The 144,179-nt window shown below is 38.5% G+C and overlaps 1 protein-coding gene across 3 annotated transcripts; it reads right to left on the bottom strand.

Annotated features, from left to right (window-relative positions):
* Positions 1 to 28,346: 28,346 nt before the first annotated feature.
* LOC131046637 (uncharacterized) lies at positions 28,347 to 140,614 on the bottom strand. Of its 3 annotated transcripts, none has more exons than XM_057980410.2 (14): positions 140,269 to 140,614; positions 122,933 to 123,071; positions 122,418 to 122,806; positions 121,017 to 121,067; positions 95,168 to 95,298; positions 94,919 to 95,035; positions 94,496 to 94,618; positions 85,636 to 85,709; positions 85,201 to 85,373; positions 44,497 to 44,550; positions 43,609 to 43,718; positions 36,725 to 36,838; positions 36,480 to 36,605; positions 28,347 to 28,889 (listed from the first exon to the last, which is right to left on the bottom strand). In XM_057980410.2, exons 3-14 carry the CDS (start codon positions 122,592 to 122,594, stop codon positions 28,838 to 28,840), a joined length of 1,302 nt encoding a protein of 433 aa, XP_057836393.2. In that variant the 5' UTR covers positions 122,595 to 122,806; positions 122,933 to 123,071; positions 140,269 to 140,614; the 3' UTR covers positions 28,347 to 28,837. The 3 variants fall into 3 exon arrangements, with proteins under 3 accessions (XP_057836393.2, XP_057836395.2, XP_057836394.2); XM_057980412.2 differs by having other exon boundaries at positions 122,951 to 123,071; XM_057980411.2 differs by lacking the exon at positions 122,933 to 123,071.
* Between the last annotated feature and the right edge of the window lie 3,565 nt (positions 140,615 to 144,179).

Raw genomic sequence — 144,179 nt, 5'->3', positions numbered from 1 at the left:
CGACAGGTTAACTGCCGACACTAACACAATTTACCTTAATGCTTAATTACCCAGCAACAGAAGGAAGTTGCCTCCACAAGTTAGGATTCACCAAGTGTTGAAGATCTTACTCGCTTGTTTCAGACTCCACCACCACAGTAACCGATACTAAGAGTAGCCGGTGCAAGTGTTCAACAAGGAACCATTCAAACACCAACACCACCAGTTGTTCAACAGCAACCAACACCTGCGATGGCACAACAACAACAACAACAAGGCCAAGGAGTAGCTTGGCATCCTATAAATGCTCAGCTTTCAATGCATATCATTTCATGCCAAAGAATCTAGAGCATTTCTACACTAAGTTCTATGTTAATGATGTCAATCGTATTGCTGAAGAGCATATTAAAGTATTTGAGGATACTCCCCAGAATAGAGATATCCAGCATGAGGATGTCGTCTGTTGGTTATTTTTCATATTCGTTGGGCAAGGAAGCATTCTATTGGTACATTAATCTTCCTATAGATTCTATTGGAACTTGGCAACAGATGAAGGATGATTTCTTGGAGAAATTCAGGTTGCTTGTCTCCCCTGCAGAAGTGTATCAACAATTCATTAAGGTGAGAAGACAAGAACATGAGCCTATTGGTGCTTTTAACAACAGATCAGATTCCAGAGAGCTTATTCCAATTTGCGCTCGCCATACAATGTGAATGATGAAGTAGCTAGAAACATATACTACGCAACCTTGGATTGTTTCACCTCTATGTTTGTCCAGCAAGCTAACCCAAATTACTTGAAGGCAGCCTATTATGAAGATTTTAAGATTAGCCTATGATCACCTGTGACTGCTGCAGGAACAATGCCTTATAATCCACAAGCCGGTGTAACAAATTATCTCCTTGCTATTAACCCAGTTCCTACTCCTACGAATCAATTAGTGCCTCATCCACGAGCTTTGATATCACAAGTTCCACCATCACAGCCAGTCTACCTGCAGAACATAGCTACTTCATCCAGAACTCAAGAAGAAAGGGACGAGATGAAGGAACTAATAGAACATGTGAAAAGGTTGTCTACTGAGGTGACTTACCTTAGAAATCAAAATAACTAGATGCAAAGAATGCAAAGAAATTATTAGGCATACCAAGGAGCCAATAGAGGGTATCAAAATAACCCTCCAAATCATCATGAAAACCATCAGGGACATGGTACTAGAAACCAGAATAGTAATCATGGTTTTCAAAGTAATAGCAATAATAATCAGGAGTTCCATAAGAAGACATTGAACACAACACCAAACAATGGGGGTGTGCCTTCATCGCTAGATAATCTGCCACCCTTAGACAATAGGCCGGTAGATAAAGTGTTCCTGGCAGAAGTCGCCTTGTCAACTTGGTGTAGGCTACACAATACAAGCCAACATTCTGAGCTACAATGTCACGAATTCTAAGTAGTTGCTCATATTTTTAGGTAGGAAATGAAGAATTCTGAGGTTCTTGAAAATCCTCCTCTGACGAGATACGAGATAGTCCCAACACAAAGATATGACCAGGCCTTGATTTTAGAGGATTTAAATTCCCACTTGAGTTTGAAGATTATATGCCACTGTGTGGAGGAAAAAGCGAGACTAGGCCAACATGCCCTAATCCTACCTTTTGACACACATTTGTGGAATACGAAAGAGCCTAGAGGTATCACACAATTGGCTACTTCTTTTTGTGGAAGAGAGAGCCACGGGTTACCTATTAGGATTTCTATTCCTTTGTTGCAAATGATAGATAGAATGATGCAAGTTCAACTATTAACCCTAAAGTGTAAGTATGAACTAATAACAAGATTGCATAATTAAGATTAAACAATGGAAAGTTGTAAACACGAGGACAAGACAAGAATGCAGATGCGTACTTGGAGTTAAAATTTGAGTGAAAATGTTCGGGACCGGGACGCAGGCGCCATTGTCCTGATTCTGTTCCTGAAACTATTGTTTTGCAACTTGAGAAGCTGTCAGAAAAATGTTGAAACTTGTTGTCTGACAGAAGGACCAGGGCGCCCAGCGCCACTGTCCTAGGGACCAGGGCGCCCAGTGCCCCTATCCTAGTAGGACCAGGGCGCCCCACACCCCTGTCCTAGCTTTCTGGGCTGGAATTTGGTGTGAAGTTCTGTCTCGGTCCGCTTCTGTTGGATCTGCAACTTGCGGCGTCCTTCAAATCCTGAAATCTGCACTTATATCTGAAAGGGTATGGTGGGCGGCTATATAGGGTTTTGCCTTAGTCAAACCCCCGCTTTGGTGATTTCCACCTCCACGAATAGCCAAGTTGTATTGTAAAAGTAGTGTGTGTGCAGACCTTGTGTGTGTGCAAGATCCTAAAATGCAAGTAAGCAAACTAGAGCAACCTAGAAAGTAAACCCTAATTGCTTGCAAATGATAATGTAAATGCTCCAAATCAAGATGCAAAGTGATCTAAAGCATGAGTGCAAAGGATGTAATGAAGCTTGTGCAAAGACATGAAAACAACATGAAACCATACCCAACCCCAAGGGAGGGGTACAAGCCAATCTTCAGTCGGTGATCTCTTATTGTTCTTCTATGTCTTCAAAGCCCTAAATGGATGAATGAAATTGATGAATGCTTGATGGATAGATGTTGAATGTTGTTGAAGTCTTCAAAGATCTGCTCTTTCGCTGCCTAGAAGGTCCCTGAAACCAAAAATTCGGATCCTTTCAAATGAAGAAAGAGAGCTCTTATATATGAAACCCTAGGTCTTAATTTCAACTTTTGGCCGACCTAGAGATTGAATCTCCCGCCAATTTCTTGGGGTTAAGCTTTATTTTATGATTGGATTGCACTCCTAAAATTTCGGGAAAAATGTCCGGGACCGTGTGCACGTCGGGCGCCATGGTCCCGACAACTTTTCACCAAATTTTCAGGGTTGTCGGATATGATGATTGTAGAGAGAATCCCGAAGTTACAGGTGATTTCGAGATGTTTTGACCCCCGAAATCAAGCCCCCAAGTTCAAAATAGGACCTACTTAGGGTTTTTGATTAAATGATGTATTGGAGGAATAAAATGAAAGGGGCACACTTTAATGAAAAGGGCCCAACCTTATGATATGGGAGATGATAAAATAGAACCTTAGACCTAATTAATTTAATTAATTAAGTGCTAAAGGGGAAATGCAATGCAAAATGCAAAATGCAAAATGCGCCAAGGCGGGTGCTAAACTAGGTGTGAAATTGTACCACCCTAACAAGTGCGTACAATTTACGACGCTACATTTAGCCCCCACTTTAGCGGTCATATGAACACTACGTGCATATGCAAGCTAAAGTACAGAAAAGTAAACATTATTTGAAAAAGGATATATCCATAAGTCTGTCGAATGAAGCCCCCAGCGGTATCTGCAGTACACAGTTAGGAACCGCACCCTACAAAACACACGTTAGATCACAAAATCACCTAATGCTTACTAAGGAAGGTGATGAAAATTCGAGGGTAGCTATATGCCCCCCCCTGTTTCGGCTTGCTAATTTTAGTGAGTTGAAACAGGGTATCATGTTTACCACTTCGAATTGTTAAAGAATATTGATGACAAATGCTCACAAGAAGATTTGATATGAGATCAAAAACTAATGGAGAATCATTTGGTAAGAAAGAGGACTAAATCTCAATTCCAACACAACAAAGAGTGTGAGGATTTGAGGGTTCTCTAACACAAGATGAAGGATGTAAATGGAAACAAAATGCAAAGAGAATGAAAGGAAAAAAAGCATGAATACACACATTGGTGATCCATGAAAAGAATAGTGAGAGAGAAAACATGGACTTCTCACCCCTAGATCTTGTCTAGGTGATCCTTGGGAAAAAGGACATGGAAAACTAGCCCCTAGAGTCTGTCTAGGTGATCCATGTAAGGGAGGAGAGTGAGAAAGTCTAGCCTTATGCCGCTAGTTCCACTCAACCTCGTGCATGTGTGTGTAAGGGAGGTTAGAAGCATCTCATAGGAGTCTATGCCTGAGTATGCTACAACCTGTATATGTATAGTACAAAAGCGTGACATCTCGCTCTAAGAGTCTGTGCTCTGGTTCCGAGAATAATCACCTTGCATAAAAGAAAAATGGAGACATCTCGCTCTAAGAGTTTGTGCTCTGGTTCCGAGAATGACCCATTGCTCAAAAAGTGTAATGTTTATGTCATAAGAAAAGTAGAACAAGGATACCTACCTTCATCACAAAAGAAGATACCCCAAAAATGCAACAATGTCATAGATCCAAGCAAGAGAGTTTTGCACTCTTTAAGCAAGGATAAGATAGTTGAAAAGGAATATCTTGTAGTATGTGTAAAGGAGATCCTTAGAGGAGAAGAGATCTTTGTACAAAAGACACCTATCCCTGAGAGGAATTGTCTAAGAAGAGAATAAGAATGCAATATTTCCTTCTTTTGCGAGGTGAAAGTGATTCTTAATGAAGGATGACGCTTTTTTTTTTTTTTAACCCAGTTGGGAGAGTGAATTCATTATGGATGTATTTTACCAAGTGCAAAAGAGGTTGTAGTCAAGGACTTACACCTCTTGTAAGAGAGAATCCTTGAACAAACAACAACAAATGCATACAAGGAATAACATCAAGTAATAAAGTTCACACCATGCACGAAATAGGAAAAAGTGGATCCTTAGATAAAAATAAGAAAAGATCATTGTCTGAGAAGGACTTACACAATCTTCTAGGGAGAGATTTAGACATAAGCAAAATGTACTACATACTCACATGAGTTCATGCAAGCAAGACATTAGTGTATGTAAAATGCTCCTCACAAGAAGTGGGTAGGATAAGAAAGAGAATACACATCTTCTCCCATATCTAGGAAAAGAGGATTCTAAAGAAAAGAAGATCAATATTTCCACACTATTACCCCATAGGAACAAGAGATAACATAGAAAAATTAGGCTATTATGTTGCTTCAAAAATATGATTGCACTTGAAATTGTACCATCATGAATGACAATGAGCCCCCAATAAATGAGCTACCAATGTCACATAATGATGAGCAACATAATAGCCATTAATGTTATTTAAAGACATGATAGACTAAATGAGGTATTTGAATATGACATGTTGAATGCTCAACTATAAGTGAGATCAAAAACATGTATAAAATGATAAAAATTGAAGAAGAAAAGTCACAAGAAATCTTAGAAGAGGGATGAGTGTAATTTATTAGAGCCTTATCCTTGGAGGAAAGGACTTTATGATGAATAGGATATAAAGATTCATAAGTGGATTTAGAAATTTGAGGGGATTCATAAAGAGATTTTTTCATCGCCGAGATTTCCTTATGAGGGGAATGAGAGTTGATAGAAGTAGAAGATGATTTAGTTGAAGTGAGATCATCATCACTACTAAAAATAGCATTCACATTGAGAGATGGTCTTTTAGATGCTTTGGTGGGCTTAGAAAGATTATATCCAAGTCCAAATGAATATTCATGCATGTTATGTTCTAAAGGAACTTTAATTCCTTGTTCATTTGCGCCACAACCATTTCCACTATAGCCACTCTTAGCCAAAATATGGAAACCATGACCATAAAGATTAGCCATTTCAGAAAGAAAAGGTGGTTTTTCATAAGACAAAGAATCAAATTCTTCAGAATTAGAGGTGTGAGGAGAAGAAGTTTGAGAAGCGGCCACAAAATTATTGCTCATAGGTTCAGGTAAGACTGATTGATCTCTAGTTTCTTCCTTCTTTTTAACTTTAAGCTCTCTAGGAGGAACCCTATACTCACCTACAAAGGTGGGATTAAAATCAAGAGATCCCCAATCGTCTTCTGCGAGAACCTTCTCAGGATCAAAAACCTTTTCATGTGTAGATTCAAGTTGAGAAGAATCTTCTTCAGGAACTTCAAACTCATCCAAAGAATTTTGATTATCAGAGGGTGATGATTCATCCATAGGTATCTTGTTTAACGAGTCATCACTAGAAGAGGAAGGCTTAGAAGAACTCCCTTTGGAAGTAGATGTTTGCAAACAAGCTTGAAAATTAGATTCACCTATCAAGGTATATGTCTTATTATTATAAATAAATTTAACTTGTCTATGCAATGTAGAGGGGACAACTTGCATACTGTGAATCCAAGGTCTCCCTAATAACAAGTTGTATGTTAGATTTCCCGACATAAAATGGATAGGAGTAGGCAAAGTAACAGGTCCCACTGTGATGGGTAAGGTGATAATACCTAATGAAGACTTAGCCACATTATCAAAGCCTCGAATGGGACAAGAGTTAGGCTCAATAAGGGATGTATCCACATTCATCTTATGCAATAGATTAATGCTACACACATTAAGGCCAAAACCATTATCTACCAGTGTTCGTCTTATAGCAGTGTCATTTACGATAACCACAATTATCAAGGGATCATATTGATGTTGAATTTCGCTAGTAGGCAACTCATCTTGAGTAAACACAATTTGAGCTTTAGGATTCATCACAGAGTTAACCAAAGACACTATATTACTAGATGTATTAGGTGGAGGAACATTCAAATCTTTCAAGGCATCTTGTAACATTCCATGATGAGCGGAAGAATTTTGGATAAAATCCCAAAGGGATATCTTAGCAGGGGTAGCTTTAAGTTGTTCTATGAGATCATAGTCCTTACTAAGCATTTGTGAAATACGAGGAGCTTGAGGAAGAAGAGGTTGGGAAGGAGGAAGTGAAGTTGGGATAACTGGAGGAGGATTAGGTTGCCTATTATTTCTTGTGTTATAGGTATGAGCAACTGCATTATAACTCTCTCTAGTCAGTTGCTTAGCATACTCATAAGGGCTCTTAGTAGAATAACCTCCTTGCACAGTAATAATAGGTTTCTTAGGAGTGCAAAAAGAATCATTAGCATAACCACCTTGAACCACTAAGATAGGCTTATTTAAAGGTTGAGAATTTTGAGAAGGACAAGCACCTTGGACAGTGAAGAGAGGTTTGTTAGGTGTTTCATTCACATGTATCAAATTGATTGAGGATGGTTTAGAGGAATGAACAAAAGTGTTGGAAGAATTGTTGATAGTCTTCTCTTGCACTAAAATCTCATCACGGATTAAATCAATTTTAGGAGAGAGACAAGGGGTAGGCATTGATGTTCTAGTAGGAAAAGTAATACTAGGAAAGGTCATATCATCCTCTATCATCAAAGGATCTACATGGGGAATAAACTCTCTAGGAGAAAGATCAATATTACTCTCTAAAGTCTCACTTTTGAGAGGGAGATCTTTGAAAGAGATGTTAACCATCTTGCTTTGAACTAGGGTATCCTTATGAGTAGAACCAAGTTGAGGAGGGGGAGATGCTTTATTTTTAGAGAGAGAATAATTGAGATTCAAGGAAGGTGAGAAACTATCAAGGGAGTTTTCAATCTTGATTTCATCCCCTTCCGCTAGGGTTCTCTCACGGGGTAGAGAATAATCTACACCTTCTTCTAATGGTTCATCCCAAATAGTGAAGTTGTTGAAAGGAATGTTTGAAGTATTGCCAATTTCGGGAGAGGAGATGACATTGTTTATTAATTCCTCATCCTTAGGAGGGAGAAGATCAATAGATGTGTTAAACTCATCCTCTTTCCTCAAAATATGTTCAATATGATCTTTAGGGGAGAGAGAATTAAGGAAATTGCTTATTATTTCATCTTCTTTCTCTAAGGGATGCTTATGGGTAAGACAAACTTTAGGAGAAGGGTAAGCATTTATCATTAATTCATCATCTCAAGTGGGAATTTTGTTGGAAAAGGAAATGCCATCACTAGGAAATGTAGGGATAATGTCATCTTCTTGCACAAAAGAATCCTCATGAAGGGAGTGTTTTTTAGGAGGAACATGAACATATTTCTCCAAAGATTCATGCTTAGGAAGGAGATCTTTGAAAGAAGTGTTCATAACCTCTTGTTGCACTAACATGCCCCCATTGGAAGGACCAACTTTAGGAGAAAATAAATCAATGTCCATCAATACCTTTTCACTTAGAGAGGAATCATGCAGGGAAGGTGAAGTAACATTAAGAAAGGTGTTTATGATATCATTCTCTTCCTCTAGGATAGCTAAATAGGAAGGGCACATTTTAGGAGAATTGTCAAGATCACTCTTAAAGTCTTCATCCTTAGAGCATGGGAGAGTCTCAAAGGGATTGGTAGCAACTCTTTTAGGCACTAAAATGTTGTTATAGATGGGGGGAGGTTCTTTAGGAAAAGGAAAAATTGAAACAAGGGAAGCTAACCCATTATCACATCTATGAAATGAATGCATCATGACAACAATTTTCCTCTTTCAAATGATAACAAATGCAAAATAGAAGGAAATGTTTAATTTTAACCAATACAAGCACTTAGAATGTAGATTTATAAAATGAAATTTATGATTCAAATGAGTTCCTAAATCAGATTTGAAATTAGTGATCCCAATTAAGCTATCCACAAGTTCAACTTTGAATTGAAAAATTAGGGTTTTAGCAAAAATTTCCTCTAGATTTTTTTGAATCTTGCAAGAAATTAAAACTTGTAAATACAAATTTGATTTTGAAATAGCATAAACACTCAAATTTGAAAACATAAATTGGAATTAGAGAAGATTGGAATTCACGTCGGGTTCACCAAAATGTGTGGAGGAAAAAGCGAGACTAGGCCAACATGCCCTAATCCTACCTTTTGACACACATTTGTGGAATACGAAAGAGCCTAGAGGTATCACACAATTGGCTACTTCTTTTTGTGGAAGAGAGAGCCACGGGCTACCTATTAGGATTTCTATTCCTTTGTTGCAAATGATAGATAGAATGATGCAAGTTCAACTATTAACCCTAAAGTGTAAGTATGAACTAATAACAAGATTGCATAATTAAGATTAAACAATGGAAAGCTGTAAACACAAGGACAAGACAAGAATGCAGATGCGTACCTGGAGTTAAAATTTGACTGAAAATGTTCGGGACAGGGGCGCAGGCGCCATTGTCCTGATTCTGCTCCTGAAACTGCTGTTTTGCAACCTGAAAAGCTGTCAGAAAAATGCTGAAACTTGTTGTCTGACAGAAGGACCAGGGCGCCCAGCGCCACTGTCCTAGGGACCAGGGCACCCAGCACCCCTGTCCTGGCAAGACCAGGGTGCCCCACGCCCCTGTCCTAGCTTTCTGGGCTGGAATTTGGTGTGAAGTTCTGTCTCGGTCCGCTTCTGTCAGATCTGCAACTTGCGGTGTCCTTCAAATCCTGAAATCTGCACTTATATCTGAAAGGGTATGGTGGGCGGCTATATAGGGTTTTGCCTTAGTCAAACCCCCGCTTTGGTGATTTCCACCTCCACGAATAGCCAAGTTGTATTGTAAAAGTAGTGTGTGTGCAAGATCCTAAAATGCAAGTAAGCAAACTAGAACAACCTAGAAAGTAAACCCTAATTGCTTGCAAATGATAATGTAAATGCTCCAAATCAAGATACAAAGTGATCTAAAGCATGAGTGCAAAGGATGTAATGAAGCTTGTGCAAAGACATGAAAACAACATGAAACCATACCCAACCCCAAGGGAGGGGTACAAGCCAATCTTCAGTCGGTGATCTCTTATTGTTCTTCTATGTCTTCAAAGCCCTAAATGGATGAATGAAATTGATGAATGCTTGATGGATAGATGTTGAATGTTGTTGAAGTCTTCAAAGATCTGCTCTTTCGCTGCCTAGAAGGTCCCTGAAACCAAAAATTCGGATCCTTTCAAATGAAGAAAGAGAGCTCTTATATATGAAACCCTAGGTCTTAATTTCAACTTTTGGCCGACCTAGAGATTGAATCTCCCGCCAATTTCTTGGGGTTAAGCTTTATTTTATGATTGGATTGCACTCCTAAAATTTCGGGAAAAATGTCCGGGACCGTGTGCACGCCGGGCGCCATGGTCCCGACAAATTTTCACCAAATTTTCAAGGTCATCGGATATGATGATTTTAGAGAGAATCCCGAAGTTACAGGTGATTTCGAGATGTTTTGACCCCCGAAATCAAGCCCCCAAGTTCAAAATAGGACCTACTTAGGGTTTTTGATTAAATGATGTATTGGAGGAATAAAATGAAAGGGGCACACTTTAATGAAAAGGGCCCAACCTTATGATATGGGAGATGATAAAATAGAACCTTAGAACTAATTAATTTAATTAATTAAGTGCTAAAGGGGAAATGCAATGCAAAATGCAAAATGCGCCAAGGCGGGTGCTAAACTAGGTGTGAAATTGTACCACCCTAACAAGTGCGTACAATTTACGACGCTACAGCCACCATGTAGGGAACTTACAAATTCCCACCAGAATCAGCAAATGGCCCTATGGAGGCGCTAGTGTATCAAGGTTCATCAAAAGTTTTAGTGAAAGTGGTTGGCGAGGTTCAAGCATTTCAACAATCAAATGGAAATGCCACTCCGAAGGTGTATCAGAGAAATTATCATAACCATGACCCTCTAACGTCATCTATCCCTCTGAATAATTTCTCAACTCCTCCAAATCCCAATGCCAGTAATGTTCCTAGTCTCCCTAGGGATTCATTGGAGTACAGGAAAGCAACTGCTCCTCAGAGTGAACGAGTCCAACCATCCACTCAGCCAGCGGAAAGGAGACAACAAGATAATCCTCCCAGGGAGGAATTAAAAAGATTGAGTTCTTATGTTCTGGAGGAATTCAAAAAAATCAAGATAAGCTTGCCTCTGTTTGAACTAATGAAAGTTCATGAAGTTAGAGGTACTTTGTTGGGATGCCTAAGCGATGCCCCCATGATGAGAAGCGCTCCTCAAGGCGTGAAAAATATTCAAAGAAATGCTCCCAACAATCTGAACTTGGCATCAAATACAAACATTGTCCAGGATGTGCCACAATTCCCTTCAGATGCATTTGAAGCTCCGCAACAGCCCCCAAGCTTTATTGGAATGGTTCAGAATTCTCCTAACGCTCCACAAGAACAGAATGTTGCAACGATTGAACCGGCTCCACAAAGTGCCCCTATAGTAAAGAAAGAAGAAACACTTCAAAAAGTTAGTGAGCCTATGAAGCCATCTTTTACCGAAAATGTCCAAGAACTGGCTAAGGGTCAAGATTCATAGCAGGGAGTGAGAAGTCAGGAGTTTGGCAATAATGGTGATCAAAGGAGGAAGCTGATAATTTGTTATCAAGGAAGGGATGAACCTGCTCTTTTCTTGGTTTCTATTAGGATTTTTCGCAAGCTTTTACACAACTATTTAATAGACTCTAGTGCTTCTAGTAATGTTAGTCGTATGCCAGAAGTTGGGTTTAATGCCTCTCTAGAAAAACAAGAAGGTCACCCAACTTGACAAGACTGAAGTACCCATTGTCCGGGAACTCAATAACATTCACATGCAATTGGCTGCCGACCCTAGGGTGCAGAGTTGTATTGATATTTCAGTCATGGATATTCCAGATGTCTATGGCATGTTATTAAGTAGAGATTGGTCAAGGAACTTGAATGGATATATCTCTACTGATTTTTCTCACATGTGGCTTCCATGGAAGGGTGTTCCTAATCAGATCAGGATTGATATCACACCCAAATTGTGCTTGACAATCATTGAATATGGAGAAGATAATGAGATCCTATTTCTGGAGACTGATCTAGGTACCTATAGGCCCAAGGTTGAGGAAGTTTTGATGCTACATGGAACAACAAAGATTGAGTAGAAGGAAGAGATGCCTAACTCCACAAAGATTCTTATTGAAGATCACCCTAAGGAATAGTTGGGTGGAGGCAAGGACATGTTTGATAGTTTTAGAGATTTCATCCTAAAGAGTGTAGAGCAAGAGACTCAGTTGGGTTGAGGCATTGGTGTTCGTGATCTATTATTACCCAACTGGTGTAGAATTCACAATGCTTTTCACTCGGGGTTTACCTGTGAAATGTGCAAGCTTGCTATTGAACAAGTAATGAAGATGGTCCTGCCAAGCCCAACAATGACAAGTATGGTAGAAACTAGTAATGTTGGAGCCTATTCCAAGGTAGTACTGGAACTCGAAGATGAAAAAATGAAAAAATTTCTCAAGAAAAGGAAAGGAAGAAAGAAATCGTTCAGTCGCCCAAGTTCAAAATGTTGATCAAATATGGACCTTAAGGTTCAATGGGTCCAAATCCAAGAATGGGAATGGCGCTGGAATTGAATTGATCAACCCAACTAGAGAGGCTTATCTAGCTGCATATAGACTGCAATTTCCTTGCACTAGCAATATTGTTGAATACTAATCATTAGTCCATGGATTGCTCCTTTCAATCTAGAAAGGTGTGAAGACCCTGCATGTGTTGGGAGATTCACAAATTGTTGTGCAAGAAATAAGGAAAGTATATGCTTGTCATGACAAAAGTTTGTGCCGCTACCGTAATAGAGTATGGGACTTGATTGAAAGTTTTTATGCATTCAACATTGAGACGATATATAGAGGTGATAATGAGATTGTGAATGCCTTATCTCAAGTAGCCAGTTCTTTGGAGTCCCTTGCCATGGAAGGCTTGAAGAAATTTACTGTGGAATTGACTTCAGTTCCCTCCATACCAGACAATGTAACAAATTTCCAAGTGTTTGAAGATGATAAACATATTTTGGATTTTCTTACAAACTTGGATGTGTTTACGACACAAATAATTGATGAAGAGGAACTAGAAGAAGCAAAGTTTGATGCTGACGGGATAATGAACTTGAAGACAAATACTATCCCTCATGGAATGATTGAATTAGAAAGACTCTTTGACCTTGATATGTTGAGTAGGAATCAAACTACGGAAGGTAGTGAGTGTGAAGTTGTAAACCTAGGAAAAGACAAACAAGTAAAGAATGTGTTTATTGGGAAAGTGTGTACCCCAGAGGAGAGAGAAGGAATTTTGAACAATCTGAAGGAATTCTCTAATGTTATCGCATGGGGATACGAGGATTTGAAGACCTATGATAACTCTCTTTTCACACACACAATTCCACTAAAGCCAGGAAGCAAGGCTTTTTGGCAGAGGCAAAGGCCCGTGAATCCATTGTTGGAGCCACTGATTTATCAAGAAGTAAAGAAATTGCTCTCAGCAAGAATAATATTTCCAGTTAGGCACTCGACGTGGGTCGCCAACTTGGCTCTGGTAAGAAAGAAAAATGGATAAATAATGTTATGTGTAGACTTCATGAACTTGAATAGGGCTTCTAAGAAGGATAATTACCCTCTGTCATCCTTGGATGAGGTGTTACAAATTTTTAATGGCTCTCAAATGATTTTGTTCATGGATGGGTACTCTAGATATAACCAAGATTTGGTGGAGGAGGAAGATAGATTGAAGACAACTTTTACCACCAAGTGGGGCACCTTCGCCTACAGGAGAATGCCATTCGGCTTGCTCAATGCAGGAGCCACTTTCCAAAGGGAAATGGACATTGCATTTCGTGACTTAGTAGGGAAATGCATAATAATCTATATGGATGATCTCATGGTATTTTCCAAAAGAAGAGAAGATCATATCGATGATCTGAATTCCAATGTTGCAGAAGGTACAAAATATCTTTGAATCCCAAGAAATGCATGTTTGGTGTAACTGAGGGGAAGCTTCTTGGACACGTTATTTCTAAGAGAGGAATTTCTATTGATCCAGAGTGCATCAAGGCTATTTCAAAGATTGGCCTATCTGCCAGTCAAAGAGAATTGAAATCGTTCTTTGGTAAGATTAACTTCATTAGGAACTTTATTACTAGATTCACTGAGATCGTGAAGCCACTGAATGACATATTGAAGAAAGGAGCAAAGATAGAATGCACAGCTCCAACGAAGCGAGCATTTGAGGAAATAAAGCAAGAAATTGTTAATGCTCCAGTCCTTGTTAGCCCCAATTATACCAAGCCTTTTTTATTTGTACTCCTTTGATTTCAAGAATACTTGTGCAGCAGTTCTCACTCAGACAACTGAGGAGAAAGATGAACATCCAATTGCTTTCATGAGTGCTTTGTTGAAGGATGCAGAGCTGAGATACCCAAATGTGGAGAAACAGGCCTATGCATTGGTCAAGGGTATCAAGAAATTCAAGCATTATTTATTGAGAAGCAAGGTGTTTGCCATTGTTCCTGATGAGGGTGTGAAGACTTTATCAATGCAAAATGATTTGGATGAAAGAAGAGGCAAGTGGGTCACCATGATCCAGTAATATGACATTGAAATACAACCAATGAAAATAGGCTTAGGTCAAGCGTTAGCACAGACAATTGCCACAACAAGACCCGAACTAGTGCAACAGACTTATGTTCTTGAGAAAGTATCTCATGGAGAATGGTATGATGATGTTGTTTAATACTTATTGAACAGTAGATGCCCTTCGCATTTGAATCTAGTCCAGAAGAGGGCGTTAAGGATGAAGAGCCAGAGATACATGTTACAAGGAGTTGTGCTATATAGGAAAAATCATGAGGGGGTATACTTAAGATGTGTAGGAAAAGGAGAAGCCAAACAAGTTATGCGACATTTTCATGGTAGATTTGGAACAAGTCGCGGAGGTGGTTTGGCTACAACACATCAGATTGCTAGAGCAGGATATTATTGGCCCACGTTGTTTAAAAATGCATACGAACATGTGAAAGCATGTCACACATGTCAAGTGGCCATTGTTCGAGAGAAGAATCCTGCTATGTCACTTCAGCCAGTTGTTGAAGTGAGGCCATTTGCCCAATGGGGGCTAGACTTTATCGGAGCAATCAATCTCCCTTCTTCATCTCAACATAAATATATCCTTACTGCTACTGATTATTGCACAAGGTGGTCTGAAGCACAAGGGCTGAAATTATGCACCACAAATGTAGTGATAAACTTTTTGGAAGAGAACATTATTACAAGGTTTGGATGCCCACAGGCCTTGGTGTGCGACAATCGCCCCGCGTTTTCATCACTGAAGTTTAATAATTGGGCCTTCGAGTATGGGATCACATTGAAATCCTCTTCAAAATACTACCCCCAAGGTAATGGGCTGGCTGAGTCAACAAATAAGAATTTATTGAGTGCAATCAAGAAGTTGTTGGACAAGAATCCCAAGGATTGGCATACACAGCTGAGGTTTTCTATTTGGGCAGACAAGACACAAATGAAGAACTCTTTGGGAACATCTCCCTATCATTTGGTTTATGGACAGGATCCAGTGTTCCCCATCCAACTAAGAATTCCAACTCTACAGTTCCTGGAAGAATATTTGGATGATGAAGATGCAGTTCAAACACATCTTTCACAGTTGCTACACCTTGAGGAGAAAAGGGATCAAGCATTAGATAACTTCATGAAGCATCAAGGAGAAGTCAAACGATGGTTTGACAAATAGGCCAAAGTCAAGTGTTTTAGGATGTATGATTTAGTTTTGAATTGGGATAAGGCCCATGAAAGAAGAGGTGATCATGATAAGTTCGACAAGCTGTGGATTGGCCCTTATCAAATTTCTGAAATCCTTGGAGATAATATGTTCAAATTGAAGACTCCAACAGGGGAGGATGTTCCATTGCCCATTATTGGGCAATTCCTTAAGAATTATTTCCAATCGTAGGTCTCCCTTTGAGGCCTGCTTTGTACTGTATTAGCTTAGGTTTTGTCTCCCTTTGGGGTTTTGGTTTGTTGTTTTGTTTGTTTGTTTATTGGTTTCCCCTTGTGGGGTTTTGGTTTCCTCTTTTGGTTTGTTTTGCTTCTTCTGCTTTGGGTTTTGTTTCAGTTTTGGTTTTTAGCCCTTGGTGTTGGTTTCCCTCGAGCCTATCCACTCGTGTGGTTTTTCTTAGGTCTAGGGTTTTGGGTGGCCTAAAGTGTTCAAAGTCTTTGTCTGTAGGTGGGGTGGTGATGTTGTTTTGCCTATATTCTCCACGGTATCCAGACCTTTTCTCTGAGTCATTATGGTCTCTTAGGAGAAGTTATGGTTGGTGAAAACTTTACATCTTGCTTCAACGCCACTGGAATCTCCAAACCCATATTAGGCTTTACTGCTTACGAGCCAAAGGAATTGACAAAAATGAAAGGAAATATCAAAAGAAAAGAAAAGATAAAAAAAGAAAAGAATTATCAAAATATTGGCTTTGGGAATATCCAAATAACTCCATCGGGGCTATGGACACCCAACCGGTAGTGGAGCAATATTCGTGGAATTCCAGAGACAACCTCGTCAAGGCTATGGACACTTGACTGGCAGTGAGGCAATGTCCCAGATGCTTTTGGATTATAGGTACCATTAGCCTACCATAACTAATTTTAAGAGTTTTCGATGATCTCCTAAGATGAAATTGATATACATGCACCTGAATTTTACTTTGGGTTCAAACCCTAAAGTGTTTCTCAACACTTGAATTTTTTTTCAACACTTCACCCATGGAGTCACCAGATGTTGTGACCTAATCACACATCACCCCATCCCAGATAAGGATCCCCTACCTTTTAGGCCCTTTTGGTCATTTGGTTTTGGTTTTTAGTGGTTTTGGTGGAAGTCTCGTCTGTCTCTCAGCTTTGCGAGTGTTCGAGGGTCGCATTGATTGGGTCTACTTTTCGTTTGAGTGATTTTGGTGAAGTCTAGGGCCTATTTTGTCAATTTTAGGGTTTCTACCTTTAGTCCTATATTTTAGGGGTTTATATTAGGATTTTGGAAAAATAAGCATACAACTGGAATCAGGGCCCTTCAAGGAACTTCCCAGTAAAATTTGAGCCAAAATGGAGCAACTTTCTATTTTTAGAAAGTTCCTATTTTTTAGGGATTTTACTAAGTCCTGGAATGTCATCATTTTGTGAAAAATCAAACTTACTATTTTTAGTAATTTCTATTTTTAGTAAGTTTCTATTTTTAGTAAGTTTCTATTTATAGTAAGTCATTATGTGTCCTGTTCTAGGGATCTAGCACTGACGCTCAGAAAGTTTGTATCTTTGGAAAGTTTATTTCTGACAGGACCATTCAAGCTAGCAATGAGGGTCAAGCATTCATGATTGCTTCTAATTTCGGAAAGCCACTCAAGCAGGCAAAGGGAGTCAAAAAATGGCTAAGTGTTGAAAGCCCCATTCCTGAAGTAGAAGGCTCGGAAATTCGTCTAAGTTCATGAAGAATCTAAGACAAGTGGAATTCCTTCACCCATGCTAGATTGTAATCCAAGGCGCCAAACTCAAGTGGAGATGGAAAGGAGTAAAATCAATGACTTCCTTCCTTGGTCAAAATAGCGCCCAACATGAAAGGAAGGTGCCAAAACTCAAGTGTCATGCAGGAAGGAAGAAAATTGTGAATTCCTTCTCCTAGGTGAAATAGCGCCCAAATACTGTGGAGGGCACCAAATTGAGGGGTCCTTGGAATGCACGGAAATTTGATGAATCTTGACTAAGTCAAAATGCCACCTAGAAGTGAAGGAGGGCGCCAAAATGGCATGCTCATGGAGAACAGATAAAATGTTGAATTCCTCCTTCATGGTCAAAATCTGTGCAAAGCCAGGCGAGTGTGCCAAAATGAAGTCTCCATGGATAGCATGGAAATTTCCAAATTCCTCCTCACCACCAAAAATCCGCCCAAGAAGGTAAAAGGGCGCCAGAATGAAATCAACATGGAAAGTTTGAAAAAATGTGAGTTCCATGACCAAAGCAAAATGTCGCCTACAAAACATGGAAGGCGCCAAAATGAAGTATATGCTTGGAAGGAAGAAAAAATAGTCAATTCCTCCACCTAAGGTAAATTCCGCCCAACACTCAGGGAGGGTGCTAAAGAGGGGTAATGAAGGAAAATCCTCCAAATCATGAATTCCATGATTAGTTCAAAAATCCACCCAAGGAAGATGGTAGACACCAAAATGGAATCCCCAAGGAGAATCAAGGAAGTGATGAATTTCGCCATGAATTCCATGCCCAAGTCAGAAAACTAAAGAAATTTTTCTAAGGCAAGAAAGTCCAAGGGTGAAGGAGGAATTAAAAGCAAAAATTTCCCTCGGAATTTTTTTTGAATTTTCCATTTTTAGACACTGAATCTTATCAGAATTGGGAAATTTTTATGGATTCAAAATCGTGAGAAATTTCTCTATCTAATGGACCCAGCTCCTAAATTTTTAGGAGGATCCCTAAAAAATAGGGGATGAAGAAACATGAAAAATTCCCTCGAAAGTAGAAAAAGACAACTTAGTATGACACATAACTTAGTGCATTAAGTGAAACTTCCAAATTCGAACTCACTTACAAGAGAATTTTCTTTCGCATGGCGCAGTGATTGGGAAAGTATGACGCATAATAAGCTCAGTTGCCAAATTAATGCCTCCTAACATAGCAGTACGATTTGAAAAATTCTATATAAGCATAGAGAGGCATTTGATTTCCCATGTGCAGGATTTGAGAAAGAAGAATTGGAGGAGTGAAGAGAGGTCATACTTAGTCAATTTTTCATCATTTCCAAGGTTCTTTTCAGGATGGCGAAATCAAGCAAGACAGCTACCCTCACCAGGTAAGCATTGATCAAGGTAGAGATGAAGGGCTTCCTTCCTAGTTCCCAGATGGAAGGAAATCAGTGATACGAATTTGGGCACATTCAATCTAGCTGCCTTCAAGATCAGAATGTTTGGGACGACAGGACATACTCCATCACCAACAACTCTCAAATTTGTCAAGAGCGGAATTGTTGCGGCAGCTATTTTTCCTCTTGCTATTCAGTGCCCAGATTTGATTCTGGAGTGTGCAAAGCATTATAATCCGGAGTGGAAGATGATTTCAACATTAGATGGCAGGTTGTTGGCGACACTGACACTGGAAACAATTGGTGAAGCTTTCGAAATTCCTTCACACCATTCCATGATGTACAATACTAGCAGCGGAGCTAAACCAATATATGAAGCAAGTCTTGCCAGGTGTGCTGACTTGATCAATAAACAGTGGTTGCTGAAGCCTAGGCCACATGTCTCCAAAGTGCCAAAGACTCTCACTATCTTTGAGTTCAAACAGGAATATGTGGACCTGATAAAGATGTTGAGTAGAGTAATGGGATGTTCACATACTGTGAACTTTGAAACATGGATGTTTTTTTATAGAGGCAAGATCATGAATGCAAACGGGCTAGTTGACTGGGCCAGATTGATTAGTCATTACTTGCATGAACAGTTGCAGAACTTAAAAGAAAGAAAGTCCCAGTCCTTCTTCATGAGCTCCTACATAATCTATATGTTTGTGCGAAGGGGAGGATTTGATGGTCTGCCAGCAAGGGGATTCATGGGTTGCGAACCAGCACAGCTGAAAGTGCATCGGCGTTATCCCCAACTGCATCTCCACAATGTTAGTTCTTACAGGGAGGCAAATGACACCTTCACTATGTACTTGACGCGGCTTATGCAAAAACAATTGCACATAAGGGTGTCACCGCAAGCGAGGGACGTGGTCCAGAGGTATGATCAATTACAAAAGAACAAGAAGCAGTCTATTGAATCCCCAGTTGTCTTAGGTGATTTCATGGAAATGTGCCTAAGTTTGGAATCAAGTGCGAGTGCAGCGGAAGAGTTGGAATTCTATCGCCTACCCTTTTATGCATCCAGAGCTCAGTATGACCCTTACTGCCAAATCAGGAAGCTTGCTGGCTTGAAATTCATACACAAATTTCACTTAGAAGATTATTGGGCAAGTGTCAAGGATGACCTTGAAGTCCGGAGGAAAATGTATTCCAGACTACCCCTTGACACCATTAGGATAAGTGAAATTTACCAAGTGTCGAATCAGGTGAAGAGGATCTAGATTTAGTGCAACTTGAATTTGAGAAAGTGGAAGATCAACCCATTCAGTTGCCAGATTGGTCGGAGCCCGAAATTGATGATTTGAACGTTCTGGCTAGGCCGGTGCTGAAATTCACTAAGCACTGAGTTGATCAGCAGATAAGGAAGTTGACAGAAGGAATATTCATTTGACATATCAGCTAATGGTAAGTCTAGATTCCCATAGTGTAACAACCGAAGGATCTTCACAGATCCAAGCAAAAAGGGAAGTCTGGATTGATAAAGGGAAAAGTGCCCCAAAGAAACCAAGGACGGAAAGGAAGAAAGATATCTAGCAGGAAGTTCCATAGGTAGTTCAACAAGAGGTGTGACAAGAAGAACCTTTGCAAAAGAGAGCAAGGATAGAGAGGGTATTGTCACCAACAAGTTATTCCAGTGTACATGAGGTGGAGATGTTTGCAAATCCAGTGGATCCACCTCCAGGTAATACTTCAGCACCAGATATATTCAGCATTAATGCTCAACACAGACCCAATCAACCAAGAAGTCAAAGACAAGAAATTCCTCCACACCAGGAAGAGACTCGTGAGGATAGTTTCATAGAGGCCATCCTTGACGAAATGGAGGAAGAATCATAGGAGAAAGAGCACATTGAAATTCATAGTCACTCCATTCCCGCTCCAGACTGGCTGATAGAAAGGTTGAGGAAGGAACCAAAAAAGGAAATTGATCTAGCTCAGGAATTAGAAGATTTGTTGAAGAAGATGGATTAGCCAGCTGAAAGGAAGGCTCCCCAAAAATTTTCTAAAGTTGTGAGCGATGAATCTGGATCCCGGACCCTGCACATTGTTGAGCCTGTAGTGGATAAGGACAGGAATGAAATCAGGCAAGAAAATTATGTTATTAGACAGGTCGATCTTGGTCCTACTTCCACGGGACAAGTAGTTGGAGACTTCAAAGAATCTTCCTTAGGCATGAAGGAAAGGATGTTGAAGACAAAGGTGAAATGTAAAAGGCTGAGGGAAGAAAATAGAGCTCTATGCGAGTACATCAGAAGTTTTAAAAGACCACTCAGGGAGGCAGGTCCTTTATTCATTCCTCCTTCTTCCCTTCCTAAGGAAGTTGTTGATGATGCAGAAGATATTAGAGCAATGGCACAGAATTCCAGGGAGTGGACAAAGGATGTTTACACTGAAGTAGGAAAATTCATTGAGGACTTGGCTCAACTTCATTCAAAATTCGTTGCCCTCCTGAATAGATTGGAGACAATAGAAGGATTGTGGGAAGATGTTCACATATACCAGGACTTAACCATTCCGCGGCTCAGGGCTCTGACAAATATTCCAAGATAGATTCTAATTGATGGGAAATTGATTCAGGAGAATGAGGTTTATGACTTTCCCCGGTGGTTCTGCGTTGTTTTTAACTTTGAAGGACTCAATCAAAAAGGTGCAGGAGGAAATCATCAATCAATTGAGGCACTATTCACAAGGAAGCTCAATGAGAATGGAGTAACAATGAACTCCTTAAAATGTCAGTTGCATAGTTCTTCTTCATAGGCTCATTCCCTAAGGAACATTTTGCAAATGTTTCTTCATTTTCCAGTATAATGAAGAAGACACAGAAAATCATGATGGAATGGGAAAGCTTCTTTTCCAAGAGCGAGGAAGAAATTGCCTTGATCGAATTTGATATTGAAAATATGTCAAGTGTTTCCAATGGAGAGCTGGAAGCCGTCATCAATAAATTCATCGCATGTGCAATAAAGGAGCGGGATAATGGTCGTCCATTCTTGGACGAGAATCTTTTGGCTGAATAGTGGCAGCATATTTACTGCTGGAATATTTTGACTTAGTAGAGGTCCGGTCAATGCATTTTGAATGCATGAGGAATCTTCTTGCATGCAACCGTCTTATTAATGATTATGTGGCAGATTTTCTACGCATGTAATTGTCACATGAGGAATGATGGGCATTTTGTTTCTTGGATGGGAATGTTTATTGTATTTTGGGCATGTTTGATGTAATGGGGTGCATTAATGCACTAATGGACGCCATTTGGGGGCTCTTAGAATAATTGTATATGGGCTTAGTGGGCATTAATAGCTGATTCCCTCCTTGTTGCATCTTGAGTGAGGAATATTTAGGATTTGCATGTGGTCAAGGCCAAGAGCCTATATAAAGGGGTGACCCCCCTCATTTGTAAGGAGCAAAGATTGTTGTCTGAGATTGTTGCCAAGAGTTTTTGAAGCAAATGCTTAATACATTGTTCTATTGTTGGTGTGTTCTTGTATTGTTTTGGAGCTCGCATGGTCTCACTCTCTTCATAGATTAGATTTTCTTTCATGTTATTAGATGGACTCGATTTGATAGGACCGTTTGTTGCAAGATTTGTGCTCATACTTTTGGTGTGCAGCTTATTGTTGCATACCGTGCAAGGTTAGCCTGAGCCTCCATTATTTGTGTAAGTTTAACTTTGATTATCAATAGAGATTGTTCACTTTGATGGTTTCTATTGATGATTTGAAAATCTTTAACACACCCTTTGAAGACTGCACCTCCTTCGTGTAGTTGTGCATTGTTGGCGAAGCAAAGTGTGGTTGGATTTTGCATAAGTAATCTCATCTTCATGTTCATAGGATTAGATTAGCCTTAGCCCAGTTCTCTAAACCTTTCCTCATTTACTTTTCCACATATCTTAAATCTAAAAATAAAAAAAATTATAATAGAGCTTTCATTGCAAATCATTCGTATAGAAATCCTTGAATTTGTTATATTCTTCAAGTGAATGCGTAAGGCCCCTTGGGTTAGCAGCAAACCCATCAACTGACTGAGTCACATACATGCATTGAAGGAACCTTGGAGTTATCCATTTGAACTTTTTGTGCAATCTTAGCATACGGACTAATTTTGATCAAGAGAGATTAAGGTGATCGTTGGCAACTTTATTCTGTGTTAGGTGTAGTCATAAAAACCATGTCAACAATATGCAGATTTGGTTGTGTTGTGACGTTTTCACACATCATCCCATTGCAAATGGGGACCCCCTACTTTTTAGGCCCTCTTGGTCTTTCAGTTTTGGTTCTTTGGGTCTTTTCGTTGCAGTCTCTTCGGTTCGCAAGTGTTTTGGGTGAATTTGATCTAGTCTAGAACATGTTTTGCCTATTTTAGGATTTTGCCCTTCAAACTTAGGTTTTTCCTTAGGGTTTTGGACAAACTAAGCTTTGCATTGAAATCAGAGCCTTTCAAGGAAGTTACCAGTGAAATTTGAGTGAATTCTAAGTACTTACTAGTTTTAGTAAGTTTCACTACATCCCGAATTGGCCTAATTTTGCCAAAAATAAAACTTACTATTTTTAGTGTCATTTTGCCCCGGTTTGCCCTAATTTTGAAGTAATTACTATTTTTAGTAAGTCTTTTTTTGGTAGGTTCATCACAGGCAGTGGTCTCGACATTAAAGATAGAGCATTCTTGAAAACCCATGGCTAAATTCAGAATGTTGAAAAAGCAGGCAGTTGGCCAAAGAAAAAAAGACTAATTACAAAATTATTTCTTGAAGTGGAAAAAGCATGAAAAAATTCTTAAGGCAAGGAGGAATTCACTTCAATCCAAAGTGGCATCCAAATCTGGAAAGATCAAGAAATGGCTAAGTCGGGGAGGAATTCCAAAATTGACAAAGTAATTCATGGCCGAGGATGAATTTCTAAAACCAAATCAAAATCTTCCACTACATGAAATCGGTGCCCAGGTTGAGTGAGGAGCACTAGAATGGAGCTATGGAAGACTTTTCCTCCCCACCCAAATTCCTCCACAACATGCAAAATGCACCTAGGTCAGGGTGTTGAACGCCAAAGCAAGGTTATGGAGGATTTCCTCCCCCCAAACAAAATTCCTTCACCATGTGACTTTAGCGCCCAGTCTATGAGGGTGGGCGCCCAACTAGAGTGGAGGAGGATTATTTTGAAGGCAGCGCTCCACTTCCTCAAAAATTAATATGACCTTTTAAAATAATTAATTTTTTGGGAGCTACCTCCATTTGATAATGGTTAAAAAAAGTTCAAATTAAAAATTCCACGAATGCATGGAAGTGGAGCGCCAAAGTGAGGTCATTGAGGAAAAGTAAAAAATGACAAAAATCCTCCTCAAGGTGCAAATTGAGCTCAAGTCTAGATGTGAGCGCCAAATGAAGATGGGGAAGGAATATTTCCCAAGGCAATGAATTCCTCCATAAGGTCTAAATAGCGCCCAAGACATGAAGCATAGCGACAAAACAAGACAAGGAAGGAATTTCCTTCCAAGTGATGAATTCATCCAAGAGGAAGAAATGAGTACAAAATTGAGAATGGAATTCTAGACAAGCATAAAAATTCATCAAAGATGAAGAAATTTCAAGGCATAGATAAAATTGACCATGAGAGAGAATTTTCTCTCTCCTGAATTTCGGAGCTCAAAATGAAAAAAATTCCTAAAAAATAGGAAAAGTAATGGATTGATAAAAAATCTCTTTTAAAACAAGATGAACTTAAAGAACACATAAATTTCCTTCAGGACAAAAATCTCTCTAGAAAGATTTTCTCTCTTTAAAATTTTCGGGCATTCAGGAATCCTTCAATACTGGAAAAGATTGCTAAAATTCTTCCAAAGCAAGAAAATCTTCTAAAATATCTTTTGTGAGCCCAAAATGGAAAGATTCTTGTAAAGGATGAGTTGGTGACATACAAAGAGAATATTTCGTATTAATAAAACACAACTTGGAAAATTATGGAAGTCCCTATGCCAGCAAAGTCCACTTGCATGGTGAGAATCTATTGAATGCATGGTGGCATGATGGTGCATTCATTGTCGGGAATGTTTGACCAAGCTACATGACTAATTCAATGTATGACAGCCATCATACTTAATAAAATGGTGGAGCATCTTTTGCATGTAACCTATTTTGGAGGTGATGGTACATTTATTGCACAATGGGTGGTTATTGCATGATGGCGCATATATTACAGATTAGGCAAATTTGAAGTGCATTTAATGCACAATGGACAACATTTTTGGTAGCAATGTAATTACTTGATAATGAACATGATGGGTCATTAATAATTATTCTCACCTTGTTGCATCATGTGTGTGGAATCTTTTGGGTCAAACCCTAATTAGGATTTGCATGTAATCAAGGTTGGAGGCCTATAAAAGGGGGTCACCCCTTCATTTGTAAAGAAAAGAGATTTATATGAAATTGTTATAATAAGTTATTGAGACAATAACAGTGATACATTGTTCTCTCATGGTGTTCACTTAAGTTATTTTTCAAAACTTACATGGTTTCACCTTCCTCACTTAGAGTAGTAGTGTAGTGCTTTGATTTCAATGGAGAATGTAATAGTGTTTGATGAATTTCCATGGTTCATACTTTTAACATCTTGTTGATTATAAGTTGCAGTGTAAAGTTAGTCTGAGCCACTAAATTTGTGTTTAGTTTAATTGTGGATAGTCATTTGGATTGCATTGTTTTGGGTATTCAAGTGCACTTTCTCGATGTGAAAATCCTTCAACATCCTTAGAAGATTACACCAATTCTTGTGGAGTTGTAGTTAATCTTGATGAAGCAGAACTTGGTTTATTTGAAATTTGTCCATTAGAACACTATCTATTGATATCACTACCCTTAGGAATAGATTTAGATCCTTCTAACCTTTTCCCCTCTAATTTCAGTTTATTCCAATTTGATTCGTTTAAAGCAAAAACATCACAGAATTGTTATATCTGATAATGAAGTTCCAACCACAACAAAGAAGTGAAAGAATGATTCAGACGTAACTCCCCCTGGATTACCAGTAAAAATCAAAGCCAAACGAGTCTATATCTACAGTAAAGTCACTAGTACATAGTTGGAACCTTGAAATCAATGTATGATCTTCTTGCAATCTTAGCATACGATTGAACTTTGATCAAGAGAGAGTAAAGTGACCATTGGAGAACTTTATTCTATGTTAGGCATAGTCATAAAACGCACGTCAACAGGTAGCAAATATACATTAGATTTGTAAGGAAATATAATCAGTTTTGTTGAAAAAAAAAATGAGTTCATAGTAGATTTTGAAGTGAAGTTTGTGACCACCTTGTGGTAGATTTGTGGTCAAGTAATAGCAGTTTGAAGAAGGAAACTTGTGAAAAATAGTATCATCCATCGTTTGTTAAAAGTTAGAATTTGAATGAGAGACCTACGGATTTGTAAAAGCAGTTTTCTATAAATAGGTTAAAAAGAAATATCATTTAACTCTTAGTAGATTTCAAAACAGATCTAGTATGAATAAATAAAAGAATTTGAGTGAAGAAATACAATTAACATCTGTTGAACAGAATTACATGTGAGAAATGTGCAAGTAGACATTGCAGATTCAAGGGGAAAAAATGACAAATTTGGAGCAGATTTAAAAAGGAATTTCTACAGCAGATTTGAAGCAAGTCTATGGAGAGTTCTGAAGCAATTTTGTAAAAGGACACTAAAGACAGATTTGTAAGGAAGGTTTATAAGAGATGGATATGCAAATATAAAAAGAGGATTATTTGCAGATTATACAAGGAGATTATAAAAAGTTCTATAGCAGATTTGTTAAAAGATAGTAATCAGTTTTACGAGAGATTTAGGATTAGCATAAATCCATTAAAGCTATCAAGATAAGTTCTATCTTCCGAACTATCCTTACAATTTTAAGTTAAATACTATAATGAAATGTCTTCAGGTTTGATAAAAGTATATTTATAAATGTATTACAATTCTCAGACTATACAAGGAGATTGTAAGTTCTATAGCAGATTTCTTAAGAGATAGTAATCAGTTTTATGAGAGATTTAGAATCAGCATAAATCCATTAAAACTATCAAGATAAGTTCTATCTTCCAACTTATTCTTAGAATTTTAAGTTAAATACTATAATGAAATGTTTTCGGATTTGATAAAATTAAATTTATAAATGTATTACAATTCTCACCTTAAGTTAGAATTGTTGTCTCGGGACTAAATTAGGTAAATCCCAAAAGAGGACATTACAAGGTACCAAGGTATCTTGCATCAAACTAACCTTGATCATAACAATAACAATGATACTTCAGCATATTACTTGTATCAAGAATATGAGCAGGATTATCCTCTCTACAAAATATTGCTATTTACCTTTGAAGGTTACTCAGAAGACTTAGAATCTATCCAGGAAAGGCCCTAAAATTTCATTAAAAATTGGGAATCCATTGACAAATACTAGTAAATAAATCAAACAAATACAAGCGCACAAGGGTTCTCATCTCACATATTTCAAGTGAAGTATTGTTTCCAAAAGCCACCCCAGCTGCAAAATCCTTATATAATGAATGTTTAACATATATAAGCGACAGGGAGAATTAAATCACAATTTGAAATCATTCAAGAGAGACTTTGTGTATAAATTATTTATTGAATTCTGTGCATGATTTTCTGTGAAGGTCATGGTGATAGGAAGAATTACTATACAAAAAGGGCAGTAAAGCCTCAAACTCTCCAATATGTGTTTATATATATTCCAGACTATTATCAAAACCAATAGGGACTACCTCAGAAACCTTAGGCAAACCTCCCAAACATAAAATCAACCTATATTAATTATTTTTCAGCTGATAATTCAAAATTAATCATTATTTGAAGAAGGTAATCGTGAAGGAGTGTACTCAGCTCTAGCAACAATGTTGAAGATATCTCTAACATAGGCATTGGAATCAATTCTATCAAATTCCTCCAACTTCACATTAAAAATTTAAAGGCAATCTTGAGTAAGAAAGAAAAGAGAAAGGGCAGCAATATGACTACTTCTGCAATCCACACAACTGCAGAGAATACACATAATCCCAAAGTCCTGAGAGTGTACAGGTTAAAAAGATCATATCTTGCAATATTTTTGACTATTTGTGGTTGTCTGAGATCAAGAATCCAAAGCCCAAAAACCAATTTGTCAGAAATTCTAAGCTCTTGCCTTCAGCTTCCAGACACACCAGAATAGCATTTTTCACCCAGCTTAAACATGGGATACACTAATTGTGAATTCTCAAATGTGTACAAACTTCTCCCTTGTAGAAATCATTTTTCTCTCACCTATTCCTTCCTGTTGCTCCTCTCTTAAAAAATGGGCACAGAAATCCCCCTTCCACTTCCTTGAAATAATTACACCCATCTGACAAAATCGCTCTATCCTTTATGCATTGATGGATGTCCATATACTCTTCCTGCCTGTCACTTCTAGGAGAGCCTTAGTAGATGGGCACCATTCCTCCTCCTATGTCGTTGCAAGTGATATCTCTCTTCTTGCCATGGCACCCATACTTGTGCCATAAATCTCTATATCTCTTCTATCTACCATTCCTTTTTCATAAAACCCCTCTTAATAGTTTTGCCTCCCCTCAACTTTACATCCCCATATCTGATTTAATTATTTCTGTTTAATTTTACCCACACATTGTCTAGCTGGCTAAAAAGATATAAAATAGCTAGTTTAATCTTAAAATGTTTATGACAAAAAAGGTCTGTGATTTTTATTTATTATTATTTACCTTTGAGAAGTGATAATATGAAAAAACAGCTAGCTAAAAAAACACAAAATAAATCTACATACCTGAATATTTGATACTCAACAGATACAGAAGAAATGAGTCAATTTGACATGAATTATAAGTATAGATATCTTCCACATTGCTTATAATGTTCTATTACATAGCAGACTACCAGGTACAATAAAGCACAAGTGGACTAATTGAATAATCAGTACAAGAAATAGTCAATTCATTACTCGCTCAAAATAATGTTGGTTGTGAATTTAAATATCTTTAGCATCCACTCCCATACAAAGAAAGAAGATGGAAAGAGAGTAAAGATATTTATGGAACAATTCTAGTTAGCTTTAACAACCAGAGCTAACTACTGCCTGAAGAATCTAACAATCAGAACTAACTCTTGCCTGAAGAATCTCTACCCCATGGCAAGCGAAGAGTTAAAAGAAAGCAGGATAGACTCAACATAAGTCCATCTTCACATCAGCCTCTTTGAAGATGCATATGCTGCTATTTTCACCAGTATATAAACCAATGCTTGTGCTAACCATATCTTGAGCTAAGTTATCCCATATGCATTCACAAAATGTTACAACTTCCACTTGACGCAGTACAGCTTCCATTTGAAGCCCTACACCAGAAGAAAAGCACATGATCAGCCACTTTGCATACTACATTCATATTATAAAAAACTTAAAAACACATCAGCCACCATGCACACTAGGTTAACTGTATTAGAAATCCATATATAACTGCAAGACTTATGATATTGCATTAATTAACAAACAAGATAAATATCATAATTCACCGAATCAAATTAGAAATGTTCACGAGTAAACAATGGCTAAGGGCATGTCCCCATGCAGCTGCTTAGCATATTTTGGCTAGCAACTGCTGCTCAACTTTTTGAGCAGTAATTTGTGAAAATGGTGGCCCCATGGATGTAAAAATTGCTGCTTGTTTTTAAACAATCCTCAAAAATAAAATTCTTAATAATATTTCCTCCAAATTTTGAAATTAAAGGCAAATAAATAGGGGAGGAAAAACAATGGTGAAGCCATGTGTCATTTTTCTCAACTGCTTATTTCCAGCCCCTCCTTTTTTCTATAGCCTATTTTCAATTATTAAGAAGCATCTGTTCCACAAAAGTAGGAAAGGATTTCAAATTCTCCTTTTCTTATAAGTAAAAAATTACATGGGGACACTTTCACTGCTAATTTTTAAGTAGAAAATAGATTTAAGCAGCTGCATGGAGACATGGGGTAAATGTGATAATGAGTTACCAATCACATACCTAAGGATCATCATATATCCAATTTCCTACCTTCACATACCTAAGGATTCAGGGATTCACATCAAAACCATACAAGCTCCCTAGGTATCTGATAGACAAGATGGTATTACTTGAGGTAGTGAGACAACTTTTAGAGTATGATTTCCTCCAAAAGGCAAAAGCACAGGCAAGGAATTAATTTTCCTATCATGCTTGGGAAGATGATGGAGGTTGAAGAGCACACGGTTATACTAAAAGTAGGGAGTGAATCAGTACAACAATCTTTTACCAATTTGAACTTTTTCAACTTCAATCACAAGTATATAACTTATCTCATTAACATATTCATTGCACACCAACATTCATATGTGATCTAAATAATATGAACACAAGATATATACGTGGAAACCCTTACGGGAGAAAACTACGGTAAATCAATGCTTTTATATATTTCTTCTTTTACAATATTTCGTAGGCACCAACCTACTAGAGGCACCAACCCCTAACCCTGTTTGTGAGCACCAACCCACTAGAAGCACCAACTCCCAAATCTGATTTTGTGAGCACCAACCCACTAGAAGCACCAACTACCACTTCAGAATTCTGTGAGCACCAACCCACTTCACTTAAATCTGAAATTCCACCTCTAGAATGTTGCTATAACAACGGATGATGGATTCTATTCTTCCCAAATTTCCTTCTTCAAACTGCTACAATCACCTCCTAATAATTCTGATAAACTGATCACACTTACTCAAAAATCCTTCATAAATCTGCACACACAGTCCTTCATAAATCTGCACATACAATCCTTCATAAATCTGTCATAAATATTTCATGAATCTGTCTATACAAATCTTCAGAAATCTGCATTCAATAATCTTCTATAATATCTTCAATCTACACACAAATCTTCTCTATAGCTCTGCTATAAAACTATCATAAATCTGCCCATATATACTTTTTATACCTGCTTCATCTTAATTTCTTATTCTGTTGTATACATCTTCAAACTTCCATGCACTCATCCAAAATATATTCTTTTTATTTTATTGTTCACACTCAATTCTCAGCATTATACTTCTTATGTTCAGAATTATTTCTTCATCATTACACACTCTATATTTCTTGCACCTTCTGCATTACACAGTCTGAAAAAAAACTCAGAATTAAATTCTTCACACTATAATTTCATGCTTCACCACATAACTATATTCTAACTTCCTTGCGATGTATATACTTATGTATGCAATCTATTGCATACTACGAACTGTCAGCAGCTTCTTTATATTTCCAGCATTCTCTTCGACACTCCACACATCTTCAAACTGAATTACAATATATCATATCTTATCTACAAACAAAAGAACACAACCATTCTCTATACCCCCACGTGAATGGTCATGTATTCTTAGATACCAATTAGTAAATATTAGTAACAACTGCCATTACAACTTTCTTTATTCAAATCGATGCCTTCTTATTTAATGGAAATGATAGTAACCCAAACTTTTACAAAGTAAGTCTTTGATTTTATTATTATCAAAGTTATTGAAACTTCTTTATAGAGTATTCTTTAACTACTAATCCCCTCCTTATCTTCCGTTGAAAAGTCAATGCATTCCTTGGACACATCAATGCATTCCTTGGCCACGTCAATGACTCTTAGTGAGTCGGTTGTGTAAGACATATATGCACCGTTTTATATGGCTTCTCTTAATCGGTGTTTAACTAAACCGATCCATCTTGTCAAAGAATCATCTTCTTTTAATATGTTCGATTCATTTACAAATATATGACTATTAATAATATCAATATTAATCATATTGATGTGCTAGAATAATAATAATATTACTAGAATAATAGTAGATCGTTGCAACTGTAAGTATACATGACAGTGACAAAAACAGTGAATAGTAGATCACCGTAACTTCAATATATCTGATTATTGTATCTTCATGATATCTCTGATCACTGTATCTCCAATATATCTGATTACTGTATAATCATAATATATTTGATCACTGTATCTTCAATATATCTGATTACTGTATCTTCATAATATATCTGATTACTGTATCTTCAATAATGGAAACATTGGTCCATAAATCGTAATTGTTGAGTGTAATTTCTGTATGATACTATAATCACTGCTTATTCAGCTATTATCAAACATCACTGTCTTATTAATATCAAAATTGCTGTGTAGTCTTATCATGCTCAGTTGCATCATGTAACCTGAGACATACATTTGATCACTGATTCTGATAAATTAGTACTCAAACTAATTGCTGTGTAGTATCCAATCATGATCACTGCCATTTCATGTAGCTGCTGTCATAGTTCTTTAATCTTTGTCCTCTATTATATGTCATTGCTGCATATGATCACTGCATACCCACATCTTGTATATGGAGTTCATCTTCAATTCTGATCATTAATCTGATCATGGAGATGCCTTCAATTCTGATCATTAATCTGATCATGGTGATGTCTTCAATTGTGATCCTTCAATGGTTTCATGTGTATGTCTTCTTCATATAAATCACAACTATCCAATTCATATAAATCATCACCTTTGACATGACTAATTTGTCTTCTTGCATCTTTGACATCAATGACAATATTTCCATCAAAGGTATGCCACACTACAACCGCAGTAGAGATAGTTAAAGAGGAATTGGAATTCTTTCATCTTGGAACCTATAGAGGCAGGGATCGATTTAATCTATTTCAAAGAATTGTGACAATTAAAGGAAGGAAGATATGGTTTCGTATGTCAGTGGACTTCATGAGAATGTGTAACTTCTTCTCCATTCCAGATCAGGTGCAAGATGATGGGGATCACATCCATCTAGAGTATGCAAAGGAGAAGACAAGCCTATCCTGTTGCCTAGTTGGACACAACCTAAGTTGGTATATTTGAATATTTTGATGAGAAATATGAATGAATACTCCAGGGAATGGGTAGACAAGTACATTAATGAGTTATAGAAAACTAAAGGTCACCTTTACCTATGAGAAGATGAGAAATGAGGAGTCCTGTTTCAATGATGATGAAAGGACAATAAGCAATGTTAGAACGCACGATGATGAGGAGAGTCAGGCTCCCAAAAAGAGAAAAGGTATGCCTGGAGGATCACAAGCTAAAGGCAAGGAGATTGTTAGCCAGGAGTCAAAGCACAAGAAACACAAGTCTAACACTCCACAATCTACCATGAGTTCCTCATCCGTGAAGGAGAATGATATGACAAAGGACAATGAATCCAAACAGGGTTCCAACATGGAAATCCTATTGGAGAATGATCAAGATTTACATGTTACAGCACAATTGGCACCACATGAAGATGACAAAGAACAGCCAGGATCTCTTACAATTCAGCTGGAGATCGATTTGGGCAACAATGCAGTAGACTTGACTAAGGAGAAAGAAGTCGATGATGTTATTTCAGAATTGAGAGGGCTTGATGAAGATCATCACCTTGAAGATGGTATGGAATTCTCTACTATTCCCGATTGGTTGTTGAGCAACATAGAAAAGAAGAAAGTGATAAGAGGCACAACCCATAGAAGATATTGATGACTTCCTAGCCATGGTTGGCAAGGAAAAGGAGCAAAAGAAAGCGAAGATGTTCTCTAGGATTACTAGAGATGATACAGGAGCACGCATTGCACGAGTGGCTGTCCCAATGGGTGACAAGACTAGAGTTGTGGTCACTCCTATGGATTATCAAGTTACCACAATTGACCTTGGACCTACTACAAAGAAGCAATAATTTCAAGAGTTAGATGATACAGTCAAGGCAATTGAGGCACAATTAGACAAGACTATTGAAAAGAAAGAGATGCTTGAAAGTGAGAACAAGAGACTCAAGGAATATATTGAAGGGATGAATTCCTTGAGGCATTAGGATCCTACTTTTGTCTCACCCATTGCTATTGCTCATGGATCCCCCTTTGATCATAAGGCAATGAGGAATACATATCAGGAGGTTGGAAAATGGATAGAGGATGTTTCAAAGCAAGTAGATGATTTCCTAGCTCAGTTTGTCAAAGAGTTTGACAAGACAGCGATGCTCATATTCAAGATGCAATTCTTGGAAGGAGCTTGAGAAGAGTTCCAACCGATGCAAGAGAAGAATATTCCTCGACTCATACTGTTGAAGCAAATTCCTATGTCCACATTGATCTAGGAGGGAGTTATTCAGTTGAGTAATGTTTATGATTTCCATGGTTGGTATTGTTCTTTAGCCATGCGGAAGTCAATGTATGATCATGCAAAGCAAGAGTGCATAGAGATGGAAGGATCCGTTCAAGAGATACAATCCAAAATCCTTACATATATTCAAGAGTTATTGGGACAAGATGTCCACGCTTCCAACAGTTTGAACTTCAAAAAATTGAAAGAGAAGATGTTTATTTACTTCAAGCAATTGGAATCCATTAGGAAGAATCAGCTAGATGACTTGGTTTCTCTCATGATTCACATCAACAACTTGTAGAAGCTTATGCCAAATTGGGAAAGCATCTTCAATGCTTGCTCAAATGCCTTACATGTGTTAGATTTGCAGCAGGGAGGTCTACCCAGCATTACGATGGAGGAACTCAACTCAGTCTTGGCTAGATTCGTTGACTATGCAGCTAGAGAGAGGGTTGAGTATACAACTAGAGAGAGGGTTGAGTATACAACTAGAGAGAGGGATGCAGACCAGAATCTTCTAGAAGATTCCCTACTTGATGACAAGGCATCATCCCATTGGACCTCCTTTTTTATTCCACTTTTTGATGTAAACCCTAATTAGAGCAGTGTTGGCATGATCTTGGCCCTTGATTCTAAAATGAATCTTGATCATTCACTTCATTTTGAGACTCTATATAAAACCATTTGCCTCTCATTTGTAAGAGAGAGATTTTGAAAATTGTCACCTATATGCTGCAAGTTTGAATTTAATCATTGAAGTTTGGTGATTTTGTTGAGAATTGAAGGATTGTGTGTTTCTCATTGCCTCCAATTTTAGATTAGAATTTGTTTTCAAGTATTTTTGTTCAACGGAGGAATTGTTGAACGCATTTGTATGAAATTCGTTTAATCCATACCACTAGCTTCTTGCTGATTGTAAGTTTGCCTTGTGTGGTCAACTGGAATTTTAATTGAACTTAACTTCAATTTATGCTTGCTCATTGATATGCACCCAATTGATGTTGTTGATGTTGTTTAGTATGAAATTGAACATCTATAAGTTTACCTTAGATGATTGCACTAAGCTTGTGTTCAGTTGTTCTTCGATGACAAAGCCTTGCCTAGTTGAATTTCATTGAATCATTCACTATCTCTTGCATTCTAGGTTATATAGGATTAGAATAGAACTTATAAACCCTCATCTTTTTGCATTTTGTTTAAAATCTTTGTTAGAAGTAGATTGAGAGCTCAAATTGCAAAATCCTAAGTCATTTTGAAATCATGGGCAAGCCTACTCCATTCATGTAAGTCCCCGAGTAAAAACAGCAATTCATATCAAACCATTGAGTTACCCACATGTCAAGAACTAATATTAGAAACCTTGGAATCATCTTAGTTGATTAGATATTTAGCATCTAAGGTGATTTTGTTCAAGAGAGGGTAAAAAAATTTGGTATTTTATTCGGTGTTCAAAGTGCCTAAAAAACACATCAACAATACTTCTAGGCTCTGACTCGTTCTTGTGCTCCCTCCGGCCAAGGGTCAAAGGATCATCTAATCGCTTGGTCTTGACCACTATTCGGCCTCTTCTCACCTTTATTGGGGTCTATAGGCATGAATCACTCAAGGTTGACCCAATTTCTCTTTTTAAGGCAACAACGCCAAAATGTTTATTGCTATATTTGATAAGTCAAATACAAGAAATAATAATACAAATGATAATGCATACCAAACATAGCAATAAAATATATCTTTACTCGCACATGAAATTATTACAGAGGAGAAGACCAGAGATGGTCGGCCAAGGATTACAATAGATCCGATTATACCATACCAACATCCTTGGCGATACACAGCATATTTAAAGGACCCGACGGTTGCCAAGAGGAACGCAACCGTCAAGCAACCGACACATTAACTACCTGAGATTGACAACCCACTTAATACAAACAATTAATACATTGGCAAATAACAAATATTATCAAATATAACAATAGGCATTTTATATTGACTACACAAAATCTATTTATAGGACCCAATAGTTGCCAAGAGGAACACAACCATTGACTAACTAACTCTTATAACCACCTGAAGTTGACAAACAATTAATATATAGTTGAATAAACCATATTATCAAAGCATAATAATAGGTGGTGTATACTAACTGCAATACGCAGTAACATAAGGTCAAATTTAAGATTCCTGGGAAGATTGAAGAGTCTTTTGTAGTAAGCTTAACATTTTTAATCAAGGAATGGAAACAAGATGCGGAGCTGTACCATACCAAAACAACAAGACAAAAGAACTCACACAATTATCAATCGAGAGATACAATCCCTGAAATTTTTCCAATAATATAGCTGAGCTGTGAAATTTTAAGTACAGCTAACGTAATATAAATTGATTGATTTGTAAGAAGCATTTTCAGAACACAATAAAAATCACCTCCTTATTTTATTTTTTTCCTTTATACTCTAATAATACTTTTAATAAAGGAATGGAGATGAAATGTAGAGCCATAGCCATCTCATGCCAAAATGGCAAGACAAAAAAAATCACAAATTCTGGATCAAGACATGAAAATATAGCTAAAAATTTCCCAATTACATCACTTAGCTGCGAAACTCCAAGTGCAGCCAATGTAGTATAAATTGATTGATCTTTAAGAAGCATCATTGGAGGACAATACAGCACCATCTCACATAACTTTTTAATTTAGAACTTTTAATGATTTTTGTAAAAAAAGCTATAACTTACTGGATACTCACTTTTTTTTAGACTCGTATTTAGGCAACGTATCAAGATATTTCAGCCAAAAAGGCCCAGTCTCTTGCACATTGACACCTTGAGGTCCACCCAAATAAGCTTGAATGATGAATTGATGAGATCGTTCTCTGTTTGGAAGAACAAACAATAAATTTCCTTCTTGTGATAAATGTGTTAAGACATTCAAGAAAATGCAATATATCAATGAAATTCTATTTAAAAAAGGCTTTAATGTTCAATCACCAACCTGCCTTCATAAGTCGATAGCCAACACACATAAGCTGCACCAAAATACATGGATAAAAATGGATTTGACAAATCTTCAATAGACCGAATTTTATAAGCCTTGTAACCCAAATCCCTTTGACATTGTAACACGTAAACATTAGTATGAAAGAATTGTGAAATAATAAGGGAAAAAAAAAGTTAAAGATAATAAAACCTTTAAAGAAATAAGGCATTGTAACCTTAACCTTCTAACATAATAAAGAAGAAACCAGTAGCAAAATATTCTCACGACTTTCTTAAATAGTGTTGGGATGATAGCTTTCTAAAGTAGAAGACAAGACAGCATTTTACTTTTCCTGACAAGAACCATAAATTTTGACATTGGCCATCTCCTAATGTACACTAAAAACGTCATAAATACATATCACCTTTTAGTGCAACCTCCCAGAATCTGATAGAAGAATTTAGCATTTCCAATTCTACATCTACTGATAGAGTCCAAAATTGTCTTCTAAAAAAGATTTATTTCAGACCAAATGTGTTCTGCTAATCTTATCCTTAGAAATTGAGCTCTCTCAGATGCAGCATGACATTTTCTTACTGGATATCGTTTACATTTTTTGTTTCTTAAGTCAAGAAACTCTTATAATTCTAAATCTTTGATGCCTCTTTCCCAAAATGCATGTCATACAGCACTTGGGTTCAATTCCAAAAAGGTTCTGGCCGTTTCACATTTCTAGGAGGTATGGAACACATTTTCTACTTTCGGAAAGAAAAAGTAGAGGGCTGATTTATTCAACTATGCCTGACCCACTTTAATCTCTATTAAATAAGCACCCACGTCATGGTTTTATAATCTGACAATAAAGCAACCACTGTCATCCTCAAGGACCTGGGTTAAATACTTTGTATTCAAGTGAGGCGAGATAAAATAGTTAAATCTTATGGCTGGCCCTATCTCACAGATATTTTGTTTCATGGCAATAGAAAGTATTCCCTTTGCCTATTACCCAGTTTTTTCGAAAATAGTGATTGGTAATGTTGGAAGAATGAATACACTTTAATGTGTATGTGATTGTATTTATTATTCAATGTGGAAGTTACACTTGTGGTTGTAAGTTACATTCTAGAAATAACCAATGTGGTGTTATTAATTATTACATCATTAACATAAGCAATAAATGGTTGTGTACAAATTTAGTCTGAACATTATTTCTAGCGGTCGAAGTCCATAGTTTGGAAGCATGGTGTGGACATGTTGAGACTTAAGAACGACTTGTAAATCAACTATGAAACCGTGTGTGTGTTTGTCTGTGCGCGTGTGTGCGTGTGCGTGCGCCTGTGTGCGAGCGCACGCATGTGTGCATGTGTGTGTGTATGCGGCATGTGTGTGCGTACGTGCGTGTGTGCGTGTGTCCATGTGCATGTGCGTGCGTGTGTGCGTGTGTCCATGTGCATGTGCATGCGTGTGCATGTGTGCATGCGTGTGCATGTGTGTGCGTGAGTGTGTGTGTGTATGCATGTGCGTGTGCGTGTGCATGCGCATGCATGTGTGTGCGTGTGTGTGAACGACTTGTAAATCAACTATGAAACCATGCCAAGTTGCCACAACTCACAAATTGTGTGTGTGTGTAAGCCACATGATGATGTCAAGAATCAAGAAATATTGCTTGTGATGAGGTATCAAGTCTACATGGCATGCAAGTAGCTGAGATGGTGACAACTCACCTTCACCCACCAATCAAATCATGACAAGTCAAGGCATCCAAGTGCATTGAACCTAACTAATCTACAACTATACATGTGGAAGGAGCATAATTCAATGTACCTAACCTCATTTCTTATTGGTCCTTCACCTAAAAGGATGTGTATTCAAAGCAATATAATGATCTCATTGATCAAAGAGAAATTGATTGTAACTAACCCTAATTAGGGTTTTACTGTTAAATCTTGGCCAATGATTCCAAATCAATCCAAGCCATTCATTTGTAATTGGGATGTCTATAAGAAGCTCAGCCTTTTCATTTGTAAGGGTTAACAATTGATAATAGAATAGTTAGTCTTAGAAGTAGAGTAGAAGGGAAGACAAATATTGTTGCCAAGGCTTGATGGAATAAGCATACTATTTTATTGAAGATATGTTGGATTTTGTGTTATTTCAAAATGTTGCATGGTTTCTACTTCTCTAATTTTAGTTAAAGTTCATTGATCTTCATGGAGAAGTGCAATTCTATGTGATAAATTCCTTGGTTCATACTTTTTATGGTTTGCTAATTGTAAGCTACAATGTAAAGTTAGCCTGAGCCTAATTATTGTTGCTAAGTTCGATTGTGGATATTTGTTCACGTTGCGCCAGTATTGGGTATTTGTATGAATATTTGCAATAATGAAAATCATTCACTACTTTAGGAGATTGCATCAATTTTGAACTTTTCTATAGTTGTTGTTATCATGACAAAGCAAAGCTCAGTTTAAGGAATTCATCTATCCTAGCATCATCCGTTATCATCATTGTTCTTAGGTCTTAGATTAGATTCTCTAAACCCTTTACCTTTGATATTTGTTTGGTAGAAATTAGGTTAGTTTCCAAGTTCCAATTGTGATTCATAAGCGTAGTCACATCATTACAACTGAGTCTATCTATTGCATTGTCAAGACCTGACTAAAGAAACCTTGGGGTTGCCTTACTTGATCATATCATTTAGCATATAAGGTTTCCTTGTTCAAGAGAGGATAGAATACTTAGTATTTTATTCTATGTTTGAAGTGCATAAAAAACACATCAACAAAACCTATGTATAGCTTTTTCGTGTCATTTTTATAGGCTCATCCGAATTTCAAACAAATTAAATTTTTATATTCTAAACTTTATCCTCTACAAATTCAAAAAATATTGTCAATTAATTTTCAAAAAATTTAGGGGAAGTATGCTTAATTTTTTATTTCTTCGAATGTGTTCACTTTTAATATTCATGAAAAATCACATATTCATTACAGAGTTAAAAGGAAAGTTAACCATAAACTCCATAATGTTAGCTAATTTTCCACCTAAGTAATTTATGAAATGCCTGAAAAATTTGGACTTTTTGTGGGGAGCACACCAAATGCTATGTTGTACTTTGTTCATTGCTGAAAAAAATAAGAGCACTTCGTGTTCTCAACCTATTTGAACCTCTTATCTCCACCATTAAAAAAAAAATAGTTTAGACACTTGATTTTGAGCACTACAAATCTTCTTCTTGTCACATCTTCAAGTTTTGAACATGGCTATCTTGAATTTCTCATCCACGATTAATTTTTAGTGGTTTTAGAAAAAGAATGGCCATTTTTCACCCCCTTTCGGTCTGTTAGTTCCACGCACATGCCCAACTTTTGAAACCTATTAAGGGTAGGTAAATAAAAATTTCAATTTATGAGCTTGACACGATACAAAAATTGTGTGGGTACAACAAAGTGGTGATGAAATCTCCCTCAAGCCAATTTGTCAAAAGAGTTTCTTTCTTTCTAGATAGGAAAACTAAGTTGCCGGTTTGGGTTCGAAGAACCGGTACGCCAGTACGGCAAAATTTTGAAAAGGGGTTTGGGTTCATTAGTACAAAAACATATATATATATATACATATACATATATATACATATATATATGTATATATATGTATATGTATATATATGTATATGTATATATATGTATGTATATATGTATATATGTATTTATATATATGTATATATACATATATGTATGTATATATATGTATGTGTATACATATACATACATATATGCATACATACATATGTATGTATATACATATACATACATACATATACATATACACTATATATATATATATATATATATATACACACACACATATATATCTATATATATACATATATATGCAGCCTATAAAAGCATGAATTGATTAGGATGTCACATAGCATCATATAAACAACAAAACCAACATAAACTTGTAATCATAGCACCATGATCATACCATAACAGCATCATATACATCAAGTTTAATATCAAAATGGCAAAATATTCAAGTATCATTGTCTCAACTTTCAACAATTATTAGTTTAGTTTATTATTATTATTATTTTTTCAACAATTATTAGTTTACTTTATTAATATTCAAGTATCCTTGTTTCAACTTTCCCCTTGCTTGTAGTCATGTTGCTTGTGTGAAATGAGCCAAGTTAATGTTTTAAAACTCACTTTTAAGGTTATATTTTTAATTTTTTATGCGGTGGATTAAAAAAAAAAAAAAAATTGCAAAAACAAACACCATTTTTGGGCCATTAGACCCTTGGGTTCGACCTGATCCAAACCAGAACTGTGAATCACGGACCCTGTCGAGACCACAGGCGGACCGGACCAGTACCAAGGGTCTAGGGGGGCGAACCCTACAACATAGTACAAAAACAAACAAAGAAGCAAAGGCTTTCTATTTTCAAAAAACTTAAGTTGGTAATTTTGCTTTCTTGTAACAAATTGAAGATGTAAGGTACCTTATTATTTATTGCTCATGGGATGAATTTTAATTTGATGATGGACTAGAAACTTTATAATATCCTCAAGGAAGCTTGTTTGATCACTCTTTGCTTCAATAGAATCTCACTCAAGCATCGTTTCAAGGAAGGAAATAAGGTTGCACATTTCATCGCTAATGAGGGTATTATGCAACTCAAATTTGCATCTAAGATTAAAAATTCTCCCAATGAAAGAATACTTTTGAATTTACTGAAAGAGGATCTCCTCCACCACCACCACCCCAAATCTTTAGATCCCCATCATGTTTTTAATTATTGTCATACTAGGAATCAATGAGTAGAAAGAGTGGTGACTAACACCAAATTATTAGGAATCAACACGTATCTCCTATCAATCAAAATTATGACACCCTCTCAATATTTATGTGGGAATTTTTTTAAGTTGGTCTCTATCCAATTCATCATTCTTGGCTTTCATTGTTATATTTTTCTCCATCTATTGTCTTACAAGTGGCACAGGTGGTAGACTCTAAAAGTCTTCTGTTGTAGTGTTGTGTGTCCAGCAAAATATTTCCCCTTATGGTGGTGTTGTGTCCAATTGCTACCTCTGCAATACATTTTGCATCTTAAAGAAAATGACCTTGATCTTTGTTAAGACTATCTTAGGCAAGGAAGGACTAGCAAATTCCAGAGCGTTGTGCACTCAAGCCTCCATTGCTGAAGACTTTGACACTAAAATAAGCTAGAATATTGTGGATGCTGGATCCTTCCATTGGATTTTGAGTAGAGTGGTCCCCAATGAGGAGGTGGTCATTCTGGGATCTAATTGTCAAGGCAGACTCACTTGTTGCAGATTTTGGCCCTGTTCTCCTACAACATACTGAAGAGATTGTTGAACTCAACCAAGTTTCTAGGTCTTTGGTAAAAAAACATTTGGACTTGCTGCTATTTTTCCAATACATGGCTTTATGTTTTGATAATATATAGGTCATTTAAGGGATGAGGAGCTGGAAATTTCAAGTTCCCTTACCCTCCTTTCATTGATTAGTGGCACTGTAAGATTAAAACATCAGCATACGGTTAAAGTTGATACTGGTCCGACATCGGGGCTGAGCTCTTGATTTAGTTTTTATGTCTATTTTTTCTTAGGCTGATAGTTTGGCTAGTTTTGTCCTGGTTGTGGCAGTAGTTAAGTGTTGTGTTTTGTTTGGATGGTGGAAGTTTGTTGCTTCCCAATTTTGTGCACCGCCTGGGTCTTTTGCCCATTGGTGATGTTGAGCATTTCTTTGGATCTAAAGTTACCCACATAAATGGTTATAGGCAAGTGAGGCTGCCTCCTTCACATGCACCTACCAAAATACCTTCATCCTCTTTTCCTCATTTCATGTGTTCTTCATTCCATACTAAGTAACTCTAATGTGCCCTAGTCCAACTCCCCTTCTTTTACACATTCTAGGAGATTTGACCAAATGCATATTAGACACTTCCTTTCTACTACTAGAGAATCTTTGTCCATGGGTGCTAGAAGAATTTTTAGGATAAGTCTTGATACATAAGATCACCTAGTGATGCCCACTTGAATTTTTTCATTCCCCTATAGATATTATGAGATCATGTAGTGGCTCTTTCATGGTGGTTACTGATGAAAGGGTTGATCCTTCATTAGGTGATTCAAATTTTCAAGCTATTAGGGGCAACCTTTTCCTCCAGTTAAAACCTTATCAACCCTATCGTCTATGGCCACAAGTCCACTGTTCTCATTGCTATTTGTTATGGTTTTAACTTTTGATACATGGTTTTATCTTCTTGACATCTTTTCTTTACTACCTTTGACTTCGCATGACTCCTCTAATTAGTTGGACTATTTTATTATTGTGATTTTAGTTTAATTTAAATGCTTTTCACTCTCTCATTTTAGTTCCACTAGTAATTTTGGGTCCATCAACCTGTTTAGTCATAATGATATTAATATAAATTATATCTTTCTAAATACAAGGTAGAATTGGCAAGAAGATCAAGTACTGAGTAGTCAATATAATCTCTTAAAAACCCAGAGAAATCACAAGAGAAAAGTTCAATAATGATGACAAGCTAATTCACTGATAAAAAAATGAAAAGGAAATACATTGATGGATAACATATTGGTTAAGTCAAGGAATTCATTAAGAAAATAATTGTATAATTTCATAGCTTAAAGATTGGAACCATTCATTAACGAGTTGCATGTGTTCGCCAACAAAGAAAATTATCATCGTTTTGATAGAAGAAAAAGAAACTACCATAGTGTGTACTTCTACAAAATATCAAAACATCCAAGGAACAGTGAAGAAAAAAGAAAAATCCATAAGCCTTCATAAACAAATTCTGAGAAAATTATGAAGTGTGATATATATGATAGTGTGAAATCACTCACTTATAAATCCAAACAGCTGTTCGGAAAGGTATTTGCATAATTCCATTTGGAGGATCTGATCCATAGAGTAGCCGCATACTGCTGATTTCAGAAAGAGCAGCTAGAAGTGCCTGTCATCTCAGTATAAGCAAATCACCAAACCTTAGAGAGGACCAATAAAATAGGAAGTAATATATCCTATTTATCAACTCATTTGTATACACCTGCAGCAATTACTCAAAACAAAAACCGTTATGATAAGATTGTAAATAAGATAAAATTTATGCATATCATCCCTCAAAATATTAATTATTTTTAATAAAACCAGAAACTTGAGCAATTTCTAAAATCAAAAACAAAATGATAAGCGGAAATTTAGTAATACATGACAAATGCATGTGACAGTTATTAAGGTTATGTTAAAAACAAAAATTCCTTTCGATAAAACCTTTGGACGACTGAGAGCCACTATTCCAAATTGTCAACTTTGTCCACTCTTTCCATCAAAGAAATTAAAAACTAACAGAAAACTAAAGTTAACAAAATTGCAGATACCCAATAACAAAGATCCACAAGGAATATAACCTGGAGCATAAAAAATTCCAAAGATTGTGAGGTTAATATGTATGAGGAAAGATATTAAGGTGGTGTTTCCAGAAAAGTAGCTCATATAAAACAAGGGTCAAATCACTGCAACAAAGTAACTCTTGAGAAATAATTCCTGTGCAATTTCTATAGGCATGAAGCAGTTTAAAAGAAATGAGTTTCAAATTCAACTACAAAACAATATGTCCTACCAATGCCTGAAACCTTAGAAAGAAATTACAAAAAAAATAGTCAATAGCTAAGAGATTAAATCCTAACACCATATCCATTCAAACCTGTAAATAAATGAAACAGAACACTTACAGGCTTTATTCCACTCGCAGCAAAATGTCTTGAAACGGTGATTTCTGCAATTGCCTGCAAGGAACAGAGGATTGTGTCTAAATGGTAGAAATTTTGCAGTGGTATAGTGATTCTACTAAACAAGTTACAAATATGCAAAATGGAAACTAGTATCACAAGACCTTGGTAAAAATACAATCGATACTATTTCAAAACTTTGAGTAGATGTTGTATGGTAACAGTAGATTTATTTATTCCCCTTAAACAGATCATGAAAGAAAAAATTTGAGAATTGTGAGGCAGAGATATATTTTCCTTGAGTGATCCTTCACAGCATGTCAGTTGTAAAAGATTTGAGTTCAACTGCATAGAATTTATAATTTACTACATTTCAGATCTCACTGCTGGATCCATTCAACAGAGTAACAGAGTTCAAGCCACACAGAGAAATATATTATCGTTTGCATCCCTTTTGCAGTTTTCTTGAGCTACCTTTAGCAGCCTGTAGAATATTGTAAATAATGAATTTAGATGGTCTAATTCATTTTCTTTTTGTAATAGAGTAGGACCCAATTCAAGAGATCACACACAATTCAAGATGTTTGTGGGCCAAAATGCCTTAATATGATAATATCCAATACATGCAGAAATAAAATAAACACTTGAGGTAGCGAAAGACCATATAACACTCTTTATGTAGGAAGTCATTCCATGCTATGGTACCATACACTTCACATCCTTACAATGATAATCACCTATTTTCTATAGACCTCTAAAAGACATAATAGAGGCGTAAACTACCAAACTCAATGTAGGCCTACTCGTTATCTGATATAATTAGTTGCACTAACTAACTTATAAAATGTCTGCCACATGTTGGCATCTCCATCCATCTATATTTATCGTAAATCATATCCCTAAGTACATAACATGTCATCCCTCCTTGACATGTTTTCTCCCCAAAACATGAGAGGAAACCAAACAATAAGGCAGTTGTAAGTTATTACAAATATGATGCCATGTCCTATCATTCACCCATCCATAGATGTTGTTTGTAGTGGTTTTATCTTGATGGTACCTAGTGTTGGTGCCTTGTAACAACATCAATGATCAAACCCCCTTTGCCTTATGTCCTTTTTATCACCCTATTCCCATTTGGGGCTTGTTGATGTGTTTTTCATGCACATGCGAACACATAATAAAATACCAAGGTATCTGTGATGTCCCCTTCTAGCTAGAGACATCACTCTAGCTTGTGATTAGCCTATCAAAGACCCTCGTAGGCTGGTAGGATTGGATAGAGGGTCACCTTGGCATGGAGATCTTCCGGGGACAGAGCAGTGTACACTTCTGGGTTGCCAGAGTTTGTTTATGATGAGTTTGGCTTTGAGTTTGGCTTGGCCAGGCTATTTTTAGCAGTTGGAGATGGACCCCTGCTATTTTTAGCAGACATCACGGTCAGATGGGTGGTCAACTGGTGAGCTCCAGTTTCAGACGGCATAGCTAAATTCAAAATATTCATGGAGTTAGACAAGTTTGAATAACTTAGCATTTATTATTAAGTGATTTAATAATAAAGTTATAAAGTGACTTTATTATATAATCACTTAACTTGAGGGTCAACTCATCATTAGACGGGGCCATGTTTTTAATTAAATTATCTGAGCCAGACTATTGAAATATTAAAATTAAATGCCCATTTAATGATTAAAATCGTTTTGACACCCAAAGTGAAATTAAATGAAACTACAAGCAAAATTGTAATTAAGAGGATTAGGGTACGATTTGCAAAAAGGATATATAGCGTTGAGTTTGGAAAGAAGGGGAGGATTGCTATTTTTTATTTTGGCATTTGTGAAATTGAAAGGGTTTTGCTCTGGAGACTAGGGTTTTCAGCCACCATTGGAGGACGTAGTTGCTTCAATGTTCACCATCTGAGCTAATGAAATATTCAGTGATATTTGGTTTCAGGAAGACTTCATTCAGAGGTCTTATTTGCATCTAATTGCGCAGAATTGAAGAATAAATTCATGAGAAATTATTGCAGATTTATTGAAGAAATTTTGGTGATTAACAAGTATGGTACGGATTGCTACAGTACCGCCGTACGGACTGCTACATTGCCGCGTGAACAGTGCCGCCGTACGGACTGCTACAGTACTGCATGAACAGTAAATTTTTTTAAAAAATTAAAATTTGCAGTTTGCAGATTTTTCATCTACTGGGACAGCAAAAATCAGGTTTTTATCTTACATTGTAATGAATTTGTTTTTCAGGCATATTGGCCATAAAACAGAACAAACATTCCCTTGATAGTCTCGTAAATTAATTCCAGTAGTAATATTATTGTTTCAGTATTATTTTAAGCATAGGAGTTTATTTCAGTATTGTATCATTGCTCATTATTACCAAAAAAACACAAAAAAAATCCATAAACATTCAAAAACCAAAACAAATTCAAATCTACTGCATTCAAAAGAAACAATCAGCAGAGGAGAGCCAAGTTGGGTTCTTACAGTATCTTATCCTCTCTTGAACAAAGTTTCCCCGAATGCTAAAGATTTCGCCTAAGGATCAATCGAGAAAACTCCAAGGTTCTTGTATGTAGGGTCTCTATGTGTGGATAAGTTCAATTTGGTCTGATGTGATTATGCTGGAATCACAAGGGGACTTACATTCGACTGCCTAAGCATTTAATCTGCTGGAACTTGAATCCTATCTACTGGCTGGAAGATAAAGAAACATCAAAAGATACAGGGCTCAGAAAGTCTACTCTAAGACCTAGAATGCGAGAAGATGGATGAATGACTAGTTGAAGTCCTACTGGGCTAGGTCTCACCATCAGGCTGAACAATTCAACACCAACTCAGTGCGATCTTCTAAGGGATGCTTTGAATATGTTCAAGTCGTACACCATCAGACACTGATCACCATTCAAGATAATGCATGAACAATAGACGTGTAACGACTCGAGATTAAGCTCATTTTATGCCAGTTGACCACATAGGGCGCTCTTATAGTCAGCAAGAGGTTAGTGGTTTGGACTAGACGGATTCCATGCGAGTGCATTCAATAACTTCTTTCATTCAATCTAATTATTTACAATCTAAGAATGAAGATTCAACAAGAGACCATGCATATTGCAAAGAAACAACACACTTCACCATAACTTCAATGAAAAATGGAGTTCATTTACAATCAAGGCAACAACTCCTTACCTTCTCTTCCTAATCTACTCTAATTGCTATTCTATTTACTATTCTAGCTACTAATTCTTAGCTATTAACTGATCTCTAACTATTAACCTTTACAAATGAAGAGCCAGAGCCTTATATAGGGAGCTCTTTACATCTCAATGGCTCAGATTGATTAACAATCAATGGCTAGGATTACAAGATAGAAACCCTAATTAGGGTTTGTTACAACAAAACCTCCTTAGCCAATGAGAAAATTACATTTAATGTATGTGGACCAATAGATGTCAAGGGTAGGTGCCTCGAAGTTTGTGCCATCATTGGTGAGTCAGGTACATTGAATCTGGACATGTTGAGGTGAACCTTTCTGACTGGAGGAACAATGACTGGGATGCCACCTTTTCTTGCGTTTGTGCCTTGGTCAAGGAACTTTGTATTCAATGTAATGATGATGAGAAGCTAACTTTGATTAACTCTTCTGAAACTATTTGCTTTTTTCAGCGTACCCTTGCACTGACCTCGGTTGATCTTCTTTTGTCCTTGATGTACTTGATGGATGACGAACTTCTCCTTGACCCTCTTGTGTTTGATGAGGCCTCTACACGGTCGCGTCTTTCTTTCTTTTCTGTCATCTTATCTTCATTTGAAGTGTCTGCAAGATCCTTCTTCTAATATCTTGTGGTTTCTCCATGTGGTAGAATGGAGATCTTGAGGATAGCTTGTAACTCCTTGAACACTTGAAGTCTTCCAACACTTTAGAAGCACCTTGAGTCCTCCTCCATGCATTTGAAGTGTCCTTGATGATGATGGAACTTGAATAGGTCTTCCTTGTCCTGGCCTGATCCTCCTTCGTCCTTGATGTTATTAATTTGCAAAACAAACAAAGGATGATTAAGTATACATAATATATTTGTTCTAACATGATATTTCTCACCTTAAATCATCAACAAAAAGGCATTAGAATGAAATTCGCTCAAGATCATCTCCAGGGACAGCCCCTATAGTGACATTCGCTCTGGACCCTTCCCCTTTGGAAGGGTCATTAGAATGAAATTCGCTCAAGATCATCTCCAGGGACAGCCCCTATAGTGACATTCGCTCTGGACCCTTCCCCTTTGGAAGGGTCAAGAGCGAAATTGGACAAAGTTGCTCAATTAGACCTCATTTTCAACCTTACCTTACCAAGATCAAATCATTTGCCTCCAAAATTGTTTAGGAATGGGTTTTTCTCAAGGACCTAGTCAAAACATTAGACCTCCTAGGAATTTCGCTTTGGACCCTTTGGAAGGGTCAGGAGCGAAATTTGAATTTTAGCTCAATTTTCATCATTTCTTTGCTTCAAATCTCTTCTCAAGGCAAGAATACATCAATCTTACACCATAGGGACAAAATCTAGGCTTCAAACAAAGGGGCAAAATAGTGTTTTAAGAAATTTCGCTTTGGACCTTGGCCAAGGACAGGAACTATAAGGAATTTCGCTTTGGACCCTTTGGAAGGGTCAGGAGCGAAATTTGTGATTTAGCTTCAATTCTATCACTTCATTGCCTTAAATCACCTTTCAAGGGCAAGTACATATCGATTCTTTCCAAACCATGCCTTAGAAATCAAGATCTTGGTCTCAACAAGGAGCAAAAAGAGGTTATAGGAAATTTCGCTCTGGACCCTTTGGAAGGGTCAGGAGCGAAATTTGCATTTTAGGACAAATTCTTCACATTTTGTGACCACAACTTAAATGCATGCCTCTAAGTTCAATCCACCTCAATCAACATTAGGCTTGATACAAAATTGGGAGCAAAAGGAGTTTTTAGGAATTTCACTCTGGACCCTTTGGAAGGGTCGGGAGTGAAATTTGCATTTTAGGCCTAATTCTTCCACCTTTTCACCCCTCAAATGCTTCCAAGGCATGATGACATCCTAACTAAGGCTTCAAGGCACAAAATTTAGTTCAAATTTGAAGCAAAGGGAGGATTCTATAAAATTTCGCTCTGGACCCTTTGGAAGGGTCAGGAGCGAATTTTGTCTTTTGACCTCAAATCCATCATTTCCTTCACTTTCATTCACTTCTTAAGGCAAGAAGATATCAATCTTCCCCCAACCAAACCATGTCCTAAGAACAAAGATCTTGGTTTGACCAAGGAGGAAAATAGTGTTTTTTAAGAAATTTCGCTCTGGACCCTTTGGAAGGGTCAGGAGCGAAATTCTTCCTTGGGCTCATTTCACACTTCTTTTCCTCTCAACTCACCTCAAACTTGACTTATCAAATCTCCTCTTACCATAATCAAGTCAACTCGCCATCTATTTAGCTCAAAACAAGGTCCTTTTAGTGCATTAGGTAAAATAGAGAGTCTAGCTAAGGATTTCGCTCTGGACCCTTTGGAAGGGTCAGGAGCGAAATTTGCATTTCTCTTGATCTTCCTTCACAAAACTTCATTTCTCATCCTTTAATCATCAAAAACAAGCCTTTTGCCTTGAAGAAATGCCTGGGAATGTGTTAGTTTGTAGGTTGGAGCAAGGTATAATGCTTCATGGAGAAATTCGCTCTGGACCCTTTGGAAGGGTCAGGAGCGAAATTGCTCAATTAGGCTCAATTCCCATCCTTTTTCACTCATCTTTGCTTTAGAATTGATCTTCAATCCTTTTCTCTGCCATGGATGACCACCATTCAATGTCCTTAGTGAAGAAATAAGTCTTTTGGGGAATTTCGCTTTGGACCCTTTGGAAGGGTCAGGAGCTTGAAAAAAAATTCGCTCTGGACCCTTTGGAAGGGTCAGGGGCGAAATTGGTGTTTTAGCCTTAAATATCACTCAAACATTCAAACTTTACCCTTACTCCACATTGCCCTGACCTCAAAACATGCTAAAAAACCACCTTAAAGGAGTTCCTAGCTCAAAAGTTAGATGAAAAGTGCATTTTAACCATTTCACCTAGGTACCCCTGGAAGGACAGGACCTATCCAGGAATTTTGCTCTAGACCCTTTGGAAGGGTCAAGAGCGAAATTTGTCTTTTAGGCTTAAATCTTGACCTTTTCATCAAATTTTCATGTCCAAGCTTATCAAAGGCATCTCCAAAGGTGAACTCAAGCTTATTTCCCCCAATCCATGCCTTAAAGTGAAAGTTTTGTCTACAATAGGAGTTAGAAGGGAGTTAAGGAAGATTTCGCTCTGGACCCTTTGGAAGGGTCAGGAGTGAAATTTGCAAAAAAGCTCAAATTCTTGACCTTTCTCCAAATTTTCAAGTGTAGACTTGGTTGTTAGGCATTTTTCAAGGATAAATAGGTCAGCTTCACATCAATCAATGCCTAGAAGTTCATCATTCATCAACTGGACCAATCTCAAAACCTCAAAGGGAAAATCCTTGAGAACACCTGCTCACATACCTCCATTCACTTCCTCAAACTCAAACAAGACATAACCTATCAACAAGAGCAAAGCCTGACCTAGAGAAGGCTTTGAAAGAAACCCTAACCTGGACCACCTACTGACCTACCTCATCTCAAGCAGAGCCTGCTATCCTAATGATCTTTCTGACAACTCCCCAATGCAAAGGCTAATAGCCAAGACCAGACAACCAAGCAAAGAAAACTAACCCTAGAAAGCAAAAAGTAGGGGTCCCCATTTGCAATGGGGCGATATGTGAATACGTCACAACAAGGCCCATCATCAACATCCACTCAAAGAATTTCAATGCACCCCCTTTGACCAACTTCTATTCAGGGTTGTGCTTTGCATCCCCCCATATCTAACTCATGTGCCTAAATTGAAAAAAAATCAGAAATTTTCGAGTATGAAAGTGTTTTCTGTGTGTGTGTCTATGTGCGTGTGCGTGTGCGTGCCTCTGTGTGTGTGTGTGTGTGTGTGTGTGTGTGTGTGTGTGTGTGTGTGTGTGTGTGTGTGTGTGTGTGTGTGTGTGTGTGTGTGAGAGAGAGAGAGAGAGATAACTTCTTCTTTAAATATGTTATTGTCTTAAAACGATGATGTTATGTATGCAACTGATTGCAAAAGATGCATTGCAACAGCCATATAGAATGATAGAAATGCATGAAAATCAATCTCAATGTGATGTTAGATCCTTCCGTTTTGTGTGTGTGTGTGTGTGTGCGTGTGTGTGTGATTGTGTGCGCACGCATGTGTGTGTGTGTCATACCTTCTTTAAATATGTTTTAGTCTTAAAACAATGATGTTATGTGTGCAACTGATAAAAAAAGATGCATTGCAACAGCCATATAGAATGATACAAATGAATGAAAATTAATCTCAATGTGATGTAAACATGGTGAGTGGTACCTATAGATCGAGTTTGTCTTGGTTCATAGTTTTGCAGATGTGTTACTGTGGATGATTGAGTTAGTCTCAATTCACAATTGATCGGTGGTTGTGTTAAAGTAAATAATAGAGTTTGTCTCAATTCACATGAGTGGTATGCTTGTGGATAATGGAGTATCTCTCGACTCAAAGGTATTGTTGGATAATTAGGACATTTGCCTAGAATGAGCAATTTGGGGTATTCTAAAGACCAGGACATTTACCTAGACATTGAGCAGTTCAGGGTGTTCCACGAAGATTTGGTGGATGATGCTTCTACAGATTTCCAATTGTATTACTGTAGTCAATCCATGTTCTTTCTTTCTTTCTTTTTTGTAATGTAAACCTTAAGGAGGATGTTGGAAAAATGGAGGTTTATATTTTATAATAAATTCTCCTTAGTGACTTAGTATTAGATTTAATCAATAATTAGTTGGGACTTACTCCTGTTGAGATAGTTTTAGGTAGTTCACAGGAATAATTTTGGCCATGTAAACCGCAAAAATCAATATTCCATTTTATGTTTTTATTATTGTGCAACCTATGATATGATCTGAAATTGTGTTTGCTAGCTCTACCATTTTTAAACAAAACTTTCAAGTTTCCCTTGCCTTATATCATTTCCCTTTATTCTTCACTCCTCGAACCCTCACTTCTTAGCCATCGAAGTTTCAAAACTTTTGCTTCTTGGCATGCCTTTTCTCCCTTTTCCCTCAAGCCCTAGACCCCCAATTCCCCATGTTACAATTTTTTGGTATTTCCTTTGTCAGCATCCCTTTCCATTGCTCTTCTAATTCCCTAAGCCCAATTGGGGCATCTACAATTTCCTTTGCCACTATCCCTTTTCCCCATTACCCCACATTTTCATTTGTGCACCTTCGTAAACTTTCAAGACCTTGCTTACTTTGGTACTCAATCCCAAATTTCCCTTAAGTCCCAACCCTACCTTGTGTCTAGAGTTTTGGACCTTTGCCTTCTCCCTTGCTTGAAGTCAATGTGCATTCAATCTCCCTATCTCTCAATCTTGAGCTTATGGGATCTTTCTTGTTGGCCTACAATTCCTTTTCCCCCATACAATTCCACTTCTTCCTTGCTTTCTCACAAACTTTAAGAATTCACCTTCCCACTGTACTCTTTGGTATTGGGGATTTTCATAGTCCCAACCCTCGAGTCCTAACCTCTGTTACACAATAGGTTCAAGAACTTTTGTCTTTATATCTTCCCCAAAGGGTTCCCAATATTCAAGATTTCTGGTCTAAACCACGTCTTCTCCTTGCATGCCTTCCCTTTGTCACACATCCCAATCTATACTATTTAGCAAGCTCCTAAACTTTTCCTTCCCATTATACCTTAAGGGTACTTATTATTCCAGAATCACAACCTTGAAGCCCTAATGAGCTTTTGCACTTTCTTTTCCTATAGTACTACAATATCATGCATGCTAAAGTCCCAATCCTCACTTCCTATTTTTGTAGTAGTAGTTATTCCTGAATTTCGATCTTGAGCCCCAATGTCCAACTTTTAGGTTTCTTCTTCCCTGTGTGCCCTTCTTACGAGTTTGTGCCCTTGGCATGCCTACATCCTGAAACCTAATTCACCACACATCTTTTCATACTTCTCCCTATACTCCCGACCTTCAAACTTTTTTCTACCTACCTTCTTCTTGCAAAAAGGTTTGCAAGGATCCCCATGGTACCAAGTATGCCAATTCCCTAATCCTCACTTGTCCTCCAAGCATTGAAATCTCCATACCTCCATCCTTTGCCAATCACACCCCCTTAACCAATCCCTACTTGCCACATGTCCTCTCATGAACTCAATCACTTAAGAGATAAAACAAACAAAAAATTTGCTTTACACAATTAAATTTGACAACCTACCCACTAAATCAGTAACATCCTAATGCATATCAAGGGAATAACCAAAGGCAATTTTGCCTATCCAAGCATTTATTTGATCTACCACACATACAACCTCAACTGTTCGCACATGTGGACCCTATAACCATCAAACTCATGAATTTCAAAGGATGTTTATGCTATGAAGACTTAATTTAAATGTGGATTTGATTGATGATTTCATGAGTTTGAGTCTTTGTCTATTGTTCATAGTAATAAACCCTATGGGAAAATTTTAGAGATATGTAATAAAAAATTCTTTTTTTTTAGATACTCATAGTCTCATACAACAATGAGAATAATATTTTCCAAGTGAAATGTAAACATTGACTGGAACATGAAAGCAAACTCTTCAATGATGAAATCCGGGAATTATACCAAACAAATAGCCAAAACTCTGTCGATTGACATTTTGTCAAATAGGCATGTAAACTGAAAAACACAAATGATTACCCAGAATAGAAGCTGGAATAAATGAAGATGTAGAAACTGATATTAACTTAAATGCTGGTCACAGTTACACAACAATCCTGCAATCTCCTCTAGTGGGTATAACTAAATAACCATTTATATAAAATCATCAATTTAAGTCCAGAATAAGTTTTCTGATTTGAACCAAATGGTACAACACCATATACTGGATTACTAATCACTATTATAATAGCTGGAAAATAATTTCTGATATTAATATCATACAGCAGCATGATAAAATCTCCTTCAAGGATCATATCCATGCCCAAATAAGCAACTTACATATAGCTGTGATAATGCTGCAATCACTTTTCAAGATGGTGAAGTTAATACTGAAGACACAGAGGAAGCAGCAAGTAGCATCTTCAATGAATATTCCAAAGACCAACTATTACAAGCTACCGAAATATAGAGCACACCAAATAATTCCAAAAGGCTGGAAAGTTGCAAACCAATAATTAAATCCTTCTTATGTGTACGGCACTCAAACTTTTGTATGGAAACCTCCATAAAATAATGTAATAAACTTGAAACTTCAGCCACCACTTCAATTTCACTCAATCAACCTTCTAAAAAAATTGAACAGAAAGCCTTTTTGAAGCTCGCTGCTCTATGATAGACAAAGTCTGACAGCAACAAAATTAATAATTAAGTTGTCTTCATTAAGGAAATGGTACGGTAGATTTGAAGTATTATTTTTTGACTTTATAAAGATGTAATCACCTTTTTGAGCAGCAACAGAACTAATAATTAAGTTGTATGGAAACCTCCATAAAATAATGTAATAAACTTGAAACTTCAGCCATCACTTCAAATTCTTTCAATAAGCCTTCTAAAAAAATTGTACAGAATGCCTTTTTGAAGCTCTATGAGAGACAAACTCTGACAGCAACAAAATTAATAATTAAGTTGTCCTCATCAAGGAAATGGTACGGCAGATTTGAAGTATAATTTTTTGACTTTATAAAGATCAATCACCCTTTTGAGTAGCAACAGCTGCTTAAATAAATGGTACAGCATCTTTTTAAACTTATTCAATACCAATTTATAATATAAACTTCAATTGACAATTGCTTACTATTGGCTGCAACCAGCATTGTTTGTCAGATTTTGTTGCCTTTTGGAACAGCAGTACCCCCATCATCTAGCTTTTCATAAAAGTCTGTGATTTCCTTCACAGCATTAATCACTATACCTTATAAGCTGCTACTAAGTTGGTATGGCAGGGACAAAGAGAGTCTTTAAAAGTACTGATTTTCCTTGCAAACCATATGGCACCCAATTTAGATTTATAGACCTTCAAAATAATCCTTACTATGTTGCGATTTCATGAAATGGTATGGCTAGAAGATTCATAGTACAGCCATAAATACTATAGACAGCGACCCTCAGATTTCAAATATTCAACCTTTCGACAATAAAAAGTAAAACAGCAAAATGTTATTAAAACATTATCTATCTATTTTATAGATTACTGAATACTTTAAATTTCATTCTCACTGAATAACTGCATAACCAAACTGAAAAAACCACAAACCACTTAAAATCTGGAATTCTTTCAATTTTCAAAAGTCTTCCAAATACTTCTAAATTGATCTTTCCACACAACTACAATTCTAGATGGAATTGCCTTTATTGGATATGTGAGTTTTCATCATCAAATCCAATCTGAAAACTAAGAGTGTTCTCATCCATTGATGTTGATACCAAGAAATTGATGAGCATTAGATGTTCAATCTTCAAGAAAGGGATTCTTGCAACAAACAATGGATTCTTTTTTGTCAAGCCTAGCATTACCTTGAGGAGACTTGCAGTTTAATAATAAAATAAAGGTTGCTTTTTTCATATAGTAGAGGAACTTTTCAAGCAACTTCAATTATATTACTAAATTATTTTGCTTAACCTAAAAGGGGACATTATATTCATGTACGATTTGATGGCATATTCCCCCTAGAAGATGAGGAATTATATAGAAGCATCACTTGTGGTACCATAAGGATCTCAAATAAAGGAAAATAAAAAAGTCATCATATTTTCTTTGGTTCAACCTAGCAACTCTATGACAAACTTGGTACTTCAAGGATGAATATACATTCTCCATGCTCATTCTCACCAAGTTCAAATTACAAGATCAAGAAATGTGCACGTGGACATGGTCCATGTTTCTAAAGCTTGGAATGGCCCCCAAAGTAAAATAATATTTTTAAGGTTTCTCATAAAATGTGATGAAATTAATGAGGAAGCTTACCCCTGGAGGGCAATGTAACTAAGCTAAGCAAGCATTCATCCATCAAGGAGGATAGAAGAGGAAGTAATTTTAGAGAGCTCTACAACTTTTATGGATAGGATAGAATTTTACTAGAGTCCTATTGTCTCAAGGGTTATCCTGTTCTTTTGATGAGATGGGAATTAAGGTGTCTCAACCTTAGCCTTTCCTAACTTTGTATTTATTTATTTAATGCCTAAATTGTAATTTCTTGCTCATCATATTTTGTCATCTAGTGTGACATTGCACAATGAGTTGTCCTCATGTTGGTAGGTGACATGGAAGATGACAAGGATGTGTTTTCTCCCTACATGGGAAAGTAGGCATCCCACTTTGGTAGAGATATTGTTTTCCCCTAACAGGTGTGAGTGTGTGTTTAGTGCATTGCAAATAACCAGAATATGACAATGTACACAGATGCAGACAAATAGATGAACTCAATACTGCATTCTCATTGATAACATGTGCCGGTACATCAGATAACATCAAGCCTGTACTATCCTACAACAAACTGGAAACAAGGACGACTATATAGGTGTCGGCACAGTTACCCGGTGCCAACTGTCGGCAACCATCAAGTTAACCGCCAACCTTAAATACATAAATTAACACATACGTAATTACCCGACAACATCATCCCCCCCAAAAGGAAGGGTCGTCTCCGGACGACATACAACCAAAATGGGAATGATATAACATATACAACAAAAGAAACTCAAGATGGAGGGGGTACAGAGGGCGTCTCTGATGAAGAAGACCCCGTTGGTGTGGTTGCCATCTGCTCTCGCAACTGGTACACCTGTTGTGTACGGTGGAGAAGATCCCTCTCGGCGACCAATTGTCGCTCCCTCGACCGCTTCACCATATGGACAGCCTCCATAAGCTCCTTTTGTTTCCTGTCAAGCTCGTCCAAGCCAGAAGTGAATCAAGTCTCCAACAATGCTCGCTCACCCATGGCCGTTGCCAACTCCTCCTCCAAGCTACTGGCCCTAGCTCGCTACTGGGCAAGCTCCAACTCAAGAGGTGGAACACGGGTGGCCAGCTCCGCTCGAGCTGCCAGAGCGGCCACCCGCGCCGTCTTCGCACTGTGCTAAGTCTGCCTGAGCTAATAATAACCATCTCAAATAGACTGCTCCACTCTCCTAAGTAGGGATTACATCCCACTCTCTCCAGCCGCCCCCAAGCATTGCCACTCCTCCAACATCACAGGGAGCTCAACCTCAGGCCAACCCCTATCCTCAAAACATCACCCAAATGCCTCAGCACAACCCCCTGTGGCAAATGCGAGGAGACCCTCTAAGGCTGGCGGGCCGAGAGTTCGCTCTTGCGCTGAAGTCGCCCACCGCCGAGCACATGCCTCAACCTCGGCTAAAAACTGGCCCATCCCACTGGGTTGGCTCTTCGCAGGGTCCTCAATCTGCAGATCTAGTTGAGGGGCCTCCTCTCCCAACCCCTCTGTCTCATGCAGTGTCCTGGTGTTCTCCTGCTGGGGAGAAGAACTATCCCTCTCCAAGTCCACAACAGCCTTCGGAGGTGGTCGTGGGGATACGGGCGGTGGTCCCACTAGTGTCAGGGGGGGAGCTGCATAGCGACCCAACCATGTATCCATAGAGGCGTCATCCTTTGCCATGTCCGCACCTCCCTCCAAGGTCTGTACTACCAGTTCCACAGAGGAGGGCATGCTCCCTACAACCCTCTGTGCTGGCATCTATGCTGGCATCTGTGCTAGCATCTGTGCTGGTGGAGGATGCAACTATCCAATACCCGGCACAGGGACTGCTGGGACGGCACCAACTGTCACCCCCGTACGCGAGAGTGACGTCACCTGGCCATCCACACTCAAAAACGTCGGTGTAAAGAGGATGTGGCCTGTCTTGGCTCCCTCTAGGGGCTTGACCCTACCAGATAGAGGCCCCCGAGTTCCTCTAGGTATATGTCTAGAAGTCACCGTGCCGTCAGCACTCTCCCCCATACGAGGGCTCTCCTACACCTCTCTTCGACCTGTAAGGCGAAACGCATCGTCTCCACCACTATTCCTCGACGAACCATCATCAGACTCCCCATTGCTACTATCAACCTCTTCTGCAGTCTCTGCCTCACTCTCAGAAATGGTCACCTGGATTGGTCTCCTTCGCTTCTTACTAGACTATGCATCTCCACCACCTGTGGAGGTGTCGAGGTGGATCCAATTAAAAATGGGGGGTTGCAAGGGGTCAATGCTACTGCTTGGCTTCCATACCCACCGTTCTGGAGCCACCTGTGTGCGTACTGCATCTAAGAAGAGACCGATGGCGTGGAAGGGCATATAGAACACCTTGTGCTTCAAAGTCAAAAATTCATTGATTCTATCTGAAAGCACCGTCACCCAGTTATACACCGTGTCATTCCGCAATCCATCCATCAAGGCGATCATAGGTACTGCCGTGTCAGATGCCCTGCTGGCTTCCGTGAGGTGGCTCTTCATTATGTCAAGCAAACACTGCCACCCTCCTGGTACGATGAAAGATTTATTCAAACCCCTACCCTTCGATGCAATTATCCTCCCCCATTCAGCTGCTGACAAATCACTACAGCATATCCGCTGTAGGAGCTGCGTCTTCCTCTTGGGTGACATTTTCGTGGCACTCCTGTCCACCTCCTTGCCCTCGTCTGGAATACCAAACACCTGAGCGAAAGCATCTGGTGCGAAGGAAACAACAATATCTGTGTCTTGGTATTAGAATGTCGATACTCGCAGCTCTGCATTATAGGTTTTAATTAACATGTGGAGGTATGGCTCGAAGTCGCGTATGGCGAAAACAGACATCTGTATAGCCCAATGCACGCGTGCCCTGCACAATGATGTCTTCAACGCAGTGTCATCTGGGGTTTGTGCTTCCACCCACCATGTCCAACACACACTTCCACTCAAACCTTCGAATGTTACTGTTTATGCTGTAATTTTTGTTGGCATTGCTTTCTTTCCTTCATCTGGTTGCACCACCTTTTTCGCTTTGCCGGCATTGCTCGAATCTGCCATTCTGCTCCTTCCAGACGGTTGTCCCAATGAGTTCTCAGATTGTTGTAATTGCTTCCTCCAATTTAACTTCTTCAGTTTCCAGCTTCCTAGCTCCATCGATGAATTTGTACCCTACTTGCACACTTATATCCTTTTCAGAATTCGTACCCTATCTCAACTTCTCTAGACTTGGCTTTGTACGCAATCTTTAACAGTTAATTATTCCACACACTCCAATCTCAATGCCTTCCTTGGCCGTACAGATTTCACCTTCTACACGTACGGATTTCATTTCATAATGTGCTGAATTAAATTTAATACTGTACGGAATTCATATTTCATAATGTGCAGATTTCTTTTCTCCATCGTATGTACGGAATGCTCCTATCTATGTGTGTCGTACTGATTTTGTACGGATTATCCCCCAGCATACCGTACGGATTAATAGTACGGACTTATCTTGTGAGCACAACCTTTTTTTTCCAATATAATGGCTTTTTCGTACGGTTGTACGGCCTTTTCCGTACAGTCGTATGGATTTTCGTTTTAAAAATTCGGTTGTACAGCCTTTTCCGTACGATCGTGCGGATTTTCCTTTTTGAACTTTTTATGTACAGTCGTACGGATTTTCGTTTTTTGTTTTTTTTTTTGTTTTTTTAACTTACTCATCCGGTCGGGTCCTGTTGATGTGTTTTTCATGCACATGCGAACACAGAATAAAATACCGAGGTATCTTATCCTCTCTTGAACAAAGTTTCCCAACTACTGAAGATCTCGCCGAAGGATCAGTCAAAGTAACTCCAAGGTTCTGATATGTAGGTTCTCTACATGTGGATAAGCTCTTTGCGGTACGATGTGATTTTGCTGGAATCACAAGGCGACTTACATTTAACTGCCTGAGCATCTAATTTACTGGAACTCAAATCCTATCTACTAGTTGGAAGATAAAGAAATGGCAAAAGGTACAAAGTTTAGAGAGTCTACTCTAAAGCCTAGAATGCAAGAAGATGGATGAACGACTAGGTGGAGTCCTACTGGGTTGGATCTCACCATCAGGCTTGAACAATCTGACACCAACTCAGTGCGATCTTTTGAGGGATGCTTCAAATATATTCAAATCAGATACCATCAGATACTGATCATCATTCAAGTTAATGCATGAACAATAGACGTGTAACAACTTGAGATTAAGCTCATTCTATGCTAGTTGACCACGCAAGGCGCACTTACAGTCAGCAAGAGGCTAGTGGTTTGGACTAGGTGGATTCCATGCGAGCGCATTCAATAACTTCTTTCATTCAATTTAATTATCTATCATCTAAAATGAAAATTCAACAAGAGACCATGCATATTGCAAAGAAACAACACACTTCACCATAACTTCAATGAAAATGGAGTTTATTTACAATCAATGGCAACAATTTCTTGCCTTGTCTTCCTAATCTACTCTAATTGCTATTCTATCAGCTGACTATTCACTATTTCTCACTATTCACCGACTATTTTCTATTAACCCTTTACAAATGAGGAGCCAGGGCTTTATATAGAGAACCCTTTACAAATAAACGACTTTGATTGACTTAGAACCAATGGCTAGGATTACAAGATAGAAACCCTAATTAGGGTTTGTTACAACAAACTTCCTTAGCCAATTAGAAAATTACATTTCAGGAGTGAGGACCAATAAGAAGCAAGGGTAGGTCTATCGAAGTTTGTGTTGCCTCCGGTAAATTAGGTACATTGAATCTGGTCATGCTGAGGTGGACCAATCCGACTGGAAGAATGATGACTGGGATGCCATCTTGTCTAACGCCTGTGACTTGGTTGATCCTCTTCAATCTTTTGACATGATGAATGATGTACTTCCTTTGTTTGACCAGGCTTCCTTATTCTCAAGTCTTTCTTCTCCGGTAGCACACCTCCACCTGGAAGTGTTGGCAAAGCCCTTTCTTTGTCATCTTGTGAAAGAATGAAGTCTTGAGGTTAACTTGAACTCCTTGAACACCCCTAGTCTTCCAATGCTTCAAATCACCTTGAGTCTTCTCTTTTGCCTGAGGAACGTCCTTGATGACGATGGACTGGAAGAGGTCGTCCTTGTCCTGGCCTGGTCTTCTTTCATCTACAAAACAAACCAAAAGATGATTAAGGACACATAATTAATTATTTCTAACATGGCATTTTCTACCTTAAATTGTCAACAAGAAGACATCAAAATGAAGTTTGCTCAAGATTCTCCCCAAGGACAGGCCCTATAAGAATTTTGCTCTGGACCCTTTGAAAGGGTCAAGAGCGAAATTCTCCTTCTAGGCTCATTTTCACTTTTTTCCTCCCTTCTTTGGCTTGGATATAACTCATTAGGCTTCTCCTGATCATCCTCCAGTCCAAGTTAGCATTCACTTCAAGGCTTTGTGAAGAAAAAAGGGGCTCATATGAATTTCGCTCTGGGAGCAAAATTCTTGTCTTGGTCAAAAATCCTTCACTCCTTCACTTTTAGTCACTCCCTAAGGCAAGAACATATCCATCTACCCCCACCATGACCAAGGAACAAGGCTTTTAGTGCAAACAAGGAGGAAAAAAGGTGTCTTTTAAGAATTTCGCTCTAGACCCTTTGGAAGGGTCAGAAGCGAAATTTCTTTTAGGCTCAAATCTTGACTTCATCTCTCACATTTCTTCACTCCAAATAAGTGTGTTGCCCTCAATAATGCCTAGGAACGAGTTAGTTCTAAGTTTGGATCAAAGTAGAATGTCCTATAGAGGAATTCGCTCTGGACCCTTTGGAAGGGTCAGGAGCGAAATTTGACATTTTGGTCTCTCCGTCAGGATTCATATATGGAATATAACATTTAAGTATAACTTTAAGTTATTCCATATATACTGTCAAGATGTTTGAGAGTGGTTTTGGACCTCCAAGAGTTATAATGTGAAATCTAGTCTTTGGAGGATTCTTCAATTTTCCAGACTAAGTCAAATTTCAAGATCAGGAAGACATTCCAGACTTAGCCAAATTTCAGGGCATTTGAAGATCAGGATGACATTCCAGACTTCATCACTCACCAACTTGACCTAACTCAGACCTTCAAAGAGGATATTCACTCACCAAGCAAGACACAATTAGCAACAAGAGCAAAACCAAGCCCTAAGGAAGACTTTCAAAGAAACCCTAACCCGGAGCATCCACTGACTCACCTTTAGCTAAAACAGAGCCTGTTATCTTAGTGATCCCTCTGGCAACACTCAGAATGCAAAGGCTAACAGACAAAACCCTAAAAGACCTAAAAAAAAACCCCAGAAAGCAAAAAGTAGGGGTTCCCATTTGCAATGGGGCGATGTGTGAATATGTCACAACAGGTCCTTCGAATGCCTCTCGTGATACAATTTTAGTTTCGACCCGTTTACAGCATCCGACACCTTCTTGTCGAGCGTCCACAATTTAATTGCTCCGTTTGCACTGACCTCGCGCACCTTGAAGGGACCTAGCCATCGTACTTTAAATTTACCAGGTTTGATTTCATTCCGCCCATTGAATTTCAACACTAATTGCCCCGGAGTAAATCTCATTCGCCTAAGATGCTTGTCGTGCCAACCCTTTCATCTTTGTTGGGCCACCTCTGTGGCCCATTGTGCCATCATTCGCCGTTTGTCCAACTTGTTCAAGGCATGCAGCCTCTCCCTTAGGCTTTCCATGTCACCCAGCCAATTCTCGATGGCAATCCGAAGACTCCGCACCACGAACTCCACCGGCACCACAACTTCTTGTTCGTACATCAACTGAAAAAAGGCCTGGCCGGTGGTCACTTTATACGTTGTCCGGTAGGCCCAGAGTACCGATGGTAGTCATTCCTCCCAATCATCTTTTTCGACCCCACGCGACTTATAAATGACAGGCTATTATTTTATTGGTTGCCTCCGCTTGCCCGTTCGCTCGAGGGTAATAGGGGCTTGACAGGGAGTGGAAAATTTTAAACTCTGTGGTTAGCAGCCGGATGATGTGGTTTACGAAGTGGCCCCCCCGATCGCTTGTCAGCTAGATAGGAATTCCATATCGGGTGATGATTTGTTCATAGATAAGTGCTGATTGCTGAGTTGTCTGGGAGAGCTCGTGCCTCAACCCACTTTGTTAAGTACTCTGTCGCCGCCACGATGTACCTACATCGGCATGCTCTACTTGGCTTCAGGGGTCCGATGAAATCCAGCCCCCATCGTTCGAATAGCTCCTGTGCGTGCGATGGGTTGAGCGGCATGAAATCCCTCTTAAGTGGCCTTCCGGCTCGTTGGCACATATCACAACTAATCACCCATTCCCGGGCATCGTTATAGAGTGTCGGCCACCAAAGTCCTGCCAACAACACTTTCCTGACAGTTGCATCCGGCCCCATATGTCCACCTGTCGACCCTTTGTGTGCTTCCCTCAAGACGCCCTGAACCTCTTCTTCTACAACACAACGTTGTAGGACTTGGTCAGGTCCCATTTTATACAAGAGGCCATTGATTAATTGAAACGTCCTAGCGGCATCTCCTTTGGAAACTGTGATGTTGAAAGGTACTCCCCCACGCTGGTGTACCAAGCAGGCAAGACAGCAATTCGAAATAGCTGAGCATCCTAAAAGTCTCCGTTGACTCCCTCGGTCGACTCACTAGACCTGATCCTTGACAATTGATCAGCGATCACATGGCTTTTCCCGGATCGGACAATGATATTGAATGTAAACTCTTGCAGGAGGAGTAACCATCGACTGATCCATCCTTGTATGATCGGCTTGTTGACCAAGTACATCAACGCCTAGTGGTCCACATAAAATGTAAATGGTGTTGCCAAAAGATAGTGCCGGAATTTTTGGACTGAATACACCATCCCCAGGGCTTCTCTTTCCATGGTGTTGTAGTTCTTTTCGGCCTTTGATAGCAACTGACTCGCAAAGTAAACCGGGTGGTCCAGTCCGTGGTCCCCAACTTGTGCCAGTGTGGCTCCGATTGCAAAGTTGGACGCGTCCACGTGGACATGGAACTCCTTGTCCCAGTTCGGGTACGTAAGAATTGGCACACCCACCAGCCGTGTCTTCTGTTCTTGAAATGCTTCTTCCTGCATCATTCCCCACACGTACAGTTCTCCTCTCCGTGTCAGTTTGTCCAGTGGGTACAACACTCGAGCGAAGTTCTTGATGAATCTCCTATAGTACCCAATGTGTCTGAGAAAGGACTTCACTCCAGTGACGTCCGTTGGTGCCTCCATTTCCACGATCACCTGAACCTTGTCCAGGTCGGTTTTCAGTCCAGCCTTGCATACGATGTGTCCCAGTAACTTCCCTTGGGGGACCATGAATCTGCACTTTTTGGGATTTAGTGCCAGTCGCACCCTCCTGCATCTTTCCATGCATTCCCCGAGAGCCGCTAAATGTGCATCCTGTGTGCTGTAAATTGACCAGTCATCTAAGAAAGCCTTGAAGTTGCCCACTGACATTTTGTCAAAGATGTGGAGGATTATTCTTTGAAAGGTTGTTGGCGCATTGCATAGGCCCAAAAGGTATTATGTTATATGCATAGACGCCATCTTCCACCACGAAGGTTGTCTTCAACTTATCCTCCTCTACGATGGATATCTGGTTATAACCAGAAAATCCATCCATAAACGAGTATATTTCGTGCCTGGCCACTTCCTCCAGAATGGTGTCGGTGAATGGTATAGGGAATGGGTCCTTGATAGTGACTACATTGAGGCACCTAAAGTCGACACAAATTCTGATCTGATTGGCCTCTTTCTTCAGGGATATCACTATCAGGGATACCCATTCGCTAGTTTGCACCTTAAAAATGATCCCCGCTTCGAGCATACACTCAATCTCGTCATTTATCCTTGCCGCATAATTTTTGTTCATCCTGTACGGCTTTTTCCGTACAGGTACGGCTCCCGGTACCAAAGGAATCCGGTGTACACAATTTTGGTGGTACACCCTTCAAGTCTTTATAGCTCCATGCAAACACGTCCTTATATTCCATGAAAATTTTTAATGCAGCATCTTTTAATACAGGGTTCCAATCATCACCTACCAGAATATTCTTAGGCGCAGCTTCTTCACCGAGGTTCGTGGCTTTTACGAAAGGCTCCTCGTACCGAATGGGTTTTGCCATATCGAACTCGTGTGTCGGTGCTTCATTTACGGGTGCGTCCCCTTCCGTGTACTCTCCGTACGCTGGCGGGAACCTGTTCTCCTCTGGCTCCTCTATCTGGAGCATGTTACACTGGAACAACTCATAATCCTCCATCTGCCAATGGAAGAGTCCATTCAATGAGCATATGTCATCCTCTGAGCAACCATCCAGTTCAAACACTCCTTCGTTATTTGGTTCCATGTTGTCTTTGCCTTCATAGGAATCCTACTCCCATCTATTTGAGTCTTCTGAATCAGAGTCCGATGCGAGCTCCTTGGTGACAACCTAGTTCATGAGGTCAATGACATACTTCCGTCCATCTTTCTCCATGGAGAGGGTGTTCTTCTTCCAATTGTGATTCACCTTTGCTTTGACCAGCCACCCTCTCCCTAAGATGGTGTCGTAGCCCTTCTTCTTAAGTGGGATCACCACAAAATCCAAGACAAATGGTTGTGTTTCGATCGTCACTTGTTGTGCCATAAGCGTTCCCAGGGGTTTTATCCCATGTTGGTCCGCGCCAAGAAAGTTAAAAGTTGGTGGCCATAGTGTCGGTTTGCCAAGCTTCTTCCAGGTTTCTTCAGGAAGGACATTTACCCTAGACCCGCCATCTACAATGGTGTCCGTTAGGATGGTCTCGAGTATGCCCATTTCCACGACTGTTGGATGCCGACCATTGTTCAATGTCAGGATCAAGGGGTCTGTTGCTGACCCGCCAGAGGCATCCGTACCCTGGGTTATCCGACTCTACGCGGTTATTTGTACTGAACGCAAGAGTGTCGTACATAGTTGAGACATTGTTTCCAGAAGGTCCTTCACTTTTACAGGTACTTCTATCTACAACATTTACTTCAAAACATTTTCCTCTACCTCCGAGCGAGAGGTACTTGCCGCCTCGTAGGTGTCCCTCCGTTGTGCCATCATCTCTTTCTCCACTTGGGCTTTCGCCTCCAGTGTTCGTTTTTTCTCCGTACATGGGTCAGGGTAGGTGGCTTTCTTCGTCTTCGACCTTGTGAGAGCCAACACCGGCTCCTTCGTCCCCGTTTCCTCAATGTTTAGTAGGTTGACCCCGGATTTTGGGCAGTTTCCATCGTCATGATCTCCTGGTCCACACCACTTACACAACTTTTGCGGGGTTTCTTTTGTTGTGTAGTCTCTAGCGAAGTGCCCCCACTGGTTGCAGGCCCTACACTGGATCATTGGTCGCCCATTTGCGTCGTACTGGATCCGGCTCCGGTTGTTATTGTTATTATTGTTATTGCTTTTTCCTCCCCGCCGGTTGTTCCTGCACCCGCCAGATGATGCATTGTTATTGGTGGGCTAGGACGTGCCCACTACTGCGGACGCTGACGACTGCTCTTGTGTAAAGAGGATCTGTTGATTCCTCGTCTTCATATTATAAGGGCATTCCTTCGTCAAATGTCCCATTATTTGGCAAATGTCACAACAGGCCTTCTTCGGGCAAGAACCTTTTGTGTGCCAGTCAATTCTGCATTTAGTACACCATAAATCGCCTTCCTCATTTTTTCTCATGCTCCCCTTCATTGCTTTAAACTCTTTCATCATTCGCTCCATGTCTTTCTAGAGAGCCTGGACCTTCTTGCTAGATTCCCCACTGCTGTTGCTTTCTTCCGAGGAGTCGTCTTCGTCGGACGAGGATTTGTCCTTCTTTTTAGATGTTTTATGTTCACTCTCCAGGTCCATTGCCCTGTTGTACGCATCATTGTATGATTTGGGTGGTACAATCTTCATTTTTTTCCGAAGAGAAGGCCTCAATCCTTCCACAAACCATCTCTTCTTCAGTCCGTCTGTTGGCTGGCTATCCATCTTCCCCAACAACTCTTTCAGCCTTCGGCCATACGCATAGACCGTCTCCTTTTTGCCTTGTTTTGTACTGTAGATTTCGGCCACAATTTCATTATCGTCTCGTAGTAGCCAAAACTCTGCTTGAAATTCTTTTCGTAAGTTAGCCCATGTAGTCACCTTTTGTTTATCTATGTCGGAGTACCAATCAATGGCTACTCCCCTCAGTGTGGCTGGAAATTGCAACACCCACTCAGCCTGGTCCACCACCCCATTGGCGGACCAGATGGTCTCACATGTACGGCAATGTCATACAAGGTCTTCCTTTCCATCCCCCGCGAACTGTGGCAATTTCTGTTTGTTTGCCATCACACTTCTTGGTTGCGCTATGCCTGTGCCTCCCGAACCCGACCCTCCAGAGGTTGGTCCTCCAGAAACTGGTGCGTTGGTTCCTACTACGTGACTTTGACTTTTAGGATTGGATGCCACCGAGCCAAACAGATTGCTTCTCGTACCGTGCCCTTGTGTCCCCCTAACACCTTCGGTCGCACTAGTATCCTCGACCTCTTTGTTCTCGGTTTCGGTCCCCTTCTCCCTTCTAGTCTCGTTTCCCCTAAATGGTGTGTACAGATTGACTGCACTCTCGTCACCGATCTCCTCCAACGTGAGGGACAAATCCCCCAACCGTTTCCTGGTGGTTTCGATTAGCACCGCATTTTGGCCCTTGCCAGAGCCATTGCTGCCATTTCCGTCGCTTCCTTCCTCGGCAATCCTCTTGAATCTTCTTCTTCGTTCTGCTTGTTGTTCGAGAATTAATGCTCGTTGGGCGTCTTCAGAGTCCCCTACGTATTCCTTTTTGTTTTTGTCCTTATTTAGCAGATTGGGCATTAATTCCAAATTCTCCTTATGAAATAGAACAAGACATCATATTAAAAAGAACACTTTTATTAATTCATCCCTCGTATATAATGTATGTCACTGACACACTTATTACAATGGAGGTGTTCTTGTTTATTCTCCTTCGCCCATACACAGTTTAGGGATTATTTACCCCTCACTCGGTTTCATCGCGCTCCTCTTCTTGGCGCTCGTAAAACTCCCGTAGGATTTGTTGTCGTTGGTTCTCCCGGTAGGTGTCTTCCCTGTGGTTTTGAAGAGCCAAAAATGCCTGTGCCAGAAGGTTGGGCAAGTTGCTCATCAAACGATTTACCGTCGAGCTTACACCAAGCGCACTCCACACAGCATCCTCTGGAACATCCTTGGTGGTGGCTTCTCTTCGTACATGTGTTTCGATCGCCACCTGGAGGATGCAGGAGAAATCTTTCGGAAGTGCTAGTTCTCCCTCGAACAGTTCTTCAAGCTCTTCGTCAGGGTTATTGCTAGTCCCTTCGGGCAATGGTTGTCCCATTTATCCACGTGCCATGTAGTATATTCTCGTGCTCCAGATTAATTTAGGCAACGGCGCCAGATGTTTTCCCCTACGGGTGTGAGTGCGTGTTTAGTGCATTGCAGATAACCAGAATATGACAATGTACACAGATGCAGACAAATAGATAAACTCAATACTGCATTCTCATTGATAACATGTGCCAGTACATCAGATAACATCAAGCCTGTACTATCCTACCACAAACTGGAAACAAGGACGACTATATAGGTGTCGGCATGGTTACCCGGTGCCAACTATCGGCAACCATCAAGTTAACCGTCGACCTTAAACACACAAATTAACACATGTAATTACCCGACAACAGATATTTCGTCATGTGTTGACCTCTTAGAAACCCATGTATGTCATTATTATATCACAAATTCTTGTAACAAGTTATGATAGATTCTTATGACAATTTGGACAAGTGTTAGAAGGCATGTTGCATGGAGAAAATGGGGGCCTAAGTTTGAGGGCATGTAAGAAGGATTAGAGAATGATATTCAAGTGTCATTTGGATGCTTAGAGGTAGTTGAAACAAGTGTCACGTGGATTTGGACACCCACCTCTTCTGCCTTTGTGTAGAAGCTACTTCAAACTTGTAAATCTCTATAGATTGTATGTCTTCTTTGTGGATTTAAGAAAAGAGCGAGGAAAATATTTCTTTGCAAGGTTATGCTGCCACATTTCCTCCAAAAGAGCAACATGTAGACTTCATGTAAAGGCTTAGAGTCTACAAGTGTATTGTAACAGGTTGTTGCACATTAATACATTGGTTCAATGCTTTGGAGTGTGGGGTATTTTACCCAAAAGGGTTTCCCCACATATATCGATGATATGTTGCGGAAATTTTAGTAGATCTCCTAACTACATTATCTTCCCTCTAAGGGTTAACAAATGTTAAAATCAACTATGCCTAATTCCACTTTCATGGCTTAGTAATATGTGCTTGTATCAAGTTAATGAAATGTGATTAAAAGAAAAACGTGCGCTATTGAAGGTGCATATTGGTTCACAAAGGTCTTTTTGGGTTCATCTTTCCCTTTCAATATGTTGATGCATAGTAGCTTCAGTCAGATATAAGGATGATCGTTTATATTGATTATATATATATATATATATGTCAATTCACTATGTGAACTGACATACATACACACATACACATTTCTTGTGCCTATAAGAATAATTATTTCAAATGCTTTGTAAAACCATCATCCTTTTATTTAATCGAAATACTATACAGATACAAGTATATTAATCTGTGTAATCAGATTCTATTTCATCTTCTCTTGCCATGTTTCAAGCAATGATCATTGACAGCAACATTGTTTTATATATAACAGATCAAGAAATGATCGTATTTATTATATCAAACATACCTGGATCAAGTAATGATCAAATGTAATGCACAGCAGATTGGCGGCTTTCATAATATTGGTTTTGGTTTTTATGTTAACTAAACCGATTGAGGATCGGGCCTCTTGAAAGCACCCTTTGGCAAGTGTTGTATTGTTTGAGAGAGGACCATGTCATGAGCGGACATGGCTCCACATTGTGGAGACATGTCCCCTCATGACATGTCTCTCCACATATATATTTATACATGCCGATATCATAAAGAGAAGACATAATAATAAAAAAAATGCTCTCTCCCTTTGATCGGCAATCTCAGACTTGAAAAAAAGAAGTACATCAGTGTCTCATCAGTACATTATAATCTACATATTGTAAGAATTGCATCAGTCTGAAATAAATTTAATTTACTTTAACATGGTATCAGAGCATTGGTAAAGAAGATCCAAATTAAATTTGAGATATCAGACTATCATCTATTGATATTGCAGTCACATTTCATTCTTCACAATGTCAAATATGATTAGATTTGAAGATCGACTCGAAGGAGCAAACAACTTTACATATTGGAAGCTCAGAATCATGATGCTACTAAAGGAGAATAAATTAGACTCCTTTGTAAAAGAAAATAAAGCTGAACCTAAAGATGATCCTGAGAAAACTCATAGTGGATGCAGTCAGGGATCACATTGTACCTATATTGGCAAAACATGAAACTGCACACCTTATGTTCAAATGTTTTGAGAGTGCATTTGAAGTAAATAATACAAGCAGAACCCTTGCTCTAAAGAGACAAATGAATAATATAAGTATGAACAAGGGAGAATCTATCAATGCATACTTCATGAGAATTACTGAACTAAGGGATCAACTATCAACAGTTGGCTATGAAATTGATAGCAAGGAGTTGACACTAATAACCTTAGGCGGCCTACCAAATTCATGGGAGTCATTTGTTCAAGGGATAAGCACAAGATCCAAGCTTCCTAAATTTGATCGATTAAGATCTGACTGACTACAAGAAGAGTCAAGGCAAATAACAAAAGGAAAGCAGAAACCTATAGATGAGGATATTCGTGTTCTTAACACAAATTCTCATAAGAAAGGTGAGAAGAAGAACTTCAAAAGGAAGAGAAATTCTCATGGAAAAGGTTCATCCAAGCAAAGAAAGACCTGTCTCAAATTCAATGTTTTAGGTGTGATCAATATGGACACTATGCAGTCAAGTGCCCTGACAGAACAAAACAACAAGCCTCATTTGCTAAAGTTGGAAAGACATATATAGAACATGATTCTAAGAAATTTTCTTTCTACTCAACAATGTCCAGTCAAGTTTCAAACAAACTCAACACATGGGTAATTGACAGTGGATCATCAAGGCACATTACAGGATACCAAGATCACTTAGAAACTATGGTAGAAGAATGTGATGAAGAGGTTACAATTGGGGATGATTCTGCACATCCGGTAAAAGGAGTTGGAACCTGCACCATCAAGTTGAAATCCGGGATCTCTATTCAACTCACTGGAGTACTATATGTGCCAGGTATTAAGAGAAATTTAATATCTATATCAGCTCTTGAAGATAACGGATACAGGGTTACATTTATGGAGGGTAAAGTCCTAGCATGGCCGAAGAACTCAACCATAAAGAAGGCCCAAACTATAGGCATAAGACAAGGACACCTATACAAACTTTGCACTGAGTCAAATCAAGCCCTTATTCATGAGACTTCTGACCCAAATGAGATTTGGCATCGAAGATTAGGCCATATTCACTTTCGTGCCCTAACTTCTATGGATAAATTTGTAACTGGACTACCTAAACTAAATCAAACTCATAATGGGTCATGTAAAGGGTGTGCCTTGGGGAAAAATACTAATGATACTTTTCCTAATAGTTTGAGTAGAACTAAAGTTGTATTAGAATTTGTCCACTCTGATTTATGTGGACCCATGTTTGTACCCTCCATAGGAGAACTTTTGTATTATGTAATTTTTGTTGATGACTTCTCCAGGAAGACCTAGATATACTTCCTCAAGTGCAAGAAATCGGAAGAGATCCTTAAAAGGTTTGAGGAATTCAAAGCTCTTACAAAAAAGTCTTCCGGGAAGAAAATTAAAATACTTAGAACAGACGATGGGAAAGAGTATACTTCTGAAATCTTTAAAGAATTTTGTGTAAATGCAGGGATTAAGGGGGAGTTCACTGTACCCTATAATCCCCAACAAAATGGAGTTGCTGAGAGGAAAAACGGAACTATTGTAGAAGCAGCTAGGGCAATGCTTTATGATCAAAACTTAGAAACCTCATTTTGGGCTGAAGCATCTAATACAGCTGTATACATTCAAAATAGATGTTCTCACTCACACTTGGATAACAAAACTCCTGAAGAAGCCTTTACTGGTGTAAAACCTGATATCAGTCACTTAAGGATATTTGGTTGCCCAGTTGACATCCATGTGCCTAAAGAGAAGAGGTTGAAACTAGAACCTTCTGGAAGAAAATGAATTTTTGTAGGCTATAGTGAAACTTCAAAAGCTTACAGAATATACATACCTGGAAAGAGACAATTTGAACTAAGTAAAGATGTCATTTTTGAAGAAGACATTGCCTTTAAGAAGGCTAAGAGATAAAATGAGATAGAAATACCAGATTCACATGAAGGTATGGAAGAGGATCCTGTTCCTGAGTTTCAGAAGGAGTATCCAGATGAAACCACAAATGAAAGTCAGATTCCTCTAGAGATTCAAGAAGAGGAACCGGACAATAATCACAAGAGACCACTTTGGGCTAGAAAGATGATACAGGAAGCAGAAATGCATGCAACACCTAAAGGGACATTCAAAGAGAGCAAAAGACCTCGCAAGTTAACATATGATGCATTAATGAATGAAATCATTAATGTTGAACCTACTGGTGTTACAGAAGCTCTCAAGCATCAATTTTGGAAGGATGCTATGATAGAAGAGTATCAATCCGTTCTGAAAAATGATGTTTGGGACATAGTTCCTAGACCAAAAGAGAAATCTGTTGTCTCGTCCAAGTGGCTCTTCAAAATTAAACATGCTACAGATGGCAGTATAGAGAAACATAAAGCACGTTTTGTTGCTAGAGGATTCTCACAGAAGGAAGGTATTGATTATGAAGAGACAATTGCACCTGTTGCCCGATATACCTCCATTAGAGCAGTCATAGCTATTGCAGTAGCTAAAGGCTGGAAGATCCATCAGATGGATGTGAAAACTGCATTCTTGAATGGGACTATTGAAGAAGAAGTCTATCTAGAACAACTTGAAGGTTTTGTGATTCATGATGCAGCTTCACATGTGTGCAAACTGAAGAAAGCCTTATATGGACTTAAACAAGCTCCCCGAGTTTGGTATGAGAGGATCGACAGCTATCTATTGGGTCTAGGATTCTCCAAGAATGATACAGATCCAAATCTTTACTTTAAAGTAATTAATGGTGATATGTTGATAGTGATACTAATCCTATGTGTTGATGATCTGCTAATTACAAGAGAAGGTCACCTTATTGTTCAATGTAAGAAGGACCTGGCATTAGAATTTGATATGAAAGACTTGGGCAGTTTACATTACTTCCTTGGATTGGAAGTCTGGCAGAAATCAGATAGTATTTTTCTAAATCAAGGGAAATACACTATTGATATTCTGAAGAGATTTGGGATGTGGAACTGTAGACCAATGTCGACACCCATGGAAACCAACTTACATAAACTAAAAGAAGCAGCAACAGAATCCAGACTTGCAGATCCTACTCTTTACAGACAGATAATTGGATCACTGATGTACCTGGTTAACACTCGACCGGATATTTGCTATGCAATGAATGCTTTGAGTCAGTTTACGTGTGAACCTCGAGAGATACATCTTGTTGCTGCGAAGCATATATTGAGGCACCTTCAAGGTACTATTGGATATGGTCTCAAATATAAACATGTTGACCTAAATCTACATGGATACTCTGATTCTAATTGGGCTAGAAGTGTGACTGATCGGAAAAGCACATCAAGGTTTTGCTTCAGTTTGGGATCAGCTATAATTTCTTGGATATGCATAAAACAGTCTTCGGTAGCTCAAAGCACAACAGAAGACGAATATATTGCAGCATCTTTGTGAGAAAGAGAAGCAGTATGGCTCCGAAAACTGCTTGTAGGCTTATTTGGTGAGCCTCTGAAACTGTTGTGACGTCTTCACACATCGCCCCATTTAAATGGGGACCCCCTCTTTTCGCTTTTGTTTTGCCTGTTCTTCTCTCTGCTTTTAGGGTTTTGAATGAGTGAGTCGTCTGTCTGGGCTAGGGCTAAACCTTAGGGGTTTCTTTTGGATGTTTTTCAAGCTGAGTCCAGTCAAATTTTGAAAGTTATTAAGCATCCTTCCGAGGATTGATTATTGAAGTAAGGTGAGTCTGTCAGGAGGTCAGATAGGTCCCAGGTTAGGTCTAGTCAGGGTTTTTGAGGGAAAATTCAAATTTTGTCTAAGTGTTAGCATTTTGAAGATGAAATTGTATATTCTTGCCTAGGTAAATTTTGATCAAATTTTGGAGGCAAGATGATGCCTGAAACAGAGAAAGTGCTCCTGTCCTTCACTGGAGGCCCAGGGCGAATTTCATTCTAAGTGCAATTTCTTGTTTTGCGAGAGCTTGCTAACTGATTTCGGGCCTTGAAGATGACCTAACTCTGCCTTGTGAAATGATTGGAGACCTAAATTTTGAATATTTTAGCCAGAAAGGACAAAAGTGCTCCCGTCCCTCTCCAAGGGACCAGAGCACAAATGTTATTTTATGCATATTTGTCACTGACTTTTCTATTTTGTTTTGTGCAGGGTCTTCCGAAATGATAATTGGACATGACTTGATACTTTTGAAGATTTTGAAGGCACAAAAATGGTGAATTTTGAAGGTTAAAGGAAAAAGTGCTCCTGTCCCTCACCAAGGGACCAAGGCAAAGTGCTCCCATCCCTCACTTAAGGACCAGGGCGAAATGACTTATTTGAGTCATTCCTGGCCTTGTTTGGTCAAATCGAAACATCAAAGGCATAGTGGAGGACTAAATGAACATGATAAAGCATCCAGACTTGACTGAAAACAATAAAATGATGAAGTTTTTGCCTAGAAGGTAAAAAGTGCTCCCGTCCCTCACTGAAGGCCCAGAGCGCTTTTCTTTATATGCACAATTTTAGACCTCTTTTGGACATTAACTTTTATTCATAGCGTCAAGTAAGATGAAATCTTCCCTAGCAAAGGAATTTCGAAATGAAAAGTGAGACAATTTGGCTTAGAGGGCAAAAAGTGCTCCCGTCCCTCACTGAAGGACCGGAGCACTGAATTTCAAATTTGCACTATCTTTGCAAGGTTAAGGTGATTTTATGATTTGAAGAGGTTAAGGGAAGCATGTTTTGTCCATTGAATATAATTGAAGCGATTCACAAAGGAGTAAATCAACCCAAATGACAAAAAGTGCTCCCGTCCCTCACTGAAGGACCATGCCACTTTTTCAAGTTTCTCTTCTTTGTTTGATATTTTATGGCAAAACTTGACTTGGATAGGAAGGACGAATGATGTTTTATGCCTTGGACGCAATTGAGAGGTTTAAAGAACAAAGAAGTACGCCAAGATGTAAAAAGTGCTCCCGTCCCTCACCAAGGGACCAGAGCGATTTTCCAAAAGTGCTCCCGTCCCTCACCAATGGACCAGAGCGATTTTCCAAAAGTGCTCCCGTCCCTCTCCAAGGGACCAGAGCGATTTTCCAAAAAGTGTGAATTCCCTGCAAGGCCAAGGCAAGTTTGTGATTGAAATGAATGAAAGAGGACATGATTAGCCCATTGAAGATAATTTGGGAAGCTAGCAAAGGACAGATAAGCTTGAAGTTGAAAAAGTGCTCCTGTCCCTCACTGAAGGACCAGAGCACTTAACATGTTATCTAGCCTTTCTCGCCAATTTGGACAAATTGAGGCCAAGGCGCAAGTTTGAAAAAGTGTTTAAAATGCCTTGAGGTGGAATTGAGATGCAAGAGTTGCAAATTTTGACGACAACTGGCAAAAGTGCTCCCGTCCCTCACCAAGGGACCAGGGCACAATTTCCAAATATGACCATTTACCTTGCATTTTGAAAGGATATTTTTATTACCAAGGCTCAAGATGGAGTGAAATGTGATATTCTACGCCTGGAGGATAGTTTGAAGTTGATATGATCAAGAATTCATGCAATGGACTCAAAAGTGCTCCTGTCCCTCGCTGAAGGACCAGGGCGCTTTTTATAAAATCAACAATTTCCTTCCGAGATTATGCTAAGGCAAGGTTGTGCGAGATGGGAAGGATCTTCTAAAGCATGGTGAACAAAGGTTTGACTTCAAAAAATTGAGAATCCTAGCCTAAAAATGAAAAAGTGCTCCTGTCCCTCTCCAAGGGACCAGAGTGAAGTTAATGGCATTCATTATTTTTTACCATATTTGGGCGTTAATATCCTCCAAATCGCATTAGATGCCAAATTGCTAACTTTGGAATATTTGAAAAAATTAATTAAATTGGCACTTACGAAATTTAATTTTGGGCCTCAAAAAATCGAATTTCTATTATAAAGGCATTTAAAATTAATTTTTGTGAAATTAAAATTAAAAGTTGAGCGCACAAGGCATTATTTTGCCTTTATTTGACAAGTCGGCCTACTCCTTTTGAGGTTTTATTTATTATTTCACCTTTTATTTGCAAGGTCGGCCTCATGGGTAAGTGGAAGGTGAGCGCTCTATATATTGGAAGGTGTTTTTTCACAATTTAAATCATTCAATCATCCTTTCAAGTGCAAAATTGGAGAGCAATTTGAGGAGCGAAATCCAGAGGAGTGGAGCGAATTTCTACTAAATGTGGAGAAGCTAGTGGAGGGCGAAATTCATCTTGAAGGCTATTGGAGAGGCGTATTTCTTGCTAGTTTGGAGGATAATTTCCAGATTTTTTGAAGACATTTGAAGGCAAATTTCCAGATCTTGAAGAAGCTAGTGGAAGGTGGAGTTCTTTTCCAAGCTAAAGGAGGTGCATTTTATCCAAGGGAGAGCTTTGATCTACATTTTTTGCCTAGCGAATTCTCCTATTTTTGCATCATTTCTTAGGGTTAATTCTCAAGAGGAGGTATGGCAAAATCATCTTGACACCCTTATTCAAGGTTTGATTTTTTTAGACATTTTTTAGAAAAGTCTAAGTATTGCATGGTTAACTAGGAAATGATAACTCAAGATTTATCATGAAGTTTCCTAATTAAAATCTTGAATCTTCCTTTTAAAGTGTAATTTTTAGATTTCAAGATATATTACTAATTTTGAAATGTTGTGTAGGTATCAAGATGGCGACTCCAAAGCCCGGAGGATCTACAAGTCGACAGGTTCTCATCAAGGACGATCAAGCAAGGACAAGGGCGACCTCCTTCAGTCTAGCATTGACAAGGACGGCCTTCTTCAGTCAAGCATCATCAAGGGCGACTTCTCCAATCCAGCATTCTAGGGCGAGGTACATCAACATCCTGCACATCAGAGACAAAAGAAGTCGGAGCAAAGGGTTTGTTGAAGAAGCAGATAGTTCCAGATGAATTAATTAAAGCTAGCTTCTCAACAACATCAAGTTGAATATCTACCAAGTTACAAGTGTCAGACAAGGTGGCATCCTAGTCATCACTTCTCCAGTCGGATTGGTCCACCTCAGCATGTCCAGATTCAATGTACCTAACTTATGGAAGGTGGCACAAACTCCGATGTACCTACCCCGGCTATCCATTGGTGGAATTTTCCAGAGAGGACATGTGTCCAAGCAATACAATTATTTCATTGGTCGAGCATTAAATGTTATGTAATGGTTGTAACAAACCCTAATTAGGGTTTTCATTATTGAATCTTGGCCATTGATCTCAAATTGATCTTAGCCATCGAATTGTATTGTGGGCACTATATAAGCCCCGGCTCTTCATTTTGTAAAGGAAATATATAGAAGCAGTTAATAGAAGACAGACAGAGAGTAGTTAGAAGGTGATTAGCTAGTTGATAGAATAGCAATTAGAGTAGAGTAGAGAGAGAAGGCAAAGATTGTTGCCAAGATGTTGTTGTAAGAGACTTGTAACTTCATCGAAGAAAAATTTATGGGTCAATTCGACAATTTGCATGGTCTTTATACTTCTTATATTTGATTTCATGTTATTAGATGAATGGAAGAAATGTGCTTGATTGATGGTGGAATTCGTATATCCATACTACTAGCAGTTTGTTGATTGCAGACTTGCCTTGTGTAGTCAACTGGAATCATTCAGCTTAAGCTTAACTTCAGTTGTCGCTTCTTCATTGATATGCATCAACCTGATGGTGTCTATGCCTGCAGTGATGATTTGAACATCATAAAGCTTTCCTTCGAAGATCGCACTAACCTTGTGGAGATGGTCTAGCGATGTCAAAACAAAACTTAGTTAGAATTTCATCAAAGATCATTCATTGCTCCTACATTCTTAGTATTAGGATTAGATCCTCTCCTCGCCCTCGTCTTTTTTCCTTTTTTTTAAAGCTAGTAAGAGCCTGTGTTCCAGCAGTATTTAAAGCAGATCAGACATTCAATCATCAAATGTAAGTCCCCTTGTGATTCCAGCAAATCACATCATACCACAAAGAGCTTATCCACACCTAGAGATCCTACAATGAAGAACCTTGGAGTCATCCTGATTGATCCTTTTCCGCGATATCTTCAGCAATCAGAGGCTTTACTCAAGAGAGGATAAGGTACCCTTGGGTATTTTATTCTGTGTTTGATAGTGTACAAAATACACGTCAACAGAAACCTACTTTCATCCACTGTGACAATCAAAGCTGCATCAAACTATCTGTAAATCCAGTATTCCATGATAGATCGAAACATATAGAGATTCCTTACCACTATGTGAGAGACATGGTAGAAAGGAATGTGATCCAGTTGGAGTATATTAATACAAGCGATCAAACAACAGACATTCTCACCAAGCCTCTCCCCAGAGTGAAAGTTGAACACTTCAGGAAGAAACTTGGTATGGTTGAAATGTAAGTTATTGAGATTGAATCTAAAAATTGTTTATTTGTATTAATATAAAGAAAGATGTTTAATGTGTAAACTCTTTTGTCATATGTGTGACTCTATGACTTGTGGGCCTACCCTGTGTACATTATTGAAAGGTGACGATCTTTCAAATAATGAACACTTGTATCTAACATTGTAAGGCGACGACTTTACAATGATTAATTCACTATCATGACAAATATCATGTGGCTTGATATTTATGGACATGTCATGATAGTTAGTATCTCTTGGACTTATTGATAGATATCATGAGACTTGATATCAGTTGAATATCATTATGCTCCTTATGAGATAATCATGGTGGATATTATGCGACGTAATATCCATGGAAATGCCATGACTTGTTATGGTAGACATCATGAGACGTGATGTCAGTGCACATACCATAACTTGGATGTATATGTGAAGAATGTCATGTAACTTGGTGTTCTTGAAACATCCTCTGATATCACGAGTTAGGTGATATCTCCATTGATATATACTTGATTATCTTCCCTAGCTAAGACGGAGTGTTGATGCATAGTAGTTTCGGTCAGATATAAGGATGATCGTTTATATTGATTATATATATATAAGTATGTATGTATGTATGTCAGTTCACTATGTGAACTGACGTATATACACATACACATTTCTTGTGCCTATAAGAATAATTATTTCAAATGCTTTGTAAAACCATCATCCTTCTATTTAATCGAAATACTATACAGATACAAGTATATTAATCTGTGTAATCAGTTTCTATTTCATCTTCTCTTGCCATGTTTTGAGCAATGAACATTGACGGCAACATTGTTTTATATATAACAGATCAAGAAATGATCGTATTTATTATATCAAACATACCTGGATCGAGTAATGATCAAATGTAATGCACAGTAGATCGGCGGCTTTCATAATATTGTTTTTGGTTTTTATGTTAACTGAACAGATTGAGGATCGGGCCTCTTGAAAGCACCCTTTGGCAAGTGTTGTATTCTTTGAGAGAGGGCCATGTCATGAGCGGACGTGGCTCCACATTGTGGAGACATGTCCCCTCATGACATGTCTCTCCACATATATATTTATACATGCCGATATCATAAAGAGAAGACATAATAATAAAAAAATGCTCTCTCTCCCTTTGATCGGCAATCTCAGACTTGAAGAAAAGAAGTACATCAGCGTCTCATCAGTACATTATAATCTGCATATTGTAAGAATTGCATCAGTCTGAAATAAATTTAATTTACTTCAACACAATAAACCAATATTTTATGTCAATATACAGCAAAATATTTTAAATCTTGTCAATTTTTAGTGTTCAAAATCTCCTCTTAATGCACACATGTATGGTAGATGCTATTGAACTCTCACAATTGAGTTTTCTTTGAACAAAGCACCACTTCTTGTTCTAATTATGCAATTGAAAATCATCAATAGCTGATGGTTTATTCATCTTGCAACATAGTGCTCATTATTGGGAGTTAGAACCACTTGGGCTATCTCTCACTAACCCTTACTCCTTTGTGTGTGTGTGTTTTCTAGAGTAGAATATAGTTTAGTTTTCCGCGAGTGGTTCATGTATGCATTATAATTATTTGGCGTTAATGTTTCTATGCATTGTAACCAAGAAACAACCCTTCAAATTGAGTTTCAATTCGACCATCCCAAATATTTGTAGAGAATTATCACTAGGCCCCTTGTTAAATAGCATTTCGACTGCAAAACTAAGAACTAGCACCAAGTGACCTTGGCAAGATTTTCAATCTCCTTTCAAGCAAGGAATCATCCCTTTGATTCCTAATTGTTGAGATTGTGCCATTTTGAGATCCAATAGTTAGATCCCATCCTTAATCCACATTTCACCACACCTGTTTGATTCCATTCTTCATCATATTAGGTCCTCCTTTTCAACCAAGAATAGCCATTACTTTTAAGATTCCACCAATTAGAAAATAGGACTATTGACAAGTACAAGGCATGTCTTGTGGCTATGGGGTTTTCTAAAGTTAAAGGCGTTGATTATTCCAAGGCATTTTCTCTTTTTGCTAAGACGGATTATATTCATCTCATACTTGCTCTCGTTGCATCACAAGAATAGCCAATTTTTCACATGGATGTGAAGAGTTATTTTTGCACAATGATCTTCATCATGAGATTTGCATGGAATATCCTCTAGAATTTGTGCAAGACTCTTCACTCATTAACAAGCTTTTTCATTCATTAGATGGTCTCAAACAAAAACCTTGGGCTTGGTATGAGAAAATGAATAGCTTCTTGCTTGCTTCTAGTTTCACATGCTACCATTCCAATCCCCACCAATTTACACTCAAAGACATGGGAAGGGCCTTTTAATTTTTGTTGTATGTGGATGACTTCATTCTCATAGGTGGTTTTCCTCCATGATCTAGGGTGCCTAACTAGCATTGATGGAGAATACAATATGATAGATCTTGAACTTCTACATTTCTTCCTTGGTCTTTAGGTTCTTCAAATTTTCAAAGAGATCTTCATGTTTTAGTAGAAGTATGCTCTTGATTTTCTTTAGAGATTTAATAGGGTTGATTGCAAGCCTCCCCCCCATGCCATTTTAGTCAAGCATTGTACTATCTATTAGTTGCACTAGACCCATAGTTGATGTTACATTGTATCGACAACTGGTTGGCAATCTTTTTTGCTTGACATAGTCGTCCTGATATTTCCTTTGTGGTTAGAATTGTCTCCCATTTCTCTCAAAAGCCAAATGAGAGTCATTGGAAGGTAGCCAAATTTATCTTGAGGTATACTCAAGGCACATCACATATTGGCATTCACTGTACATGAGGAGCTTCTCAAATTGTGGGCTTCATTGACTTAGATTGGACTAGTGATGTTGATGATCAAAAATCTATTTGTTCATCATTTACCTTTATTATGGTCTAATTGCATAGTCTTCCAAGAAGCCAATAACTATTGCATTATCAGTGATAGAGGATAAGTATTAAGGTGCAGTTTTGGCTAGCCAAGAGGTTCTTCGACTTCGATAGTTGATGACCAAGTTCAAATTTCCTCTTAATCATCCTGCTACTCTTCTGTGCGATAATCAAAATGTCATTCACATTTCATGCAACATAGTGGAGCATCAACAAAGTACATTGAGATCCACAAGAACTTCATTCAATAATTCATCCAACATGGTGTTCTACCAAGGAGAAAATCGTAGACGTTTTCACTAAATCTTTGACAAGACCTCATTATTTTCAATTGCGGTTGATGCTTTGGAGTGAAGGAAGTTATCGGTGGGGGCTCATCTTGAAAACTCTTAACTTCACTTGTACATATTTTCTTTTCATGTTTTGTCTCTTTTGGGGAGGAATTTTTTCCTACAAGTTTTCTCTTTTGTTTGCTTGCGAGAGATTCTTTATTATATAGATAATTCATCAAGCTCAAGACCCATCTTTGAGTCTTTGTATTTTCCTCCTTAATTTGCAATTAGGGAGGGGTCTTGGTGTGAACAAGATTATTCTCTAACCAATTTCCCTTTCAGGTTCTTTTCACACCTAGTTAGTTAAGTTTATCTAAGGCATTTACTTTTTGTGTCTCAACTCATATGATTATGACACTTGTCATGATCTTATGTTGTCTTATGTCCCTTGCCTATTTATACTCACTTGTACATTACGGTATCTTGTACATTGTACCATTATTGGCAATATAGCAGTTTTCATTGTTTCTCTTGTGCAGAAGGTTCTTTGTGTTGCAAAAGATTCTTGCTCCTAAAAGTCCTTTTAGTGACTTACATTTATAATCCATCTCCATCAGCTAATGTCAATGATGATGATGATGATGATGATGATGATTTTTGTAAAGACCCATATGACATCGATTGCTAATTTTATTACTTTAAAATTGATCAATGAATAACTATCATGACATTCAAATTTAACAAATTGACATTAACAAAGTATTTTTTATTTTTATGGTGGTTTTGTTTAATTATATGGATGTTGTGTATTTGAATCTTAATTTACATTGTTTGGCTACAATTATGTATATGTTTATGATATTTATACATTTTTATACAGACATACTCAAAACAAACCCAACACCAAAAATAAAATTGCCATATCAGCATACCCAAACCTGAACCAGTAACTTGAGTTATTCCTCTCATCTATCCTTGTTGTGTGATAATTTTCCTTTGATATCTATTATGCCCTAACTTTCAACTCTTTTGTCTTGATCTTTTAACTTTTTTTTGTATTGGAGGATTTCCCTCCGAATTGCATAACCTTACTGACCCATATTGTTTTCTCTCCAATGTTCCTAGCGAGTTATATGTTTAAATGAGCAAGAAATATCCTAGGTGGAGATTTTTCGACCTTTTAGAAATTTGGATATTTCAATCACTTTTGGTTTGCTTTACTTTTGTTTTGTATAGCAGGGGTATTCATTAACGCCTCAATAAGCATGAAGGATGCTCTTTCTTGCTAGATACATCTAGTGCAATTGGAAGAAGGCATATGCTATAGCAGGAGCACATCTCCCCAATCTCCAAAAACATGTACACTGCACTACTGTGTGTATTTCTAGATTTCAAAGCTTAATATAATTCTCCTTCCTATGCCAAAAAAGAAGAAAAGAGAAAACATCATATACATCTGGACTTTGAGGTACAAGCATTGCAATAAATATATAACCAAATAAATCAATAGGACCCAGATAGTAAAAAAAATATTCAGTTATTGAAGACAGCTAGGGTAAAAAGGCCTTGGTTAGGAAAACTAAAGAAATAAAATGTACAAAAGAGAGGAGAGTAGAGAAAAAGGAAATGACGTATGTTTAAATACGGAATAAATAGCATAGTTATGAAAATTAAATAAGAGATCATCATTGTTGGTAGAAAAGAAACAGTCATGAGTATTTATTATCTAATGAAGAGGTATGATGGCATTAGAATGATATGTCAACCTATGTTAACATTTTTTATTCATCAAATTATTGTATATTTGTTGCACATGTAAATATGTTATACTTCCTGTATGATTTTGCTCCGTGCAACCTACCAGTATTGGAGCCCCTAGGCTTGAAACCTCACATTAGCTTTCGGCATATCCTTCTCATAATGGCTTTACTTCTCTGCACTCTACAAGAAAATAAATGATAAAAGGGAAACAAAAAAAGGCTTCCCAGAGCCAAAATCACAGTTCAAGTAATACCTACTACAAAAATATCACCATATATCTGAATCATTTTTTAGTAGGCAAAGCAGCAACTAATTTTCTTTCAGAAGTAACAACGTTAATACATTACCATGCATGCACAATGTACCCTGTGGTCATTTGGATTCTCTCTGCACCCAGGGTACATTGTTCATCAATATCACTTAATCAATGGTTTAGTCTTGGATTACTGTACTTGTAGTGTAAGAGGTTATTTTGGTGTTTGGATGCTCATTATATGTTTGTGACTTCCTATTACCCTATCGCTAGATTTTAAATTTTCAGCTGGTTATAAAATGTTTATCGTTTGTTTTATTATAGGAAATTCTGAAGCTCAATGCATTACAAGATTCAAAGGATACCAGACTTTTAAGTTCATTGCCATAAAGAATAGGAAATAAAGAGGCTGACATAAACAATTAAAACAAAAGTTGCATCTCAATGGATGTTAAAAATCTTATTAAAGAGTGGTTATTTACTGTCTTTCCACTGCAAATGGGACTCTGAAATGCCATATTTGCAACCAATACAATATAAATGAAATATTATTTTATATAATCTGAATTTAATAACAAATTATACCTTAAGTTCTGTTGTTGTCAAATAAGGCCTCTTATCTGAGTCTCGAGAAAACCGCACCATTCCCTCTTTTTCTCCATGCCTAATCCACTCATTTCGAACATCGGGATGTCTCCACATCTCTACCATGTCTTCTGGTGACACTTTATCATCCCAATAAGTCCACTCACTAGCAACTGCAAAGTTGCAAACCATTGTTCAGGAAAAATAGTCAGAATAATTAATGCCCTTGAAAGAAAACCCGAACAAAATGCAAGAAACGGAGCTTCTAACGAAAAGGAAAGCCTCTTGAAGTCTAGTTTCAGTCTCAAAATCTATAGAAATATCAACCAACAACAACCATTGGAATAAAAGAAGCAGACCCACGAAACAAGATAAATTCTGTAGAATACCTAGAGCCTAGTATTCTGCAAACAGTGAGGCACAAATACATTTTACCTGAAACAAATGAGGCACGTGCCAAAGAACCAGATGCATCAGCTGCGGAATTCATCTCCAAAATTTGCATATCACTGTCAAAATGATGAGATAATCATAAAACAAAGTATCAAAGATAATTATAGTATTTAAGATGCAATTAAAACAAAATATTGAATACTTAAGTATAAATAGTCTTTACGAAGCTAGAACCTTCAAAACAAAAAAAAAACTATTAAATACTAAGATATAGTACAATAATATGTAGAAAGAACCAAGATTTAACTCCCTTATTTGTTATATCCTTTATTTCCTTTCCTTCTAATCTCATTATTAATTGTTTTATAACTGCAAAGCATACTACACTCTTTGATATAATTGTGTATAATAAGGTGCCAAAGCACCAAAGTGTCCCCGAAGTCCTAAGACTTATTTATTCTATATAGAGTAGATCAACTTTGTTCCAGCATCTGGGCCTTCCGTTCATCTGCAGCTCAAGTCATGGAAGCAGATGCACAATACTCGACTTTTCTTTTGCCTGAATTCCCCACAGGATTTGCCCAGCACAGCCCCTTAGCCTTGGATATAATCATAAGATATAAGCATTTTAAGATCTTGCATTGCCCCCTTCCTGGTAATAGATAATGATACTCTTGGTCTCCTGACTAGAGTCTTGTTTTAGACATGCGACTTGATTGAACTCCTCCTCTAGTCTCCCACTTTCGTTTTAATCTAGTTTATAGTTTATGTTTGGTAGATCTTCTGGAAAGAAAATGGAAGCCATTATTTACTTCTCTTGGCTGGGCGCTTGAAAGCATAGTGAGAGCTTTTTTACATGGGACACCATACTTGAAGATTGGTTAAAGTGGATGCCAAAGTAGAGAGTGCTTCTTTAAGCAATTTGATGAGAAGTTGAAAGTGGCGTGTGAAGAGAGTTTGCTCTGAAGTTGGCCGCTAAGTTCATTCTCTGAGAAGGGCAAACAGATATAAATTGAATATTAGAAGCGTTTTACAAGTTATGGAGGAAAGAGTGCAGTTGATAAAGTAGACTCAACTCAGAAGTGAAGAGAAGGGCAGCCTGCATAGCTGCCAATATTCTCTCTGCTAACTCATGGCCCTCTTCCTGCTGTTCGAGTTGCATGTTTGTGTGTTAGTTTGCTGACCATGGGGTTTCAGAACTCCATTCCCGGATGTATAGGGCACATATAGAGCCAGCCAAGAGGTAACATTTACTTTGCTGATGTTGTTGGGGAAGCTGGGTGCTGCTATATATCTGTTTAAACTTTAAAGTGAATATTTGCATATCTGTTTAAAGTGAATATTTGCATATCATATCTCCTCCTTTAGGAACAAGTCCTGGCAGTACACTTGAACATGAGCAGATCTGGAAGGGGTTTCTGAAGTTTATTGTTGCTGCTGTGTAATGTTTAAAGAGCTGCAACTTCATTTGTAGATTGTATGCGTTTTTTCCTGAGCATTATTATTTATCATAACAGTCCAGTATTTGCAACAAATATCAACCCCTTATATTTCTGTTCTTATCTGCAGATTAATATTGAGGGAATATTATTATTTTCAGTTTGTGCCAATGGTTATCTTCATTATTCAGTTTATATGCATTTCTCTGTGATTTTGAGCAATATTCGCATCACAAAAATATCACCATTCACTTGCAAATCTGAAACCATTCACAAAATCACCATCATGCAAACTGTATAACACAATTAAATAGTGGAAAAAGTGAGAAAAATTGAGCATAAACCAGTAGGAGATGTTTCAAGGAGCAAGAGCCATTGAGCACCATGGTCATCAATATTCATTTAAGTGTATGGAAGCAAAAACAAACAAAATGAGCCCAAACGTCAAAGCACCGATCTTAGATGATGAATGGTGGGCTCATGTGCAATATATTTTGAGTTTCATTGAGCCCATCACAAGTGTGATTAGGTATATAGATATTAATAGAATATTAAAATAATGTTAATTTTAGTATTAATGCTCAATAGTGTATATTCTATTTTAGTTAGATCGTCTTCGATCTTCTCAACAGTTTCTTATTAGAAACTTGCTATTCTTGTAAATATTCTTGTATTATTTATGAGCGTCTTGCTCATTCTGTTAATGAATCAATTCTTTGAAATCCATATGCTTCTGCATTTGTTTTATGGTATCAGAGCTATAGGAGAAATTTTTTCGAAATTTTTTAATTCTAATTTCCAATTAGTGGAAATTTTCGAAATTATTTCTAGTTTTTAAAAAATCCATCTCAGGTTTTTTTTTCAGTTTTCCTAGCTCCTATGACTACATCGCGGGTTTGTACAGTCGCGGTTTTTTGCGACCTGTGTTCGGCGGCGTTCGTGGTTGGTGCGCGACCTGCAGAGTCGTCGCGACCTATGTTCGGCGGTGTTCGTGGTAGTGCGCGACCTGCAGAGTCGTCGTGACCGTTGCTCCGTCTGTTCGCGACCTGCAACCCTCGGCGACGCGTCGCGACCTGCAACCCTCGGCGTCGCGACCTGCAACCTCGACGACGCAACCTACAACCTCGGCGACGCGATACGACCTGCAAACGCGTCGCGATCTGCACCTTCGGCGACGCAATTTTTTTTTCTGAAGCAAATCATGGCTTCCACGACCCTCTGAAATTTTCGATTAAGGTGTTTACCTTCTAGTTTCCATCGAAAATAAATTATTCTTGCAAATTCTTGGTGGGTTTTTTGAACCCTAATCTGGGTAGTTGTCCGTTTTTTCTGGGTGCCTCGATTTTCGTGCCTCAATTTTCGAGCCCGCGGATCCAGATTCTGACAGCAGATTCCTTCTAGGTTTTTCGCACGAATTTCTGGGTTGTTTTTGGATTTTTCTGGGTCAGCTGGAAATTTTTTTGGGAAACGTGCAAATGGCTTCTCTAACCAACTTGATGTTAGAAGGCAGTCAATGCTTTAATGGCAACAATTACAACATCTGGAAACAGTGTATGTTGACCATTTTTGAATATAGGCATCTTGACCAGCTTGTTTTGGGAAAAGAGCTCAGTCCTGGTACACCTGGTGCAGATCAAGATAAGTTTGATGAACGCAATCGGGAGGCAGTTATGCTTCTCAAACTCTCAGTGACTGATGATCAGTTACCACAGATTCCTTCCGGCAAGACAACTTCCGACATCTGGAAGCATCTGAAGGAATTGCATGAGACATCCGACAAGAGCCGAGCATTCTTTCTAAAGAATCCGTTGTTCTCCATTATGATGGACGAACGTATGTCCTTACAGGAACACCTCACGAGGATTAAGGACATTCGAGATCAGCTCAAAGCTATTGGTTGGACTATGGAGGAAGAAGACATGGTAGTAATCACTCTGAAAAGTCTTCCGAAATCGTATGAACACTTCATTGAGACCCTCAATATTACTTCCACTAATGTTGATCTGAAGTTTTCAGAATTGTGCACCAAACTTCTACAGCAAGATCGTTGGAAACAACAGTTTGGTAGTGGTACTACATCAGCCTCCTCGGAAAATGCTTTCACAGCCCAATCCTTTCACAAGGATAAAGGCAAATTTCAGTCCTCTCAGTCTTCTCAGCAGAAAGGCTCTTCGCAGACACAGGATGGAGCTAAGAAGAAGAATGTGCAGTGCAATTACTGTCACAAGTACGGCCATATGAAGAAAGATTGCCGTCAGAGGCTTGCTTCTGAACAAAAGAAGCAGGGAGGGTCACACCAGAAGGCGCATGTTGCTGAACATTCCGAGCAGAAGGAGTCTGCCTTTTATGCCTTTATGGCTAAGAGGTCTTCAGATCATGCCAGGTCTTCTGCTTGGTACATCGACTCTGGTGCATCACGTCACTTTTCTCATCGACGTGACTGGTTTACAAACTTCTCACCTTTCAGTGATTCCGTTGTATTTGGCGGAGGTGAGGAGTATACAGTTGTTGGCAGAGGCACTGTTCAGATACAGTCTGGTGGCAGGACTCTCCTTTTTCTGAATGTGTACTATGTTCCTGGTATGGAACTCAATCTGCTCTCTGTCAGTCAGATTATGAGGAATTCTCCTCAGCTAGATGTGGTGTTCAGTGCTCACAGTGTTCCATCATTGATCGGGAGACTCGTCTTACTGTTGTTGTTGGTCTAGAGGATCATGGCCTATATAGGCTTCTTGACACTGGTGATTCTCCTGAAGTGGCTCTAGCAACTCGTGTTTCTCCTCTCAGCACTTTGTGGCATCAAAGATATGGACATCTCAACATTCAGTATCTCTCTCAGCTATCTCGGGAGGGACTTGTTTCAGGGTTACCTGATATTCAGACTCAGCATCTTGGAGTATGTGGCGCCTGTCAAGCTGGCAAACAGCATCGGACTTCATTCACACATGGAAAGTCTTGGCGCGCATCTAAGGTACTTCAATTACTTCATGCTGATATTTGTGGTCCTATGAATACATCTTCTGTTACTGGTTGCAAATACTTTTTGCTTATTGTAGATGATTTTAGTAGAAAGATGTGGGTGTACTTTCTTAAACATAAATCAGATGTATTTAGTATCTTTCAGAAGTTTAAGTCCTTTGTTGAAAAAGAGTCTGGACATAGCATCATTACTCTTAGGACAGATAATGGGGGGGAATTTTGTTCTTTTGCATTCTCCACCTTCTGTGATACCCATGGCATCACACGCCAATTGACTACACCCTACACTCCTCCGCAAAACAGTGTTGTCGAGCGTCGCAATCGTACGGTTGTTGAGATGGCTCGCTCTATGTTACAACACAGGAGTGTTCCGAATAAGTATTGGGCTGAAGCAGTGTTTACTGCTGTCTACCTACTTAACCGTTCTCCTACTCAGGCTGTTAAGGGGAAGACTCCAGAAGAGGTTTGGTCTAGTCAGAAGCCTAAGATTAGCCACCTGAAGGTTTTTGGCTCTGTTGCCTATGTTTGGATTCCAGATGCTAAGCGCTCCAAGTTGGATTCCAAAAGTCAAAAACTCATGATGACAGGATACAGTGATCACCATAAGGCCTACAGACTAATAGATATAGACACTGAACGTCTTATCTTCAGTCGTGATGTTGTATTTGATGAAGACAGAGGATTCTTTTAGTCCCCTTCTTCTAAGCAGAGTTCTAAGGATCAGCCTCACAGTGTTCTTATTCCATTAGGTTTGTCTGATGGGAGGGATGATGCGGAATCTATTTTCGATGATGCACTACCTGAGTTCCCTCCGGAGAATAATCCTCCTCTTGCTGCTCCTGTTTCTGATCCTGAGCCTCTTCCAGCTCCTCCAGATGTTAGCACTTCTACTCTACGGCCTAAGTGGTGGGCCAAGACCATTGGTGATCTCAGGGATACTGAGCTCATTGAGGGTAGAACCTCTCGTAATAAGAGCAAACAGCAACATACAATCAATTTTGCTCGCATGGCTAACATACACAGTGTTTTTGAGCCTCAGACATACTCAGAGGCTAAAGGTATACCTGAGTGGGAACAGGCTATGGAAGCTGAGTTCCAGAGTCTTCAGAAGAATCACACTTGGGCCCTTTCTAATCTTCCTTCAGGGAAGAAGCCCATTAGCTGCAAATGGGTGTACAAAGTAAAATACAAAGCTGATGGAACCCTAGACAAGTATAAGGCTCGTCTTGTTGCTCGTGGGTTCTCACAGAAAGAAGGCATTGACTATGAGGAGACTTTTGCTCCTACAGCCAAAATGAGTACCATACGGCTCGTTCTTGCCTTGGCAGCCCAGTTCAGTTGGAAAGTCCATCAGATGGACGTCAAGAGTGCTTTTTTGAATGGTGACTTACAGGAAGAAGTCTACATGACGCAACCCCCAGGATTCAAGGTTGCTTGTCAAGAACAGAAGGTCTGTAGACTAGTCAAAGCACTCTATGGTCTGAAACAAGCTCCTCGGGCTTGGTACATGAAAATTGATAAGTACCTGACAGATCATGGTTTTCAGCGGAGTCCATCTGATGCAAACCTGTATATCAAGCATACTAGTAATGATATTCTGTTTGTGGTTGTCTATGTGGATGACTTAATCATTACTAGCAGTTCAGCACATTTGATCACTGGGATCAAACAGGATTTGTGTCGCACCTTTGATATGACAGATTTGGGACTTCTACATTACTGCTTAGGAGTTGAAGTCTGGCAGACTGAGAACAGTATCTTTCTCTCTCAGTCCAAGTATGCCAGAAGTCTTGTGGACAGGTTCAGAATGCAGGATTGCAAACCTGCCTCTACTCCTATGGAATCCGGGCTCAAACTTTCAGCTCAGTCATCTTCACCAGTTGTGGATGAATCTCTGTTCAGGCAACTAGTGGGCAGCCTCATCTATCTTACTGCCACTAGACCTGACATCAGTTTTGCAGTGAGCTACATTTCACGCTTCATGATAGCTCCCAAGGCTGATCATTGGATAGCAGCGAAGCGTGTGCTGCATTATGTGAATGGCACTCCTGATTATGGACTTCTGTACACTCGGAGTTCTGATCCTATACTCAGTGGCTACACAGATTCTGACTGGGCAGGTTCGGTTGATGACCGTAAGTCTACAGCAGGGTATGTGTTTAGTTTGGGATCTGGTGCTGTCACATGGACTAGTAAGAAGCACCAGGCAGTGGCTCTCTCCACGATAGAAGCAGAGTATCGGGGAGCAGTTAAGGCATCTTGTGAGGCGGTTTGGCTTCGATGAATGCTTGCGGATATGCATGTCTCCAAGGCAGGTCCTACTCCCTTGTTCTATGATAATCAGAGAGTGCTCAAACTCGCCAAGAATCCAGTCTTCCATGAAAGAACCAAGCATGTGGAAACTCATTGTCACTATATTCAACAGCTGGTTGAAGACGGATCCATCCAGTTGCCGTATGTTCCTACCTCGGAGCAGCCAGCAGACATCTTCACCAAGCCCCTTGGTCCTGATAAATTTGTAAAATTCAGGGGGTCTATAGGTGTAGTTAATAGATTGAGCATTAAGGGAGGGTAATAGAATATTAAAATAATGTTAATTTTAGTATTAATGCTCAATAGTGTATATTCTATTTTAGTTAGATCGTCTTTGATCTTCTCAGCAGTTTCTTATTAGAAACTTGCTATTCTTGTAAATATTCTTGTATTATTTATGAGCGTCATGCTCATTCTATTAATGAATCAAGTCTTTGAAATCCATATGCTTCTGAATTTGTTTTAGATATAGATCGACCATATTTGGGTGAGATAATTTGATGGCATGGAGTAATGGACTACATGTTTAAAAAAATAAGGACCATGATAAAATCCAAAGAGTATGACCCAACAGAAGCATTTTTCAAAAAAGTGCAAAGGATCATTGTTGACAGTTGGAACAAGATGACCGTGCCTTTGCATCTCCTAGAATTTGCTTTGTCTCCAACTCCAAGGTGCTATAGCAAAAAGACAATTTCCTTTCCAAAGAGGGTGTAACCATATGGAAATGAAGAAGTTGCTACTAGGTACAAGACTGCGTTTAGAAGAATATTCCCAAATAGAGATATAGAAAATGTTGTCTTGTCTGAGTTTGGCCACTTCATATCATCAAAAAATCATGATGTTTGCACTCTTCAAGACAAGTACAAGAAAGATGCTCATGAATAGTGGTACCTACATGGCCAAGCCTCTGTTTACTTGCAATCTTATGCAATAAAGTTCTATCTCAAGTATGTATCATTTCGTTTCTAGATTTTTAGCTTCTTCGTGTTTCTTTTGCTACTACATATAATAATGTATGTTTTTTAACTGTAAATGTTGTATGTAAATTCAACAGGTTGTAAGTTCTTCAATTGAGTAGAATTGGAATGCATACTCCTTTATCCACTCAGTTTAATGCAACCGATTGGGTGTAAAAAAAGATAAGGATTTGGTCTTTGTACACTCTAACTTGCATCTCATGTCACATAGATGATTAAGACAATTATAGTGAGGGGGTGACAAGAAAGTGAGATCTAAAGTCTGTTCACTTAGATGCTATTGTTGCACAAATTGCCCAAATCTCTATCAATGAGGAAGCTTCTACATATGATGTAGGTAGTAGGAGTGGTACAACAGCTGATTGTGATTCAAATGAAACTGAATCAAATGTTGAATACCATGCTCTCAATGAAGAGTCAAGACATTGAAGAGCCATATTAAGATTACTGAATATTGATTGTAATTTTCATTTTGTATTGACATTCAAGTCTTTGACAAATCATGAAGTTATGAATCATTGAATTTCAATTCATGAATATTTTATTTCTTCCAAGTTATGAGGTATTTAGATATTCTGTTGTTTTGTTTATTGGAAATTATGAACATTGAATTTATGAGTATCAACTTTTTTTAATTTTAAATATATATAAATTTGAGATTGTATGGATATATATATATATATAAATTCATACCCCAACCCAAGGGAAAAAATTGTTGTACTAGCATACTTGAACCTCGAACCCATACTTGTCCCCATACCAGGAGCAGCAACTTAGAATATAGAGAAATGCATACACACTATACAAATCTAAAATCTTTAAGAATATGATATGTAAGATTAAGACACCTCATTAATGAATGCCCATCAAAGGAAGAAGAAAAGAAAAACAGTTTCCAAGTTGTATAGTCCAAACAGTTTTAAAAGCAACCTTTTAGATAGGGCTAGAGCCTGCATATCAAAATCACTATCATCTATACAACCACCACAACTCAAGCCCAAAAACTAGATAGAATTACAGTTTTTTACCACTATCTAAGCAAGTCCAACAGCAATTTGTAGATACATATTCATCAAAAAACATATTCTGAATTAACGAGGCATTGTATATTTACATGCATATTCAACATTCACAAGCACTCTAACATTCTTAAAATTAGTTTTCAGTTTTCACAATAAGTAGAGGACAAACATTTCCATTGGAAGACTTTGTTTAACCAGTTGATATCGCTTCCAATATTGCAAGGTTGACTTGTGATTTGCTCTCTTTGGACCACCATTATAGGCACGAACCATGAATTCCTCACTTCTCTTCCTGCCCCATGCATCATTAACAAAGCAATTAATAATTGGCAATATTAATAAGAGTCCAGATAAAGAAGGTGCAAACCATCAACCATAACTTCAGAGCATCCAACAATAAAGTCTATCGTACTATAAAATTTCACTGTGACACCAATAGAGACAAAATGATACCCTTTCTATCATATTCATGGTGAATCATCAAAAATCATTCCATCCAAAAGTCATGCGAGAAATGACATAAGCACACACATGAAGCTTAAAACGATAAATAAAATAACAGTGACAATAAAAAGATAAATGAAATACCTACTTGCCATCATAAGTCGATAGCCATTTCAAATAGGCTGCTCCAAAATAAACACTGACAAAAGGTCTATAAAGCATGGTAGGTGCACCCTCTACTTGGTAGACCGTATATCCCATGTCCCTGGAAATTCATACTTATTTTAAAATTAAACAATACTACAACAGGATATGTAAGAAAAATAATAGCATACACCTGAAGTTTTGAAAAACAGATAAAACTTGATTTTAATTTGTGTGTATATGAGAACAGCACCTTGCCAACCATTCTGCTGTGGATTGTAATGTCTGCATAATTCCAGTACTAGCCTCTCCCAGTTGAGGCTCATAACGATATGCAAAAGGTTGCCTTTCACTTTCAATTTCTGCGATGGCACATATCATCATCTGCATTACAAAAAAGAAAAATGATCATGAATATGAATGAAACAATCATGAAACTCTAAATACATAAATATTAAATACAGAATAAGATTTCTTAAATTCTCAAAAGAAAACATTTACACACACATATTTGAGTAGGAAGCACCAACTTCTTTAATTACATCATATTATCATCTTTTTGTTATTTTCCTTGTCAAATGATAATGACTATTGAGGCTTGGGAAAGAAATTGTGCGTAATAATTTTAAAATTGACATTCCAGGCCACTCTTTGTGTAACATCTCTTTTCCACTCCTAGTCAATTTGACTTGCCATTAGCCTATTCCTTGGGTTCCCGTAGGCTAAATGGAGATGGTTAGGGGACTCAGTTCTGATGAAGAGTTAGAAATTGTGAATTTAGAGACTTTTGGCTAGCTTTCTTTTCTAGCATATTACTATTTATAGTAAGTGCTTTTTGGGCAACTAATTATAGCTTCAATCTCCTCTCAACTTCAATGTGCAACACCTTCAGTTTCAGGGTTTGAGCAATTTTTTCTATTTTTAGCATATAACTGTTTATAGTAAGTGCTGTTTCTGGTAACTCGTCTCATTCACGATTTCCCCTCAGCTACAGAGTCTAGTGTCTTTAATTTCGGGACATGATGTATTTCCTAAAGTAGTGATATTATTATTTCACTTAAATATTTTAATAAATTGACTTTATCACTAAAGTGAAATAAAATATCAAAAAGTGACCCCTTTGGGCCATGCCTAGGCAAGGTAACGATTTTAAGTTGTTATTAAAGTTACCAGCTGGGTGCCAAAGGTGGACATTGGGATTTAGGTTGAGAAAATTAAATATTTAAGAGATATTTGAAAAGCAAAAGATGGATGTGTGATTTGAGGAAGAAATTAAAACAATTTAAAGTAATATTTTATTGTCAAAAGGTGGACATCAACCTAGGAAAGGAAAAGTGAAATATTAAAAGGGCATATATTATTATTTTATTATTTGCTAAGATGCCCTAACCTGTGTTGTCCTAATTTCTTATTAAGACTACATAAAAGAGAATTTTGGCTCTCACTTGGTTATGTTGAATATTGTAAAGATATAGAAATGTTGTTGGAATAAACTTGGAGTTCTTCTAAAGATTGTTGAGGACAAAATCCCATATCAGTTAGCTTGGTTTCGGTAGCGAAAGATCCACCCTAGCTGGTTGTGCACTACAGTTCAAGTTTTCAATAATTTTGGTTTGCAGTTGGCCATTTTAGTTTGTTGAACATGAAGGATTTCAAGGGTTTTTTATATGGTTATTGAGATTTTGGAGTGGTATGATCTTTCTTAGAGTGTTGTTTGAGTTTTGTGATGATTGCATGAATTTTCAGTGTGTTAATCCTTATTTTCAAAGATTTAGAGAATCACATTTTGGCTCATATTTCATCGGATGAATTTTATATGGTTCTGGGTATCATTGCAAACTTTCTACCATAGTAGGGCAATGGAAAATGATATAATAGATTGGTTTGAAAGGTTCTCTGATTTTATCTTGCAAGTCACCCCGAGTAGGGTCATTCCATTTCACCTTTCAGCATGTGTGTGATTTGAGGTTGTCAAACCTTCCTTTCAAGGCTGCAGAATACTGGCATTGTTGGCGCCTAGGAGTTTGGGAGGTGAGTTTGTGGTGTTTTGGTTATTAAAGGTGCAGAAAACAATTTTAATAATTTATTTGAAGTCAACCCTACACTTCCAGCACTTGGTACTTGACTCAAAACATTTTGTATTATTTCAGTCCTTGGATGAGTTAGTAATCTCTGCATCAGCCCAATTTCCACTGGTAATATCTCTTTGAAGGTTGATATTGAAGGAAGTTCTTCATATTTGTAACCAGAACGATATTTGTAATTAGAAATTTAGAACAATACACAAGGTAACCTAACATATGGTGGGGAAAATAGTTCCACAAATCAGCAAAGTAGCAATGAGAGGCAGCCTATAGCAGCAAGGTCAAGCACAATACCATGGCCTCTTCAACCCACCTTTATACAGAAAGAAGCACTTCAGGTTGCCCATGAGACTCCCCTACCATTGGTGGATGAGTTGAGTAATTCTTATGCACAATATGACACCCTACCAGATGTGGTGCAGGAGCACCTTGATCTCATGGATGCCTAATGAAGGCTTTTTTGTAATGGTTTTTGTTTTGTGATTGTGTCAAGATGTAATAAGGTCCTAAGGACCATTTGGACCATTTGTAATCCATTTGTAGTCATTTCAACTCAATTTATAAGGCCTTTGATGCAATTTGAGCCATATAGACCTATAAGGTCTTGATTGGGTCAACAATGGTCAAACCACTCCAAGTGTGTTCAAAATGAGTGGAAATGATGTAATTGATGTCATATGGGCTATTTTGATATGTCTTAGGGGTAGGTGTGAAGTTTTGAGTCAATTTGTGGAGAAGAGCAATAAAATTGTAAAAGTTGCTAATGTTGCTTGTCAACTTTTACAACATTCTAGGGCAAAATTGAGTTCCAACGGTTACCTATTCAAAAAACAGTTGGGAACCGTTGGAAAAGGTCTGAGTGAGTTTAAATAGCCTCTCCAAAGTCGAGGCATGGTTGATTTGTAACTTCGGGAGAAGATTCCATAAAATTTACCTCTGTTTCCTGCAATTTCCTGCTACTTCGCTGCTCTCGGGCTCTGTGTGTATGGACAGTACACTGTACGGTAAGGAGTCTCAAATGGTTCGATAGAGGGGTAAACTACCTTTCTTTTGGCGGTGGTTTGGTGTAATTCCATTCATCTATGAGCAAGTTATAAAGGTTTGACTGAAAACTGCCTGTAACCCTAAGCAACTAGAGTTTGTACATAAAAAAAGGTAATTTCCCCACCATTCCACTGTGGCAAAACCTCAAACCTCATGGAATGGTAGTACAACAAGTCCTTCTTAAGTTTCAATTGGTCTCAAGGCAGAAGATGGAGTATGGAGTGAGATATGGCAAGTTTTAGGTCTGACATCTCTATGTGGCAGACCGAGATGTGAGGGTTTTTGAAGATTTAATGCAAACTTGTTGAAATTTGTGCTACATAAGCACCTAAAACCCGTGAAATCCTTGGTTTGGTATTGAACCTCATATGTTTGGGCCACTGGTTGTGAAGAGGAGTAACTTTTGAGGGTGGACGCTTTGGAAAATAGGGCTAATTGAGCCCCTAAAACAGTGACAGTCTCAATTTTGTTCATTTTGTTTTGAAGGAACCTAGGGTAGGGTTCACATATGTTGTCATACATCTCAGTAGGTATCTATGAAAGGTTTCTTTTTGGGTTTGTGATCAGTGGTCCTCAAGCTAATGCCAAAAAACCCGCTTGGGAGACCTAGTAGGCCTAGTAGCCTTGTGTGAGGGTAGTAACCTTGTTGGTGACTTCTAACCAATACCAAGTGTTGGGATAGATGTTTGATGTTCTTTGGTGCTCAGAATACCCCTCAGACAGTGAGTTCCTTGTGTGTGTTGATAGATCTTCATATTGACTCTTCTAGCATAGTTGTCATGTCTCCATGATGTATAAGAATTTGGTAATGAATGTCTCTTGCAGGTCTGAGTTGTTTGGTTATGTTGGAATGTGTTTGGTTTGATTACCATCCACCCTTGTGTCCTCTGCATCAAGATGCTCTCAAAACTTATTTGTCTTTCAATGAGTTCATGGATCAAAAAAGGAAGAGGGGTGGTGGAAGAGCTGATAGTAGAGGACCACGGTTCAAAGAGACCTACAACAGGCATTGGGCAAGGTTACACTTGCTCAATTTGATGAGAGTGAGAAGTGCACAGCTAGGGCATGGGTACAGAAGTTGGACAACTACCTAGCTCTTCAACCTATGACTAAGGATGAGGCAATTAAGTTTGCCACTTTACCCTTGGATGGACTTGCACATAAGTGGTGCTACCATGGCCTTATCACCTTGGGTACGGATCTATCACTACATAGAGTTTACTAATAAACTCATTGAGAGATTTGATAAAAAAGATCTTGAGTTGCACTTTAGGGAGTCGGCACAGTTGAAACAACATGGTACAATGGAAGTTTACATAGCATATTTTCAAAGGCTATCAGTTATAGTTTTGAATATTACAGAGATGAGGTTGATAGTCCTTTCTAGTGAAGAACTAATGGGACCCGTTAGAGGATGGGTTAAGACTTTTGATCCACCTAGCTACAAGAGGCTATGAGGAAGGCTAGAAGTATGGAGCTCGCTGTCCCAAAAAGCGAGTTCTCATCAAAAACCCTCTAGGATGAAAAGAGTAAAAGCATGATAACAAGGAAAAAAATTCAGCCCAAAGAGCCCTCCTCAAAATGGGTGGAAGATGAACTCAAAAAATACCTAAGGAAGAAAAATCATTGTTACACATGCAAGGAACCATTGGGCCCTAGGTCAAAAGTGTGTGGAAAAGGGAATAAAATGTCAATTGAAGGCATATTCAGCTAATAAATCAGAATCAGAAACTTCAAACCATAAAACTGAAATAGGGTATAGTGAGGAAGAAAAGTTGGCAAGAGGGTTTGGAGAAGAGAAGGGGAGAAGTGTACTTGCTAGACTCTCTAGTCTTACAAAGAATGATACATTCAAAGTTAGAAGCACATTGGAAGGGCAGCCCATTGTAGCACAAACTGATACCAGTGCCACAAATGATTTCATCAATGAGAACATAGTACCACAGAGCGGGCTAAAAACTATGAGGTTTGGTGGCTTCAGAGTTATGGCAGCGAATGGTCGCACTATGTCTTGCATGAGGATGATTCCTCAATTGAGGTTCCTTTTGAATCACTACGAAGTCAATGATGACTTTTACATGGTGAACACTGGAGGCATAGAGGTTGTTCTTGGTATACATAGGCTTTGATCTCTTGGTGAGATCACCTTGAACCTCAATGCTATGGAGCTGAAATTTCAGAGTCGACATAAGAAGATGGTGTTGAGAGGAATGACACGGGAAGGAACCCATAATGTTTCATGCCAAATGATGTAGGGAGTATCCGATCATGTGCCTATCACCAAGTCCCAACAAGGAAGTAATGATGAATTTCAGATTTTGGATAATCCTTTCTTGATATGGATGTGGATTTTGCATTCCATAATCCTCTTTTTAAGTTGCATGATGATGGTTTAGAGGAAAAATAGGTTCTTGATGAATGCTTGCTTCCTATGATGGGCCAATACGAATGTGATCAATATGGCATGATGAATGCTTTTATGAATTCACCGCAAGTAGAGGAACACTATGGTACCTTGGAGATTAATAGACTTTAGTGTGGTGAAGTTTTGTTTGGGGTGAATATCTGTGCCCAAGATCGTTTGCATGAGCTGTTTGAAATCAAAGATGATGGGAGAGACATATCATGGGAGGTTTTGGATCCAAGAAGTGAAAGAAATGTTATCAGTTTTTTCAGTCACTTTATGAGTCCATTTGTATTCAAACAAGTGGATTAGAGAGATGTGTTGAACAAAATTTCAATCACTTGTGTTAGTGACTCATGGGAGTGAATTTGCAGCCAAGGGAATGAACAAAAAACTTGTTTTGGACAAGGATTTTCAGATTTGTAGCAATTGTTCTTCTTTGGGAGTGTTAAATTATGGAAATTCATACTTGAATAGCTGCAGCTTTGAGCTTTTTCGGACCATTCAGCCTCCTAACAGGGTTAGTTTGGAGTTTCACGTGAAGGGAATAAGTGTTGCAATTGATCAAGTTCAATGTTGGATGGGTATTTGGGCACCCATCGGTGGTTACTTCTTGTTTTCAGCTTGCACTTACGGAGGGAAAAGCAGTTTAGTTTACATAGATAGCCATTATGTCTAAGTGCAAAGCATTGAGAATGAGCGAGTTAACATCCACTTTCTCAAGTTTGTTTCTATGGAGCTGTTAACACAGACCAGTTGCCACTACACCAAAAGTTCAAACTGTTAGTGAGAGCGCCATTGGAGAGGTTAGGGTCTCGAGGAGGGTTGAGGGTCTCACATGACAATAGTTTAGCCCCCCAAGCCGAGAGGTCCATATTGGACATAGTCAACCACGAAGCGAGTAAGTTGTCATTGGTGGGAGTCGAAACCTCCCCAGTAGAGTCGCCAGTTTTGTTAACAAAGACCAGCTGCCACTACACCAAAAGTTCGAATTATTAGTGAGAGCACCACCGGAGACATTAGGGTGTCAAGGAGGGTTGAGGATCCCACAGGACAACAAGAGCCTCAAATTTGCAATTATGAACAGCAATTTGCTAAGGTTGGTGGAGCTTTTATAGTTTATGAGTGTTCTTGCAAGAGAATTTAAGGAGATCATTTATGCAAGAGCCCAGCAATATAGTCTTTTGAGCAGTGGGGCTACAAATCTTTTTTTGCCACTACAATTGATAAATTAAATACAGGAAATAATGATATACGTGACAATGCACACCAGACACAGCAATAAAATATATCTTTATTCGCACATGCAATTATTACAGAGAAGAAGACTAGAAATGGTCGGCCAAGGATTACAATTGACCCGACTATACCGTACTCCCTTCCTTGGTGGTACACAACATATTTAAAGAACCCGATGGTTGCCGAGAGGTACACAACCATCAACCAACTAACACATAACTACCCAAGAGTGACAACCCACTTAATACAATTAATTAATACATTGGCAAATAACAAATATTATCAAATATAACCATAAGCATTTTATGCCGACTACATTATCCCACCCAAAATAAAAAGTCGTCTTCCAGACGACAAGCAAACATCAAGTAATATTCAAGAAGACTAATGAAAAACAATGACTTGGACTAGACAACCCCAACTTGTAGTGTACGTGCCAAATCAAATGGGGGTTTGGGGGCAATGCCCCAACGGGATCTGGGAGCAGCGCTCCTTGCGAGGTCGACGAGCTGCGCCCCTCGTGGGGTCCCTGTGTAGCGCTTGTTGATGAAGCTAGAAAATAGAAATTTTGCTCCTACCACATGTGTTTGACCACATACGACTCCCTAAACTTCAAGTATGGCCTCATATGCATCGCGTACGGTGTACGACCTAGACACCTATGTGCCTATACGATTCAATGGCTAACCCATTTGACCTAGGCTTGTCCTTACGTACGGTCAAATCTAGATGCACTCTTTGTAGGGTTTGATGCTCCTCACGTATGGTTCTGTATAGCTTGATCCTTTGGACATACGGACCACCTTTCACCTGTTCTCGTGTCTGTACAGTTATGTTCATGTATGGGTTGATGTTGCTCACGTACGAGCTTGACTATTTTTCTATGTACGGTTAAGTGATTTTGTACGGTCTTGTATTGTACGGCATTTGGGATTGACCTCGTACTATAACTTGTTTTTCCTATTCCCCACATCCTTTCTATACAGCCTTTTGCAAACTACTACGTACGGTTTTTGCTTCTTGTACGGACTTTTTCAAAGGCCATTCCTCATACGGATTTGTTCCTTTCTAAACCCATATAGACTCATGCGGATTTGTTTCCTTCAAATGCCATACGGACCTCTTCAATCGTCATACGAATCCCTCGTATGAATTTGTTTCTTCTTGCCACTGTATGGATTGCTTCGAATGCCATGAAAACTCTTTGTACAGTTCAACCCGTATGAGTTCTCTTCTCGTACAACATATGGATGAAGTGGTTGTTGTGTTCGTACAGTGGATGACATACACCAATGTTGTGCCCGTACCTGTTGTGCCCATACAAATGGCCTGCTCCTTGCACAACCCCTTCTTGCCTTCCATACAGTGTATGGAAATAGCCTCGTGGCCAATCTGGCCAATCTTCCTACTCTCTGTACAGTGTACGGACTTCCAACGTAGCGTTCTTGTCTTTGCTTGATTTTTTCTCTCGATTCCATTTTTTTACAATATACTTGTGTAAGATTTGACTCCATACAAGTATGATTTCCTTTCATGCAAGCTCTCTTGTTCGTACTGCCTTTGTTCCTCCTTCGTGGGCTTTTCCCTTCCACTTTCCATCTCCATACTACAAAATGTATCATCCATAACTTTACATGCTTCCATGGGTTGCTCTTCACCGAGAGTTGTAGCTTCAAGGAAATTACATGTTGCCAAAAATACCTCATAATCTTCCATTTGCTAGTGGAATAGTCCATTCAAGGAACTCGTCTCATCTTCAAAGCAATCTTCCAATTCGAGCACCCCTTCATCATTAGGTTCCATGCCTTTCCTCCCTAACTCTCCACCCTCAGACCCCAAGTTGAAGGATGTTAGTTCTTTACTCACCGCTTGATTCCTTAGGTCGATGACTTACTTGCTCCCATCACTCTCGATCAAGAGTGTGTTCCGCTTCCAATTATGATTCACCTTGGCCGTAATCAACCATCCCCTCCCAATGAATGCATTGATGGCTTCTTCTGCAAGGGGATGACTACGAAGTCCAAGAAAAATTGTTGTGTCCCAATCATTACTTTTTGTGCCATCAATGTTCCCAATGGCTCGATGTCGTACTGGTCGGCACCTACCAAGTGGAAGTTCAGTGGCCAGAGTGTCGACTTCGTCAGACATTTCCAAGTGTCCTATGAGGGCACATTAACTCCTAAGCCCCCATTGACGATGGTGTTTGCCAACTTTTGGCCCATTAGTTCCATCTCAACAACAATCGACTTCCTCCCGATGCTCACCGTTAACAACATTGGATCATTGGCCTCATTCCCTTCGGCTAATGGTTTTCTCGTCAATAACTCCTCTTGTGGCTTACATTGTTTTTGGATGATTGTGTCGTCACTGACTATGTTGGCAATCACCATTCTCAGTTGCGACATAGTCTAAAAAAGGTCTGCCACCTTGATGGGTATGGTTGTTTGTAGCACCTGTCGAACTATGTACTTCTCTAACTCTCGCAATGATGTACCTACAATTCCATTAGAGGTTACTCATTCCTCTACTTCAGCTCTGGCTTCTCAAAGCCATTCCTACTCCGTACAAGCATCCGGGTACATCGCCTTCTTCATTTGTGCTCTCATGATTGCCAGAATTGCCTCGTCTTGTTCCTCTACATCTAGTATATTAATACCCTTTCGCTTCGGGCAATCGATGTCTTTATGATTCCCAAGTCCACACCATTTGCACAATAGTTGTATGTTGTCTTTCTTATTTTGGCAGTCTCTCGCAAAGTGTCCCCATTCATTGCATTGTCGACACTGTACGAGAGGACATCCCCTAGAGTCGTATTGTATTTGGTTTCGCCCTCGTTGATTTACATTGCCGCCAAGCAATACATTTTGTGGTTTCAATGGGCTAGACTTTCCCTATGTGAAGAGTACATGCATACTTCTAGACTTCAAATTATATGGACACTCCTTTATTGAATGACCCATCACTTGGCAAATCTCACAAAACATCTTTTTAGGACAATTACCTTTCGTGTGCCCCTCAATTTTGCACTCAATACACCATAGTTCATTACATTCTTTATTGGTTCCTTTCTCAACCTTCAATTCTTCCATCATTCTTAACATATCTCGTTGAAGGGCCTGTACAGTTTTGGATTCTTCATCACTACTACCTTCGATGCTCTTGTCATTAGTCTTCCTCTTCCCTCGGGAGGATGTTTTGGTTTCACTCAGAATGTCTATCGCCCGATTGTAAACATCGGTGTACAAAGACGGAGGCACTACTTTCATCTTCTTGCGCAGCGAAGGAATCAATCCCTCAGTGAACCACCTCTTCTTCACCAATCGGCTAGCTGGTTCTCCATCTTGTTCAATAGTTCTTTGGGCCTACGATTGTAAGTGTGTACACTCTCATTTTTACCCTGCTTGGTATTATAGATTTCTGGTGCAATCTCGTTGTCATCCCTCAAGAGTTTGAACTTCTCCTCGAACACCTTTTTTAGATTAGTCCATCCCACCTTGTGCTTAGCGTCAAGGTTTGTGCACCAGTCAAAGACAATCCCCCGAAAGGTGTCGGGAGATGCCTTCAGCCAATAGTCCTTGTCATCTTGGCCATTCGCCTCCCATATTGTTAACATGTCTTGCAATGGTGTACGGGATCCTCCAATCCATCCCCTGTAAATTTTGGTCATTTTTGCTTCTCTTGGGTGTTCATCATTATTTTCACTCAGAAGCTACCAAAGTAGTCTTCGGCTCAGTTACTCAACGAGGGTCAACTTCCCGCAAATTGGTTTCTCGCTTGCTTACTCCCTTGTGTATCGAACATGGGGGACTGTTCCAACCGCTACGTTTCGATGCTTTCCCTACACTCTCGGCCATGCACGCGTCCTCTACACATCCAGCTCCAACGTCCCCAACACTCAGGGTACTTCCAGGTGTGCCAGACCTGGGTGGACTGTTCCAACCGCCACATTCCTTGCACTCTCGGCCACGTGCGCATCCTATACACGTCCACCTCCAGCGTCCCAACACTCTGGGTACTTCCAAGCTCTAACTCGTCCTTATGCTCCCTCTGGCCGAGGGTTGGCAAATCACTTAATCGCTTGGTCTTGACCACCCTGTGGCCTCTTCTCACCTTTATTGGGGTTTACAAACATGATTCACTCAAAGCTGACCCGATTTCTTTTAAGGCAATGGCACCAAAATGTTTGCCACTACAACTAATAAATTAAATACAGGAAATGATATACATGACAATGCACACCAAACACGGCAGTAAAATATATATTTATTCACACATGCAATTATTACAGAGAAGAAGATCAAAGATGGTCGGCCAAGGATTACAACTGACCTGACTATACCTTACTCCCTTCCTTGGTGGTACACAACATATTTAAAGAACCCGACAGTTGCCAAGAGGTAATCGTCAACCAACCGACACATAACTACCTGAGAGTGACAACCCACTCAATACAATTAATTAATACATTGGCAGATAGCAAATATTATCAAATATAACCTTAAGCATTTTATGCTGACTACAATCTTCTAGACTTATTTGGGACCCTGGAGTCTAAATTATTTTGGTTCAAGGTCAATCATTTTATTTGTTGGCATTGCTTGAGGACAAGCACTCTTGGGGAGGGAGGATTGTAATGTCCCTTTTTCACCCCTAGTCAGTTTGACTTACCATTAACCTATTCTTCGGGTCCTCATAGACTAAGCGAAGATTATTAGAGGACTCAACTTTGATGGAGAGCTAGAGCTTGTGAATTCAATGAGTTTTGGCTAACTTTCTATTTTTGATATATTACTATTTATAGTAAGTGTTATTGTGGGCAACTGATCATAGCCTGAATTCCCTCTCAACTTCAATGTGCAGCACCTTCAATTTCAAATTTGGGCAGTGTTTGCTACTTTTAGCATATTACTATTTATAGTAAGTGTTATTTCCAGTAATTGGTCTCAATCACAGTTTCCCCTTAGCTATAAAGTTCAATGTCTTCAATTTTGGGACTTGGCATAGTTCCTAAGGTGGAGAAATGATATTTATTATTTCACTAAAATATTTAGCAAAAGTGACTTAATCACTTATGTGAAATAAAATGTCAAAAGGTGACCCCCTTGGGCCACACCTAGGTAGGGGAACAACTTTAAGTTATTAAAATAACCAAATGGGCCCTAGAGGTGGACATTGGAATTTAAGTTGAAAAAAATAAAGATTTAAGTGATATATGAAAAACACAAAGGTGGACGTGGGATTTGAGGAAGAGACAAAAAGAACTTAAAGCAATATTTTATCATCAAAAGGTTGGTGTCAACCTAGGAAAAGAAAAATGAAATATTAAAAGGGCAAATATTATTATTTTATTATTTGTTAAGTTGCCCTAACCTATGTTGCCCTAATTTCTTTTTGAGACTTCATAAAAGAGAGTTTTGGCTCTCATTTGGTTATGCATAATATTGTAAAGATACAAAAATGCTATTGGAATGAGCTTGAAGTTCTTCTGAAAATTGTTGAGGACAAAATCCCTCATCAGCTAGCTTGGTTTCAGTGGTGAAAGACCCACCCCAGCTGGTTGTGTACTACAGTTCAAATTTTCAATGATTTTGGTTTGCAGTTGGCGAATTTGGTTTGTTGATCATGAAGGTTTTCAAGGGTTTTTGATGTGGGTATTGAAATCTTGGTGTGGTATGATCTTTCTTAGAGTGCTGTTTGAGTTTTTCTGAGCGTTATTTCAGTCCTTGGATGAGTTAGAAATCTCTGCATCAGCCCAGTTTTCAGAGGTAATATCTCTTTGAAGGTTGACATTGAAGAAAGTTCTTCATATTTGTTGTACTGAGTCATTAGAGAAGTTTGGGGAAGATTGTATTGTTGAGTCAAGTGGGTCATCTGAAATAATTCATCAATGGCTTAATTACCAGGTCTGCAATTTTAATTGCATTCTGATTTTTAGACTGTATGCTTAGCTCATGTAATGTCCCCACTTTAACAGTTGACCAAGTGTGTGTGCGTTAGCCTTGTTCTACATGGTCCCGAGGGCTAACGAAGGGTTTAAGGGGATCCTGGAGTGTTTTGGCCTAGTCATTTCCAGTTTGGGCCAAAACGAAGTTGATTTACTCAGTTTCAGGCATACTTACTATTTTTAGTAAGTCAGCAGGACATAGTGGAGGCCAGTTTTGGTGTTTGGATTTGATACTCCTCGGTGAGAGCTTTCCGACGAGCTAGTCCAAAAATTTTGGTATCACAAACTAAACATGCCAAATCTCTTTTAGAAGATTTTTGAAAGACTGAATGTAATCCTACATCTACACCTACGAAAGTTGGGATTGAACTCTCAACAAACATTTCTTCTTCACTGATCAATGAAATAGTATATTGACAATTGGTAGGTAATTTGATTTTTTTTACTATAACTAGACAAAATATATGTTTTGTAGTCAGTTGTCTTTCTCAATTCATGTCTAAGCCTGAAAAGGAAAATTGGCAAGCTGCAAAATGAGTCCTTCAATATGTCAAAGGGTTCCTTGACTTCGGCATTCTATATTAGCAATTTGTTGGATTCACGCTAACTGGATATATTGATTCTACTTGGATTGCATCAATTGATACAAGAAAGTCTACAATAGGTTATGTTTTCACTCTTGGTTCAATAGTAATTTCTTGGCAAAGCAAGCTACAAAACACAAATGCTTTATCCTCAACTAGAGCTAACAACGGTCGATACAAGTTTTGAGGCAATGTGGTTATGAAGGATGCTGCTGATATTCATTTGAATCAAACAACAACAACATCAATTTTCTGCAGCAACCAAAGTGTTCTCGAGATGGTAAAGAACCCAATCTATCATGCCAAAACTACGTATATTGAAGTTCATCACCATTACACTGCTAGTTGGTTGATAATGAAGACATTCACCTTTATTATTGTCCTGCAAAGGAGCAAATAATGACTAAACTACTAGGTAAAGATAAATTTGTCAAGTTTAGAAATAAACTTGGAATTCAGTATAGTCATTAGAGACGAGTGGAAAAAGGAGGGAGGAGAGTGGGGGGTGTTAGACTAATATAGTTTTTTCATAGTAATAACATCTACAATGGATATATGTCATTAGATTGTATAGGAATGGTTTTTTTTTTCTTTTTTAATTTGGTTATTCCTGTGCTATCGTTAGCGCATTGTTGTACATAGAAGTTAATTTGTTATGAGGTCGTTTCTCATTTTTAGGAAGTGGTTCATTTTCTTGGGCTTATTTAACAAGATTCTATGAAATATAATATTCAACAAATTATTCAATAAAGTAATACCCTTGGCCAAGGTGATTGCTAATATTAAAGAGTCAATCATTAGTCACCCAACACTAAACACCTCAGCTTTCCCCATATTTGGTTCCCATCCATGACCTCCCCATTAAGGGTAGGGTCCCACCTTTCTAGTTGATGCACAAGGGAGCCCATCAAGCTCTATGGTTGAAGGAAAAGCACTTGTATGATGGTCTTTCATACTCCTCAACACACATCAACATTGAAACTAGTAGTTGGTATCATCATAATGATATACAATCATATTGTGATGTCCCCTTCTCAGTAAGGAGTAATCAGTGGTCCATTGGCCTATTCCGAAGACCCGTAGGCTAATTGGAATGAGGAATTAGGGTTTCCTACAGTGTTCCACGGTCATTGGGGATGGGGAGACGGGGGGACGCGGGGACGGGCTTCGGGGACAGGGGGACAAAGGGAAAAAGTTTCAGGGACGGGTTTTGGGGACGGGGGGACTTGGGCCTGGGAGGGGGAAACGCGTTTCCGTGGAACACTGGTTTCCTATTTTCTAGGAGGATTCTTCGTAGTTTTCAAGGATGTTCTGGTTGGAGTTTGGCAGAAAGAATTGAGGATTCCTTCTGGGTTTTTCGAGAGCTTCACGATGGTCTAACATGCATTCTATTCCGGAGTGATTTCTGAACTTACTATTTTTAGTAAGTTGGTGGCAGCTGACTAGATTTTGAGGTTTTTCTGGGTTTTTCGAGCTCTCTCATAGGGTTCGACGAGCATGTCTTTCGAGGATGTTTTCATGAGTTACTATTTTTAGTAAGTATCAGTTCAGGCAGAGTTATTTGTGGCTGTCTTGAGCAGAGTTTCAATCCAGTCCAAAATTAGTAACTTTTGCACTCCAATTCATATGGTTGATTTGGCAGCAATCAGTGAGCGATTTATAATTGTTTAATTAAATATTATTACTTTATTCTAAAGTTTAATATTTAATTGTTTTTACTGATTATTTTGGAGGAATGACTTAGGAAAGAGAACATTATATTATTTATCCTAAGTCACAAGTTTATTTCCCTAAGTTATGGCATCAAAAATGATTGAGTTTTATGCCTTGTAATGTCAATGTTATAACATGGCGATTTTCCTTGGGAAAATTACGACTAGGAAGATGGGAAAGTGGACGCCATACTTGGTGAGGGACATGAAATGAAATAAAGTGGATTTCAAATGAATTTGGGTGCCATTTGCATTTGAATTTCAGATGGAGAAATCTATAAATACAAGGGATGGGCTCCTCATTTGGGTATCTTGAAGAAATCATATTGTTATGCTACCGGAATGGTGAGTGAACTTGAGCTTCGGAGTTGTGGCTCCCTAGTTTAGCAAGTTTCGTACTTGAGACATAGTACCTAGCTGAGTGTTGGATTATTGGTGAAGTTTTCAATGTGCATTTTCAGATTTCCAGTGTGTGGTGTGGTTTTTAGTGTGTGGTGTGGATTTCAGTGTTGCTGGTTTTTGGTGTGGTTGAACCGAAGATTTGATCGTATCTCCTTGCCTATGCAAACGATCATTTTGGGTATTAGTCCGTTGGAAGCATGTTTGGAGGGCGATCCTTCTCCTACTTTGGCGTCACTTTTGGTGTACTTTCTGATTTTTGGTTGCAAATCAATTTTCTGCTGCTGGTTGTACCATTCCCGGGCTGCCTTGGGTTGCGTGCCAATTGTTGGTGGTATTCGCAGTGCAGGTTTGAGATTCGGGTTGCATCGCCTTTGTCATAGCTTTCATTTGCTTCCGTTTTTGTGTCATTCCGAGTTGTTTTGGGTGAGTTATGAGCATAATAGTGAATTTGGTAGTGGTTGTTTTTTGCGTGTTATGCGAACAGCAGATTGTAATTTCAGTATAGTGATTAGTGGTGTGTTATTTCTTTGTGGGTGGGTTTGAGTTTGTTAATTGTGATAAGTTTGGAGATATTCAGCAATATTGCACAGCATAATCTCTCTTTCCTATGCATTGCATCTCTTATTTGTAAGGCTACATAGTAGTACTAACAGCCATTTCTGGATTGTAAAGCAAATCCCCGATGAAAAGTGGAAGAGGCTGGCTTGCCGCCTACATTTGATCTTTGTAATTCTGTCCTCCGTTGAATAAGCGGACGAGTGATATTTTGTTTGTAATGGTCCTCTCGCTGCACAAGCGGTAGAGTGATATTTTGTTTGTAATGGTCCTACCGCTGCATAAGCGGTTGAGTTGAGCTTTGTTGTAAGTGTTCCGTCCACCCACTGAAATATTGTGGTTGAGTGATTCGTGCTTGATTGTGTTTTGTTTACTTGGCTGGTTTACCACCAAGTTTCCTTGTCTTACCCGCTGGGAAGCGAAAGGGGCTAGCTTGCCGCCCATTATTGTAATAAGCATTTTCAGAAGTTTACATCTAACGATCCCATGCCACCGTATGCTCTCACCCTCCCAGCTTGGGCTCTCGGTGATCAAAAGGTGTAGGGTTCTGTTGTGACCATTTCACACATCGCCCCATCGCAAATGGGGACCCCCTCTTTTTGCTTGTTTTTCGCTCGTTTTTCGCTTTCGTTTTTAGGGTTTTGTTAGTTAGTTAGTCGTCTGGATTCAGGGCCAAGCCTTAGGGTTTTAAATTTTGCCTCTTCAAGCCAGAATCCAGTCGTTTTTTGAGAGCTTTTGAGCTTCCTTTTCTAGAATGCAAATTTTGAATGCAATGAATTCGCCAAAATGGTCTAATTTTCAATTGGAATGTTCATGCAGAGCTTAAATTTGTCTAAGTGTTGACCGTCAATGTGAATTTTTGTCTGATTGAATATTTTGACCAAATTTTGACTTTTTTGAATTTTGATCCTGGGCATTGGAATTGATTTGTTTTCGCCTCGTGAAGTGTTAAAATGTGAAAAATCTTGTTATTTTGGCCTGTAGGAGCAAAATCGCTCCTGTCCCTCAGTGAAGGACGGGAGCTCATTTTCAAATATCTCATCATCCTTGCAGAGTCCAGACAAATTTTACGTTTGAAGTGATGGAGAACGACAAGATCTTTCCATTGAATATAAATTGAAGATTTTCATGAGCACAAAAATGCCTCCAGGAGGAAAATCGCTCCTGTCCCTCAGTGAAGGACCGGAGCTGCAATTCAAATTTCGTCTTGTCCTTGCAAGATTTCCAAAACTTAACGATTTGAGGACGTCCAAGGGAAGATGCTTTGCCAAATGAATATAATTTGAGATGCAAAAACGAAGGAGAATGACCTATATTGACCAAATCGCTCCTGTCCCTCTCCAAGGGACCAGGGCGAGGTACCTTGTAGCTCTCGTCCCTCTCCCAGGGACCAGAGCGATTTCCTTCATTTTGCAAAATCCAGACAAGGGTCAAGGCAAGTTTACGTTCAAAAACAAAGGAGAACATGAGATGAGTGCATTGAATATAAATTGAAGATTTTTGGGACGTCCATAACAGTGTTAAATGCCTAGTTCGCTCCTGTCCCTCAGGAAGGGACCAGAGCGACTTTTGATATAATTGCTTTTCTTGCAAAGTTACAAATGATGTCAGGGCATGGACGAATAGAGCGAAGAAGGACGAGTCCGTTGAATATAAATTTGGAAGGTGACAAAGTGAAATAGTGGCCACAAGGGGAGGATCGCTCCTGTCCCTCTCCAAGGGACCAGGGCGATACAATGGTTGTATTGCTTCTTGTTCATGTTTAAAACGATCCAAGTAAAGACGAAGGGTGGCGAAGACATTTTAAGGCATTTCCATCAAGCGCAAGGTTGCAAAGGTCATCACATGGAAGGAATGTGTACTCTAAGACTCAGATCGCTCCTGTCCCTCAGGGAGGGACCAGAGCGATGTTAGATGTATTGATCATTTTGAGCAAGATTTACGTAAGGACAAGATTTCGCAAGGTCTTAGTAGGTCCACGGAAAGGTAGAAGGGTGATGCATGAAGATTTCAAACGTTAAATAATCACCAAAATTGACTTAGGGACCATATCGCTCCTGTCCCTCTCCAAGGGACCAGGGCGATTTGCCTTGGATCCTTCGTTTTGCTTCAAGTACGTACTAAGTCAAGACGTCCTAAGATTGCATATGGTCCAAGGCATCGTTTGAAGATAATTCGCAAGGGTTTTGAACGTCCAAACATCGCCAAATAATGTAAAGGCCCCACATCGCTCCTGTCCTTTGGACAAGGACCAAGGCGATACTAGTAAAAACACTCACGTTCCTTCAAGACCAAAGCGAAGCAAGGTTAGGAAGTGCGTAGGACATCGTTGGGAGGACATCGCAAAGGAGATCGAAGTTTAAAAGTCGCCAAGATCAAGGAGAAATAATGGATCGCTCCTGTCCCTCTCCAAGGGACAAGGGCGATGGTCCCTTTGATGCGTCCAAGCACATAATGAAGACAAATAGAATAAGCGCAAAAGACACGAGCATAGGTGTTATTCGCCTTACAATGGAAGTTCGAAGGTCAAAGATACAAGATAAACGTGAAGACATGGAGATCGCTCCTGTCCCTCTCCAAGGGACAAGGGCGATGTTAGGCAAAACAAGTGATATTCTTTGAAAATCACGTTAAGACAAGGACGCACAAGGTTTTAAATGGCATCTAGAGGATGATACAAGGAAAGGATCGTACCAAAATGGAGAATTTCAAGCAAAAAACTTAGGATCGCTCCTGTCCCTCTCCAAAGGACCAGGGCGATAATGGTCATAAGATGCATTTGCTCGCACAAGAAAGAAATTTAAGTTCGAAGGACCACCAGATGATCGATTTGGGACGTGGAAATGAAGGAGTTGAACGTTGAAAACGCAAGAATCATGCCAAAGATGGTAGATCGCTCCTGTCCCTCTCCAAGGGACCAGAGCGATGAGGTACGTCCCTTTATTTTCATATTTTTGGCGCCAAATTAAACAATTCAAATTTCCTTAAGTGCTAAATCGATTTAAAAATTGAAAATCCTATTTAAATTGGCATTTAATATGGCGTTATCTCTTATTAATTATTTTTTTGCCTTTATTTAAAATCGAAATTTGCAAATTAAAAAACGCAAGGCATTAATAATTAATTATTTAATTAATAAAAAATCGATTTGAGCGCTCATTTAAGGAGGTCGGCCTTGTTATGTCATTGCAAATCATTTAAAAATCGTTTGAAATTGTTATATTTTATCAAGTCGGCCTAAGGGATAAATCGATTGCAAGCGCTATATAAGGGGGGGTGGAATTATCATTTTCTACATCATTATTTTACCTTCCTTCATGCGAATTGAGAAGAGGCGAATATAGTGCGAGTTTCATTCATCCAAGGATGGCGCGTAAGCAATCAAAAGGTGGTGCGATTTCAAACCAAAGGTGGCGTAGACATTCCAAAGGTGGTGCGAAGCGTGCTTGAAGTGTGGAGTGCGAATTGCATTGATGACCAAAGGTGGCGCTAATATCATCTTGCGTGGAGTGCGAATTGCGTTGAAGACCAAAGTTGGTGCGAATTTGAAGACCACGCCTAAGGCGAATTTGCTAAAGACTTGGAGATTTATTTGTGCGAACTTGAAGATCCATTTGAGACCACGTCTAAGGCAATACTTGAAGATCACGTTCTCTCCAGAGGTGGCGAAGTCAATTTTGAGGAGATCATATTGAAGATTATCTCATACCTCAATTTTGCCTAGGCAAATTTTGTTTTTGCATTCTAGAGTTAGCTCTCTATCGAGGTATGGCGATTTAATTATTATTGTTTTATTCATTCATCGTCATGTTTCAAATTTTGAAATTTTGAATTTTAAATCTCTTAGCTCAATCGTTGTATTTTAGGAAATGATAACTCTAGAGACTTATCATGAGATTTCCTAAAATTTTATCTCTCTTATTTACATTATTTATTGCAAAATCTATTTCTTATAATGGAATGTTGTGTAGGTATGGCGACCCCAAAGGCGGGAGCATCCACCAGTCGCTCGGCTCTCATGAAAGAAGATCAGAAGACCGAAGAAGTGGAGACCAAGATCGTGTCCAAGTGGAGCAACATTGGAGATACAAACTTGGGGAACTTTAGCACGAGGAAGTTCCGAGAGGTCCCTTACATCGGCAAGCCATCACCTGTCGCCCGGAGAATAATAGAGAGTGGCATCATCAAGGCGGCCGGTTTTCCTCCAGCCATTCAGTGCCACGAGTTGATGATCGAGTGTGCCCGTCATTACAATCCACAGTCCAGGACAATTGTGTCCAATGAGGGAAACACTTTGGCGTACCTTTCAGAGGAAGCCATAAGTGAAGCCTTCCATCTTCTAGAGCACAGGGACATGATATACAAGAGTATTGAAGGAGCCAGATCAGTGTACGATGATGATCCAGATGCTTGCCTAAGCATAATCAACAAGAACTGGCTACTTAAGAGTCGTCCCCATCTGAGCAAAGTACCGAACACACCGCATCGGATTGATTTTCAAGAGGAATACAGAGATTTGATTACTATGCTCAACAGAGTTACAGGAGCACCTCATGCCTTCTATTTTGAGAAATGGATGTTTTACTTCATCCAGGTGATTGTTCAAGGAAAGGGTACAATACATTGGGCTAGGATAATTAGCCATTGCTTGGACGTACAGTTGAGAAGACTCAGGGCTACTAAGTCCTTCCACATGAGTTCATACGTCATCTATGCCTTAATCAGGAGCGTTGAGTACGCAGGACTACCTCACAGAGGAGTGATTGGAAGAGGACCCGGCGAGGTCAGAGTTTGTGAATCCTATACCTACTTGCATCATCCACCAGGGAAGAACTACAAGCTAATTAATGATACTTTCACGATGAACATTACAAGGACGTTGCAAGGAGGGATTCACAACAGATTATCTCAGGATGCCCAGGAATTTATCAAGAGGTACGGTGCTTGGTTCATTCAGTTTCCCAAGTTCACTTACATTAGAGTGCATGGATGTCCTTTACCTCCATACATGTTGCCGAGGTACCCGACAGACAGAATTGTGTTACTTGAAGTAACAAGGCAGTTGGCAGCATATGTGAAGGCATTCAGAAACAGACATCAGAATGGAGTTCAGGTACCTATTATTTTGGGTAATTCAGTTGAGGTATGTCCCAATGTCTCAGCCATGGATGACGCAGAGAAGGAGTTAGCCTTGTATCCTTTTTCATCTTTTGCTTGGAGGAATAGTTTTGATCCACATGGACATTTAGAGGAGACGGTCGGTAGAAGATTTAGACATGAGTACCAAATTGAAGATTTTATGATGAATCTCCTAGATGATCTCGAAGTGAAACGAAAGATACATTCTAGATTGCCTTTGGATTTCATCAGGAAATGTAAGATTTACAAAGTGGCCGACCAAGCTCAGGACAACGGCAGGCACATCCAATCTTCATATGATAGAGAAAGTAAAACAATTAGTTTGAATTGGAATGAGCCCGAGGCCGTGGATTTTGATGATTTGATGGCACCAGTTTTGTCTTGTACTCGCAGATGGGTAGACGTTCAACATCAGAAGTTGAGAGAACAGGGCATAGCTATGTCTTTTACTTTGGAAGAAAGGCCAGCCGAAGGTGGAGCCAGTGTTAGTGAAGGCAATCCTAATCCTAGGAATTCGGGTGAAGGTAACCTTCGATGTGCCAGTGAGGGCAATCTCCATTCGAGAGGTTCGAAGAGAAAGGAAAGATCAGAAAAGAAAGAGCCTTCCAAGAAAAAGCAAGGTGCCAACAAAGATCAAACACCAGGTACTTCTTCCAGACCAGAAGATAGAACAGTTCGAGTGGAAGAATCCATGGAATCGATGGTACAAAATGATAGACAGGAGGAAGGACAGGCACAGCATGTTTCATCCGATGGATCTCTCCAAGACTATGATTTAGATAATGATAATGAAGTAACATCTCCTCCCAGACAAGAAGAAATAGTACATAAAGAGATTCAAGTTCAAGAGACAAGATCAAATATCCCAGATTGGTTGAAGGAAAGATTGACCAAGGTGATCGTAGTTGAGGACGAGGACAGTGCAATTGATTTAGAGAGCCTCGTGGGACGTTCACATATGACAACAGAGAAGAAGAAGGCTACAAAGATGTCCAAGATGATTCGAGATGAGACTGGATCTAGAAAACTGCAGATAGCTACACCGGCAGCAGACAAATATGAGGGTGAGATCCTAGCAGAAGACTATCATATACAGACTATTGAGTTGGGACCATCCACAGCAGAGCAGACTTTAGATGATGCCACCGACACATTTGAGGCATTGAAGGACAAGCTTAGAGAAGAAGTAGAAAAGAATAGAAAGCTTGAGAGAGAGGTCGGTGCATGGAGGACGTATTTCAGTCACATCAATGAACCTTTGGGACGTCAGGATCCAGTGAGGTCACCATTGCAGGCATTACCCCTTCAATCAATCAATGAAGCAGAAAGATTCAGGAACCTGGTCCAGCGTACATGTGGTTGGATGGATAGATCTCACACGGTGGCCATTGAGTTTGTTACAAGGATGTCGAAGATCACCCATCAGGCTATCCAAGTTCTTGAGATTATTCACAGATTGATGGCAACAGTAGCTGCATTTGCCCATACCAAGGACGTTGTCATCCCTGTCTTGAAAGTTATAAGACACACATCTAGGAGAATTTTAGCGCAGGAGAGGATCTTAGAGGGTGATTCTCACAGTTTGTTTCAGTGGTCAACCTTACTCCATATAAAGAGTGTTCTCTTCGAGGACATCAGTGTTAGATGTGGCCAAGTTGAGGAGGTGATCAATCCGATCCAGGACAGAGTATTTGAGGTACTTCGTACCATTCTTGGCAGAAGGATCGAGGTCGAGACAGATGTGGATTTACAAGAATTTGAGGATAGAATCACGATCATCTTTCGCAAGGACGCAGATGTTACAGATGAGCAGTATGATCAGATGTATGCCACCATGCTCCTGATTGATAGAACAAAGGAACTTGAACCTACTTGGGACACAGCTCTTCTAGATGCATTTGATCAGGTTATCCACTTAGAAGAGAGTATCAAGAATCTTCCCGAGATTCCAAGCACAGAAATCGAAGGAATCGTGACTAAATTCATTGCATATGCTAAGAAAGAGAATTGGAAAGGGAATAAGATTCTAGATGAAAGGTTGTTACAGATGACATGACATCTTATTTCTCATTGGTTGATACCTCCTAGATTTTTGTGCCGAATTTAATATTTGGCTATGTATTTAATATTGTTCAGTAAAAAGGAGGTCATTTGTAACAAACCCTAATTAGGGTTTAGGTGTCATGATCTTGTCCATTGATTTATTTTCAATCTGGACCTTTCATTGTAACTGGGGATGCTATTTATACCCCCATTTTTCATTTCATTTGGTAATAGAAAAATAGTTAATAGTCGAATAGTCAGATAAGAGTGAAATAGAGAGATTAGAGTTGTAAGCAATTTTATTTTGTAGCAAGATTGAGTCTTGAAGAGAGAAATTCAAGCAATTGTTGTATATGATGACTTGGAAATCAATAAAATATTGAAGTTATGGTGTTTTGTTGCAAATTTCTTGAGTTATCTTCATGGTTGTTGGATGTACTTGAATCACGCTCAATCGAAGTAATTTGTTAATTTGAAAGGCTAAGTGTGAGATTTGATATTTGGTAGGATTCGCAATCCAAACCACTAGCTTCTTGCTGATTGTAGGAACGCCTTGCGTGGTCGACTGGAAAACATTTTGAGTCCTTAACCTTCAAGCATTTTCGTATTTAGGATATGTACCTTCGTAGTAGTGTCCTTGGTCTTTGATGCATTGAATACCATTATTACCTTAGAAGATCGCACTAATTTCAATTGAGTTGTTATCTTATGGCAAAATTGAAGTTAGTTGAGTCTTACCAAATCTCATTCATGCTAAGTCGTTCATAGGGTTAGGCTAGATTAGACTTACTTAAACCCTGTCCTTTTTCCATTTTTTGAAAGTTCCTTTCTAGATTAGTAAAATCTTCGAGCTTTGAATCCGTAAGACGCCTTGAAGGAAACAGCAAATCACATCATACCACTAAAAAGCTTGTCCACACGTGGAGACCCCACTAAAAGAACCTTGGAGTCCATCTAACTGATCCTTTTTGCAGATCTTCAGCAGTTAGAGACTATTTTCTCAAGAGAGGATAAGATGCCTGTCGGTATTTTATTCTGTGTATGATTGTGTAGAAAATACACGTCAACAGGTTCCTTTCAGCTGGTTTAGTTTTCTTATTCTAATCCCTAACAGGGGTTGGTGTGATTGTAATCTTGTTAAAAATCAATAAAAAATTGTTGGGGATATTACACATTTACTTATGTATTTCAGTTAACATTGAATTGATGATGCATTCACTTATCAGGATCTGATGCTATAATTAATTATAAAAGTGTAGTTTTCTATTACCTGCTAACAACTAACAGTTGTTTGTCGCTTTTACGAGTTATTCTATTATGTAGATCTGATATAAAGATTTGATAGAAGAAATTGTTATAGTTTTCAGCGTTTTATGCAGAGACATCTCAACAGATATGTTAGCTGAAATCAATCAGATCTTGTATCTTAGTCATGTCATGTGTGTTGTATACTGATACTATTGGAAAAGAATTTTCAGTTTTCTATATTTATGAATATGTTACCACATTCTGAAATTTATTTAACATATTCTTTACTGCTATTAAATATGATCTATAAACATTTGTATGCTTGACCCGGGATGCTGAAATTCAGATGATCATAGTTATCTAGAACCATAGATATAGTTTTGTTTTTCATTTTTGTTAGATATTAGTGTAATTCTTAGTTAAACATGTAAGACAAAAGTGTTTTGAGACATTTTAAAATGAACATTTCATATTCTTCATTGTTATTCTGGAAGCATAACTTAGATACATTGTTACTCTCTGCATTTTATTTATGCTGTATTAATTAATTAATTTAATCTATGTTTCGTAATCTGGTTAATTGGTTCATAATAGTGTGAATCTGTTATGGTTAAGTGTCTCATGGAGTTAGTCCCTTACGCGTTACCATTTGTAGCATAAACTGTTAACCTCTTGTTTTCCCTGTTAGATACTCCATAAATGTTAATAATCATCTTGCAGAAAATTGACAGAATCAATGAAAAGATGTTTTGGCTTGCTATCACTTAATAACACTTACCGATGTATTACACCTAGGCCTTAGAAAAAATTGCATCATATGGGATCATAGCATCCATGTTACAAGATAAAAATTGGATCATCTCTTTATTTTGTGTTTCTCAGTATTCGTATAGGAACAAATGGTGCAGCTGAATGAGATATTTCAAGGCTATTCCTTCCTACTTATTACTCATTTGTTGAAATTCCTTTCAGTCCCATTCACAATCATTAATCACTTGGAAGGCATTATTTTATCTGAATTTTATGTAAATAAGACTTTCAACCACAAAATAAAAGAGAAAATTTCAATTATAAGTAGCTAAATCAAAATGTTTCAGTCAGGTTGTGTGGCCCTCAATTATCACAAAAACATGATAGGACAAATATGTTTTATACGGCATTCACAGAACCTTTCCCATCTCAATCTACTAGTTTCAACAGATACTCAATACCACCTAATTTTTGTTCCTCAAAGCCTTATATAAATTTAGTACAGGATTTTATTCCCAAGAACAAACCAACTGCTCTGACAAAGAGAGAGAGAGAGAGAGAGAGAGAGAGAGCTTCTAAAAGCATATTGAAGAAAATGTGATGCTTGAACTTTTTATGCTAGCAGACAGAATCAATGAAATAAGCTTATGACAAGCACCAAAATATATGATACTTGAGCAACCAAAACACATGCACTACATTTCCTAACTTTTACTGAATATATAGTAAAAACTTGAGTGTACTTCCAAATAGTGCATGTAATAGAGTAATTCCTCAATGTTATTACTTTTTGAAAAGGAAGATGCATCTAAGAAAAAGTAGAGTAATTCAAATGCATACTAGATCTTACGGACAACCTACTTACTTGCACCAAATAAACCACAACAAAATGTAAATCTATTCTGAAATCAAACAAAAATCAACCAGCATATTATGGTATGTTGAGATAATTACAGGATCTAATCGTCGTGTAAAATGCCTCTGAATGATAATATCTGCCATAGCCTGAAATAACAACATGTAAAATCAAATCAGAGCCTTTTATTACAATCTAACAAAAGAAGCAATCCAATCATGAATCGATTATTCTTCCCAATTAAACTAGCAGTGAACAATTTCGTTGACAAAACAAAACCTTATGGGTCTGTTGAACTTAGACAAAGACTCAATTCCTTAATTTAACCCAAAATTAACAAATTTAAATTCAGCATCAAATATTCAATAAGCAATAAGTGGAGCTAAAAGGTCCACCAAAAAGGTAAATTATTGATTACTTCAGAATTTTGTTAAGATAAGTAATTTACTAATTTGTGATAGAGAAATATTGCAGAGCTATGCAAGAATTGTCAATAACAATTCCAAATCACAGAGGAAAGTCAAAATTGCCAAGAAGATAAAAAGAGAACAACCTTCAAAACAACCAGAAATGGAATTTCATTTTGACTAATAGATATTTAACATTAAACATCTTCAAATCAGCTTGCAGTATGAATAAAGCTAACAACTACCATGCATTTCAAAGATAAATGATAAATCATTGTCAAGCGTGGATAAAGAAATATATCCTTGAGATTACTCAGTTATTGCATCATCTTGGACAACCTTGAAAAACTCTAGTTCACCTTAAATCACTGCATCTTCACTTCAGATATAAAATATCAAAAATAGACCAGCTAATTGAACAATTGCTTTTAGCAAAAACAATCAGCATATATGCTGTAGCTCATTGCTTATAAATAGAAAACATTTCTGACATCACAATTTGTGCCATTGTTATGAACAAGGTACATACATACTAGTACATTTCAGACTCAAGTGAAAGTAATAACAAGATACAACACTTACAATCAGTGATTCAAGTGCAAATGACAAAATATGACACTATCACTAATTAAGTGCCAATGATAAATATGACACAATCAGTAACTCAAGCCTTTATCTTGTCCCAATTGATATTGTTTCATTGAAGACCCAAAATGCATTCAAGACTTTTTTAGGGGGTAATTCACACCAACCTAACATTTCAGCTTTTAAGGTCAGATCAAACATAAAGGGATCCCAGTCAAGTGCATGTCGTGAAGAGTAACCACTATCACCAAGCTAATCAAGGTTCATTTCTCTTCAGACTGAAACCTATAAATTACTTTGGCCCACAACCAAGTAGAAATTCCACCATTCAGAAATGGATCAAAATAAAAAGAGTGACTAAATATAACAAAAGTACAAAATCAAACAATGAAGTTCAGAAGGGAAGATGATTCTGTATGGGACATATGAACATGCGATCTTCCTACTATTGCAATTATTTATAGATGTATTTATCCGTTTATTATAGTATTGACACATTGCTATTACCTTCGTTTCAGTCTGTGTTATACAAGGTTGCCCATCTGGATTACGAGACAGATGAACCTTCTGCCCCTGTATCTCCCCAGCACCAATCCATTCATTATGTACCTCAGGTATTGACCACATTGCTGTCATGTCTTCTGGATCAACCCAATCATCCCAGAATTTGATGCTAGGTGCCATTCTTACAAAACTAACAATAACAAGTCCTCCAGAATCAATAACTGGAGGGATTCGTTTGACAAGCAATGCAACCTACAAGTTCATTTGCACATGATGAAAGCTGGTAGAAGTCAAAAACTGTCATAAGAAACCCTATACTGGAAACATCACTGAAAAAAAAGGATGGCTTTCATCTGCTTCATATCTTCTCTAACAGCTATCACATGCCCTGGCTGCAAGATCATAAAAACAGTTATAAATACTGTTAAAAAAAAAATAAAGTATACAGATCACAGAGCATAAATGTTACAGCCATTAACAACAATAATTTCAGGAAGCTATATGCTTAGGACAAGAACCTAATGGACCTCCTCAACCTCTCAACCAAGTGGCACAACTCTTGTCCACTGCCTCACCACTCTCCCTTCTTTGTAAGGAGAGTCTTTTCAGCTTAAGGGATGATATTCATGCATTTTATGAACTTTGTTGGAATCCAGACTACCAAAGATAAAAAGGGAAAATTCATTCATCAGAATCATAACTACAGAAGCATCCAAAAGTTCATAAATGATATTAAAAAAATTAAATTAAATATAAAAATTCAGTACATTCGAAATTTGCATTTATTAAAAATCATGAATTCAAGACCTAAGAACAAGAAAATAGCATTAGCGTGCTTATTCCCTATCTTCTTGCAATCAAAAGTAAGAAAAGAGAGCAAAAGAAAGGTGGCCTATAACTTTCTCAATCCAATGTTCCTTGAAATTCATGGATTTTTCAATATGTTTTTATCCATCACAAAACTTTGAAATTCAAAAGTAAGAAAAGAGAGAAAAAGAAAGGTAGTCCATAACTTTCTCAATGCAATGTTTCTTGAAATACATAGATTTTCCAATATGTTTTTATACAACACAAAACTTTGAACACAGGAACCAAAAGCTTTAGAATCGTCTTAACAGTTTTACCTCCTCAATTGAAACAAAAAAGAAATGAAATAGAAAAACAGATTGGAGCATGATGTTGAGATGTTTCAAAACAACTAAATTACAGATTACAACACTTTGATATTGACTCCAGAATTTCACTAACCTCAAATTAAGATTAAAAAAGACACAGATGCATTAAAATCTTATTGCCTGATTTGTTTATAATCTTTGCTGCATCAAAAACCCTCCATGTGTGTCATGGACTCCAAGTTTTCCCTAATTCATCATTTTTGCAAAACTAGTTTCTAAGGATGGTAATCCGTGAGGATCCAGGTGATTGGATCACACTACAAATCTTGGGTGTTGCTCGACAATCCTTGCAGTTTCATCAATAAGTTCCTCACCCTATTCAGCACCCAGATGTTAAACCACAAGTCCTTACTCCACTTCAATGGTTGTCCAACAATTGTGAACCATTGTGAAGTGGATATGAAATAGTATGATTCAACCAACTTTTCATCTCCCTTCTCCATATATTAATGTATATACTCATTCTTTATATTTAGATACAGATAAGCTAGACAAGCAAGACATATATATCACGCATCTATTCTCACAAATATTGTATAGGACTAGCATAATAGAACTCTGGTATGATAGTTTTACACATATTGTCAACTGTCTTCTCTACTTTCCTTGTTCAATTGCATTTTGCATATCTTTGAACTCTATCATCCATAAATTGTTTTGTGCATAGCCTTAATAAATTCATTTAATGAAGGTCACCATTGGGTCTTCACCTAGGCCCCAGATCAGTGGTATTATAGCAAACACACTTCATATCTTCTAAGTGGTATCATGGTGTATCCAAACTTCATATTTTTTTGTATGCCCACTCACACAAAGTTTGATTATAATATGTTAGAGTTGGAGACACATGACACCTCATCAAACCTTCCTCCATGTCCTCTAATGGGAGACAAATTGTCTTTTGTGACACCAACTTTAGAAATGTTCAAAAAATGATAGGATACATTGCAAAGGCAATGCAAAGAATTGGAAGAACACCATGCACATAAATGAGCAGTATTCTTGATCAATTTTTGCTACTCTTTCAGTAGGTTCAAACTCCTTCCAATTCCCATCAACAATGTGGTGGTAACATGCCATACAAGGTATAAGTCAATCAAACATCCCTATATTTGAAAGCAAATAGATGCAAATGTCCTAAATAACTAGCTTAACCTAATGTGTTCATAATATGCAGTTAATCATTTCTCTTACCAAGAAAAGATTACATTTCCTCTTCTAAAGAGTTTCTTTATCCTTAAAGAAATGGTTGAATAATTACTACTTAACACGAAGATAACTTAAACAAACCTAAAGGCACATGGAATGGTTCCATAGCAGCACTCAAAAAAACTTATTACCTATTTGAAATGATGATCACCCATACATCAAGTTCTCTCAATTGTGCAAAGGCCCAGGACAATCTATGCAAGGATATCTAGACATATTTCATACTTCAATGTCCAAACTAAGTGTTCAAGATTCAAAGAAAAATCTTGTTTTGAAGTATAGGTCAAGCTTGAAACAACATATCCAATAAAATATGGTTTCCTTGAGATCCCTTCAGCTAAAGAAGCATATAGTTTTGCTTGCAAATTTGAAGCAAAGGCCAAAGTCAAGGATAAGATTGAAGATTTTGAGTCTTAGATCAAGCCACAATACTTGCCTTCCAAGCAAAATTCCAAACCAAGGAATGGCTCTTAACACCATTGTAATGTCCCCTTCTCATTGATGTGCATTCAGTGGTCCATTGGCCTATTCCGGAGACCCATAGGCTATTTGGAAAGAAAAATTAGGGTTTCCAACTTTTGTGGAGTTCTGCACAAGCTTATTAGGGTTTGTAAGGAGGGAATTCTTCAATTTTGCTTATGGTTTCCTTTTGGGTTTTCCATGAACTCCAAGGTGGCATAACATGCATTTGATTCTTTGGTGAAGTCAGAACTTACTATTTTTAGTAAGTTAGGGTTTGGATGTTTGGATGATGCAGTTCTACTGAGCTTTCCAAGCTCTTTCTCTGGGTGCGAAGATTATGTTTTTCGGAGCAGTATTTCTTGACTTACTATTTTTAGCAAGTGGCTATGTTGAGCATTTCTATTTTTAGCAGTCTCGGACAGGGTCCTAACTCAACACAGTTCAGTGGTCTTCATCGCACAGCTTCATCCTTGATTTTGGTATTAATCAGTATTGGAGTTATAAGTTATTTAATTAAATATTAATTCCTTATCCTAAGGTTTAATATTTAATTATTTTTATTACTAATTAATTGTGTTGTGGGCGACTTAGGAAAAATATCTATCTGCCATCAATATTGTTATTTTCCTAAGTCAGTGGCATTAAAAAGGTGGCGTTGAGAAAGATGAAATATTTCATTTTTATATTATTTTTATATTGCAAAGTTGTCACCTAGGAAAAAGTTCGAACTTTGCCTAGAGAGTTTGGGAAAATTAACGCCATGTCTAAGGGAGGCTATGACATGAAATGAAAGTGAATTTCAATTGTTTTTGGCGCCATTTACATTTGAATTTCAGAGGGAAAAATCTATAAATACAGGTGCTTGGCCTCTCATTTGATATCTTATGAAATTGCATCGTTATGTTGCCGGTTTGGCGATTGAAATCTGAGCTTCGAACTGTGGCTTCCTAGCTAAGTCTCAGTTTCGTACTTGGGAGATAGTACCTAGCTGTGTTCTTGTAATTCCAGTGCTGTCAGTGTGTGTTTTGCAGATTGTGGAGAGTTTTGTGCGGGATTGGAGTGTTTTCTGGTTGTTGGTCGCAGAGTTGCTGAAACCATATTTTGCTCGTACCTCTTGGCCAGGCGATCTATCATTCTGGGTATTTGCTCTATAGATTTCTATGTCCTAGGCAATAGCATTTGTAAGTTTTCAGCACTAATCTTTGAGTAATTAATTTTATTTTGCAAATCATACTTCCCAGCCTAGGCGTTATTCTTGTGTGGGCATTTTGGTAGCAAGATGAGGTAAATGGGGTATATGGAGGTCACTTTTCTGATTGTAATTGGTCATTTTCGATATATTAGCAGTTTGGGAGTCTTTGGGGATGTTAGGTGTGAGTAGTGAGTGAGTTTTATGCATTTTAGTGTGTCTTGGTGTTGTTGGTTGTGCATTTCAGCTTGCTGTCATAAAATTACAGATTTCCAGAAGTTGGTGTTTGGGTGTGCCCTTCGTAGTGTGAGTAAATTAGTTGATTTGGGAGTGATTTGGGGTGATTTGGGTGAGTTTGGAAAGAGAAATGAGTATTTCATAGTTTCTTGAAGCTGCTGGTCTGCGTGTTATTGATCCTAGGATTTCATAATTTCATGTTGAAAGATCTTTTGGGAGTTAGTAACTGTTTGAAGATATTTATCAGCATTGGACAGCATTACTTCTCTATTCTATCTCTCTATTTTATATTGTAAGGTTAAGTAGTAGTACTACTAACCATTTCTGGATTGTAAGCATTCCCACTGAAAAGTGGAAGAGGCTGGCTTGTCGTCTATATTTTGATATTTGTTGCTCAGTCCTCCCGCTGCATAAGCGGTAGAGTGATATTTGTTTGTAATAATCCTCCGCTTCATAAGCGGTTGAGTGATATTTATTGTAATGATCCTCACGCTGCATAAGCGGTTGAGTTGAGTTGTTTAATGTGTTCAGTCCTCCCGCTGAAATATTGCGGTAGAGTGATTCATGTTTTGGGAGTCTTGTTCTCTTGGCTGGTTTACCACCAAGCTTCTTGATTCACCTGTTGGGTAAGCGGAAGGGGTTGGCTTGCCGCCCATTATTGTATTCAGCACTTCAGCAGATTATTACTAACGATCCCCTGCTACTGTATGCTCTCACCCTCCCAGACTGGGCTCTCGATGATCAAAAGGTGTGGGATTCCCTTCACTTGTTTGGATTTCATTGTTCTAACCCTAACGGGTGATTGGTGTGATTGTGATCTTGCGATTGAAAAATCAAAAAAAATTAAGGGGAATATTACAACCATCCACAAAAGAAGCAACAACAATAAACTGACCAAAACAACCAATCCAAGACTTAACAAGTGTTGTTTAGTTCATGATTCTAGCAGTCATTCCATTGAAGAATTGCACATCTTGAAGTAGTTGGTACAAACGCTATGGCACTAAACAATGATAATTAGATTGTGGAATTTGAACCTACAACTATTGTGGATAACACAAACATCTCTACTTCCCTTCTACACACAATGGAAGCAGAACAATTATTCTATTCTCAAATGTGGATCAATGATCAACCAATATGGTTCATCATTGCAAACAAAAGTCAAAAGAGCCTAATGTTTCATGAAGCAATTCAAATATTGAACATGCCACTCACACCTCACCCACAACTATACTCCATCACATGGTTCAATGCAAGATTTGAGAAACGTGTCACTCATCAATGTCACCTAAAGTACAAAATCAAGCCTTTCCAAGATACAATCCTTTGTGATATCACTCCACCAGACATATGTGATGTTTTACTTGGGAAACTGTTATCACAAAAGCTTGCACCCTTGCTAAGCTACCAACTCAACAACCTTGTAAAACATGGAAACAACCCCGAAGTGTGGAACCTTGCGCAAGGGGTTGAATCTCCGGAGGAGGCCGGCTTTCTTCTTCAATTAGGTGCAAGTGTTGAACCAACTCAACACTTCAAAACTAACTCCTAGGCCTATCCTAACAAATTGTTGAGGTAAAGGGAAGAGAGAAAAGCTTGAAATAGAAGGTGATGCACCAAGAAGAGATTGTTCCTCTCCCCACCGAGATGACACAAAGAATTAACTGAAACGCCCAAGAGATGCACAAAATTCAGTTGCATGAGCGACTCCAATGCATGTATGGAGGTTAGAATTCGCTAAGTGTCAAGAGGGGAAAAGGATTCCCACAAGTCACACTCAGAAAACAAGTTAACACAGCATATATAGAGAGAAAAGCCACAAGACATACACCTATAATGAAGGTAAGAAAACATACACAGCATACATAGGTTGAAAGAAGGCAAGAGTGGTGATTTTCAATTAATTATAAGGCCAATGGCCAAACTTACAGTTGCATAAATGCAAGATAAATACAAAGAAGTGGGAGAGCATGGAATAGCTCAAGCCAGCAGGGAGAGAACCCTTTACAATGAGGCTTAACAGCCTTTATATAGAAAATTGGTTACAAGAGTGATCGTGACCCCTGTATGTCAGTCTGGGAGTGCAGGGAAGTGTATGCACTTGACTTCTGTACATGCAAGCAACCTAGCCATACCCTGAAAAGGCAACCCTGAGAAGGGTGGATTGACTAACCTTCCAAAGTCAGAGCATGCAGACATGACATAAGTCACTACAACAAGCATGGCCCCATACCCCTCCTGATGGAAATCCTACCAAAAACATTAAAAGCACCTTGTGGCTCCACAAAAGAAGGTACAAAAGTCACAAAAGTCGTCGGAGCATTTAAAGCTTTGAGTGTCGATCACGTCATCCGGAAGTGTTGCAAGCCAAAAGGAGTTGGAAGACTTTGGAGACCTGGGTCACCGAAGTTGGGGGAACATCGGAGACCTAGGTCACCGAAGTTGGGAAGACTTAAGAACTTGGGAACCTGGGGGTTCTAGAGTTCCAGAGTTGAAGACTTAGGAACTTCGGAGACCTGGGTTACTAAAGTTGGGCGAACTTCGAAGACTTGGGTCACTAAAGTTGGGGGAACTTCGGAGACCTGGATCACCGAAGTTGGGAAGACTAGCAACTTGGGAACTTCGGGGTTTCGGAGTTGAGGAATTAGGAACTTGGGAACCTGGGGGTTCTGGAGTTCCGAGGTTGAAGACTTAGGAACTTGGGAACCTAGGGGTTCCAGAGTTCCGAGGTTGAAGACTTAGGAACTTGGGAACCTGGGGGTTCCGGAGTTCCGGAGTTGAAGAACTAGGAACTTGGGAACCTGGAGGTTCCGAAGTTCCGGGGTTGTAGACTTAGGAACTTGGGAACCGAACCTGGGCGTTCCGGAATTCCAAGTTTGAGGAATAAGGAACTTGGGAACCTGGGCATTCCGAAGTTCCAAGGTTGAAGACTTAGGAACTTGGGAACCTGGGGGTTTCGGAGTTCCAGGGTTGAAGAACTAGGAACTTGGGAACCTGGGGCTTCCGGAGTTCCGGGGTTGAAGACTTAGGAACTTAGGAACCTGGGGGTTCCAGAGTTCCGAGGTTGAAGACTTAGGAACTTGGTGTTGTTTGTAATTAGGGCAGCAGATTCCAATTGCCTTGGGCAACATTTGAATCCGGCTAAGGGGGCCAGCCCCTTCTCCAACGCATAAGGGTTAGGCCCTAAACCTCCATGCCTCACCTCCACGCTTCACTAAAATATACACACCTCATGATAGGGCCTATCCTAACTTCACATTAAGCAATTTAGTGAATTAAATAATTAAAAGGTTTTATTATTTTGCAAAAGCCGACATGCTAAAAGGGGTTCGCTCCACATATAAATGAGCATTCAACCCTCATCACAAATCATCAATTCAAGCACTCACTTCATGCGAAATATACAAGTCTGGATAATGCGAACCTCAGGAAGAAAGTCTACATCTGCACATACAGAAAACATATCTGTCATATCAGCAATTTGGATCTGCCAGTTGAGGTGTGAATTCCATCATTAGAAGAAAGTGAACTTAGTGAAGATTGTGCGAATTTCTTGAGGGTCTGCAAATCTGGGTTAAAGGAACAGCAAGCTATCAGCAATCAACACACACATGACAGTCAACCAATCTGCCATTCTTTCTGTGACAGCAACATCTACTTCTACAAGTTCTTAAGATAAGTGTTGTAATGATTGCATAACCATAATCTATAATCAGATCCGAGGATCTTTTTTGGCTGGGTTTTTCCTCCTAGGAGGTTTTCCCAGGGTAACTGTGTCTTGTCTTTATTTCATTCTTTTCTTCACAATGTTTAAATCTGAAACTATAAATCTCCTTACTAATCAAACTAATTAGCAAACAAATTCTGATTTTCTGATTTTAGTTAATCTGAAAGTGTTAAAATGAACATGGTATCAGAGCTTTAGGATAGATCAACTTTCAGATTTTTAGAATTAGTACTCCTTTATTTCCAAATTGTTGTCGCATTTGCAGGTAAGGTCAATGGGCCTGAAAGTTGAAGATAAGCTTGATGGGAATCTCAATTTTACAGCATGGAAGGTTCGAATCAAGTTGGCCCTAGAGGAAGAAGATCTTCTCCAATTCATAGAAGCGAATGAGCTAACTGAACCTACGAATGCAGCCGAGCTAAAACAATTCAAGAAGGATGTTGTCTAGGCTAGGAAGATTCTCATTGATTCAGTCAAAGACCACCTAGTCACCTCTATTGCCTCTTTTACCACTGCAAGGGAAATGTTCAGCCATCTACAAGGTACATATGAAGTTAACAATCTCAGTAGGGCAATTACTTTAAGACAACAACTACTTAATATCAAAATGGCAAAAGAAGATTCTGTTATTTCCTACTTTATCAAAATTTCAGAACTAAAGAATCAGCTAGGTTTAATTGGTCATAACATGGAAGACAAAGACCTTGTCATGATTGCCTTAAATGGTCTACCTCACTCATGGGAGTCATTTATCCAAACCATAAGTGGCAGAACTGAGTTACCTACCCTTGATCACCTTAAGAATGACTGCATCCAAGAAAAGTCTCGCCTCTTCACAAGAGGGCAAACCAAAAGTCCCCATGTAGATGATCATCATGTGCTTGCAGCCCAATGCAAGAAAGGGGGAAATTGGAAGAAACCTTATCCAAAAAGAAATAGGGAATTCAAACCATTTAGTTCCCAACACCCTTGGAAGAAACCAATAGACACCTCGCATGTCCGATGCTTTAGATGTGACAAAGTTGGTCACTATGCTAAAGAATGTCAGAATAACTCTACCCAAAGTGAAGCCAACCTAAATGAAGTCTCAGAACAAAATGATGACTTCCTATTCATCTCCGCTCTGTCTAGCAATGTTCCTTCAGATAGTAATACATGGTTGATTGACAGTGGTGCCTCCAGACACATCACAAGCTACTATGATCATCTTTCAGACTTAGTAGAAAAGAATACCAGCCTTCACGTGGTAATTGGTGATGACACTCGTTATTCAGTAAGAGGTTCTGGCTCTACTTCTCTAAATTTAGACTCTGGTATTTCTCTGCACCTTAGTGATATCTTGTTTGTTCCTGGAATTAAAAGAAACCTAATTTCCATTTCTGCTCTAGAAGATAAAGGTTATCAAATTGCATTTCTGAGGGAAAAGTTCTTGCTTGGCCTAAGAAATCTAGTTTTAAATTTGCTTGTATAATTGGCCATAGATATGATAGTCTTTATAAACTCTCTACTAACCATATTCAAGCCCTTATTAATGAGGCTCCTGAATCCTGTGAGCTATGGCATAGAAGACTTGGACACTTGCATTATCAAGCTCTTCCCTCCCTTGAAAAGTTAGTCAAACGTATGCCTAAACTCAGTCAAATTCATGATAATACTTGTAAAGGTTGTGCTATAGGTAAAAATGTTAAAAGTCCTTTTCATAAAAGTAAAAATAGAGCTAAAGTCAAACTAGAACTTGTTCACTCTGATTTATGTGGTCCTATGTCTATAGCATCTCCTAGTGGATTCCTTTATTACGTAATCTTCATAGATGATTTCTCTAGGAAAACTTGGATCTACTTCTTGAAATCTAAAGAATCTGATGAAGTCTTAAGTAAATTTAAAGAGTGTAAAGCATTAACTGAAAACTCCTCTGGTAAAAGAATTAAATGTCTAAGATCTGACAATGGAGGTGAGTACACCTCCGGTAGCTTTCATGATTTTTGTGTTGAGTCAGGAATTAAGAAGGAGTTTTGTGTTCCATACAATCCTCAACAAAATGCTATTGGTGAAAGAAAGAATAGGACTATTGTTGAGGCTGCAAAGGCTATGATTCACGATCAAGACTTGCAAACCTTCCTATGGGCTGAGGCCTCTAGAACAACAGTGTATATCCAGAATAGATGTCCACATCGTGTACTAAAGAACATGACCCCTGAAGAAGCCTTCTCAGGATCTGAACCAGACATCAGTCACCTCAGAATTTTTGGAAGTCCCGTTTATGTTCATGTGCCCAAGGAAAAGCGATCAAAGTTGGAACCCTCCGGAAAGAAAGGCATGCTAGTCGGCTACAGTGAATCCTCCAAGGCATTCAGAATATACATCCCGGGTCAAAGGTATGTTGAGGTAAGTAGGGATGTTACATTTGAAGAAGACATTGCTTTTAAGAAATCGAAAGGTTCTTGTGTTATTGATGAAGCTAATGACAATCAAGATATAAATGTTGATACTAACCCTGAGATTCAGAGGGAGCTAGTTGAACCTCCACCTCAAGAAGAACATAATGATCCACCAGAGCCCATGAATCCCATTGATATTCCTAGTGACATTGTCGTTACCAAAAAGAGGCCTCTTTGGGTAAGAAACACCATTCAAGAAGCCGAAAGATTTGCTGCTCCCAGTGGCACCTTCCGTGAAACTAAGAGACCTCAGGTATTCTCCAACTACATTGCATTGATGTGTAATCTCATTGAAACTGAACCTTGCAATGTTGAAGAAGCCTTGATTCATCATGCCTAGAAGCTTGCTATGGATGAAGAGTATCAGTCAATCATCAAGAATGATGTGTGGGATATTGTGCCCAGACCCAAAGGTAAATCTATTGTTTCCTCTAAATGGTTATTTAAAATTAAACATAATGCTGATGGTAGTATTGAAAAATATAAAGCTAGATTTGTAGCTCGTGGTTTTTCTCAAAAGGAAGGCATAGACTATGAAGAAACATTTGCTCCTGTTGCTAGATATACTTCTATTAGAACGATAATAGCTATTGCTGCTGCTAGGGGTTGGAAACTACATCAGATGGATGTTAAGACTGCCTTCCTTAATGGTGTCATTGAGGAAGAGGTCTATATTGAGCAACCTGAGGGATATGAGATTCGGGATAGATTAACTCATGTGTGCGGGTTGAAGAAAGCTCTGTATGGTCTTAAACAAGCTCCTCGTGCTTGGTATGAAAGAATTGATAAATACTTGCTAGGTCTAGGTTTTTGTAAGAATGATGCTGACTCTAACATATACTTTAAGGTAGCCAATGATGAAATGCTAATTCTAGTTCTATATGTGGATGACTTATTCCTTACTGGTAAAGATGAACTTATTATTAGATGCAAGAAAGAACTAGCTTCAAAATTTGAAATGAAAGACTTAGGTCTAATGCATTATTTTCTAGGTCTAGAAGTATGGCAAAGATCTAACGAAATTTTTCTAAGTCAAGGAAAGTATACTATTGACATTTTGAAAAGATTTAGAATGATGGATTGTAAACCCATGTCTACTCCTATGGAATCTAACTTAAAGAAGTTAAGTGTTTCTGCAGCTAACTCTGATTTTGCAAATCCATCAGAGTACCGACAGTTGATTGGATCACTGATGTATCTAGTTAACACTATACCAGACATATGTTTTGATGTGAATGCTCTCAGCCAGTTTATGAGCATGCCCAAACATGTTCATCTTGTTGCGGCCAAGCACATCCTAAGATACTTACGAGGCATAGTTGGTTTTGGGCTAAAGTATCCACTGAACACTTCAATAACCTTGGAAGGTTATTCAGATGCAGACTAGGTTGGAAGCGTCATCGACAAGAAAAGCACCTCCGGTATTTGCTTTAGCTTGGGATCCGTAGTGATCTCTTGGGCTTGCAGAAAACAATCCTCAGTGGCATTGAGTACTGCTGAAGCCGAGTATATTGCAGCAAGTATAGCTTCCAGAGAAGCAGTGTGGCTTCGTAAGCTTCTTGCTAGGCTGTTTGGTCGGCCTTGGGATCCTACAGTTATTCACTGTGATAACCAGAGTTGTATCAAAATGTCTATCAATACAGTGTTTCATGACAGGTCAAAACATGTGGAAACCCATTATCATTTCATTCGGGATATGGTGCAAAGAGGTGCTATTCAGCTGAAGTATGTCAGCACTGATGATTAGGTTGCAGATATTCTTACCAAGCCTCTATCCAAAGTGAAGTTTGTGTACTTCAGGGACAGACTTGGTATTGTGGAAAATGAAAACCTAATTGAGAGGGAGTCTCAATCACAGTGATACATTGTATTGTATCAAACCACCCTCTGCAGGCAATGTAAGGTGGTATTGTAATCTTCTCAGGGAGAAGTGTGATTATTAACCATCCTCTGCGGGCAATGTAAGATGGTATTGTAATCTTCTCAGGGAGAAGTGTAATTGTTGACCATCCCATCCTCTGGAAGCAATGTAAGATGGTATTGTAATCTTCTCAGGGAGAAGTGTAATTGTTGACCATCCTCTGCGGGCAATGTAAGATGGTAGAAAAGATCCTCTCCACCCTCTGCGGGCAATGTAAGGTGGATCCCGTCTATGCTTGTGTACGAGCTGGAAGGTTATGTAGTTCCATTATATGCTTGTGTGCAAGATGGAAGACTACAACATTCTGATTATGTAATCCATCCTTTGCATGTGTGCAAGATGGAAGATTATGGTTATGTTCTCCTCCCTAATTAAGAGGGAGTGTTGTTTGTAATTAGGGCGACAGATTCCAATTGCCTTGGGCAACATTGGAATCCGCCTAAGGGGGCCAGCGCATAAGGGTTGGGCCCTAAACCTCCACGCTTCACTAAAATATACACACCTCATGATAGGGCCTATCCTAACTTCGCATTAAGCAATTTAGTGAATTAAATAATTAAAAAGGTTTTATTATTTTGCAAAAGCCAACATGCTAAAAGGGGTTCGCTCCACATATAAATGAGCATTCAACCCTCATCACAAATCATCAATTCAAGCACTCACTTCATGCGAAAAATACAAGTCTGGATAATGCAAACCTCAGGAAGAAAGTCTACATCTGCACATAGAGAAAACATATCTGTCATATCAGCAATTTGGATCTGCCAGTTGAGGTGTGAATTCCATCATTAGAAGAAAGTGAACTTAGTGAAGATTGTGAGAATTTCTTGAGGGTCTGCAAATTTGAGAGTCTGCAAATCTGGGTTAAAGGAACAACAAGCTATCAGCAATCAACACACACATGACAGTCAACCAATCTGCCAGTCTTTCTGTGACAGCAACATCTACTTCTACAAGTTCTTAAGATACGTGTTGTAATGATTGCATAACCATAATCTATAATCAGATCCGAGGATCTTTTCTGGCTGGGTTTTTCCTCCTAGGAGGCTTTCCCAGGGTAACTGTGTCTTGTCTTTATTTCATTCTTTTCTTCACAAGTGTTTAAATCTGAAACTATAAATCTCCTTACTAATCAAACTAATTGGTAAACAAATTCTGATTTTCTGATTTTAGTTAATCTGAAAGTGTTAGAACCTGGGGGTTCCGAAGTTCCAGGTTTGAGGAATAAGGAACTTGGGAACCTGGGGGTTCCGGAGTTTAAGGGTAGAAGAACTAGGAACTTGGGAACCTAGGGGTTCCGGAGTTCCGGGGTTGAAGATTTAGGAACTTGGGAACCTGGGGGTTCCGGAGTTCTAGGTTTGAGGAATTAGGAACTTGGGAACCTGGGGGTTCCGAAGTTCCGGGGTAGAAGAGCTAGGAACTTGGGAACCTGGGGTTTCGAAGTTCCGGGGTTGAAGACTTAGGAACTTGGGAACCTGGGGGTTCCGTGGTTGAGGAACTAGGAACTTGGGAACTTGGGGGTTCCGGAGTTCCGGGGTTGAGGAAGAGAAGACTTAGGAACTTGGGAACCTGGGGGTTCCGGAGTTCCGGGAAAGAGAGAGGAAGAGAAGGCTTGGGAAAGGAACTTCCGACAAGGCAACACTACATACTTTATGATTCCATCGTCTTCTCTTGGATAAAATTGGGGCAGCGCTGGTCCATGGAACATATCTCTGATCGGTTCTCACTGATGGACCAAGGGTGTCATAAAATGACAACAGAAACCATATCTTTACCATCAATATGCAGTCTATAAAGTAAATCCTAGAAATATTGTCATAGATGTTAGTGAGAAAACATACCACATACCAAACGTGGTTCCTACACTATCACTCATTAGCACCAAATGGTGTAAGAAGTTGAATTATGGTAAGAAACTTTTCTTTTGATGTTGACAACTAATCTTAAGAACATCTTGATTCCTTGCAACACCAATTTGTATTGCAATTCCTCTGACAGCAACACTAAAGACCTCAGTTTAACCACAATCACTAAAGAAGGTGCCTACACATTATGCAATAAAGCATATTATTCATGTGATTTCTAAACTATCTATAATCAATGCCTCTTTGCAGTGCAAATCATTTCTAGAGAATGACGAAATTAAGAGGCAAATCCATGAATTTGTGGATAAAGGACACATCAAACCTAACTTATCATCTTGCGACATCCCAATTGTGCTTGCACAAAAGAATGGTCCATAGAGGTTGTGCATCAATTACAAATCTCTAAACAAGCTCACAATGAAGAACCATTTCCCTCTTCCAAGAATTAAACATGCTAGACCAACACCACAATGGAAAGTTCTTCACAAAAATTGACCTTTAAGTTTCGGACATTATCAGATTCTTGCTAAACCTATAGACATCTCGAGGATAGCCTTCAAGGAAAAAGAAGATTTGTTTGAATGGATGGTCATTCCTTTCAACTTAACGAATGCACCTACTACTCTCATGTGGATGATGCATGACATTCTCAAGCCATTCACCACTTCATTTACTGAATTCAACATCCTCATCTTTAGCAAAATGTGGGATGAACATCTATCCCATAAAGAGCAAGTCTTTGATAATTTGTGGAAGCATAAGTTGTATGCAAACATGGAAAATGATCATTTGCAAAGTTGGAGAAACAAGACTTGGGATACATATTAGATGCACAAGGAGTGCATGTGGACCCAACCACGATTCAAGTCATCCATGAATGGATAGGACCAAAGAATCTCAAAGCACTTATTGGGATTAGCAAAGTTCCATAAGAGATTTCCACTTGGTTTTTTCAATGACTTGGCCTCTAAACCAAGTTACCAAAGTTATTGCTAAAGAAAAGTTCATCTAGTCAACCACACAACAAAAATCATTCAAAGAATCGAAATGCAAACTAGGTTTTGCACTAGTGATTGTGTTACTAGATCTTCAACATCCATTTTGAGACAATGCATCTAAATATAAACTTGGAGCAATCCTCACTCAAAATGGTTACCCAGTTGCTTACCCCAATGAAACATTCACTACATCAATAAGTAGTGTTCCATAAGGATGCATCCCCTCCCCCAAAATTCCCACATTTTTAGGGCAGACATCCCCAAATTGCAATCCCACCACCACTCAAGAATTGAGGACATTTATGAGACATCTCCTAGTTTAGGGGTGGCTTGAGAACTCTGAGACATCCCCAAGATATCTTGGGAACTCCAAGGAGTCTCCCAACCATCCCAAGGACTTCCAAGCATCCCCCATGGCAAGAAAATAAAAAAGTCAATATTTTTTACAAGTCAAAAAGTGTTTTTTATTTGTGTGCCACAAACCACAACCCTAATGGCCTATGGGCTCCACCCAAACCCTAAGCACTCACAAAAAGCTTATAAATAGGCATATTATTCTAAACCTCATTTCAAATCACTCCTATGTTTCAAAAATCTAGTTAGGACTTGGTGTTGCAAAAAATAAGTGATAAAATTGTGAAAATGGCATTCATCATGAAGGTTTGTGTGGTTTTGAAGGCCTTAATTTGCACTTGGTGGCAATGCTTCCACCCCTCAATCTCACCTTACATTGCGATAGGGAACTAACCAAGGGTGTTGCCCCCAAAACACGAGAGTGGCATCGCCACTCATCCCCACTAGGGACTCAACCCCCAAACCCCCACAAGGGATGTTGTCCCTTGGCCCTACTAGGGGCTCTACACCCACAATGGGCACTGCCCCTTGACCCCATTAGGGGATCTACCCCTAAGAAGGGCACTACCCTTCAATCCCTAATAACCTCCATCCAACATTGTTGATGTTCAATGCAATCATTCCCATGTTTTTAACATTTAGTCATTTAAAATTTACTTAGTATTCCAAATTTTCATTGTAATTCTTATACTTATTCTATACACATCTTTTTATAACTAATTTTTCAAGTACTATATGTATTTGCACCACCCCTCTACCATCCCCACATCGTAGTCCCCAAACTTAATCTCTTGGTACCCCATTCCTGAAACAAATAATATGACAAGAAAGACAGACATCAAAAATTTGATCTCACATATATCATACATGAGTAGAATAATATGACTTTTCTTTTATAGTTCCACGCATACTGTCAATCGCTTCTTTGCTTTCCTTGTTCAATTGCATTTTGCATATCTTTGACCTCTATCATATATAAATTGTTTCCGCAGATAACTTCATTAAATCCATTTATTTGGATTGTCCACCGAGTCTTCACCTAGGATCTAGATCAAATGAACAAACACCACTCCTAGATGACTTAGCATACATGTATGCATACATTGTCGCTACATCTACATTGTTGTGAATCACCTTGTTGTAATATTCATATTGTGCGGTGTCCTCCACAATATTGCTTGTCACCTTATTGCAACATCAGCCACAGTGTTGTGAATCACTTTGTTGTAACATCCTTTGCATTGTTGTGAAACACCTTGGTTGTGGCACCCACATTGTTGTGGCATCCTCCATGTTGTTGTGAATCACCTTGTTGTGACACCCACATTGTTTTGACACACCTTGTTGCAACGCCCACCTTGTTGTGATGCCCCTCGTTCACCACTTGCCTTCTTGTAAGTCACTTTGCCATTGTGATTGCCTTGTTGCAGGTCATATTGTTGTTAAAAGTTGCCTTATTGCTATAATGAAGAAGGGATCGAAGGGTAGTTGTGACATGCCAGCAACGAGATGGGCATGTCACAACAATGCCACTTCATTGCATGCCTGCATTGTTGTGACATGCCCACCTCGTTGCAAGTTGCCTTGTTGCAGCAACCACCTTGCTGTGAGTTGCTTCTCCTCAATTTTGTGTCGTGAAGACACTTGACATGCTCCGTACCATGAATGTTCTAATTCACCATTACAACGCAACCCCTTACGACTTTTGCAAGTTCAATGTACGATAAACAAAATTGACAGAACAAGACTTGTGGGCAATGGCAAGAATAATTCTATGCAGTTGAGTCCAGAAGCTTATCGTACGAATTTGGGAAGTGAGAACACAAATTACACACTGTTAAAAATGTAATTAGAGTGCTTTACAAATGTGCATTGATAACACAAACTACGCACAATTAACGGACAATGAAACTTAATTACTTTTAAATTGACTTCAGATCTCAGCTGGTTCAGTTTAAGATTATAAACTGACAAAATTGCAGAAAAGATATAAGAGCATACCGCCGAAGATTCCTAAATCGTTACCGCACTATACACAACACAAAAACAAAAATTCAAGATCTGTATCAATTCTATTTAAATATTGAACACAAAGGTATCGAAAGAAAACAAAAATACAAAATAGCTGTAATTTTCGAATTTCAAAATCACATGAATTCAACCAATTGAATTTTAAATTTACGCACACATCCGCACAAAACAAAAACATGCAGCCAGATTACCAAAAATAAAAAAAATGTAGCATAAACAATTCACAATTAATAAGAGTAACCTACCTGTAACAATCTAAGATCTTTCTACGAGCCATTAGCAGAGCTCCGCTATGACGCATCCACAAAACTTGTCTACGATCTTTAGAGCCACTGCCAAAAACTAATCTAGAAGCCTGTCGAAACTTCTGGAATTTCTATAGCCTTTTAAAAGCACGTCGAAGTAATGAAACCCTAGCTGATATGTTATCAGTGTGTTTACCTAATAACAGGCTTCGCAGAAGATGAAAATTTCCCCGGCTGAAGCACCACTGGATTGGGCTTCTCGGCGCTTATAAATTATTTTCTACCGCTTCAGCTACGGGCATACCAGCCTCGTGAGTTAAAACTGCCTTTTTACCGGGGAAATAAAACCGCTTGGTTTTTAGAAAACGATTTCACAATATTATATTCGTTCTGAGGTACTTTTATTCTACCATTATAATTTGTTCCGTGTGTTCGAAGTTTCAGCTGAACGACACGTGGAGTCCTCAAAAGTTTGTTCGTTTCCACGTCAACATGAGGTTGATTGATATAGGACTCCACGTCAACATTAAGTTGATTGATATAGGACTCCACGTCACCATCTTTCTTGTCATATTAAGTAGTTGAGTGATACGTCACATCGAGAAGTTTGTGTAATGCCACGTCATTTTGAGAAACGAATCACGTCAGCCGTTGGTTGGTGGTACTTGTGTTTCGTAACTTTGAAAAAGAAATAATTAAATTGCCACTTTTGGTACGTGTTATGTATACTTTTAGGAATTCTCCAATTACATACGAAGGGTGGTATACTTTTTAAATAAAAATATATATATATATATATATTTGTTTGTGCAAAAGATAAATTGATTGTATATATTTGTTTGTGCAAAAGATTAATTTCTCATGTTTGATTGCCCCCGGTACATACTTGTTGCCCTCTCTATTTATCTTAAGGGGAGGAAAAGAATATTTCTTTGAGTTCAATTTAGATTAGTTCTTGTAATTATAATATATTTAAATACAATTTTATTTAATTAAATTATGTATGGGTAAGTATAATTTAAATGTTAATAGTTTCGTTAATTATTTTTATTTCTAAGTTATTTATTACAATTTATGTAAGTCTTATTAATTATTTTGTAATATAAAAAGGTGTTCTCGCAATTTATGAATTTTTTTAATATATGCTTGGATGAGTAGTGTAGGATGCCAAGTCAAAAATCTCTAAGTTCTTCAAGATTGCACTTTATTAACTATGTTCTTAAAAGCTAAAGCTAAAGACACTCTTACAACACAAGATTTTCCTTAAAAGAATCTATATTGAAAAACCTCCCATGTCTCCCTTAACCTACTTTAGGTTATACTATTCGCTATAAAGATATTGTCATGTCACGAGTTGTGAATGAGTTTGTTTGATGTTATATTCACCACATTTTTCTTCATATGTGTGTCAACAATTGTCTTTAAAAAGTCCACGAGAAGCATAATAAGTATTAAGAAGTGGAAGACACATTTAATTCTTAAATTTTATCTTTTGTTTAAATAATAGCAACCTCTGTAGAAAGAAAATCTAATGTAGAAGGCATGTAAAATTGAGGGATGCAAAAGTTTCATCGAATATTCTTTAGCAAGTTGGCTCCTTGCTTTCAAATGGAGCTCGACTAACCAAGGTGCCCTCTTTGAAAGGATTGAAGGGGTCAACTACACTTGAGACACTAGCACAAAACTTAAAACCCAAACACCAAACTATTGTAGGTGATCAAGGAAAGCAAGTTGATAGGAAAAAAATATTCAAGTCTTACATGCAAATATATGTTGGACCAAATAATGTATTTATGGTTTTTTGTACATAAGAGTCATTTCAAGATACTCTTCCCTATACTTCAATTCTTCCTTTTAATGTTTGCAAAAGGAAGTTCTATTTGAGTAAGAAAAACATGGCAAGTAGTCATTCATCCATAAGCTTTACTCTCTCACCTAGCTTAAACATGTTGCATGAGTGGATCTCTAACACTTAGAGCAAGCATATTCAACAAACCATAGAAAAAATTCCTTGTGCTCAAGGATTCTTTATTTTTTATTAGGGTTGGAAGATGATATGCAGTTTATTTTAGCCAAAGGTCCATGGTTATGAGAAAAGCATGTTTTATTATTAGAACCTTTGTTACCTTATTTTAATCATATGGCACGATTTTTTTTATGCATGTTGATCTCGATTCATCTCCATAATCTTCTTCTACAATATTGGGTAGATCTTATTTCATGGAATGAGAAAAAAATTATGTAGGTTTATGCTTATACATTCATAAATAGAGTGCATAGTATTATGGACTTCTACCATAATGCAAGGTGAGCTAAATATAGCCAAGGGATCGCTAACAGAGATTTAGTTACAAGTGAGAGAGTGAGTATGGAAGTATACATTAGAGTACAAAAGTGTCACTTTTAGATGCTATAAATGTTTCCAAGATAGTAATATTGCTTCAACATGCTCAATGGGAAAGAATTAGAAATCTAAACATGTGACTCAGTGGAAATTAGATTTCTATTGACATCTACTAATTAAAAGCAAGGCACCAAAAAGGGTTTAGAGACTAATCCAATGGTGGGTCTCCTTTCAAAAAAGATATAGTTGATAAAATTATAGAGTCTCTAGAATAATGTTGTAGAGATTGCATCCTCATTGATTCCAAAAGGCATCATGTCCTAAATCCCATCTTCTTCTTCTAGTGTATATATAGTTTGTACCTCAACTCCAAAGAATGTGTAGTTGATAATGTGTAACAATTTAATAAATGAACTAGATATAATGAAAAAGATAGAATAGGAAAAAAATAAGATTAAATGATTTTGCCAATTGCAATTAGAGCAAAAGCTATTTATTGTAGAGAAGTTGTAAGAATAAAAGACTATCTTGTATAGAGTTTTGAATTCTATGTGGAATGATATATTCAAACCAATAAATGAATAAGGTTTTGGTGAATAAATCCACAAATTTCTATTGGATAGCATCCTCCAATCCTTGCCTTATTTACCTTCTACCTTGGAATGTGAGGAAGATAATGATGCTAAATCTTGGCCGAAAGAAGTCCAGAGTAAAAAGATTTCTACAAAATGATCAATTCTATTTTTTTTGGGCACCTAACCTACTTTTTGGGGATTTGCATTTTATCATGTGCCAATTTAAATCTTATGGTGATAACCAATTTGAGATGTTCAATAATAATTTCTTGTTTAGAAATGTGAATATGGGCAACTGGTCTTAATAATTGTATGTCCTAGTATATATTCCTCTTTTGGTGTATTTGTTTTAGTTACCCTGGCAATGGCCAACCAATAATATCATTGGGTTGACCAAATTGTGTATTGGGTTTGTGTCCATTCCTTTAGTGGTAATATTGTGATTGACTCCAATTTTGAGCTTATGCTATTATGGATTGGAAGGACTTCCTTTATTCTTGGAAATGTCTCTAGTTTGAGCAAATATTTCTCATGGTAGTCAAAATCATAAACCAATTTTGGGTAAAAGCACAAAGTTGTTTCACACTTTTGGCCAACTAAATGGTTTCGTACCAAACAGTTTCATGTGAAACGATTTCACTCAAAATCACATGGTATACATGTGGCACATGAAGTTCAACCAAAAACCTTTTATCCAAAATATAAAATAAAATTTTTATCATTAAAATTTGAATCGTAATAGAATTTATATGTAGGGTTTCAAGTGAAACCCTTTCAATTGAATGGGTTTTGATTCAAACTCATTCAAACAAAACTATCTATGTGGTTGCCTATGTGGCAACTTAACCTCTCTTTTGAGGTAAATTTTATAAAACTTCTACATTGAATTTCTCCAAATAGGGGAACTTTCATAAAAAAATTGAAAATGCCCTTTTGTAGATTCAAGAGTCTAGAATCCAAAAGTTTTTTTTGATGTTTTGATTAGCTTTATT

Source organism: Cryptomeria japonica, chromosome 11 (genome assembly GCF_030272615.1).
Source record: "Cryptomeria japonica chromosome 11, Sugi_1.0, whole genome shotgun sequence".
In the NCBI taxonomy this organism is placed as follows: Eukaryota; Viridiplantae; Streptophyta; class Pinopsida; order Cupressales; family Cupressaceae; genus Cryptomeria; species Cryptomeria japonica.
This window is presented reverse-complemented; position numbering and strand designations above follow the sequence as displayed.

Excerpts from the sequence above, each read along its gene's own strand:
- LOC131046637 (XM_057980410.2), bottom strand. The coding sequence starts at position 122,594 with ATGGCACCTAGCATCAAATTCTGGGATGATTGGGTTGATCCAGAAGAC. Across the intron at positions 36,839-43,608 it reads ACAGCTGTTTGGATTTATAA|GGATTTGGGTTACAAGGCTT; the intron begins GTGAGTGATTTC and ends ACAATGTCAAAG. Across the intron at positions 36,606-36,724 it reads CTATCGACTTATGAAGGCAG|AGAACGATCTCATCAATTCA; the intron begins GTTGGTGATTGA and ends TCTTCCAAACAG.